General features: G+C 38.6%; 2 long non-coding RNA genes and 1 pseudogene across 2 annotated transcripts, besides 1 other annotated feature; 2 read left to right on the plus strand and 1 right to left on the minus strand.

Annotated features, from left to right (window-relative positions):
• Positions 9,702 to 9,751: a silencer, noted in NCBI's record as "silent region_2381". NCBI's record gives its function as "represses an Ori minimal core promoter by ATAC-STARR-seq in GM12878 lymphoblastoid cells {active_cell/tissue: GM12878}" and the evidence as "EXISTENCE:reporter gene assay evidence [ECO:0000049][PMID:35858748]".
• LINC00844 (long intergenic non-protein coding RNA 844) lies at positions 15,546 to 17,645 on the plus strand. Its single transcript, NR_108046.1, has 2 exons — positions 15,546 to 15,815; positions 17,257 to 17,645. It is a non-coding gene; the product is annotated as a long intergenic non-protein coding RNA 844 (long non-coding RNA).
• Positions 17,646 to 29,709: 12,064 nt separating this feature from the next.
• On the plus strand, positions 29,710 to 82,145 carry LOC102724768 (uncharacterized). The gene is made up of 3 exons (XR_428752.5): positions 29,710 to 29,799; positions 38,597 to 38,670; positions 81,305 to 82,145. It is a non-coding gene; the product is annotated as an uncharacterized LOC102724768 (long non-coding RNA).
• Positions 104,689 to 105,051, minus strand: RPLP1P10 (ribosomal protein lateral stalk subunit P1 pseudogene 10; annotated as a pseudogene).

The following is a 144,179-nucleotide window of genomic DNA, read 5'->3' on the forward strand; positions in this document are numbered from 1 at the left end:
GAGAAAGAAAAGGAAAGAAATCAGAGAAGTGCTAGAAGAAAACGTGTGTGTGTGTGTGTGTGGTGTGGTGTGTGTGTGTGTGTGTGTGTGTTTATGGAGAGAGAGAGAGAGAGAGAGTTTTCCTGTAACGCCCAGGCTGGTCTCAAACACTTGGGCTCAAGCCATCCTCCCGCCTCAGCCTCCTGAGTATCTGGAACTGCAGGCACCATACCACCATGTCTGGCTAATTTTTTTTTTTTTTTTTACAGATGGGATTTTGCTATGTTTCCCGGGCTGGTCTTGAACTGCTGGCTTCAAGCAGTCCTCCCATGTAGCTGGGACTATAGGCACAAGCCACTGTGCCCAGCTTATATACACTGTAGAGAGTGGAAAGCCTTGCTAACTATGACATAAAATCCAGTGATTATAAAAGCTATCAATACATTTATTTAAATAATGTTTTAATCTTCAGGAAAAAAATAACAAATAATGTTAAAATGGGCATCTAAGGAAAAGTATTCACATTATATATAAAAGAGAACAGACTCATTTTCCTAATTTATTAGATATAAGAAAATATAAGAAAAACTAAAAGTTCAGTAGAAAAATTGGAAAATAATGAAGAAATAATTCATAGGAAGATACAGAATTTTTAAACATATGAAAAAGTCCAGTCTCATTACAATAGAAATGGAAATTAAAACTCTAGTGATAGTTCATATCCACATATCAGAATGACAAGATAAAATAGTTTCATATTGCATTGCATTAGTGAGGATATGAGGAGTAGTCCATTTTAGACATCAGGGATGAGATAGTGAACAATAAAATTCTTTGGAAGATAATTTGCAATATTTTTCAAAATTATAAATGCATATTCCCTTTATCTCAAAGATTCTACTTCTAAGAGTTTGTCCTACACATATACTAGTGCATATGGATACAAAATATGTAGAAACATTCATTTCATGATTGTTTATAGTAGTAAAATATTTAAGCAACCTAAATGTTCATCAGTATAGTACTGGTTAATTAAACTTGGTATGTGCATATAATAAAATACTGTGTAGCTATTAAAATTTAAATGTAATGAGTTTTAAACATTAGCTTTGTTTTGAAAGCAAGGTCTCCTTTCTTCTAGGCAAAATCTCAAAAAGTTGTCAGGAGGATGGAAGGGACTATGAGTGGTGACTTCTCTCTCCAGTTAAATTCATTATAATAAAGAATAATTCAATAGAAGGATAATTCACTAAATTTTAGACAGGCAGAGTGAATAGATTGTGGCTGCCCTTTAATGTACATCACTGAAAGTGAAAAAGGGAGGACATAAAAGATAGTTTTTCAGAAAAGTATGTTACGGATAGGCATGTTTCTGGAAAATCTCTAAGGGGACACAAATGGAAAGTCCCTAGATTCAATTTGTGCAAGATGCTACGTGACTGTGACCCAGATGTAGAATGAGAGGGACTGCCTTGGTATGCTGTAGCAAAACATCAGATCCAGGACCCCAGGAAGTAGGTCTAGGGGCCATGGCTTACTGAGTAACACTTGCCTCACCTGCTGGCCTAAGATACTTCTGGGTGCTGATAAGAGTGGGAGGAGGGGCAGAAGTAAAAGTCTGGGAGCTCTTTTCAGGAGCTTCTTAGCTTTGGCCGATTCCTCACCCCTCACTACTGTCACCACCCTGGAAGCATCCCTGTGAGGAACAGAGAGGGGACACTGTGGATCCATATTTGTGCAGCTATATCTGTTGACTACACTAAGGATTCTCAACCCTGTCTGCCCATGGGGAATCACTTGGGTTAGTGATAAGATTTGCCAGTGTTTAGCCTCCTCCACCAAGTGGTTCTAATCTAAATGGTCGAGGGTGGGACCAGGCATCGATGTTTGTTAAATGTTTCCCCAAGTGATTCTACTGTGCAGCCAGGTCTGAGAAGCATGGGACTGTGCTCTTCTGATATCTTTTTATTTACTTGTTTTTAATACTCAATAATGTTTGTGAGTAGAAATGTTTGGTGTTTGTGAGTTTTAGTTCTGCTATTCCTCAAGCTCATTTCGGTCTCTCACAAGGCTTAAGATGGAGAAAGAGGCAAAGAGAGGGAGAGAGAATCATTGGAGGAAAAGTCTGAAACAGAATGAAAAATAAATGGGGAGATAAATTGAAAGGGAAATGCTGAATTCTTCACTTCAAACTCACTCCAGAATCTTTGAGCATAGGATCTAAAAGTTTGCAGTTTACACACTTCTCAGCTGAGTTTTATGCACACTTGAAGTTGGAAAGTTCTGATCTATTGGGAGATACATTAACAATACAATTAATGACAGAAAAAAAGGGATTGGTGCCAACTGGTGAAGGGTGATGGGACAGAGGGATCATTGTCAAGGAGATTCAGACTATGCAGAAGAATAGGCTGCTTGGATTTTGCACAAACAACCTATGAAATTGGGGGCTTTATGTGAAAATCAAAACCTAACTGCATCCACTTTTCAATGGCAAATGTACCTGAGTTGGGCATTTAGAATGAAATTTATCAGTGACACCAATCATTGGATTTAGAGTCCACCATAATCTGGTATGATTTCATCCTAATTTCATGAAATTTTCAAAGATCCTATTTCCAAAGGTTGAATTCACAGGTACCAAACTTAAGATTTTGTAGGGGCAGGAAAATGTGATAACTTTCCTCACCCATTATAAGGGTCATAGCTGACATTCCTTTAACAAAAGGCAGATTAACAACAAAAAAAATGCATAACAAATTCATTTAATCAAAGTTTTACACAACAAAAGAGACTTCTGAAATTATGACCAAAAGACCCAGGGAAAACTGTTTTTATGCTTAGTTTTGATGAAGAATGGACAGCCATGTAGAAATGTGATTGGGCAAAAGGGTATGATCTAATGGTAATAAACTGAGGTGGAGAACCTAGCAAGGCCCGTCCAGATTCTTCTCAGCCTCTCTGAATAGCATTCTCTTTCTACCCAGGTATGGGGCAGAACCCCTCTAGAATGAAAGTCTTCAAGGAAGAAAGGAGAAGAGAGAGACCTTTTTAGGTTTTATGGCTTGCTTTAGGAGAAAAGGGTTCCAGTTTTTATGACCCACCTTGGAGAAGAGAAATTCTAGTTTCTATGACTTGCTTCAGAGGTGAAAGAGAGGCTGTAAACAGGAGGGCAGGAGAAGGTCAGAGAGACCTTGCTTCTGAGGCCCTTCCAGTGTCCTAAAGTTTGAAGTACTCAGCATGCTGAAGTGCTATACTTCGGGTCTTCTTGTTCTGAGCTCCAACAACTTCAACATATCTGTGTGGGGGACACAATTCAACCTTTACTGACACTTTGTTCAAAGCTACCTTCGTTTTGCTTAAAGCTGTTTTTGCCCAGAAGACCAGCAGCAGCCACACCATCAAGACCCATTTTTTCCTACTTCTTCATTTACAGACCTATAAATGATTCTAGAGCTGTACTTCCACTTTGGCAAAAGTATAGCTAAGACAGAAGGGATGGTGACACAGCATCGCTTTCTCTATCACTAGACTGATATGCATTAAATTACACTGACAAGACAGATGCCCTGGGAGCAAAGGACCAGTGTGTAGAGAGAGAGAAAAACAAAAGTAGCAATCAAAGTACAGGTGAAGACAGTTCCTCATTTTAGAGCTTTTTCCTGCCCATATATTGGAATACTTATTTGACCATAAGAAGTTATTTGTCTTCACATCAGTTTGTTTTGTCCAAAGTACCTGAACATCAATGTAAGAAAGCACAGAATTCCAGAGAGACAGACAAAGTGGCCTCTTATGAACACTTTGATCTGTTTTTTTTTTTTCCTGTTAAATTGTTGTAAGAGAACTCCCCAAATCAAGTTTCAAGCTAATTGCTTTTAAGTCCTTGTAAATGCTCAAAACAAAGAAACATCTTTGCCGTTTGGTCAGTGACGAGGAATAGACTGAGTTCTTACTCGATGAGTTTTTATTTCCATTGGAAATTGCAGGCATAATGCATTTTAAGTAGACAGCTCTAATTCCTGGTTGTTAATGAAGACAATCTTTAGAATCAGGTTGGCAGAGTCCAGGATCAGGATCACAGGGATAAGGACATAGAGAGGAAAGAAGAAGTAGAGATAATAAGCAGGTAATAAGGAGGAATGATGTCAGGAGCAACAGATATCAAAATCAGAAGGGTTGGGGATGCTGAAGGCTCTAAATTGGATCAAGGCAGATAATCGTCACTGAGAATTCCTAGCATCTCCCAGACCTGCTTGGTCCTGGCAATATCTGCTCGAAGGTGGTTCCCGCAGCGTCAAAGTTTTACTGAAGCAGTTCATTGAAGGGAACTCTCACATGCACACTGTGGATTTTGTTTCCATATTTAAGGGAAGGGGCAAGGAGAGGGGAAAAAAGGCTTCAGGACTTTAGTTCCTTTGCTTTTTGCAGTCTAAGCACATTAGCTCCATACAAAGTGTAAAATTCTTCTGTTTCAGAATGAATGGATGCTATTTTATCACCTTCCAGCTCCATCCCACAGGTGTGAGTCCAGAGTTATTTTGTTTTCTCATTGATAAATGTTGTAAAGGAGGTTCCCTAGAGATGGGAGAAAATGAAAAGCATTTCACTGACTTGCTGAAGAGTGAAGGAAATCCAAACAGATTCTGATTCTGGCTATGGAGCCAATGTTATAAATGAAAGGAGCCATTTTACAAGGCAGCTTTTTCCCTCCCAGTGACAGGGCATATCAACCGCTAAGAAGTCTTCAGGGCCATTGCCTGGATCAGGGCCTCTGTGCTGATGGTGGTAGTGGGGCCCTCTGATATTGGCTTGGGAGCTATAGCAGCTGCCTGAGAAGAAGCTGCAACTTGGAATAGACTTGGAAGCCCCCAACACACTTGCTTCTGCAATTTATCCTGAGCCTATGTCAGGTGATTTCGCAGTCCTCAATTATAGCTTTGAGAGGCTACAGGGTAGGTTGTGCAGTGGATATACAGGGATGTGTGTGTGTGTGTGTGTGTATGTGTAAGCTGGTTTCTGAGGCCGACCCATGCTACTAGACAGAATTGCTTGACCCATATTCATCTATGATGTGGTTTGGATTTGTGTCCTGTGTACCTGCCCAAATCTCATGTCAAATTGGAGGAGGTGCCCAGTGGGAGGTGATTGAATCGTGAGGGTGGATTTCCCCCTTGCTGTTCTTGTGACAGTGAATGAGTTTTCATGAGATCTGATGGTTTAAAAGTGTGACACTTCTCCCTTTGCTGTCTCTCTCTCCTGCTACTATGTGAGGAAGGTCCTTGCTTCTCCTTCACCTTCCACCATGATTGTAAGTTTCCTGAGGCCTCCCAGTCATGCTTCTTGTTAAGCCTATGGAACTGTGAGTCAATTAAACCTATTTTCTTCATAAATTACCTAGTCTCAGGTAGTTCTTTATGGCAGGATAAAAGCAGACTAGAACCAGAAGAGAAAGCAGAAAACGTACCAGAAGAGTGAGGCACTGCTATAAAAATACCTAAAATTGTGGAATCGACTTTGCAACTGGGTAAGAAGCAGAGTTTGGAACAGTTTGGAGGGCTCAGAAGAAGACAGGATGATGTGGGAAAGTCTGGAACTTCCTAGAGACTTGTTGAATGGTTTTGATCAAAATGCTGGTAGTGATATAGACAATGAAATCTAGGCTGAGGTGGTCTCAGATGGAGATGAGGAACTTATTGGGAACTGGAGCAAAGGTCACGCTTGCTGTGCTTTAGCAAACAGACTGGCAGCATTGTGCTCCTGCTCCTGAGATCTGTGGAACATGGAACTTGAGAGAGATGATTTATGGCATCTGATAGAAGAAATTTCTAATGCATTGAAGTGTTCAAGATATGACCTGACTGCTCCTAACAGCATACAGTCATATGCATCCACAAAGAGATGATCTGAAATTGAAACTTATATTTAAAAGGGAAGCAGAGTGTAAAAGCTTGGAAAATGTGCAGCTCAACCATGTGGAAGAAAAGAAATTCAAGTCTGCTGCAGAAATTTGCATAAGTAACGAGGACCTGAATGTGAATAGCCAAGGCAATGGGGAAAATGTCCCCAGGGCATTTCAGAGACCTTTGCAGCAGCCCCTCCCATCACAGGCCTAGAGGCCCAGCAGGGAAAAATGGTTTAGTGGGTGAGACCCAGGGCCCAGCTGCTCTGTGCAGCCTTGGGACATTGTGCCCTGTTTCCCACCTACTCCAGCTCTGGCCATGGCTAAAATGGGCCAAGGTACAGCTTGGCCATGGCTTCAGAGGATGCAAGCCCCAGGCCTTGAGAGTTTACACGTGGTGTTGGGCCTGCAAATATTCAGAATGCAAGAAATGAGGTTTGGGAACCTCCACCTACATTTCAGAGGATGTATGCTAATATCTGGATATTCAGGCAGAAGTCTACAGCAGGGGCAGAGCCCTCATGGAGAACCTCTACTAGGGCAGCATGGACGGGCAATGTAGGGTTGGAGCCCCCACTGAGGCACTGTCTAGTGGAGCTGTGAGTAGAGGGCCACCATCCTCCAGATCCCAGAATGGTAGATCCACCAACAACTTGCACTATACACCTGGAAAAGCCACAGGCACTCAACTCTAGCCCGTGAAAGCAGCTGCAGGGGTCGTACCCTGCAGAGCCACAGGGGCAAAGCTGCCCAAGGCCTTGGGAGCCCACCTCTTGGATCAGCATGCCCTAAATTTAAGACATGGAATCAAAGAAGATTATTTTGGAGCTTTAAAATTTGATGACTGCCCTCTTGGGGTTTGGACCTGCATGGGGCCTGTCGCCCCTTTGTTTTAGCCAATTTCTCCTATTTGGAATGAAAGCATTTACCCAATGCCTGTACCCCCATTGTGTTTTGGAAGTAACTAATTTGTTTTTGATTTTACAGGCTCATAGGCCAAAGGAACTTACTTATCTCAGATGATACTTTGGACTGTGGACTTTTCAGTTAACGCTGAAATGAATTAAGACTGGGGGATTGTTGAGAAGGGTTAATTGTATTTTGCAATGTGAGAATGACATGAGATTTGGGAGAAGCTGGGGTGGAATGATATGGTTTGGATTTGTGCTCCTGCCCAAATCTCAAATTGGAGGAGTGGCCTGGTGGGAGGTGATTGGATTATAGGGGAGGATTTCCCCTTGCTGTTTTCATGATAGTAAGTAAGTTCTCATGATATCTGATGGTTTGAAAGTGTGTGACAGTTCCCCCTTTACTCTCTTTCTCCTGCTACCCTGTGAAGGAGCTCCTTGCTTCCCTTTCACCTTCTCCCATGATTGTAAGTTTACCGAGGCCTCCCTGTCATGCTTCCTGTTAAGCCTGCAGAACTTTGAGTCAATTAAACCTCTTTTCTTCATAGATTACTCAGTCTCACGTAGTGCTTTTTTTTTTTTTTTTGAGGCAGAGTCTCGCTCTGTAGCCCAGGCTGGAGTGCAGTGGCACGATCTCCGCTCACTGCAAGCTCCGCCTCCTGGGTTCATGCCATTCTCCTGCCTCAGCTTCTGGAGTAGCTGGGACTACAGGTGCCCGCCACCACACAGGCTAATTTTTTGCATTTTTAGTAGAGATGGGGTTCACCGTGTTAGCCAGGATGGTCTCGATCTCCTGACCTCATGATCCGCCTGCCTCGGCCTCCCAAAGTGCTGGGATTACAGGCGTGAGCCACTGCGCCCGGCCAGTCTCAGGTAGTTCTCTATGGCAATGTGAGAACAAACTAATACATTCTATGGCCTTAGGGTTGTGCATATAACTCTAGAATGTCATTATCTGCTCAAAATAAGAAGGAGAGTTGTTAAGCTATGCGGGAACAGGGGAAAATATAAAACTAAGTATACTTTACTTAAGTATACCTATATAGCTTATGGGATGAGTATACTCAAAAGTTTTAAGTTGCAACCATGTTGGCATTACTGGGCATTTTGTATATCTTGAGATTTAAGGGGTCCCAAGAAAAGCTCCTTCCCCAAACTTCTCCACCAGGGCTCCATAAAATTCTTACATCCTGCACTTCCTTGCAGAAGGGCAGAGATCCTTGATTAAGAGATGCAAGTTTACCAGTGTGTACTTTGTAGCTTACATGGCAGCTCTCCAAGCTGATTACCAGCAATATCTTCATTGCTGCACCATATCTCCTGGTTGAAAATGACAGGGGCAGGTCATGCAGGAACAGCATTGCCCTCTCTTTCACTTATATTGACCAGCTCCCTGTGAGCACCATTCCTTCAGGTTTCAATGAAATGAAAAGAAGCTTCTCCCACACTAGAAGGTTAGGGTACCCTGAGTTCAAGTATGTAGGTCACCTGCTAACTTGGAGTTTGGTACAAGACAGCTAAATCTTAGCATTCTTTCACATATTAGTGTAAATTTAGAAGGGACTTGACATAGGAGCAAGTAGACCTAGATTTGGACTGAAAAGGCCTGAATTTGAATCTCAGCTTTTCGTGTCATAGCTGTATGATGTGTGGCAAGTTACATAGCTTGTTTGAGGCTCATTTTCTTCATCTGTAAAAGTAGAGTCATAATATTTATCTTGCAGCATTGCTCTAAGGATGGAATGACATCTGCAGTTATGCTTGGTACTTAGTAGGGAGTTAATCTATGTTTATCTACTAAATAGATCATTACTTTATACTTTTCAAAATGCTTTTATATATATTATCCATTTGTTCTTCTAATACCCCAGTAAGGTAGACAAGGGTAATTAGGGCAGAACCAGGAGTAGAACCAAGAATTTCTGACTCCCAGTAGTAGCTCTGGTGCTTCCCAATAGTGTAAATTTAAAGGGAACAATGGAATAGCACATTCATCTACTTCGTTTGGACTTCAATGAGTTAGATTGAAACTGTCAGAGGGTGGTGAATGGACTTGTCATTTGAATAAAACACTCAGCTGTCTCTCCCTGTTTGGGAAATCAGTTTATTTGCTCCCAGGTATTGTGCTGTGTCTTATTGCAATTCAAAAAGTTTATTTCGGAACCTTAACACAGAAAGTTTTCCCCTTACAAGTCCCTAGAGGCCATCTGAAGAACCTAAGCAGTATGATTTGAAGTTCATGCTGTCCCTCTGAAGCAGCTGACACAGTAAGTGACTTACACATTGCCAGGTCATCTGGATTAGTTCACAGGTTTTCTTCAATCCCAAGATGGATGCATTTTTTTGTAGTTGATGTGCATTTGGAACAGTTCCTTTGAAAGGATGCTGGTCCTCTTCCTCAGTCCAGGAGGTTCAGAGATATACAGTTGCCTGGCTCCAATATGAATGGTTGTCCTTGCTAAAAATGGTTGTTCTCTTCCAATGCCAGAAGAGGTAGCCGGGAATAATGCTACTCTGTTTGTGATGTCTTATATGGGAGAAGCATACTCGTCCCAGGGAAAGTGCTCTTCTATTTTTGGATTCTAAGAATTTACGTTGAGTTCATGTGAGCACATGTGCATAAATTAATATGCCTTTGAATCCAGCTTTTGGGATATTTAGTTAATTGGAAATGAGGATTTCTCAGATAATGGCATAATGGCATCTCAAAAAAAGTTTAGTTTTGGTTTCTAAAGAGATTTTTATTTTAAAGACCACCTAGTAAAAGATCTCAACGTAAAATTTTGTTGTTCTCTTTAAATGGCTCTAAATAGTGCTGGAAGTGTTTAACTTGTTTCAAAGATTCTAATTTGAGCCTCAGACAGCTGCAGTGGTTATTAATATGAGCACAATGGTTGACATTTTGACAACAGCCCCTAGTTTTCGTTTACGCTTTCATACTAAATGTCCCTTTTGTGCACAGGGCGTAAAAACCATGGTCAGATGACTGACTTGGGAGACACGCCTGCACACTGATCAGCATCTGAGAGCCTTTTTTTTTTTCTTTTAAGAGAGTGATACTCTTTTAATAGAAAAATTGGTAGATTGCTTATTAGATTATAAATATTTAACACGCTATTAGTCTTTCTCCAGTGTAGTGAAAATTTAAGGAGAAGAAACTTATTAATAAAATTAGTGAGGAGTGGTGTGTTCTTAATGCATATTTACACTAAGTAAATTGGCATCTAAAAGTGTCATGGGAGATTGGCCTACAATTAGAACAAATAAGCAGTTCTTTGTCATTCAACTGAAACATTATTTAGAGGTGAACATTTTCAGTCAAAGTTATTTTTGCCTGCTTATTCTTTGTAATTTTCCAGAAACTAATGTTCTCTAAATGAAAAACAACAGAAAAAAAAATCCGATGGCATATTCTTTTCTTAGCTGTTTTTTTGAGTCTGTGCTGGATTCATGTGTATTTATATTTGGTCTGTGCATTTTTCTTGCAGAGCACCATTTTGCTTGGTTGAACTTTGTTTTATAAGTGTACAAAGGCTTAAATCATCCTGTGGGCATCTCTGCATGTGTCACATTCACCAGGCAACTTGTCTAACTCTGTGAATATGTTTCTTTTGAAGGACTTGGCTGATTCATTGTTTGAAGAAAAGCAAATAAACAACTTAAATACTGAAAAATGTATGAGTTAATATCTCTGACCTGGGCTGAGCCAAAGGCAGAATTATAAAGTATAAGCATTTCCCTATAGAGTGTGCTTTCACAATTCAAACTGACCATTTTACAAATTAATGATAATGAGATTGATGAATTAGGAAACACACCTTGCATCAACCAGCCTATCTTCCCTCCCAGAAGATAAGCTCCTGACGGTCACAGACTATCTCTGATTTTTTTTCATTTTGAATTTTCTGTGTCTGGTCCAGTGTCTGTCACATGAATGAATGAATGAATTCTTATAGGACTTAAATACTTATATACAGCTTAAATATGAGTTGTTTAATTTAATCCTCACTACTAATATGTAATGTGGATATTCTTATTATCGTCATTTTACAAATAAAGAAATTTAAGTTCAGGTTGCAATGATTACGCAATGTTATCCAGCTAGGGAAGAGCAAAGGAGAATCATTAACCTTTATCTTTTCACTCCAAAGTCCAGACTTCTAAATCTGATTTCTGTCACACAGCTCCTGGATTCTGCCATTGTAGCTTGAAAATAGCCACAGAGTGCATATAAACAAATGGGCACGTATGTATTCCAGTGAAACTTGATTTATACCACAGGTGGGCCTGATTTGGCACACTGGCTGTAGTTTTCAGTCCTTAATATAAGTTCTAGTCCAGGCTATATTATTAAAAATGGCAATAATAAGATAATAAAAATACCAATAGCTAACACTTATTAAGCGATTCAGGAAATATATTTGCTTCCTCCAACTTATCTCATTTAATAAACCGAATCACAGAATAGTTATGTCACTCAAGGTCATTGAGCTATTGCTTGTAAAGTTAGATTTAAGCCCAGGTCTGCTGACTTAGGCATTCCCTCGAGGCCTTAGAATTATGACAGGAAACTCCTGCTGTCACCAAAATCGGACAACAGAGCTGCAGGATCTAAAATAAGTGACTTTGGGTGGGTGGACCCTTGTTATAGTTAGTCATTCCGTCATCTTTGATGACATGAAATCCAGAAAAATGGGGAAACATGACCCTTGTGTTCCCACAGGTTGGAGCGTGGGGATGTTAGCTGCCTAGTACAAGCCCATCACTGCATGATGTACCCTCAATGACACAGGACTCTGGAGACAGGAGGCTCTGGGGGGAAGTCTGTTGCCCCTCTTGGCATTTATACCTGCTCTCTCTAGGCCATTATTGCTTTCTAATATGCAATGTAAATATTTTCCTGCTTTTGAATCTCTAATAAAGAATGTATTTAAATAGAATTATGCAAAAATCACACAAGCCAGAGTTACAAACATTATATCAGACAGAATAAGATACCATTTCCATCTCATTCTGCCTCACCTTCAGGGAGTGTATGTTTGGTGCCAGCAACAATCCCATTCAGCAGGCAAGGCAAGCAGGCAGAGTTTTTCTGGACTGGTCATGTGTATTACCCTCATGGTGCTTCAGAAGGATGCTGTCACTGAGGCTACAGTACTAGAATCCTGGCCTCAGGAATGTGGCTTGGTGGCAAAGTGATCATTTTAGACAGGCATGACTGATTTTTTCAATGAAATAATGGTCTGTATTCAAAGCTTCCCTTAACATAGAGAAAGTATACAGATTAATTTCCAACATTACAAGAATCAAATCAGCTTCCTCTGATTTTCTTCCATTGGCAAACCTTGTTGCTTGCTCCACAGACTCCATAGGGAAGACAACATCCTGAGACCTTAGGATCTTCAGGTTGCCTTCATTGCTGTTGGGATAAGCCATAGCTGTGTAAAATATGGTACTATGAGAAGGGGGAGAAAGTGAAAGAAAGATAAGGAAGGATGAGCAAAATAACACCTTTGACTAGTTTATAAAAAGAAGTGGTGGGGAGAGGGGAAAATTGGAGCTGGTATTCAATGGTATAGAGTTTCAGTTTTGCAAGATGAAACGTTCTAGAGATCTGTTGCACGACAATGCTAATATATTGCTATTTAACAATACTGAACTGTACACTTAAAAATGGTTAAGATGGTAAATTTTATGTTGTGTGTTCTTTACCACAATTTCAAAAAAGAAGACTAAGAAGTGTTCAAATGCCAGTTTCATGACTATCTGTGTGAGACTGAGGATACTTAGGAGCCTAGTTTTCCTCACTGGTAAAATCGGGGTTATGATTCCTAACTCATTACATAAGGTTAAATGAGATGTAGTACATACAGTGTCAACAGTACTTCCTACTAGTAGAATCTCAATAAAAGCTAGTGCTCTTTTCCCTATCACTCTTCCCCAACACTTTGCCCATTGCTTAGGTAGCAGATTTTATCTTCTTATGGGATATTTTTCCAGGAAGATTAAAAATACTCTGGGTAGTACCTAGTTCTGGGTGCTGAGAGGAGTAGTGACGGAATGTCAAGAGTGCCCCCATGTAGGCTTCTGGGTGAGGAGACAAGAAAGGAAGTGTGTGAGCATACAGTAACATACACACACAATCACACACTCACACAAATCAATTAAGCAGAGTGCAAGACAGGTACATTAACAATTACTAAACCCAGAACCTTAGACAATCAGTACTCCAGATGTTTACAGAAGTGAGAGAGCAGAGTAAGCTGGATCAGTGCTTTTCAAACTTGAAAGTGCAATCAAATTCCCTGGGGAGCTTGTTAGAATGCAGATTCTGATTTCGTAGATCTGGGGGTGGGGCCCGAGATTCTGTATTTCTAATAGGTTTCTGGTCTACTTTGTTTATTCATGCATTTATGAATTCACTATTGACTCTGTCATGTGCCATGTATTTTACTATAAAGGAGGAATAAAACAATGATGAAAATATAGCCTTTCTTTCAAAAAAGATAACAGACAGGTAAAGTAAAGATTAAAATACAGAATGGTAAGTGGTAGAAATATTCCCAGGGTTCTATCGGAGCCCAGAGGCATGAGATACAGATTGAATGCTTCATGACGACTGGATAGGAGTTTAAGGGCAGTTCAATAGCATGCCCTTCAATAGGATGGGAGTGTTCAATAGCATTTTTAAGATTGTCGTGATAGGACCAAAGCAAAGGGTCTGGGAAGAAGAGTGGAGAGAGAGAAAGAGCTGGACAGTGGTCAGCGGCCAAGTTGTAAAGATTCTTGTGTGCCAAGCCAAGGTGTTGACACAACATTCTGAAAGCTAAAGTGACCTGTGCAAGGAAATCCAGAGGGAGCTCAGAGGGTCCCATCTCAAGATGGTGTGTTCTCAGCCTTGATCTTTCTATAAGTGACTATACCAGCTCCTGTCTAGGACCTAAGCTCTTGACAATGTTTTACCTGATTGAGTGTCCACCTCTTTCTTCTACCCCAAACATGTGAGCCACATTTCTTCTACTCTATGGTTTTCTTTAGAAGAGGTTAGTAATGCACAATGAAACAAAACTAATTTGTCCAAAGCAGAGCCCTTCAGAAGTTAAGAGAAGTTCCAGCAACCTTGAGTATTCGAGTCTCCTGGTTTATTTAAAAAATAAAACAGGCCAGAATAAAGTGATGACATTTACAGAATATTTTAAATATTTTCATTAAATAAATGAAAACTTTTGTCACAGTAAGTATGTTGCAAGAGAGTGTTATTTTAAAGATAATTATCATTTTATAAACATTAAAGTACATTAGAACCAGAATGGGGCATAAGATTAATGCCTGCTTTTAATTCTGTATCTTCGTGGTTTTATATATATAACCTAATTTGAAAGCAAGAAAAGTGAAAAGGTGAAGACTTTTGTAAATGTGAGGCTGGCTGTAACCGTCTCTGCCCCTTTTCTCCCTCCCTACCTACCTAACAGTCCCTGATCTAGGAATTTTGGAGATTCTGTTTTTCTTTTCTAATTATTGGAGAAAGCACTACAATGCACAGAGCACTAGATTTCATAGAGAAAAGCAATTGAAGGGTAGGCAAGGTGACCAAGTACCAAATATCAGTGACTTTTAAAGACCACCTTGAGAGCCAAAGAACCCGCTGTGTTGCTCCAACCTGATGCCAACATGGACACATGCAGCAGAATGACAAAAACCACCGCAGAGGAAACAGGCATGTCAGCAAGTAAGAGACAGACTGGCGAGTCCTCTATTATCACCCCTCTTTTTTTTGTTGGCTTAGTGGAAGATTTCCTGATTTGAAAAGACAAGTTTATTTTTGAGACAATGAAACACAAATGAATGTGCAAAGAAAAGGCATATCTGGCTAGGCACGGTGGCTCACGCCTATAATTCCAGCACTTTGGGAGGCTGAGGTGGGCGGATTATGAGCTCAAGAGATCAAGACCATCCTGGCCAACATGGTGAAACCCCATCTTTACTAAAAATACAAAAATTAGCTGGGCGTGGTGGCGCATGCCTGTAGTCCCAGCTACTCATGAGGCTGAGGCAGGAGAATCACTTGAACCCGGGAGGCGGAGGTTGCATGCAATGAGCCGAGATTGCACCACTGTACTCCAGCCTGGCGACAGAACGAGACTCCGTCTCAAAAAAAAAAAAAAAAAAAAAAAAAAAAAAAAAAAAAGAAAAGAAAAAAGCATATCTGCCAGCCAAGAATCAGTTTTCAGCTTAAAACACAATAATACAGACCAAATTTAGCTCCTGTTCCCTGAACCAGTGGCAAAAGCAGCTAGTGCACGTGCCCAGGAAGCCACATGCAGCATGTTTATCCCACTATCCAGCTCTGTGGTGCTTTACTGGTTCTACACGTTAGGATTACAGATCCTTGTAGGAATAGCTTCTGCGCTTTAATGATTTCTTAAGAAAAAATAAAACAAGATCTAGATCATAGACTCCCATCAGAGAGCTTACTGGGAGAAAGAGCTGTATCGTGAATTATGAAGATTAAAGGGGCATCCAACAAGGGGAAAAATTAAACTATTATCTCGTTACTTTGGTAAATTAAAATTGCCAGGCCTAGGCAAAGATCTGACTGGCCAGAGTGAATTTTGGAGTGAAATTTTATGGTTATGTCTTTTAAAAGCCATGTAAATCAGCAAGCGTAAAGCTGACAGGACCTTGCAGGCTTCAGCAAGAACACACTGTCCCTCTCATTTATTTAAAAGAATGCTGCCCCTGCTCAAAGGCCTGCAGTGAGCCATGCCAATGTGGTTTGGCTGGACTGTGAGTGCTTGATGCAGTCTGATAGGAGGATGGGGGTGGCGCAGAGAACATTGAAATCAGAAAGGATTCTGCTCTGTAGAGACAAAGGAAACACAGAGACATAGACATGGATCTGGGAAATACACCTTTTGCTACTCGTTCAGTTTTAGCAAGGAGGTTTCTTGCATGGCTAAGCAAAACTTAAACTTCCTCTGAGAATTACAGGAATTACAGGACCTGACAAAGCTATGAAGATTAAAGTAAGTTAAATTGACTACTTTGACCAGTCTATGATTAAATGCCCTATATAGGATGTAGAGACAGGTGTCTGGTTCAGAAGAGGAAGGGAAGATTGGAAACTGGTTGGAGTAAGAACTGAGCCTGTGGACTATGAGAATGTCAGAGCAGAAAGGGCTTTAGAGTGAATCTGGATACCCTCATTTATATAGATGTGGCAATGGAAGGAGACCCCAGGTGATTTTCTTAGGGTCACACGGTGATACCTTGTTGTGATGAATATATACAGCTAGTAGAACTTTTGATTAATGTGAGTGCGGCAGATTTATTGCAACAGGGGCTCCAATTCTTTTCTTCTCTCTATCCAAGCACCATGGGATGTAACTTTGTAGCTCCTCCCATCAAGAAGTCTACTCAAGAGGTCTCATTGAGGTCTACTTCCTGTACCTCCAAACCTGGGTTGGCTTTGAGACTTGCTTTGGTTAGTAGAATGCAGCAGATGTGATGCTATGCAGTCCCAGGCCTACGCCTCAAAAGCTGTGCTTGCTTCTGCTCCTTCTCTTGACCTTTGCCTCTATTAGCCCTGACTAGCCTGCTGAAGGGACAGAGACCACAGGCACAGAGCTGAGGTGTGCCAGCTGAGGCCATCTGAAACATGGGAGAGAGAGATGGCTATGGTCAAAGAAATGCTCAGCCAGGCCTGACCAAGATCAACAGAACCCACCAGCTAACTGTGAATGTGAGAACAGTAAGAATGGCTGCTGTTTTAAGCCTCTTAAGTTTTGGAGGTGGTTGTTTGCAACATTCTTGTGGCAACACTTGGCTAGTCAGTGGTGCTATAATGAGAGGTTGGTCACTGAGAGGAGAAAGAGGGAGCAGGATAATCCCTGGCATGGTAGGTCTTGCAGTTTCCATCATGGAGTATGGTGGCCAATTTAAGAAAGAAACTGTCCTGGAAACAGATCCCAGAAAAATCTCCTCACTGTGATTGTGGCATTGTGCTGTCTAAATGCCAGACAATCCTGAAGGGTTTGTATCATCACTTCCTAAATTAGAAATGATCCTAGGGCTCTTCCAATTCTGATTTTATAGAAAAGGAAGCAGAGGCTGCGCAGTGTTAAGGCAAGACTAGCTGCTTAAGTTAATGGGCCCAACACAAAACAAAACTGTGGAGTCCCTTGTTAAAAAATTACTAAGATGGTGACAGCAGGGCCTTAAACTAAGCACAAAGCCCTTTTAAGTATGGGACTCTGTGAGACCGCACAGATCTTATGCCCATGAAGCTGACCCAGATTTAGGCAATTTGTCCAAGGACATCACTTCGGAAGATTCATCCATCAGGCTATTCTTTACCCAAAAATGTAACTTGGTATATTTGTTAACTGCTAGTTCAAGAAGCAGGGCAGGAACCTAAGGCCTCTAGTTCCCACTCCAGTGATTCTTCTTTTTTTTTGTTTTTGACAGACCTATAGGAAGAAAATCTGAACCAGAAACAGTATGGCAGAATTGGGATCTGACTCACAGAGGGAAGAACTTATAATTCTTCACAGGTCACATAGAAGCATGAGAATTTGGGTTCAAGCAAGTAAATTCTAAATCAGAATCCATACATAAAGTGTTTGCAATGTCCAGTTATATCTCCATGATATTTTCTTTGTGGAAGTTGATTGTTCTTCCTTACAATAAATTGCTTGAATTGTCTGTCTATTCATTTAGCTATTTCTTTTCTTGTCTTTGCGATATTTTTTTTTGTAAGTAAAAAATTTTCAGACTAAATAACAGGGTGTAATTTTTTGCTTTGTTTCTCCTAAGTTTTGTCTTGTTTATGACATTAATAATTTTCTAAAATCTCTGATTTCTTTTCTGTAGAATGCTTGAAAAATGACAGCTCAATATGCACATTACCCCATCCCTAACCACCTTCGTCACTACTTTGAATACTCTTCTCTCACCCGACACTGCAGTTAAATATGATTGGAATCCTTGTTTCTATAGTAAACCAGTCTACTTTATTTTATGGATGATTAATTTAAAAAATTAAACTCTGGGCTTCCTTCAGGTTTTCTAAGGTTTTTCCCACTGGCTTATAATGGAAAATTCAAAAAGGGCCTCTCAGGTAACAGAGACAAGTTTGTAGATTTAAAAAAAAATTCCTTTAGAAAAGACAAGGTTTCTGTGACCTCCTTTTTGTGAGACAATGAAAGTGACAAGACAAGATCTTAAATAATAAAGTTAAAGCCATCAGTAAAGGCAAAAGTCAAAGATGTGAAACATCTGTGAGAACACACGTAAAAGCTAGTGGGGATATCTCGAGGAACAGAGCTCAGTTTTGCATCAAAGTTCAGGCCAACTGAACACCAAGGCTTGATGGCAGCCAGAGTCTTGCTGTGTAGAGTCTGGTTGCTTTCTGAATGGACACGGATTCTTGCTTTGAAGATTACTTGTTAACTCACCAAACACACCCAGCCCAGCTACCTGCATCATTCCTTTGTCAAGGTTCCCACCTACCTGGCCCAGCTGCAGGTGAAGGCCAGATTCTCAGGGTATTTTACCCATCCCCACTTCTTCTCTTTTAAAAATCACTATTCTGAATTTACAGTTGGCCAATGACCTCTAACTGGATTAATAAAATGTCTAATTTAGTTTGGAACATTGAGCTTCTGTTTCACTTTGGCTTGTTCAGGTTTTTATTAAATCAGAATAAATTTTCATAGTCCCCATGGAAATGCCAGCCTTCTCCATTAAGTTGGCAAAACATTTCCATTTCCAAAGAAGTATTAAAACCTGTTTCCGGCCAGGCATGGTGGCTCACGCCTGTAATCCCAGCACTTTGGAAGGCCAAGGCGGGCAGATCACAAGGTCAGGATATCAAGACCATCCTGGCCAACACGGTGAAACCCCATCTCTACTAAAAATACAAAAAATTAGCTAGGCATGGTGGCACGTGCCTGTAATCCCAGCTACTAGGGAGGCCGAGGCAGGAGAATCGCTTGAACCAGGGAGGCAGAGGTTGCAGTTAGCCAAGATTACAGCACTGCACTCCAGCCTGGCGACAGAACGAGACTCTGTCTCAAACCACCACCCCACCCCACCCCCCCAAAAAAAACCCCTGTTTCCAGAGAAGGTCCTGTATTGGTCAGGACTGGTCAAATAAACATGGGTCATAATAATCATGACGTCCTGTCCTGGTTTTTATCTTTTGGGTATGGTTTGTCTTTTGCTACTTGGTGTTTCTACCCAATCTATTTCATATCTGTTTCCCGCGTTTCTCTTGTATATTTCAGCCCAAACACCAAAGCTGTGATCCATTTTTAGTTTCCAAGGTCACATTGGCACAGAAATCTTTCTGCAGGCATCCCTTGAGGAAAACACCAAACTACAACTTTCTGCCCTTAAGCTAAAGGCTGTATAAGCCTCTAGCTTCTTGCCTTCTGTTCAGCTGGGGATTTTTCTCTTCCTTTTTTATTCACTCTTTTTCCATTTCCTTCTCTTGGCACCAGGTACCCCAGATTCCTTTCTCTTGCTCTCTCCTGCTTTCTTTCATTTGACCCTGAAAGCCAAAATGCTGATAAGCTCCCTTCCTTTGCCTCATTAAAAAATTGCCATAAAATTTATAGCTGACTTAGGCCAACCATCGCTGATCTTCTTGATTTAGTTACTGCCAAGAAGTGTTTTATGATCATCCACTGACTTATTTACAACAAACCCAATGAAGTCCTTGGTATTAGGAGCCTGTATAGATATTACTTGTTTGGAAAATAGGGTGGGTACTTAGGTACTTGAATTTCTCTGTGTAGGCTGGGGTGGTTTGGGTTGTTTTGCTTATGCATTTCATATGGAAAGGCATAATCCCAAGCCTTCATATGTAATAACATGGACTCATTGTGCTGCTGTGTGGCAAATGTATACAGCCCTGAGACAGCACAGGAAATTTTCCAATACTTCTCTAAGCATTAGTTTCAGGAGGCCATTTGTGAGGCTGGTAAGAGAAAACAAATTGTGTTGGTCATAATAAAATTGTCCGTTGGTGGAAACTGTTTGAATACCTCAACGTAATGAGGTTAATTGATTATACAAAAGTGATTTAGAGGCTGATGTAATAACCACCTGTTTTGAGTCTGCTATTTGAAAGACGGGTCAGGGCAGGAATAAATTAAATGTTTGCAACATTTGAATTGTGTTGATTGTTCAGTTGTGTATTTAGAATATGTGAAAGGGATCTGTTCCCCCTGTAATCCCTGATGCTGTTGTTGGTCACAACATAAATTTAAGGTGTTCAATAGTACCAAAGCTCTTTAACGGGTGAGGCTTTGTCCTGAGTAAAACAGTGTAATTACCTGGAACAGATCCATAAAGAAGAGTTGTAATGCATGTTTCCAAAGAGAAATCCTGACTGTATTTTTTGGAAAGTGAACCCTAAAACAATGGTGCCAGGAATTACTCGAACACTTCATTGTCATAGAAGAAATCTGATGTCTGAGGAACAGTTGTAATAATCTGCCTTCTCTGTTTGCTTCCCCCAACCTGGCTAAGGATTGACTTAGGGTCTGGGGTGGTGGCAATAAAGATTAAGTGTCTGCAACTGCACTACTGATTACTATATGTTCCTTTGCTGAGGCCACTGCTATTTTCTAAAGAGTTGCTAGTGGAGAAGAGCCTGGTGATGAAGGTAGAAAAATAAAGACTCACTTCTTTAAGTTTAAAGTGTACTTCACCCAATAAATACAGAAGCCAGAAAAAGGAGTGATCATAGCAGGCAAATCTGACACAGCACTGTTAGAGAAGTGCCACTTGGTAAGTCAGGAACTGTGGTTGCATAAACTATGTATAAACCGAGGCCCCACATGACCTAGCCTCTACATAATGCTCCATGAAAAAGCACAGTCAAGAAACCAGTCATTACAACTGAAACCTGCTCTTTACTTTGATCTCTTAAAGATTGTGATAGTAGATCCATTTATAATCCATGGTAAAACACCTTTCAAAACTTTTTTTTTTTTTTTTTTAGAGACAGGGTCTCACTCTGTTGCCCAGGCTGGAGTGCAGTGGCATGATCATAGCTCACTGCAACTGCAAACTCTTGGCTTCAAGCAATCCTCCCACCTCAGCCTCTGAAAGTGCTGAGATTACAGGCATGTGCCACCATGCCCTGGCTCCCAAACTGCCTTTGCTTCCTTTCTTGTTTCTCAGACTCCAAAGCTGCTCCAGAGACTCTCACATGCCAAATCCTAAAACACTTTCTCACAGAACATGTGGCCCATGTGGGCTTTTGTTCTTCACCCAACTTCTTCAGTTTGCAGGTCTACTCTACCTGGCTGTTTTTGTTTGGTTTTGCTTTGTTTTTTCTGTCCTTTTGTTTGTTTTCTTTAACGTGGTCTGCCTATTCTTACAAAAAGCTTAGGAATTAGTTTGGCAAAATTCTCTTAGAGGGCAAGGCAGGGACAAATGAAGAATCTGAGTAGATAAAGACAAAGTCCTCTTATTAGGGGGAGTTGGGTCAGGAGTCTCAAATTACTGCCATGTTAAGATGTTTTGTCCCTTAATACTGTCACAATTAATAGTAAAAGTCAACATTTATTAGTAGTTAATATGTTGCATTCATTTTTCTAAGTGTTTTTACATAAATTATGTCATAACTAATTTTATCTCGCAAATTTGTAATATCACCATATGAATAAGGAAAGTGTAGTTTACAGAAGTTGAGTGATTTGCCCAAGGTTACAGGGCTGGATAATGGCAGAAGTAGGACTTCCCAGCCTCAGTCTCCTTCCAAAGCCCACTTTTATTTTATTTTATTTTATTTTTTTTGAGACAGTCTTCCTCTGTCACCCAGGCTGGAGTGCAATGGCACGATCTTGGCTTACTGCAACCTCTGCCCCCCTGGTTTAAGAAATTCTCCTGCCTCAGCCACCTGAGTAGCTGGGATTACAGGTTTGCACCACCACACCTGGTTAATTTTTGTATTTTTAGTAGAGACGGGGCTTCAGCATGTTGGCCAGGCTGGTCTCAAACTCCTGGCCTCAAGCAATCCTCCCGCCCCCACCTCCCGAAGTGCTGGGATTACAGGTGTGAGCCACTGTGCCCGACCTCAAAGACCACATTCTTAATCATCATAACTTTTAGGTATCAGCATTCTCCAGTGGCTGAGGTTACACTGAGAATAAAGTGATCATTGAAACACACTAATACTGTTCAGATATAAGAAATATAATTGTCTCTATCCTTTCATAATACTTTCTTTTTACATAATTTTTCAGCTAAATGTACCATTTTTGACCCATATCTGTAATGACATACGGATTACCAAATGTTAGACACTTGTCTACAAATTAGTACTGAAATTTTCCAACTATAAATGCTTGTGATTTGGAGGGGAAATTCAATTTTTAAATTTCTCTCTCTTTTTTTTTTATTATTTACTGTTTTGCACACAAAAGATCAGAGGAAATTCTATGGTTCACAGTTATAATTTTGAGACTGTTTCTTCATCTCCACTCTGTCTCATCTGTGAAGCTGGAGGGAGGAAGGATTTAGGAGAGAGATTAGGAGCTCGTCAGAGCATGACAGTCATGAGTGGTACCCAGAGTGTGGGAATGACCTCTAAACACAGTTGCCAGCTCTACTGTCAAAAATATCACCTCAAAAAATTATCTTTGCATAAATTTCTACTTTTTGAACAAATTTCCCTTTTGGTATAAATGTTTCCTGCTATCTTTGTATCCTGATTGAAAGTGAAATGCTATGCCTCTGAGGAGATTCATCATTACCCTTTGGAAGATAGGCCCTAAATCACACTTCCCACTTTTCTCTTTTTGGCATATGCCTTCAACCTGGAGTGTATGTCTTGAGTCACTTTCGTTTTCAGCATCTGGAAGCTGTGTTAAGTCACCATCTTCAAGTCTCCTGACTCATAAATCACGTGTCAACTCCCTTGGCTGCTGGTCAGTTCAATTTCTGTTAAAATTTGAGCTTGAGTTAGTTATTTGAAGGACATGGAAACAGAGCAAAAAAAAGAGGCAGAATGCAGGGCTGTGACCTAACATCTGGAGACCTTGGCCTTCTGGGTTAAAACAAACACTGGAGCTACAAAAGAATCATTCTGTCACCTGACCCCAATTCCTTGACCTTGTTACAGAAAAGGTTTATGTAATTATTGCAAGACATCTACATATCCCTACATAGATGGAAAACAATAATACATCTTATACATACATATACTATTCATTTTTCACATGTAAGTAGGTGTTGTAATCAATATGACACAAATGGTTTTAATAACATTAAATTTATTTGACAGTATGTATTTTCTTATTCAATATGTAAATATAGGCAAGAGATTTTACTACTATCATGAGACATTTATGAATTCTTAGAAAGGAATTCTCACTTTTTAAAAACAATTGGGAATTGCTAATGTAAATAATGATGGTTCCTTGTGGTCAGCAAAATGGAAAGAAACATGGAAGGGGTCGGAAATATGAAGGCACTTACACACACACACACACACGCACACAAAAGCTATCAATTTCTGTCAGAAAATTGGCTGACGCATCCTTGCTTTACCTTGGAGCTATGGGAGGTAGCTCTTGATTTAGCTGCTTAATTTAGCATGGGTGTTAAAGAACCCTGTGTCAGCAAACTCACAGGAAGAACTTGTCATTTCTATTGGTATTCTGTCTAAGCTTCAAAATGGCATGACACTCAGGTGCCCTAGTGTATCATAGTCTTTGATATTTTCCTGAGGAGAAATCATAGATGATTATGAGTCAATGTGTAAAGAGATAAATAAAGGGCTATCTTCAATTGTGCAACTTCTGCTTCTAGTTAATAATTAAAATGGAGTATCCAAAAAGCCCAGTGGGTAAGTTGTTTAGTTGGTTTTCAACAGTCCCAAGTCCATCTCTCCTTCTTCTGGTAACAGGACCTCAATTTTCCTTTAGAGAATTGTCCATACCCATACTAGGCACATGGCCCAGAGCTAGTCCCCAAATTGCTGCTTGAATTATTGGGAAGGAAGTGAACTCCTCCAGATGAGGTTTTGAAACTGGTTAAAAGTAAGTTTGGCTTGTGATCACTTTCGCCATCACTGGGGAGAGCCTGCCTAAGAATAAGTCAGCACAGGGGACAGCTGCCCAGCAAATAGAGAGAGTCCAAAGAAACCATTGAACATCTGATCTAAATATTCCTGAGTCTAACTTTTGAGTTATGTGAGTCAATCAAATTTCGTTTGTTGCTTACAGGTTTGAGTTGGGGTGTTGTTACTGGCACCATTAAAAAAGCCTAACTGGCCATGCGCGGTGGCTCACACTTTTAATCCCAGCACTTTGGGAGGCGGAGGCAGGTGGATCCTGTGGTCAGGAGTTCGAGACCAGCCTAGGCAACATGGCGAAACCCGTCTCTACTAAAAATACAAAAATTAGCCAGGTGTGGTGGCATGTGCCTATGGTCTCAGTTACTTGGGAGGCCGAGGCAGGAGAATTGCTTGAGCCTGAGAGGCAGAGGTTGCAGTGAGCTGAGATTGCGCCACTGCACTCCAGCCTGGGTGACAGAGTGAGACCGTGTCTCAAAAAACAAAAACAAACAAAAACCTAATTAATACAAAGTTGTTCTTTTGTCCCTCAGCCTTCAGTGGAATTTACCAACATCTTTGCATTGTTTCTTTCCACATTCCGCCCTCTCACAGCAGAACTGCCCCAGCCTTACTTTCTTATGGACCCTCCCAGTGTGTAGCAGGACATTTTCTGGACATTTTCTCTTGCAAACCAGCTGACTTTTAGGCACAAGGCAGTCTCAGCTGCCGAGCATGTCCAAGAAAAGGTGGGGATCAGAAGAGACCCTGTGATTCTCCTGGGGAACTTGGCTCCCAGGCAGCACTGAAAAGTCATCTCAGACCAGAGTGTTCTAAAATGCAAACAAGCTTTCTTTTCAACTGGCAATAAACAGTGCTTGATGCACTGCAGTATACAGGGGTTGCCAATTTTTTGATAGAGCAGCCCAGTAGCCCAGCTGAGGATTCTGAGAAGAGGGAGGATTGTAATAGTGTTGTTTTGTGGAGATGGGGTCTTTTGATGATGACCCTGTGATTTCGCTTCAATTCCCTTTTTTCTGTGCTTTTTGTCATTCTTGTTTTCCCGGCTGTGTTCCTTTCCATTATCACTCTTTTCTTTGTCTGAAATTGGACCCATAGAAATTAGCCTGTAATCAGGGGACATGAGAATCCCTAAATTGCTCTCATTTTGATTTTCTACTTTGTTAATATTTCAGTATATGAAACACCAATGAGACATTTGAGATCACTGGCCCTTCAACTTAGTCATGCTACTATCTAACCTGCTGCATGGAAAATTTGAGTATGCATCATAGCATCTAAAATCGACATTTCTAAATCTGTTTGTGGTACATTATGTAGAAAATTACTTCAGTCTCACTAGTACTTGAGAAACCTTCATCGTACATCATTCCAACATCCCAGAAAAAGAAGCACGTGGGAAGATTTGTATATAAGGGAAATAGGGGAACAGCAATACAGTATTGCAACCCATTGATAAAGATGAAACTGACTTCCTTAGCTTAATTGGACTTGACTCATCCTTGATTTTTGTGTTTCTTTGTGCTGCTTAATATATAACCAAATATATATAACTGAATGAGGTAGCTGTTCCTCAGTGAACTTTGCATAAGAGTTAAAAAAAAAGCCTGAAATTAAAGTCTTTATAACAAAATGAAATCCCCCCCGAAGTATAGGCAGAAACTTTCAGTAAGTTTTTTAAAATAACACTTCAAGTATATTGAGCACATCCTATGTGCCAAGCATTTTATTATACATGTGTTACCTCATTTGGTCTCAGTACCTGAGACAGGAACAATGAGTCCCCTCAGTTTTCCTTTTTTTTTTTTCCTTTCTTTCTTCTTCTTCTTTTTCGTTTTATTTTATTTATTTTTAGTGATGGAAGCTTGCTTTGTTGCCCAGGCTGGAGTGCAGTGGCTATTCACAGGCATGATCATAGCATACTGCAGCCTCGAACTTCTGGCTTCAAGCTCCTCCCACTTCAGCCTCCTGAATAGTTGGGACGATAGTCACATGCCGTCTCACCCAGCTTTACTCATTTTATAAGTGAAAAAACTGAGGGCCACAGAGACCAAACAACCTATTCAGAGCCAAGAGCAAGGTCTGTCTCAATCCAGAGACCAAGCTTCTAAAAGTTACAGAGATATGGGGAAGAGGGAAGGAAAAAATTCCACATTCTCTTATTATTTTATGGATTTTTAAAGAACCCCTAAAGTGAAGAGTTGGTGAGAGAGAGAACAAGGCAAGGCCACTTCCTATTTGCTGGTTTCAGGCCATTCAGGGGCAATGGGCCAGGAGAAAATAAATAAACAAAGACTGGGTCTTGGGGCTTGGATGCCCTAAGGTGAGCACCTTTGCAGCAATTTGTGGTTAGCAGTGGCATCCTTACTGATGGCTTGACAATACCTGGAGCCAAAGACATCCTGGACTCTCTCCAGCTCCCTCATACCCTATACTCCAACCATGATGGATTTTCAGTACCTGGGGCTTAGTCTTCTTTCTTTCACTTATAGGCCTTTAGACATTCTTTCCTTCTACTCAGCATATTTACTCATCTCCTTTTCCCCTTCCCCAGGATAAATCTTGCTCAGCCTTCAAATCCAAGTTTAAAAGATTTTTTTCTCCTTGAAGCTCTTATGCTACCCTTGAACTAATTCGACTTTTTTTTTGGTACATTCATCTATGGTATTGTTTTGCTTTTACCCTATGTACTAAGTTCTAAGATCCTACAGAACCCATTGCATACTCTGGTGGAGAACTTACAGCATTATTTATATTGCATGTTTAATGTCTGGTTTCCTCCCTGGGTTGGAAGTTCTTTGAGGCAAGAACTGTGTTTTTTGTTTGCCATTTAATTTCCTGTGCCTAATTTAATATCTGGGACATAGTATGCACTTAATAATTATTAAATAAGCCAATAAATAAATGAATGAAATAGCTCAAATTAAAGTCACTGTCGCTGAATATTAGAATGGAATAATAACCAGTTATCAAAGTAAATGTGACCTGGTGAAACTAAAAATGACAACAGTGACATTATGCTTGGCTTTAAGGATAAAACTGTGACATACTGCTTGGAAAAGGAAGATAACTATTTTGGATAACCTATAATTTAGAGAGAGTATAATGTAGCGTATATGAATTTTCATAAGTTAAAATAAGAAATACACTATATCATGACCCAGTACACACATATACACATACCTAAAACATGTTTTTATATTATATAAAGTAAATTTTCATATTTATCTTTACTGTATGAAGCCTACTGATAATTTCTTTTCTAATCTATTTTATACTTTTTCTTCTATTTCATTAAATAATTCTGATAATGAACAACTAATTTGATCTTATGACTTTCTAATGGGCCTAAAGATCGCCCTATCATGAAGAGGAGAATGGGTTTTGGAGTCAGAGGGCTGGCTCTGACACTTGCTGGTGGTTGCATCTAACATTGTGAAGCTGCATTGTCCCATCTACAAAACGGAAATGTGTTGGTAACTACATCATAGAGTTGTTGTGAGGATTAAATGAGATAAGGAGTGGGAAGCACTTAGCACAATGCCTGGTACAAAGTCCTCAACAAAAACTAGCTACTAGCAATTGCCAAACTCTATATGAATGCTTCTTTGGCATCTCCCTGTATCCTCTGAAAAGTTCCATGACGTAGTATTATTATTCTCATTTTATGGTGAGGAAAGTGAGGTTCAGAGAGATTAAAATGAATCATCCAAGGTCAAATGGTAAATAAATAGTAGAGCTGGGGTCCTCAAATCAGGCCTGATTGACTCTGAAACCTATGGTTTTTTGTTTTTGTTTTTGTTTTTTTGAGACAGAGTCTTGCTCTATTACCCAGGCTGGAGTGCAGTGGCACGATCTCTGCTCACTGCAACCTCCACCTCCCGGGTTCAAGTGATTCTCCTGCCTCAGCCTTGCCAGTAGCTGGGACTACAGGCACACACCACCACACATGGCTAATTTTGTAATTTTAGTAGAGACGGGGTTTCACCATATTGGTCAGGCTGGTCTCAAACTTCTGACCTCAGGTGATCCACCCGCCTTGGCCTCCCAAAGTGCTAGGATTACAAGCATGAGCCAACTTGGCCAGCCCAAAACCTATGATTTTTATAGGAAATAGGGGGGGATATTCAAAGAAACTTTCATGGAAATGGCTGGACTAGAGGTAGCCTTTGAAAGATAAGTGACTGGTATAGACCCATATAGCCAAATACTATTATAGGTGGTTGAAAGAAGGCCGGGTTTAGGATCAGCTACACCTGGGTTCTATCCTTGGCTCCACCGCTTACCAGCTTAGAAATTGTGTGCAATTTTATTTAGCCTTCTTGAGGCTCAGTTTGCTCAGCTGTATGCTGTTGATAATACCAACACTACAGAGTTCCGTGAAGAATAATAAGCTATACAGAATACATTTTTTCATTTTTTTGTTGTCTGACAAACGAGTGCTCAAAAAATAGAAGCTATTTTTATTAGATAGAATTTACTTATAAGAATGTGAGTCAGAACTTAATCTCTTAAACAGGGCTTAATTAAATTTGTAATTTGTAGGTTTTAATAGATGCAATTTGCAGTCATATTGAGAGCATGGGTAGAAATATACTGTACAAATGGATCTGGTAAGTTTTATTATTAATCGTCTTGAGCAGCTCCAAATAGAATGATCATGAGTGGCACTGAGCTTGCAGCTACTGATTGCATTTCTAGTAGTCGAGTTTGTCCAACATAATCTCTTCCAAGTTACTAGAAAATTGTTTGGCTTTCCTGCGTTAATGAAAAGTACATTTGCCTCACCTAGGAGCCATCAGAACTGTCCGTCTGCCCTTTACAGATATAATAGAATATCAAACGACACTGGGGCCAGCTTGGCAGCATTGTTCATTTCTATCTCAGCTTAATTACTAACCCTGCTGCCTTCACATCAAGCCTTGGGGCTAGAAATGAATTGAATACTGGAAATATAAAATTGGCTCCTGTTTATACTCCCTCTCATTTCTACCACTGTGGATTTGAAGACAGAGAAAGCCAAATTTCTTGTTCCTTATGGTACCACTGAAGGTGTGTTTGATGACTTAACTAGGCATGTTGCTTCAACCGCAGTTCAGCTCTAGTTACTCTGAAATCATTCAGTTTAATATTTCCCCTGGGAACTCCATGGTATGTTAGGTGGTTACTAAAACCCTGGACTTCAGAGGTGAAGCACAGCTGTGATTTTAACGGGTTCACTCACAGGTGGGGAGTGGCAATGGCAGAGCTTGTGAAGTTGAGATGCCCTTTTAAGGTCGTTAGCTGCTCAACTAACCTTGGGCAGACTCTGTCTCTCAAATGAATTACAGAGATGCAGAGAAAATAAATGTTTTAGTCTCTTGGGAAATTAAAATATTCCTCAGACAGAAATACCAGAAGAATGGAAACTGTCAGAAAGGCAATTTTACACAGATATATTTCCTTAAGTAGGGATATGCTTCCACATATCAAGGAAAGATTTGAGAAGTTTTAGTTTTTGTTGTGTTCAGTTATCCAGTGAAAAATGTTTTAGTAAAACGTATCCTTTCAAATCATTTATTCACTAATCAGTAGCAGCAAAAAAGCACTAAGTAAGAGTCAGGAGAACTGAATTTGGGTCCTCACTCTATTGCAATGGTTTTCATTTACCTGTTTTGGTCTTTTCCCCTCACTGGAAAAATTCAGACATATCTCCATAGAATATATAGTCCAGTGCTAAGAATATACTCCAGTTCTAAGATTATCTAATTGAGATTCTGAAAGTTTAATGCGATTAAGTTGAGACTTTTTGACTGGAATTAAATTCCATTAACATTTCTTTCTAACAGGAGAAACATTTTGCACTGTGCTGGGGGATTCTACCCACATAAGTCAGCATGTTACTTGCTAGATAAAAGAGCAATGAATGGAGTACTTCAGTAAGTATCTCTTCAAATATTATATTTATTAATGAGTAGCAATAATAATGAAAGCTAGAGTTTTCAAGGTTCTCCCACTTTATCTCACTTTATCCTTACAAAAACCCTAAAAGGTAGTCATCATTCTAATGTAATAGAAGGAAAAAACTAAGCGTTAAAAAGAATTAGCCTTTTCCCCATGTTTACCTAATTCATAAATGGCAGAGATGGATCATGCTTTTTTTGAAAGAAAAATATAAGTAGAGAATTAATTTGGGCCAAGATTGAGGACTGCAGCCTGGGAGACATAGATTCAGGTTGCCCTGAATACATACGCCCTATGCTTTTTACTTTTACCCATCTGTGAACTGTTTATGTCAACAGTCATGATGATATTAGAAAGTGTTTTGTACTTTGCTACATACCCAAATGCTCATGGCCATATACGTTTTGGATTAGCTAAAGCAGACCCTATTAATCTGTGAGACACAGACCCCTACGGAAGTGGTTGAAAGCTTATTTCTAAAGGCATTTGAATCCTTATGGACACTAAGCATTATCTGTTCACAAAATAAGTAACATCTCAAACATTCTATTCTAAACAGTTCTATTTTTCAAATATTTCAATACAATTGTGGCTATTAAAACAAATAATTATATAACAACATTACTGAATTAGTATTATCTTTCTGTCAGTACTGTATGTATTTTCTCAATAGACTAATATTGCTTGGTGTCTGTGAAACATTGAGTATCAAATAAGCTCATTCCTATAATCCCAGCACTTTGGGAGGTTGAGGTGGGTGGATCACCCGAGGTCAGGAGTTCGAGACCAGCCTGGCCAACATGGTGAAACCCCGTCTCTACTAAAAATACAAAAACTAGCCAGGTGTGGTGGCATGCGCCTATAGTCCCAGCTGCTTGGGAGGCTGCAGCAGGAGAATCGCTTGAACCCCGGAGGCAGAGGTTGCAGTGAGCCAAGATCGCGCCACTGCACTCCAGCCTGGGTGACAGAGTGAGACTCCATCTCAAAATAAATAAATAAACAAATAAATAAATAAATAAATAAAAGCTCCTGTGAACTTCCTGCAGTTATGAATATCTTCATTTGAGTATTGGCTGCATGGCTATATACTTGTTAAAATGTATTGAATTATGCACCTAAGACCTGATATGTTACTATGCTGCTAGAAATTTTACCTCAATTAAAAAAAAAAGGCCTTAGGTACTTGGAATGTTGACAGCCCAAATATACAGCAACTTCTCCAGTCCTAGTTAGACTTTCCCTTCTAGACAGTATTTGGGACAATAGTGAGGTGCTCTTCTCCCATTGCCCTCTGTGAGCTAAACTACTGAAAATTACCAGTGGGTAAAATTGGCTACCTGTTAGTGCAAACTAAGAAATTTCCTATGCATGTGTCTGGAAAGCATTAAAACAGCTATACTGTCACCAAAGGTGGTCAGGACATAGATCATGAAAGCAGAAAGAGAATGTGATTGCAACTTGGGAAATGGAATTTAATTGAATATTTGGAGAAAAAAGAGAGTCAATACAATTGATTAAGTTCTGTGAGCAGAAGAGGGATAGTCAATCTGAAGCATAAAAAGGCAGTCTGAGAATTATGTAATAGTGTCCAGAGAAAGAATGTGCCAAATCTAGTAGATTCTAATAAAGGTGTTCTTGTAGGCAGCATTGTGGATCATAAGTCTTCATCTTGGTCCAGATAAAATAGGTCCAATTTAGCCAACCTTCTTTCATTCTGAATCGTGAGGCTATCTTTTGTTTGCCGATTTGGCTTCTCAAGCCAAATGGTTTTGGAAAGTAGATGTCCTAGGGAGAAGATGTTAATGCTGTAGATACCTGCAAATATCTATTAAAGTAGTTATTCTGTATTACACATCAGTCTCTTTTAAATCCGGTTACTGTAAGTCATTTCCTCTGGGTCTGATCATTTCTAAACACCTCAATTTTAAGTTTATGGGTCTGCAAGACTGTGACGACTCCTTGTATTAGCCAAAAAAAATCGGTTTTCACACGACAGAAATACAACTTAAACTTGCTTAAGCAGAAGCAGAAACTTATTAGCTCACTTAACTTAAAAGTTCAAGGTGGTATTATCTTTAGGCAAGCAGGATCCAGGAGTTTGAATAATTCCATTGCAGATGCTGTGTTCTCTATTGCTAGTCTCTGCTTTATCCTCCATTAGCCCCGTTTTTTTCAGGTTTTCCTTTGTCATGACAAAATGTTTGTCAATAGATCTAAATTAGTCTTAGACATTCCAATGAGAAAAGAGAAAAATCTCTATTTTCAACAGTTTCATCAAAATCCTGGACCAATATCTAATTGCCTTGACTTGGGTCAAGTGGCTAAGCCCGAACTAATCACCGGGATCAGGGAAATAGAATGTGATGATTGGGCAGAGACTTGGATCCTAGGACTACACTGCAGCTGGAGAGTGGGATGGCCCCTCCTAGCCCATAAGGATGAAGAATGGGGGTGGGGTAGTTCCCGACTAGATAGCAGCAGTACTGATATCAGATCAAGGAAGAATGGAGACTAGGCAGAAAGCTGAAACAAAAAGCTATCGCTGACACCACCCAAAGTCACAGTGGTCCCTGAGGCTTCCCTGGGCTGTCAGCCAATGACCTCTGACTTATTTTTACCTTTTCCCTTTATTCTTTCCTTTTCTGCCAGCCAACACAGTGGACTAAGCAAGTATCAGTGATCAGGGTTTGTAAATATCTTTATAAAAACCAACTTATTCTAAATTTAATTTAGAGAAGTAAATCAGATATATAATGTAAAGCTTGTACCATAAGGGAAGAACCCCAATAGTCATTTTAAAATAATTGTGCATCTGCTGACAACAGAAAGATATTCTGAAACTAAAATAATACTTTTGGAGACATAGTCTTCTATTTTGGATTTTCTAGCTACCTCCTCTAATTCACTGGAAGTAACCGTAGTTGGGTGTTTGGGTTTTTTTTTCTTTTTTCTTTTTTTTGGTCACAATAAACAAACAAGGAAGCAAACAAATAAATAAAGACTGCTTTGTGACAGTGAATCATTCATCCCATTCTTCCCTTCTGCAACTATATACCAAGCAGCCACTGTGTTCCCAGAAGTGGTCCTAAAAAAGATGGTATTAAAATTCTATGTGACTGTGAGCCAGAGATAACTAGAGATGGAACTGATTTTGGAGATCATTTTATCAATGTCCAACATGATATATTCATGGTTAGATAGAAATGGAGCAAGCTGGAATAACTCAACCCATATTTATTAAGCACCTGCTATATAAGCTATTAAGTAAGGGCGCAGAAATATGCTATGATTATGGAAATACAAGTTGTTTGACACATAATGTGGGCACCTGTATTGATTTCCTATTGCTGTTGTAACAAATTACCACAGACATAGTGGCTTAAAATGCCACGAATTAATTTTCTTACAGTTCTGGAAGTCAGAAGACTAAAATGAGTCTCACTGGGTTAAAATCAAGGTGTCAGCAGGGATGGATTCCCTTCTGGAGCCTCTGAGGAATAATCCATTTTCTTGCCTTTTCCAGCTTCTAGAGGCTACCCACATTCCTTGACTTTATTTTTTAAATTGTTTTTAAATTATTTTTGTGGGTACCTAGCAGGTATATATACTTATGGGTTATGTGAGTTGTTTTGATACAGGCACATAATGTGAAATAAGCACATCATGGAGAATGGGGTATCCATTCCCTCAAGCATTTATCCTTTCAATTACAAACAATCCAATATACTCTTTAAGTTATGTTATTTTAAAATATACAATTAAGTTATTATTGAATATAATCACTTTATTATGCTACCAAATAGTAGGTCTTATTCATTCCTTCTATTTTTTTTTTGTACCCATTAAGCATCCCCAACTCCTCCACAATCCCCACTACCCTTCCCAGCCTCTGGTAACCATCCTTCTATTCTCTATGTCCATGACTTCAATTGATTTGATTTTTAGGTCCCACAAATAAGTGAGAACATGTAATGTTTGTCTTTCTGTGCCTGGCTTATTTCACTTAACATAATAATCTTCTGTTCCATCCATGTTGTTGCAAGTGACAGAATCTTATTCTTTTTTATGGCTGAATGGTACTCCATTGTGTATATGTGCCACATTTTCTGTATCCATTCATCTGTTGATGGACGCTTAGCTTGCTTCCAAATCTTAGCAATTGTAAACACTGTTGTAACAAACATAGGAGTGTAGATATCTCTTCCATATACTGATTCTTTTGGGTATATACCCGGCAGTGGGATTGCTGGATCATATGGTAGCTTAATTTTTAGTTTTTTGATGAACCTCCAAACTGTTCTCCATAGTGGATGTACTAATTTACGTTCCTACCAACAGTGTACAGGGTTCCCTTTTCTCCACATCCTCACCAACATTTGTTATTGCCTGTCTTTTGGATAAAAGCCATTTTAACTGGGATGAGATAATATCTCACTGTAGCTTTAATTTGCATTTCTCTGATGATCAATGATTCCTTGGCTTATTAGAGGCCATCTTTTGTCAAAGCCAGCAAAGAATAGTCAACAAACATTTGCTGAATGAATGAATTCGGAGTCAGACAGACCTGGTTTCAAATCCTAGCTCTATTACTTGGCCTTGAGCAAGTTACTTAGCTCTAAGTAAAATTATACATGAAATGGGTAAAAAATGTCTATGGAATAAAGTTCTGAAATTTCTAACATTCACTGAGTGCTAAGCATGCTGACTTGATTTGTATTTATTACTTCACTTGATTCTCACCAAAACCCTAAATGGTGGGTGATGTTTTTATGCTGTTTATAGGTAAGGGACTGGGGCATAGAAACATTAAGCATCTTGTTCTAAATCATAGTAAACGGTGGAGCTAAAATTTACCTGGCATTCAGAGTCAGTATTCTTAACCACAATACTGCACACTACCCATAGTAAGGTAAATTCCAATTATGATATCTGGTACATAATTGATGCTCAGTACATTGCAGGGCAAGATTAACAGCAATAAGCCTAGTAGCAAGTAATGTGTAGTGATCCAGGCCAACAGGCTAGGAGTTATTACTGGGAAGGTTTGAAACAAAATCCCAGATGTGGGGTAATAGTCTAGTTCTTAGGTGAGTTTGACAGGAATAAAAATGAGCCTCTATCCTGGTAAACCTGCTGTGCAGTATAGATTATAAGCAAAGACTGTGGCACAGGGGACCAAAATAGGGCCCAGGTCCTGGACCTATGTCCGGAGTTAGAAATGAACTCAGCAACTAAATTGGTGGCTCATGGTTAGAAACACACTAGCAGGATACATGCTGTGATTCTGTGTCACCTGGAGAGCTCTGGCAGCATGGAGTCAGCCTGGGAGATAACTGGGCTGCAGAAGGGTATCAGGAGCCCAGAGAAGAGGAGTGACAAAAGGAGGGTGAGGCCAGGCATTAGGCAAGTGGTCCTAGCCATGTTTATTGACAACAGTAACTTGCTGTCTTAGTAATCGTGTGTGTGCGTGTGTGCATACATGTCCGTGGTGTCAGTCTTCTAGAGTATATGGAACTGTTTTTAGAAAGCGTTCTTCATAGGGCTCCTGTAGATCCCTAAAACATTTCTACAGCTACATTATCAAGATGATTCTATGGAAAAATAAGCTTGTTTCTTGCAAGCAAGCAAACAACCAACAACAATAAAACAATACTAAAAAAATAAATTTTTAAAAACTCTCTCTCAAGTCCATCATCACAATAAAAGTAAGCGCTTTTAAAAACAGAAACTAGGTTTTTAACCAAGTAGTTACTGAGACATTATCTGTAAAATATAAATGATCTTCCTAAAAATATAAAGATCTTTAAAATGTAAAAGATCTTCCTAACCTTTTGGCATATGAGAAAATCAGTACAGCACCATATATAGTGACTAACCACGGGATATTCTTAGAAAAATACTGTGAGGAAATCAGAAAACAAAAAGGAGATTTTTCCCTTCGTTTTCCTTTTTTTCTTTCTGTTTTAAAACCCACAATTCGAAAAGAAAAACCTGGCCTGGAGTTTGGAAAGCAGTACTGGATTCTTGTTCAGGCTATTTCTTCTTTTGTTGTCCTTCAAAGGAGAATGTGGGACTGGGCTGATACAGCCAAAGTGAAGAACAGTTTCATTTCTTTTCAAGTTGTATCTGCTTCAAATTCACAGCACAATTAAATGTGCTTCTTGTGTATCTCACTAAAATTGAGGCTCTATGGGTCTTATGTTAGTTTCCCATGAACTAGTTGTTAAGAAATGAGAAAATCCAAATTCTGTTCTGTGATCCTTTTTGGCAAGTATGTTAAAATTTGTAGGCCTGTTATTTCCTCTACAAACCAGACAGTTTGACTATATTCAAATTTTCAAAAACCCTGGCATTTCGGCAAGATGGTAAAGTTTTTATATTCAAGTCTAAATATAGAGAACATGTCCACATATGGCAAATTATAATGAAGGAAGAATTATGCCAGCTTGAAACCTATGATCCATGAATTAAAAAATTTCTGCAGAAATGGTTGGGAGACTCCAAAAATAATAATAACAATGTTAATGAAGTACTAAAAATAAGATTATGGGTGGATATTTATAGTATCTTTCTCATTCCTTTTCATGTTACTCCTTTTTTGAGGCCTGTCAAATTAATTATTAATTTTCTACCTCCTGGTGGCAATGTAAAACAATCTTACTCAGACACTTGGGTCAATAGTAACAGAAATAATAATAATAGCAGTAGTAGCAGACATTTCCTACCATATGGCAGGCACTGTCCAATCTCGCTTAATCCTTACCGTACATCCCCCCACCTTCCACCAAAACATACTTTTTTATGGATGAGGAAAGTGATGCCCAGAGCTACCAGCAACAGGTTAATGAGTGGCAGTCCTGAGAATGGAGCTTAGCTTGTTTAGTTTCAAAGCCCATGCTCCTGCCATTATGCCATACGGCTCCAGCACCGGAAATGTGTCCTTAACCAGAGGGAAGGCAAGAGCATACATAATCTGGGAATTGTAAAGGAGCATGAGGCTGCACATAGAACTAAAGCCCTTTAGTATGTGAAAGATCTCTAATTGCACAAAAGCACTGAGAGCCCAAGACTTTTCACAAAACAACTCACAAATCTGTAGCAAGTCCAAGGAGGCATGGAGCACCACAAAGCAGTTTTGAAATTCCTGTCTAGAGGATCTTTAATTAAGGACCATTCCAGTGTTAAACTTGCATCTGTCCTTTGCTGATCTTTAATTATTAATACAGGATAGTCACTATTTTTAGAAGGGAAGATCTGTTACTCCTGTTAGTTTGGCTTCTAGGGGCCTACCCTTCTCTTGGAGGTGTGTCCAGTGATGATCACCTTATAATCTAAGGTGAAATTTTGGGGTGGTGAAGCAAAATAGGAGAAATGAGCACTGGATTTAGCTATTGGCCCAGGAGTGAAAGAGGGTTAGACTAAGAAATTGACCTTCCCCAACCCATTCAGTCACCCCTTGGACTGAATGGAAGGAACTAGCTTGTCATGTAAGGAACTAGCTTGTCATGTAAGGAACTAGCTTGGTCTACTCATAGAATGGGGCTAGATCCATGGCTATAAATGAGAGAGAATGCCTGCCTGAGACTACACTAGGAACTGTGCCTGATGGACTAACCAAACCAAGCAGAGACTTGATGCTAGAAGTCCTTTAGAGGAAATTTGCTCTTTCTGGGCCTGGGCCCTGAGGGTTTCACATGATGATTAAGCCCTTTATTTGAAACATTAAGTCCTAAGAATTGCTTCTTGAGCATACCTTCCTGGTTGGCTTCCCAAGTCACAGTTCCCTCACGCCATAACCCTGACAGAGGTCCAGATGTTTTGAGATATTTCTGGCATTAAAGTACAATTAATTTACACTTTAATGTAAAGTGTAAATTAAGACTATTGCACCCTCAAGAAAAAAAATACACACAAACATAGAAATGTATATAATATATAGATACATGTATGTATCTATGCATATATATGTAATTTCTCTCGCTCTCTTATCTTTCTCTTTCTCTCCACACATACACACACATACAATCACATGCACATTAACACACATTGTTTTTTCTTAATGCTCATGCATATAAAAGCAATGAAGAAAGAGAGGCGTAGAGGTAACATGGAGTCAAGGCTTCCAAGGTTGTTTTCTCACTAATTATGTGTGGCCTTTGGTAAGTCTCTCTGAAAAGTGATGTCTTAGTGTAGTACATTGTTATATGATTTAAAAGATTGGATGTTGAAAAGTTAACTCAAAATTTGATAACGCTATTCTTCTATTGAAGATCCACTATGAGCACCAAAGATCTGGGAAGTGGAGAGAATAAAACCCTAATCCAGGACAGCTTTAGTTTTTCTTGGGGCTCATGATCAGTTTACTATTTCAGCTTGTCAAATAAAGCCCAAGAGGCATTTTTAAGCTTGGAAAATGCAATTCAATAGGGAATATCATTACACAAAGTTGATAACTTTTTTTGTCTTTTCCTTCTCTTTTTTCAATGCATGTGTACGCGCATGCGTGAGTGTGTGATTATAATCCTCTCGATTTAGTCAGGGCCCATCAGCAGCCTGTGGCTTTCCCCTCACTCATCTTGTATCATTTCGTACCCGATGAGCAATCCCTACTTTACCGATAATTTCAAGCAGATGAGAGAAAAGGGTAGAAACAGCCTCAGAGAACACACAGCATTTTGCTTTAAAAATTCCTGCTCTGTATTTAGCTTTTAGCTAAATCCTCTCTCCCTCTGAATATTTCCCACATGTAGGCAATTTTGCTTTTCTTTTCAGTTTTAAATGCCGCAACTCAGCAAGAAAAAAAAAGTGTCTGGTATCTTCCTGAACAACTACCTGGTATTATACAGGTGAGATAAATTGTGATGCCACCAAATGTCCTATATATAAACGTATGGACATATATTCTTTTCTGAAAACTGTATTTATACTGCATAATTTCTATCTTATATTTTCATGAATGGTGCCTGTTCATTTCCTTATATCATTAAATACACTTCAAGAAAACGTCATTTCCAGTGGACTCCCAACAAGAGCATAAACTTTTGATGTCAGAAAAACAGCGCAGACATGATCTGGACTCTGGGATATGTAAGATGACCCTCGTCTTAGGAGGCCACATGGACTGTATCACGTACACAGTATATGAGGAAGCTGAGCTTTCCCTAGGGAAACAAGAAAAAGAGTGGAAACTTAACATTGTCCTATTTTTGTGCTTTACATTTATTATCCTACTTAGTGCTTCCCCAAAACTTAGAAACTGTTATTATCTCATTTTACATAGGAGGAAACTGTGACTTAGAGAGATGAAGATACCTTATATATAGATCTTGGATTTGGGACCAGAACTGCCCTAGTCTAGACCTTAGTTCTTTCTATTTCACCATTCTGCTTCTCTGAGAGGTAAACGACATCTTAAAATCAAGTCAGATAAAATGCTTTATACAACTACATGAAGAAAAAATTTAAATTTTATGAGTGGAATAGGACATTTGGTTACTCGGAATCAGGGAGATAATGCAATGTTCTTATGCTTCATGTTTAATTCCCTGAAGCTTAAAAGGGGAATCTTGAGGACAAGTAGGGCAGTCTCTCTTTCCTTAGGTCGGGAATCAGGGAGAAATGAAAAAGGATAGAGTGGGTGTGGAGATAATGGTAGCTCAGTCTAGGAGAAATGGAGCCCGCTCATCTCTACATGAACTAAATACTGGCAGAGATTGAGAATTTTTGTATATCCTGCATCACTTTTAAAAAGTAGATCACTTCTAACAATATAGGATTGAAGACAATAAGAGAGGCCTAGGGGTCTTTTAATCTATATTAGCTAAATGTCTTTGATAACATTTAATAAACTTGGCAATGAAGTTCTGGGTGCTGTTAATATTAAATCATGATTTCTTAAAACATTTTTAAACATTTTATTTGCTTGGTTTGTATTTTTCCCTTTTGTATCTTGACCAACTCTTTCTAGCTGGGCTTGACTTTCTGCCACCACCAAAGAGCAGGGCAAGTACTCAAGTAAGTAAGCTACTAAGAAGGCCAGTGACCCAAGCCACCAGGAGAATCAGCTACCCATCTCCACTCCAGGGTTTCTGCCATTCAGTGACCGTGTCAGGTAGGACAGGCAATTACAGACATCACTATACTCATGCCTCTCCTTAAGCTAATGGAAAACAGGCAAGGATGATGCCCAAGAAGGTCTCAAATGTGTTACTCAGGCATCATCTTTTATTCATAGTGCAAACGTTTTTGGTAACAGGGACCAACTCCCCTGAAACCTACTACAGCCCTTCAAGACTTCTGTATAATTCTTTCTCCTTTATCAAGCCTGTGTACCCAGTATAGGGTAGTGGAGGCATGCTGTTCTTACTCACTAGCTCATTTTTGCCTAATTCTACCATCTTAATATATTTAATCCTTCCAAAAAAGTCATAAAGTATTCTAAGCATAGATAACCACATGAATTATGCCTTTTACGTGTAGAACCTAATAGAAGATACATTTCTCATTCATATTGCCTACAATAACACTCTTTCTCTACAAGGATACAATCAATAACACCATTACCCTCTCCATTCACTGATCCCAAACTAAGGGGAAAGGTCACTATGAGCCAGGGAAATCAGAGAAACACCAGGGGGCACAGTGCAAGGCCTGGGATAAAACTAGGAGCATTGGGACAATTCCTGAGGTGGGCTTTCTGTAATGAGAAGAGACAACTGTGACAGGGACTTCCTTTCTATTTGGGAATGTCCTTAGCAACCTATAGCTGCCTTGCCCCACCGACCCCATCCCACCTACTCCTGTTCTTTTCCCTAAATGGCTCCTGCTGGCTGTAATGGTAGCCTTGGCAGATGACAGGGTCAAGAGATGTGCACAATTATACAGTCCTTCTTCACCCCTGTCTGAGTTCTTACATAACCTCCTAGTCTCTCGGGATGAGCAGAACATCCTGTCAAAAGCAAGAGGTATCAGAGAAGGAGGCAAAGAAGGGTTACAGGTCAGACTCTCTGGTTACCTTGAGCCTTGCCACTAATTTCCATCATCTGGGATTTTTCTTAACTTTCTTCCTACCTAGACTGCCCTGGCTCCAGAGGCATTCATATCTCTATGCCTCAGACAGCAATTATAATGAGCTGCAGGCATGCAGGTCAAGGAAGAATTGACAAGAGTAGCCTCATATAAGGACAAGCTATGAGAGAGATAACAAAGGGTTTTCTTTACTCCAAAGCACCATTTTATTTCTAGTAAAAGTTCAGTTACTCAAATTCAGCACCTAGATATATACCCCAAAGTAATGAAAACAGAGGCTCACACAAATATTGGTATATTAATGTTCACTGCAGCTTTATTCACAATAGTTAAAAAATAGAAACAACCCAAGCGTCCATCAACAAATTCATGTATTAAAAATGTGGTATATGTGTATAATGAATATTATTCAACAATAAAAAAGAATGAAATTTTATATATGCTACAATATGGAGGAGCTTTAAAAACATTACGCTAAGTGAAATATTCCAGACACAAAAAGGCAAATATTGCATGGTTTCACTTATATGAAATATTGAGAATAGGCATATTCATATAGCCAGAAAGTGGATTAGAGGTTGCCAAGGCCTGGTAGGAGAGAAAAACGGCAAGTTATTATGTAATTGTTAAAGTCTCCATTTGGGATGATCAAAATTTTTGGAAATAGATACAGGTGATAGTTGCAGGACATTATGAGTGTACTTAATGCCACTGAATTATTCAAAATGGTTAAAATGGCGATTTTATGCTATATCTATTTTACCACAATTTAAGAAAAGATCAGTTACTCATCAGGGCATGTGTTTTTTTCCTTGTTATTCAAAACTTTTTTTTTCTAGATTTTGCAAAGTCACTGAAAAATTATTTCGTATCATTAGATTGGCACATACTTTTTTCTCCCTTTCTGCATTTCCCCATTGTCTGCTCCTATGACCAACTGTTAGGAAGTCCAATTACTTAACATTTACTGAGTTCCAGGCACTCTTCTGTCCTACATGAATCGATTAATTTAGTTCTCATAACCTCTATGTGAAAAGTATTACTGTTATTGCTATGGAAGGAGGGCAGGGGATTGCTGGGAAGAGGAGGGCGTGGTCCCTGGGGAGGGCTCCACCCCCAGACCTGTGCCCACGTACCTAGGTGAGGACAGGCACTCCTGCCTTCCCGCCCAAAAGTTGCATTTCCTAAGACTGTCCTGGCCCGCCACGCCTCCATCCTGTGCCTATAAAAACCCCAACACCCTGGCAGGCAGAGACACAAGCAGCTGGATGTCAAAAGGAATACACAAGCGGCTGGACGTTGAGGGGACGTCAAGGGGAGCATGCCAGTGGAAGGACACAGGACAGACGCCGGCAGGCCATCGACCAGTGGCCAGCAGAAGGAGGCGAGTTTGGCCGGAGAGATTGGAGGAGAGCCTGGGCCGCTGAGCGGCCAGACTCCACAGGAAAACCATCTACCTTCTGGCTCCCCCATCTGCTGAGAGCTACTTCAACTCAATAAAATCTTGCTCTCATTCCCCAAGCCCACATGTGATCCAATTCTTCCGGTACATCAAGGCAAGAAATCCCAGGATACAAAAAGCCCTCTGTCCTTGAGATAAGGAAGGGGGTCTAATTGAGTTGACTGACACAAGCCGAGCTAACTAACACAAGCCGCCTACAGACGGCTAAACTAAAAGAGCACCCTGTAACACACGCCCATTGAGGCGTCAGCTTTAAACTTTCACCCCTAGACAGTGTTGTGGGGCCGGAGTCCCACAGCCTGCCCAGCTGTATGCTCCCTTAGAGGTTTGAGCAGCAGAGCACGGAAGAAGCGAGCCACACCCCCATCACATGCCCTGTGAGGGGGACAAGGGAACATTTCCTGTTTCATCATTATTCTTATTTTACAGAAGAAGCAGTAAATGTCATTCCCACGTCATCCTGTAAGTAAGGTCAGATTCCGTCTTGGTAAGTCTGGTAAGTCAGGCTCCAATATTTACTTTTTTTTTTTTTTTTTTTTTTTTTTTTAATGGGGTCTAGCTGTGTCACACAGGCTTGAGTGCAGTGGAGTTATCTTGGCTTTCTGCAACTTCCACCTCCCAGGCTCAAGCAGTCCTCCTACCTCAGTCTCCTGAATGCTGGGACTACAAGTGTGCACCATCAACCCTGCTTTTGTTGTTGTTGTTGTTGTTGTTGTTGTTGTTGTTGTTGTTTGTAGAGACAGGGTTTCATCATGTTGCCCTGGCTGGGCTTGAACTTCTGGCCTTAAGCAATCCACCCAGTTCGACCTCCCAAAGTGTTGGGATTACAGGCATGAGCCACCATGCCTGGCCAAAACTTGCATTCTTGACCATTACTCTATGGCATTCTTTAAATCCTGCAATACATGCTCCCACAGTCTGCCCCAGACTGATTAAATCAGAATTTCTAGAGAAGGGGTCTGGGAATCTACATCTTAAAGGAAGTCCCCACAAATTCCAACCAATTTCAAAACTTACTACAAAGCTATAGCAATCAAGATAGTATGGTGCTATTGTAAGAACAAACATATAGATTAATGAAATGGAAGTTTAAGTATAGAAACAAACTCTCACATTTAAGATCAATTGATTTTTGGCAAGGATACCAAGATAACTCAATGGGGAAAGAATAATCTTCTCAACAAGTGGTGCTAGGACAACTGGATATCCACATGCAAAAGAGTGAAGTTGAACCTATATCACATACTCTGCACAAAAGTAACTGAAAAATTGATCAAAGCCTTAATCTAAGAACTAAAACTACAAAATTCCTAAAAGAAAACATAGATGTAAATCTTCATGACCTTGAATTAGGCAATAGTTCCTTAGATATCATGCCAAAAGCACAAGCAACAAAACAAAACGTAGATAAATTGGACCTCAACAAAAGTAAAAATGTGTTTTTTCTAATGATACCATCAAGAAAGTAAAAAGACAACCCATAGAAGAGGAGAAAAAATTTGCATATTATATATCTGACAAGGGACTTATATGTAGAATATATAAAGAACTGCTATACCTTAATAATGAAGAAGACAAATAATCCAATTTAAAAATGAGCAAATAATCTGAAAATAAATTTCTCCGAAGAAGATATACAAATGGCCATAAGCACAGAAATAAGTGTTGATCAATATCATCAGCCATCAGGGTAATGCAAATCAAAACCATAATGAAACATGACTTCACACACACTAGGATGGCTATACTAAAAAAGATAACGAAAAGTGTTGATGAGAATGTGGAAATGTTGGAACCCTTTTATACTGCTACTGAGAATATAAAATGGTGCAGGCACTTTGGAAAACAACCGACTGGTTCCTTAAAAGCTTGCATATAGAATTCTATGACTCAGCAATTACACTTCTAGGTATATACCCAAGAATGAAGAAAACAGATGTCCACACACAGATGTTTGTGTCATTATTTTTATAATAGCCAAAACGTGATAACAATTCAAATGTCTATCAACAGATGAATAAAATGTCTTATGTCCATACAATGGAATGTGATTAGGCAATAAGAAGAAATAGTTACATAGTACAACATGATGAACCTCAAAAACATTATATAAAGTGAAGGAAGCCAGACACAAAGGACGACACATTGTATGATTCCGTTTATATGAAATGTCCAGAATAGGTAAGTCCATAGCAACAGGAAGTTGGGTGGTTGCTTAGGGCTGGAAGAGTTGAGGGAAATAGAGACTGACTTCAAATGCACACAGAATTCCATTTTGTGGTGATGAAAATATTCTAAAATTGATTGTGGTTATGGTTGCACAATTCTGTGAATATATTAAAAACATTGAATTGTATACTTTAAATGAGTAAATTGTGTGGTACGTGGCTTATATCTCTATAAGGCTGTTATTTAAAAGAAGATTCTCACATGATTTTCTATATTTTTCATGTTTCAAAACATAGGAATGTGAAATTAGCAATTCCCTAGTTATATTGACCACTGAAATAACAATAATGATAGCTAATTATGTTATGTATCTGCTATGTTTTCTAACAGCTTTATATTTGTTAACTCATTTGATCCTCACAGGAAACTATGACACAGGTCCTGCTCTTATGATTCCCAGTTTGACTATAGGTAAAGTGCAAATTATTGGCTCCAAAATGAAATTTTCAGCAAACATGATACATCCAAAGAGGAATTTTTGTCATAAGTTAGTCCTAAACTTAACAAAAATTAATTCAACAAACGTTTCTTCAACAAACTGTCCTCAATGAACTCACAAGACAGAAATAGACATAACACTAACCTAATTTTACTTTATTTATTTATTTTTTTTATTATACTTTAAGTTCTAAGGTGCATGTGCACAAAGTGCGGGTTTGTTACATATGTATACATGCGCCATGTTGGTGTGTTGCACCCAGTAACTAGTCATTTACATTAGGTATATCTCCTAATGCTATTCCTCCCCCCTCCCCCCACCCCATGATAGGCCCCAGTGTGTGATGTTCCCCTTGCTGTGTCCAAATGTTCTCATTGTTCAATTCCTACCTATGAGTGAGAACATGCAGTGTTTGGTTTTTTGTCCTTGTGATAGTTTGCTGAGAATGATGGTTTCCAGCTTCATCCATGTCCCTGCAAAGGACATGAACTCATCCTTTTTTATGGCTGCATAGTATTCCATGGTGTATATGTGCAACATTTTCTTAATCCAGTCTATCATTGATGGACATTTGGGTTGGTTACAGGTCTTTGTTACTGTGAATAGTGCTGCAATAAACATTGTGTCCATGTGTCTTTATAGCAGTATGATTTATAATCCTTTGGGTATATACCCAGTAATGGGATGGCTGGGTCAAATGTTATTTCTAGCTCTAGATCCTTGAGGAATCGCCACGCTGTCTTCCACAATGGTTGAACTAGTTTACAGTCCCACCAACAGTGTAAAAGTGTTCCTATTTCTCCACATCCTCTCCAGCACCTGTTGTTTCCTGACTTTTTAATGATCGCCATTGTAACTGGTGTGAGATGGTATCTCGCTGTGGTTTTGATTTGCAGTTCTCTGATGGCCAGCACTAAACTAATTTTAATGCAGACCACACTACAACAAAGTGCCGTTGAGAAGAGGTGCTGAGGACATAGTGAATGAGTAATTCAGGCTCGAGGAGATTGAGAAGGTATTTGAGTTAGGGTTTTGAAGGATGAGTAGACTTTTCTTGGGTTTAGGAGTTAAGGAAGTATCTCTAGACAAAGAGTACAATAGGATAATAGTATGGAGGCTCACTAAATTGAAATGACCTGTCTCTTCCTAGGCTGGCAGCTCCTTCAGAGCATATACTAGGCCTAAGTCATGCCTATAATCCTAGTGCCTTGCAAAGTATTTATGGTGTACTCAGTAAATTCTTACTGAATTAATGAACAGATGGATGGATTGATGAATGACGGAAAAGTTAATGAATGTCATAAAGTGTTTGAGAAATAGCAGTTAGAATAGTGTGATTGTTGCACAAAGTCAAGTAGGCAATGCAGTTAAAAAGACAGTTTGAAGCCAAGCTCTGAAAGGACCTATGTATCATAAAAAGTATCCTGGCCTTTATTTTATTAAAAATATAGATCTATTGACTCTTTTTGAGCATATGAATGGCATTGGCTGGTTTGTGTTTTAGAATAATAATTCTGACAGTATAGAGGATGGATTGGCAATGGTTGGAGGTAGTTATGTATCAGGAGGAAAATTCTTAGGAAACTACAGGAAATTGTCCAATTGAGAGATGATGAAGACAGAACTATGAAAAGGAATATAAGAGAGACACTTGAAAACATCTCTGTGGCATCTAGCTTGAGTGACTGGTAAGAGTGCAGTGCCATATTCTAATATAAATCATGAGAGAAGGAGATTTTTTTGAGGGAAAATGATTGAGTAATTTCACATTTTTTTTTTAGTTTGGGGAGCCCATAAGTCTATCCAGAGTGGTTTGGCAATATTAGTCAAGAGGCATGGGCTCAAGATATAGATTTGGGATTTAGGTGCTTATAGGTATTAACTGAAACCATGGAGGAGATGAGATTCTCTGGGAAGGCAATGAAGAAATAGATTGAGCACAGAGCATTAGAGAATACCTATATTTAATGGGCAAGCAAAAACAAAAGGCACAATGAATGGAAATTGATAGAGAGGAAGGAGACTAACTGAAAGAGATTGCAAGGCAGATATTTAGAGGCAAAGGTGAACCTGACAGACCCAGCAATGAAATACTTACGATGATACTTCTAGTTGCAAGTAGCAGAAACTCACTTGAACTAACTTAGGTAGATGAGAAGAAACTAATAATAGTGTTCAAGAGTGTTTTACCCAACCTAAAGTCAGACCAAGTGACTGGGCCTCACAGGGGGCTGGGACCAGAAACTGGACAGCTATCAGGAACCAACGGAGACACCTGCTCAGTTCTCTAAACTGCTTCGTTCTTCTCTCTGAAGACTGCCTCTGCTCTTGCCCAACTCACAGTGGCTGACTTCCATATTAAATGGTTCTCTGAATCCCAATTCCAGTTATTGTAGAAAGAATATGATTGGCCCTAGTTGGGTTAGGTGTCCACCCTTGATCCAATCCACTATGGCCAGGGTAGGGATAGGGAAGGACTCAGAACAAATATGGCAGCTAGGATTTTCTTCTATGAGTGAAGGGAATAGTCTCAGAGAATGACCACTCTGAATTGGGCAGATGCCCCCAAAGATATCTACTACAAGATTAATCAAAATGACTGCATAAAGGCCTGGTTGATCTTTCATGGAGACATCAATTACAAGGAAAGTTGTTAGTACAGTGATTCCTTTTCTATTCTCTCTGTTCCTGTTTCCTCTGTCAGCCCAGAGGAAAACTTGTGTGAATGTTAGTGTTTATTTCTCCACATAACAGAAACTAGAATAAAATAAATTGCTCGTGAAATGCCTTGACATCCTCAGGTCAAAGGATCTAAACAAATACAAAGCATTTTTTCCCCCTAGGGAAAACTAGAGCTTTCCAGTTGTTTTTGCTTTCACCTGGGTCTCATTGATTTCCCAAATTGTACTAGTTGCTTTCTGGCTTTCATTAATCAAACTGCCACTTGGGATAGACTGCTCGTCCTTCATCTTATTTTGATCAATTTCATTCTCACATTCATCTCTCTGGCAATTTGCAGTGGAAGATTTGTTAGGGGCAGAGCAGGATGCGGGATGACTAGGGATTTGGGGGAGTAGAGTCAGTTCCTGAATCTGATTGAGTCTGTCTGTTAACAGAAATATTTTCCCCCTCATTCCTTCTAGCTCTAAGAATAGCAGTACCAGCTGTACTTGCCTGAGCCATATCTAAATTAATAAAATAAAGTGGGATTATTGACATTTTCTTGCTTCAACTACCAAATGTGCATCTTTGAATTTTTATCAACTGAGATGCTCTTATAATGGAACATTCGCAGAAATGGGCTTGACCTAAAAATGATAATGTACACTTTATTCATGCTAATTATGCATTTGTATTCCTCTTACTTATGTTGTCCTTTTATCTATTTTGCATTTCAGCAGTTAGTATTAAACAGAAGCAGTTTAAGGAGGCAAAGTAGCTTAGTTGTCAGGAAAGTGTCTTTGTGGTCAGACTTTCATCATGCTCCCAGCTCTCTTACCTAAGACCTAGGTGACCTCAGGGAAACTATTTAACCTTTTGAAGCCTCCATTTTCATACCTAAGCAATTATGCTCCTTTGAGGTTTAAATGATATATATACAGCAAGTCTTCAAATAACATTGTTTTAATCAATTCCTGCTGGGACCACCGTCAGTGTGGAGTTCACAGGATCTCCCCATGTCTGCCTGGGTTTTCTACAGGTACTCCGGTTTCCTCCCACATCCCAATGATGTGACCCCTGATATCATTGGCATGTCTAAATGGTCCCAATCTGAGTGTGTGTGTGTGTGTGTGGGGGGGGGGGTGTTGTGTGTGGGTGTGGGTGTGAGAGCACACGTGCATGCACACCCTGCAATGGGACAATGTGCTGGCAAGAGCTGGTTTCTGCCTTGAAGCCTGAGCTGCAAGGATAGGGTCTGGCCACCAGTGACCTTGAACTAGAAAAAGCAGAATAGAAAATGAATGAATGAATAAATAAATAAATAACAATTATTATCAAGTAAAAATTTGTAGATTCAATGATAATCATACAAGTGCATGACAATAAACGATGTGACGCAAAAGTGCTCAGCAAGTCCTCTAGATTTGTCATTGTTTTTGAACTTCATGATGGAAGGAACTGCTTCTTACGGTTTTTACTTTGCAAACATTTATGCTTTGATTTAACCCACCACCGCGATGACCGCACCATCACTCACTGACTCACCAAAAATTGGGTAATTATCTTATTTGTTTTTATTAATCTTTTAAGAATGTATATATAGCTCACATTTATTTCAATGTTAGACTAGAAGTGTTTTGGTTTTTATTTAGAAGTTTGCTGATGTTTTTGTGACCAGAAATATGCTGTATGAATTTAACTCTTGTTTATTTCAATTAGCCTGTGGTAAAATTGGTTTCATTATATGTTGTTTTGCTTTAAGTTGCAGTTCATCATAGGCTAATTAATGTTATTTCAAATGAAGGTTGTTTTGATAGAGAGAGGGTGATTCCTCAGCCATACCATAGGCAGAATCACTGTTTCAGATGTGGAGATAGAGGAAGAGTTTAATGTGTGGATAAACCCAAGGGAGGTCTGGGAGCCTCAGTTAGCAGGTGAAAATAGTGAAAGACTTGCTGGAGGGAATGGGGGTCCCACTCTTTTTGGCATATACAGGACTTCCACATCCCATAGGAGAGTGCAACAGGATTAATCTCTGAGAACCTAAACATTCTTCACTCTCAGGATTGGACACACCCAGAGGTCTCTGTAGCTGGGCCACCCCTAACTTATTAGAAGGCCTGAGGAGGCTCCTAGGCAAGAACTCGTCCAGGTTCAAGCAACTACTGGCCACGGGCCAAGCTCAGGAAGGAGCTTGAATACCACACTTTATCTGCTACTCAACTTTCCCACGGTCTAGACTATAGGACTCATGCCTCAGGCTTAGGGGAAGGCCGGAAATGAGATTAAAAGAAGGAGAAATGCCCTTCACTCACACTTTGGTTGGGCATTCAGAGCACACGTCCACATGGCTTTCTAAACGGCTTAAATTTTGGGTGAACTAAACATTCCCCCTTGAGGTAACTTCTAGAGCCTAAAAAGGTCAAGGGCACAGTGGCCTGAGCAGCAAGCTTGATAACCCAGAAGATGAAACAGCAAAAGAAGCAACATCTCTGAGCCCTTGGCAGCTGGAAGGACTAGCTCACAAACACAGCAAGACCCAGGCGTGAGGGTTCCTGTGGCAAGGGTATGGGCAAAGTGCAAAAAGCACCATTTGTAGCTGTCTGCTGTGACACTGATTTTACCCTCTTGTGATGTAGTCTGGCAAATAATTGGCACCTAACAAATATTTGTGGAATAAATGTCTACTAATTAAGCGATTTATATGCATCCCACTTGGGTATTGCCCTTTTTTATTTATTTTGCTTCAAAGGATTAATATTGAAGTTAAAAAGTTCAAAGGAGTCTGTTTGGCAGGAACAGGGGCTTTGTTTGGCATCTGAGAGAGACTTGGGCAAGTAACTTCACGTCCCCATTCTTTTTTCATTTCATCTATAAAATAGGATTGTTGGGAAATTTAACTGGACAATGTATGTAAAGTAAATGAATGCATGCCTGACCCTAACCATGGAAATTCCACATAGCAATAATCAGCCATAAACTGCTTAGCTTAGAATTCATGTATACAGTTGCATTCTCTTATTCTCATAGTTGAAGGTAGGAGCATTAAAAGGAGCATTCAAAATTAATATAAAATTAATGAGGAAAGAAGTCTGCAAGGAGAGGAGCAAGAATGTGTCTCATAATTCTTTTATATTGTCCAAAGTTTTCAGTACAGCTCTATGTCTTTCAGGTAGTTGCTCAATAAGTGTATATTAATGTATTGATTTGAGGTGCCCCTTGTAACTTGGATAATAGTAATGCAGCTGAAAAGCCACCAGACTAAGAAACAGAAGACTTAGGTCAAGACATAGTTACGCCACGAATTAGCTGGGAGACCTTGAATAAGTCTTTGGCCTTGGTATACTACTTCTTAAATCAGGAGTTTCCCCAAAATTCTTTCCAGCACTAATATTCTACATTTTTACAAAAGATCTGAGGATGTAGAATAATGTTCTTCATGAGGGAAAAGAGTTGCATAGAAATAGCATATGGTAACACCCCAATGGGAAAATGTAAAGTTATGGGCATTAACTCCATATGATAAACAGAGAAATAGCAGCAAGAACAGCAGTTTGGATGTCTACCAAGTTTCAAGCACTGTGCTAATTGCTTTTCACACATTATTTTATTTAATCCTTACAATAACCCTGTGAAATAAGTATTTATGTCCCCAACTATAGCTAAGGAAACCACGGTTTAGAGAAAGTTTTCCATCATTCAGTAAGCTAGCATTTCATTGACCACTGGCCTTGTATACTCACCTGGGAATCTGGTTTGCCTTTCTTATTATCAAAGAAAACTGGAATTCAATATTGGAATTATGCCCATAGAGTTGGTTTGTCTATTGTGCTTCTTAATCTTTACTGAATTATAAGTTTCTTAAGGAATTTGATAAATATTGTGTGGATGGCAGCAGAAGTTACTGACCCTTTAAAGTATATTTTTGGTTTAGAACATCTCTCCTGTAAAGGATCAAAATCTCTCCACAGTCTTCAATTGCAGCCTAGGAAGACCTAGGAACATCTCAAATAACTATCCAGAGAGTGCTTCAAAGGTCTAGAAACATGATAAAAATCCTTGCCACAACGATCTTTTTAGGATATCATGTTTTCTCCTTTCTTAAGTCTGCACCTATCCACATATCTATTGGACTGAGGCTAGAGTGCTTGCCTTGGAGCAATAAAAGATAAATCATTTGGTCTCAATTTCTGCCCGTGATCTATTTATTCACGGGCTTCAATTCTGGATCTTCACTACATTCTGGCCAGATTTGGGGATTGTGTGGGTAGAGATGATGACTGAATACTCACAGGGTATTTGTGCTAAGCTTGGTGATAATACTTCAGCCTGCTTATTACATCAGCTGCAATCTGTCTAGACTACGCTGCATTAGATTATGAGGGGTTGCCATCCTGCCATTTAGAGACCATTCATATTTGAATTATATAGCAAGAGAAGCCAATGGAGTGTGTTAAGCAGGGGAAGGATAAGGGGGGTGTACGGTGGGGGTGTTTGTGACCTGATCAGATTTGATTTTTCAGAATGGCACTGTGGCTACAGGAGGAATAGACTTGGAGAAGACTAAGAACTGGCATAATAAAACTAAATAGACGGCATAGGTCACCCCCCAGTTTCCTTTTGAGCTCTTTGAAGGCAGACACCTTGTTAATATTGGTCATTGATCTCCATGACACCTAGCATAGGGTATAGAGCTTAGTGAGGACTGCGGAATCAATTAGTGAATGAACAAAGAACTAAAAGCTCCTTGAAAGCAGGAAGTCTTCTTCATTTTTCACTGATTAATTTGTAAATTGCTGCTGTTTACTATGACTAGTCTTAGTCAGAAAGCACAAAGTGGCCCAGCATTATTTTCAGTAAATTATTAGCTACTTAAAGGCAGCACCTGTCATTATTTCTTTGTGTCTTTGCCCACCTTCCTCCTAGTACAGTTATTTGTGCATAACAAGTCACTAGTAAATGTTTAATGAATGAAAAATTCAGCTCGTAGACTAATGAAGTTTCTTTTCTTTTTAAAAGGAAACTGTTGAAACATCATTTTCAACAGTCTTTTTACACTTACCAGTGTTTGTTAGTGGGACTGATCCTGACAGTTATAAGCATGAACAACTAAAAGAAGTAGAATCAAAGAATGCCTGAACTGGAGGAGGTTTTAGAGGTCATTCGGTCCAGCTGCCTACCTGATGTGTGTAGCAGTACAACTGCTGTGGGGATTGCTTTCTATTTTGGTTTCATGTTTGACCTTTGCCTGACTTCTCTGAGCTCTGTCCTCATTTCTTCCAGCCCTGGGTAGTACACATTTGCATGATTGTGCTAAATCCATTTCAAAATGCAAAATAGGACACCTCTGTGGTATGATCCAGTGAGTGTCATTCTTCCTGGCTCAGATCAATTTCTTTATCATTCCTTAAAGGAGGTAAAGGAGGGCCTTCTGGGCCAGTATATGCTATAAGTTCTACATGTAAGAATTAAAAAAACTAGCATGTTTGGGGCATTTTAGTGGGATTTTGTAGAGTGTGCTGCTTTCCTGTCTCAAAGATTTAATAAGCAAAGCAAAGGTAGCTAGGGTGGACGTTAGGATTGTGTAGAGTCACTGTTGAATCATTTTATCACTAATGTCACATTCCTGGGCCTCTACACTAGAATTTTTTATACCTGTTATGTATTTACAAAATGCTTTCATAGTTGGTCTTTATTTTTGTCAGCATTCAATTTTCCATTAAATTCTTCAAAATATCACTCATGAACACCTACTTTGTGCGAAGTACTGTGCTTTGTGTGGTGGGCCATACAAAGAAGTAGAGGATTTGCCCCTTTAACAGTTAGCATGCTTAGGTTGCCAGCAGCAGAAAGTCGGGCTAACTGATTGCAAGGCTTTCAGGTAGTTCAAAGAAAGGCTGGAATAGCAGTCTTGGGCCAGGGAAGCATCTAGTAGATCTAGAACCCAAGGTAAAGGAAGATAGGCAGCTTCCTTAGGTCACTACCACTGAAATCAGTCAACTGTTTTCCCTATGTTTATGATACTTTGTTGAAGTTTCAAAGTCCTGGAGAGAAACTCCTACTGGCCTAATTTAGTTATTTATTTAACCTTAGGAAAAGAAGGGCAGAGAGGCTTGACTGATTGTCCAGTCAAGACTTTACACAATAGAAGAGAGAATACTTTTCTTTGTTTTTTTTTTAGTGTTTCATTTCTTGTATTTGTTTACTGACTTTTTTGATTTTGTTGATGTTTTTCTTTTTTTATTATACTTCAAGTTCTAGGGTACATGTGCACAACGTGCAGGTTTGTTACATAGGTATACATGTACCATGTTGGTGTGCTGCACCCATTAACTCATCATTTACATTAGGTATTTCTCCTAATGCTATCCCTCCCCCTGTCTCCCACCCCACAACAGGCACCGGGGTGTGATGTTTCCTGCCTTATGTCCAAATGTTCTCATTGTTCAGTTCCGAACTATGAGTGAGAACATGTGGTGTTTGGTTTTCGGTCCTTGTGATGGTTTGCTCAGAATGATGGTTTCCAGCTGCATCCATGTCCCTGCAAAGGAAATGAACTCATCCTTTTTTATAGCTGCATAGTATTCCATGGTGTATATGTGCCACATTTTCTTAATCCAGTCTATCATTGATGGACATTTGGGTTGGTTCCAAGTCTTTGCTATTGTGAATAGTACCACAATAAACATACGTGTGCATGTGTCTTTATAGTAGCACGATTTATAATCCTGTGGGTATATACCCAGTAATGGGAACGCTGGGTCAAATGGTATTTCTAGCTCTAGATCCTTGAGGAATCGCCACACTATCTTCCACAATGGTTGAACTAGTTTACAGTCCCACCAACAGTGTAAAAGTGTTCCTATTTCTCCACATCCTCTCCAGCACCTATTGTTTCCTGCCTTTTTAATGATTGCCATTCTAACTGGTGTGAGGTGTTATCTCATTGTGGTTTTGATTTGCATTTCTCTGATGACCAGTGATGATGAGCATTTTTCCATGGCTCTGTTGGCTGCATAAATGTCTTCTTTTGAGAAGTGTCTGTTCATATCCTTTGCCCACTTTTTGATGGGGTTGTTTGATTTTTTCTTGTAAATTTGTTTAAGTTCTTTGTAGATTCTGGTAATTAGCCCTTTGTCAGATGGGTAGATTGCAAAAATTTTCTCCCATTCTGTAGGTGGCCTGTTCACTCTGATGGTAGTTTCTTTGGCTGTGCAGAAGCTCTTTAGTTTAATTAGATCCCATTTTTCTATTTTGGCTTCTGTTGCCATTGCTTTTGGTGGTTTAGTCATGAAGTCCTTGCCCATGCCTATGTCCTGAATGGTATTGCTTAGGTTTTCTTCTAGGGTTTTTATGGTTTTAGGTCTAACATTTAAGTCTTTAATCCATCTTGAATTAATTTTTGTTTAAGGTGTAAGGAAGGGATCCAGTTTCAGCTTCCTACATATGGCTAGCCAGTTTTCCCAGCACTATTTATTAAATAGGGAATCCTTTCCCCATTGCTTGTTTTTGTCAGGTTTGTCAAAGATTAGATGGTTGTAGATGTGTGGTGCTATTTCTGACGACTCTCTTCTGTTCCATTGGTCTATATCTTTGTTTTGGTACCAGTACCATGCTCTTTTGGTTACTGTAGCCTTGTAGTATAGTTTGAAGTCAGGTAGCATGATGCCTCCAACTCTGTTCTTTTTGCTTAGAATTGTCTTGGCAATGTGGGCTCTTTTTTGGTTCCATATGAACTTTAAAGTAGTTTTTTCCAATTCTGTGAAGAAAGTCATTGGTAGCTTGATGGGGATGGCATTGAATCTATAAATTACCTTGGGCAGTATGGCCATTTTCATGGTATTGATTCTTCCTATCCATGAGCATGGAATGTTCTTCCATTTGTTTCTATCCTCTTTTATTTCATTGAGCAGTGGTTTGTAGTTCTCCTTGAAGAGATCCTTCATATTCCTTGTAAGGTGGATTCCTAGGTATTTTATTCTCTTTGTAGCTATTGTGAATGGGAGTTCACTCATGATTTGGCTCTGTTTGTCTGTTATTGGTGTATAGGAATGCTTGTGATTTTTGCACATTGATTTTGTATCTTGAAACTTTGCTGAAGTTGCTTTTCAGCTTAAGGAGATTTGGGGCTGAGATGATGGGGTTTTCTAAATATACAATCATGTCATCTGCAAACAGGGACACTTTTTGGCTTCCTCTTTTCCTAATTGAATACCCTTTATTTCTTTCTCTTTTCTGATTACCCTGGCCAGAATTTCCCACACTATGTTGAATAGGAGTGGTGAGAGAGGGCATCCCTGTCTTGTGCCAGTTTTCAAAGGGAATGCTTCCAGTTTTTGCCCATTCAGTATGATATTGGCTGTGGGTTTGCCATAAATAGCTCTTATTATTTTGAGATACATTCCATCAATACCTAGTTTATTGAGAGTTTTTAGCTTGAAGTCCTGTTGAATTTTGTTGAAGGCCTTTTCTGCATCTATTGAGATAATCATGGGGTTTTTGTCATTGGTTCTATTTATATGATGGATTATGTTTATTGATTCGTGTATGTTGAACCAGCCTTGCATCCCAGGGATGAAGCCAACTTGATCGTGGTGGATAAGCTTTTTGATATGCTGCTGGATTTGGTTTGCCAGTATTTTATTGAAGATTTTCACGTCGATGTTCATTAGGGATATTGGTCTTAAATTCTCTTTTTTTTGTTGTGTCTCTGCTAGGCGTTGGTATCAGGATGATGCTGGCCTCATAAAATGAGTTAGGGAGGATTCCCTTTTTTTCTATTGATTGGAATAGTTTCAGGAGGAATGGTACCAGCTCCTTTTTGTACCTCTGGTAGAATTTGGCTGTGAATCCGTCTGGTCTTGGAATTTTTTTGTTCGTAGGCTATTAATTATTGCATCAATTTAAGAGCCTGTTATTTGTGTATTCAGAGATTCAATCTCTTCCTGGTTTAGTCTTGGGAGGGTGTATATGTCCAGGAATTTATCCATTTCTTCTAGATTTTCTAGTTTGTTTGCGTAGAGGTGTTTATAGTACTCTCTGATGGTTGTTTGTATTTCTGTGGGATTGGTGGTGATATCCCCTTTATCATTTTTTATTGCATCTATTTGAGTCTTCTCTCTTTTCTTCTTTATTGGTCTTGCTAGTGGTCTATCAATTTTGTTGATCTTTTAAAAAAAACCAGCTCCTGGATTCATTGATTTTTTTGAAGGGTTTTTTCTGTCTCTATCTCCTTCAGTTCTGCTGTGATCTTAGTTATTTCTTGCCTTCTGCTAGCCTTTGAGTTTGTTTGCTCTTGCTTCTCTAGTTTTTTTACTTGTGATGTTAGGGTGTTGATTTTAGATCTTTCCTGCTTTCTCTTGTGGGCATTTAGTGCTATAAATTTCCCTCTACACACTGCTTTAAATGTGTCCCAGAGTCTCTGGTACATTGTGTCTTTGTTCTCACTGGTTTCAAAGAACATCTTTATTTCTGCCTTTATTTTGTTATTTACTCAGAAATCATTCAGGAGCAGGTTGTTCAGTTTTCATGCAGTTGTGCTGTTTTGAGTGAGTTTCTTAATCCTGAGTTCTAATTTGATTGCACTGTGATCTGAGAGTCAGTTTATTGTGATTTCTGTACTTTTACATTTGCTGAGGAGTGCTTTACTTCCAACTATGTAGTCAATTTTGGAATAAGTGTGATGTGGTGCTGAGAAGAATATATATTCTGTTGGTTTGGGGTGGAGAATTCTGTAGATGTCTATTAGGTCTGCTTGGTGCAGAGCTGAATTCAAATCCTGGCTATCCTTGTTAACCTTCTGTCTCGTTGATCTGTCTTTTATTGACAGTGGGGTGTTAAAGTCTCCCATTATTACTGTGTGGGAGTATAAGTCTCTTTGTAAGTCTCCAAGGACTTGCTTTATGAGTCTGGGTGCTCCTGTATTGGGTGTATATATATTTAGGATAGTTAGCTCTTCTTGTTGAATTGATCCCTTTACCATTATATAATGGCCTTCTTTGTCTCTTTTGATCTTTGCTGGTTTAAAGTCTGTTTTATCATAGACTAAGATTGCAACGTCTGCTTTTTTTGATTTCCATTTGCTTTGTAGATCTCATCCCTTTACTTTGAGCCTATGTGTTTCTCTGCACGTGAGATGGGTCTCCTGAATACAGCACACTGATGGGTCTTGACTCTTGATCCAATTTGCCAGTCTGTGTCTTTTAATTGGAGCATTTAGCCCATTTACATTTAAGGTTAATATTGTTATGTGTGAATTTGATCCTGTCTTTGTGATGTTAGCTGGTTATTTTGCCTGTTAGTTGATGCGGTTTCTTCGTAGCATCGATGGTCTTTACAATTTGGCATGTTTTTGCAGTGGCTGGTACCGGTTGTTCCCTTCCATGTTTAGTGCTTCCTTCAGAAGCTCTTGTAAGGCAGGCCTAGTGGTGACAAAATCTCTCAGCATTTGCTTCTCTGTAAAGAATTTTATTTCTCCTTCACTTATGAAGCTTAATTTGGCTGGATATGAAATTCTGGATTGAAAATTCTTTTCTTTAAGAATGTTGAATATTGGCCTCCACTCTCTTCTGGTTTGTAGAGTTTCTGCCGAGAGATCAGCTGTTAGTCTGATGGGCTCCCCTTTGTGGGTAACCCAACCTTTCTCTCTGGCTGCCCTTAACATTTTTTCCTTCATTTCAACTTTGGTGAATCTGACAATTATGTGTCTTGGAGTTGCTCTTCTCGAGGAGTATCTCTGTGGCGTTCTCTGTATTTCCTGAATTTGAATATTGGCCTGCCTTGCTAGATTGGGGAAGTTCTCCATGGATAATATCCTGAAGAGTGTTTTCCAACTTGGTTCCATTCTCCCCGTCACTTTCAGGTGCACCAATCAGACGTAGATTTGGTCTTTTCACATAGTCCCATATTTCTTGAAGGCTTTGTTTGTTTCTTTTTATTCTTTTTTCTCTAAACTTCTCTTCTCGCTTCATTTCATTCATTTGGTCTTCAATCACTGACACGCTTTCTTCCACTTGATCAAATCAGCTATTGAAGCTTGTGCATGTGTCACATAGTTCTCATGCCATGGATTTCAGCTCCATCAGGTCATTTAAGGTCTTCTCTACATGGTTTATTCTAGTTAGCCATTCATCTAATCTTTTTTTTTTCAAGGTTTTTAGCTTCGTTGTGATGGGTTTGAACATCCTCCTTTAGCTTGGAGAGGTTTGTTATTACCGACCTTCTGAAACCTACTTCTGTCAGCTCATCAAAGTTATTCTCCATCCAGCTTTGTTCTGTTGCTGGTGAGGAGCTGCAATCTTTTGGAGGAGAGGAGGCACTCTGGTTTTTTAGAATTTTCAGCTTTTCTGCCCTGGTTTCTCCCCATCTTTGTGATTTTATCTACCTTTGGTCTTTGTTGGGGTTTTGGTGTGGATGTCCTTTTTGTTGATGTTGATGCTATTCCTTTCTGTTTGTTAGTTTTCCTTCCAACAGTCAGGTCTCTCAGCTGTGGGTCTGTTGGAGTTTGCTGGAGGTCCACTCCAGAACTTGTTTTTCTGGGTATCACCAGTGGAGGATGCAGAACAGCAAATATTGCAGAACAGCAAATATTGCTGCCTGCTCCTTCTTCTGGAAGCTTGGTCCCAGAGGGGCACCCACCTGTATGAGGTGTCTGTCGGCCCCTACTGGGAGGTGTCTCCCAGTTAGGCTACATGATGGTCATGGACCCACTTGAGGAGGCATTCTGTCTGTTCTCCGAGCTCAAACACCGTGCTGGGAGAACCACTGCTCTCTTCAGAGCTGTCAGACAGGGACATTTAAGTCTGCAGAAGGTTCTGCTGCCTTTTGTTCAGCTATGCTCTGCCCCCAGAGGTGGAGTCTACAGAGGCAGCCAGCCTTGCTGAGCTGCAGTGTGCTCTGCCCAGTTCCAGCTTCCCGGGGTGCTTCTTTTACCTACTCAAGCCTCAGCAATGGCGAACGCCCCTCCCCCTGCCAGGCTGCTGCCTCACAGGTCGATCTCAGACTGCTGCGCTAGCAGTGAGCAAGGCTCTGTGGGTGTGGGTACCACATCCACAGTATAATCTCCTGGTGTGAATTTGCTAAGACCGTTGGAAAAGCACAGTATTTGGGCAGGAGTGTCCCGTTTTTCCAGTTACTCTCTGTCGCGGCTTCCCTTGGCTAGGAAAGGGAAATCCCCTGACCCCTTGCACTTCCCGGGTGAGGCGACACCCCACTCTGCTTCGGCATGCCCTCCATGGGCTGCACCCACTGTCAAACCAGTCCCAATGAGATGAACCAGTTACCTCAGTTGGAAGTGCAGAAATCACCCACCTTCTGCATCGATCACGCTAGGAGCTGTACACTGGAGCTGTTCCTATTCAGCCATCTTGGAACAGAGAGAATATTTTTCTAAAGAAAAAAATGTTGCTGTTACCAAAGTAGGAAAATGAATACTGTACAGCCAAAGAAACCAACATATATCATTACTACAGTTAGTTCTCCTGGAGAGTTCATAATAAGATTTGGAAGATGTGACATGCTTCCATGAAGAGTTAACCTAAGGGATAAGAGTTGAATAGCCAAGCAAAACAACAGCACAAATACCTCAAAGTAATGATGTGATTAAGTCACTCTGAATGGTACTGAGGATAAGTGTTGTGAGTTCAGAGAAAAATAAAATGACTAGAGAAAGTCAGACTGCTCTCACAGAGAAGGAATAATTTAAGCCTGGCAAAGAAGGATGGGTAGAATTTGGTTAGATGGGGTGTCCTTCATCATGTATTCACCTCTGGGTAGATTTAAACTAAAAGGTCCAAGGCACACCTGGGTTGGAAGAGTTCATGTAATTAAGTGAAAATGCTAATTATTGAAACAGCAAGAGATAAGATATATAACATATTTAGAATAGAATCTTTCATGTAATTAAGTATTTAGAAAATGTTAGCATTGTTATTAACATTACCATCATTATTGTTTTAAAATTAAGACTATTCATCTGATTATATATCACATTAATTTTTATAAATGTCTCTCAAAAAGACTGGATATATCACTCTGCCCTATGTTACAGAGTCTGATATGAACATCTACCAAAAACTGTGTCCCTGAGCTGCTTGAAAACTTATCTCTGAGACTCATATTCAAAAGGTCAGTCAGGGCAGCCACAACCAGATCTTCACCTAAATTAGCCAGGATATTTTTAGATGGAACCAAGGTTGACATGTCCATATCCTCTCTAGGATGCTGTGTTAGTATTGTCACTCTCCCTGAAAAGACGTTCTTAGTTGTGTCAAATCAAGTTATTTTGCTGTAATATTTATGTGTGCTAACCCCTGTTGAAATGGAAAACAACCTGTCAGTCTCATCCTCTTAATGATTCTTACACTTGAATGCTATTGTCGCTTTTTGGCTTCCTCTTCTCTGAGCTAAAAACACTCCAGCTCCTTTCATCTTTATTTACAGCTTCCCCTATGCTTTTTTATGTTTTTTAAAATGCCTTCGTTGTTGCTTTTTTTCCTCAGGATCACTTGCAGCTTTTCTATGTCTCTTTTTACACTTTCTGGAACAAAATTGTACAGAGTAGGTGATCACAGAGGTCCAATGAATAGGTCCAGGAGACCTCTGAAGAAGCAATAATCATGAACAATTATGGAGTGCTTACTATGTGCTAGATATTGTGCTGAGCAACTTACATACATTCTTTAATAGTTAAAATACTATGGCAATCATTACCCCTATTTCACATTCATGATAGGTTTTAGAGATAGTACATGGCACAGCCTGGACAAAACTCAAGTCTGCTCAATATCAGAGCCTGTGGTCTTAACCCCCAGGCTATATTATAGCCCATTAAGCTTGGGACCATGGTAACAAACAGATGATTGGATGATCAAGGCCCCAATGTGCTTTATCTTAGAGCAGCACTTTTCTAATTTTTCCACCTGGTATTCAGAATACATGGGGAGAATCACAACATGGTCCACCAGAAATGGGAGAGATTATTTAGGAGCTCATCTTTTTAATCTTAAAAATCCATGTATGTTTTGCATTCCATTTAACAATATATTCAAGTTTATTCAAGTACTAAAAAGTTGAAATTATAAACACCAAGTGAAATTGAATCTCCTAAAAAGATACATCATGTTTATTGTTACCTGGAGTTCTCCAGGGCTATGGAAAGCTCAGATTGAGAATCAGAGCCATAGCAATGACTATGATACCTTTAGCATGCAAGATATTTCAGAGGAGTTTCCACCACTTGCCTCCTCCTTCACAGAATCCTCCCCCAAATAAGAGACAAAGCATCACTCAGAATTACATCCCAGTGTGCCCTGTAATATACACCATTTGTGAAATGTCTGTTGCTATAACTCAATGCCATATGGTATAGAGTTATTTAGATCCAGGTAAAATTTGGGGGAAATCCAACTAAAATGATGATTTTTTCATTTTAATATCATTGATCTGTTGTTTTTCGTTCTGGTAATGATTAAATATAATACAGGATACTTATTTGCTATGTCCATTTTGGGTTTGTAACAATGTAACTTATCTCCTGCATTTAAGAGAAGGTTACCCTTCTATTCTCTTATGGGAGTGGAGCATAGGGGAAGGAGTGACAGTGCATCGATCTCATCCCAAACTGTAATCAAATAGCCATCTTATAAAGTTGACAGGGAGGGAAAATGCTTTCTGCTTCATCAACCAAACTTTCGTGGTAGTATTTGTGATACTGGTAGCCTTACATGACCATCAGCAGTTGGGAGTGGAGAGCAAAGTTTGTACTGAGCTCCCACAGTTTGCCACCAAACAAGGGAATCATATAATTTTTGTATAATTTATCATTCAAACTGGGGCACTCTGGAGAAAGAAAGGGGGCACAGTAGTCACAAACTTGGACTAACCTGGGCAAAGTGGGACACATGGTCACACTGCCCATCACCAATTCCTCACACGGAGTCACAGGCAAAGGAAGGGTCAATTATACTAAAAACCTAATGCTATCCAATCTAATTTCACATTGCTTTTTTGGTGACACCTATGTCTGATTTTAGCTGTGGATAATAGGTTCTCATATTTTAAAAGGACCCCTCTACCCCAAATTCCTGTATTAATGTGACTCTTCTTCACATATCTTGGGTATATGTTTATGCGTGTCTATTTACCAATAATTGCATCTAAACTAGCAACATTGTTGCTTATTTATGTCCAATTTGTGTTATATTTTGACCATGAGATTTTTTTTTTGCGGGAAGAACCGTGGTTAGTCAATTTTTCTCATCATATATTTGAGTATGTTCATGCTTGCTCCTAATTGTATTCTTTATAATTATTGAATTTCTATTTCAGTTTTGAAGGACTTTCACACAAACAATTTACAAAATTTGATTCCTGTCTTGAGGAAGGCATTGGCAGCCCTCACCAACTTGATTCAGCTGCCACCTTAATTAATAGCTGTTGATATCAATCACAGGACCACTTAGTGTGAAACCAAGGAAAAGGCCTCCAAGATTATTCTGATTGCCATAACAGATAAATACCCTAATCTCAGTAGTTTGAAAAAATGGAAGTTATTTTTTTTTCATGCAAGTCAAAACTAAATGGGTATTCGTAACACCAGTATGTCTCTCCTCTGAGAAGTGATTGAGAGATCTAATTTTCTTCTATCCTGTTGCTCTTGGGCTAGGCTTGGAGGTAGAACACGTCACATCCACTGATCTTCTATTGCCCAGAAAATCATAGGACCACAACTCGCTGCAAAGAGCTTGGTAAATACAATCTGGCTGCCTTCCCAGGAGTAAGAGGAAATAGATTAGGTGAACACCTGGTCAGTCTATGCCACAGAAGTGATTCTTCCATACCATTTGTTTGGCACATTAAGCAAGGATAGTACCTGGTATAAGAAAGTCAGAACCTAGTCTATACCATATTCCCTTAGTGTGAGAATTGCGTAGACCCCAAAGCTTTATCAAAGCTTTTGCAGAGGCAATAGATCAAATAGACTCAGGTATGACTGTGAGTAACTCACTTAAACTCTATGAGCTTCAATTTCCTCATCTTTAAAATTTAGGCAGAAGCACCGAGTACCATTTCCGCTGCATAGAAAGTAATTATTTCTTATGGTTTCATAATGGAATGTGTTATGAACCAGTATTGGATTCATTATAGTTTTTTGTTTGTTTTTATAGTAACTTTCCTATATGGGAGCTGAATTAACTGATCTTTTCTTTTTTCCTCTTTTATTTTAGATTCAGTGGGTACATGTGCAAGTTTGTTACATGGGTATATTGCATGATGCTGAAGTTTGAGGTACAATTAATATCATCCAGATAGTAAGCATAGTGCCTAATGGGTAATTTTTCAGCCCTCCCCTCCTGACCCCCCACCTAGTAGTCCCCAGTGTCTATTGTTTCTGTTTTTATCTCCATGTGAACCCAATGTTTAGCTCCCACTTATAAATGAGAACATGCAATATTTGGTTTTCGGTTCCTGTTTTAGAATAATGACCTCCAGTTGCACCCATATTGCTACAAAGGACATACTTTCATTCTGTTTCATGGCTGAATAGCACTCCATAGTGTATTTGTACCACATTTTCTTAATCCAGCCAGCTGTTGATGGGCACCTACGTTGATTCCATGTCTTTGCTGCTGTGAATAGTACTGCAATGAATATACGAGTGCATGTGTCTTTTGGGTAGAATGATTTATTTTTCTTTGGATATATACCCACTAATGGGATTGCTTAGTCAAATGATAGTTTTGTTTTTAGTTCTTTGAGAAATCTGCGAACTGCTTTCCATCATCTCTGAACTAATTTACATTCCCACCAACAGTGTATAAGCATCCCCTTTTCTTCATAGCCCCATCAACAAATTACTTTTTGACTCCTTAATAACAGACATTCTGACTGGTGTGAGATGGTATGTCGGTGTGGTTTTGATTTGCAATTCTCAGATGATTAGTGATGTTGAGCTCTTTTCAAATGTTTCTTGGCCACTTGTCTGTCTTATTTTGAGATGTGTCATTCGTATCCTTTGCCCACATTTTTTTTTTTTTTTTCTGAGATGGAGTCTCACTCTGTTGCCAGGCTGGAGTGCGGTGGCATGATCTCGATTCACTGCAGCCTCTGCCTCCTGGATTGAAGTGATTCTTCTGCCTCAGCCTCCTGAGTAGCTGGAACTACAGGCACGTGCCACCATGCCTAGCTGATTTTTGTATTTTTAGTAGAGACGGGGTTTCACCATGTTGGCCAGGACGGTCTCGACCTCTTGACCTCATGATCCACCTGCCTTGGCCTCCCAGAGTGCTGGGATTACAGATATAAGCCACTGTGCCCAGCCCTCTTTGCCCACTTTTTAATGGGGTTATTTGTCTTTTGCTTATAGAATTGTTTTAAGTTCCCTATAGATTCTGGATAGTAGACCTTTGTCAGATGCATAGTTTGTGGATATTTTCTCCCATTCTGTATGTTGTCTGTTTACTTTGTTGATAGTTTATTTTGCTGTGCAGAATCTCTTTAGTTTAATTAGGTCCTTCTTGTCCATTTTTGGTTTTTTTTGCATTACTTTTGGAGACTTAGTAATAAATTCTACTCCAAGGCCTCTGTCCAGAATGATATTTCCTAGGTTTACTTCTAGGATTTTTATAGTTTGATGTCATACATTTAAGTCTTTAATCCATCTCGAGTTAATTTTTGTATATGGTGAAAGGTAAGTGTTCAATTTCATTCTTCTGCCTATGGATAGCCAGTTATCCTAGCACCATTTGTTGAATAGAATGTCCATTTCCCACTGTTTATTTTTGTCAACTTTGTCAAAGATCAGATGGCTAAAGGTGCACAGCTTTATTTCTGGGTTCTCTATTCTTTTCCATTGGTCTATGTGTCTATTTTTGTACCAGTACCAAATTGTTTTTGGCTGCTGTAGCCTTATAGTGTAGTTTCAAATCAGGTAATGGGATATCTCTGGCTTTATTCATTTTGCTTAGGATTGCTTTGGCTATGCTGGTTCTTTTTCGGTTCCATATGAATTTTAGAATAGTTTTTTCTTGTTCTGTGAAAATGACTTTGGTAGTTTGATAGGAATAGCATTGAATCAGTAGATTGCTTTGGGCAATATGGCCATTTTAATGATATTGATTCTTCCAATCCATGAACATGGATTGTTTTTCCATTTCTTTTTGCCATTGTGATTTCTTTCACCAGTGTTTTGTAGTTTTCCTTGTAGAAATCTTTCACCTCTTTGGTTAGATGTATTCCTAGGAATTTATTTATTTATTTAGTGGCTACTGTAAATTGGCTTGCATTCTTGATTTGGCTCTCAGCTTGAGTTATTGGTGTATAGAAATGCAACTCATTTTCTACATTGAATTTTGTATCCTGAAACTTTACTGAAGTCATTTATCACCTCTAGGAGCCTTTTGGTGGAGTCTTCAGAGTTTTCTAGATCTAGAATCATATTGTCAGTGAAGAGAGATAGTTTGAGGTCTTCTTTTTCTATTTGGATGCCTTTTATTTTTTTCCTGCCCAATTGCTCTGGCTAGGACTTCTAGTACTAGAATAGAAGTGGTGAGAGTGGGCATTCTTATCTTGTTCCTACTCTTAAGGAGAATGTTTTAATCTTTTGCCTGGTCATTATGATTTTGGCAATGGGTTTGTCATAGATAGCTCTTACTATTTTGAGGTATGGTTCAATGATGGCTAGTTTTTTAAGGGTTTTTATTATGAAAGGATGTTGGATTTTATCAAAAGCTTTTTCTGTGTCTATTTTGATGATGTTATGGTTTTTGTTTTTGATTCTTTGGTGAATCATATTTATTGATCTGTGTATGTTAAAATAACTTTGTATTTCAGGAATAAAGCCTATTTGATTGTGGTAAATTAACTTTTTGATGTGCTGCTAGATTTGGTTTGCAAGTATTTTGTTGAGGATTTTTGGGTCTATATTCATCCAGAATATCAGCTTGTAGTTTTCTTTTTTCATTGTATCTTTGTCATATTGGTATCAGGATGATACCAGCTCTTCTTTGTATGCCTGGTAGAATTTGGCCGTCAGTTCATCTGGTCCAGGGACTTTTTTGTTCGGTGGGTTTTTTATTACTGATTCAATATTGGAACTTGATATTGGTCCGTTCAGGGTTTCAGTTTCTTCCTGATTCAATCTTGGGAGGTTGTATGTTTCCAGGACTTTATCTATTTCCTCTAGACTTTCTAGTTTGTGTGCATAGAGGTGTTCATAATTATCTTTGAGGATCTTTTGTATTTCTGTGGGATCAGTTATAATGTCACCTTTGTTGTTTCTGATTGTGCTTATTTGAATCTTCTCTCTTTTTCTTTATTAATCTAGCTATTGATTAATCAACTTTGTTTATCTTTTCTTTTTTTCAAATTTAATGAATTTTTTTATGATACTTTAAGTTCTAGGGTACATGTGCACAACGTGCAGGTTTGTTACATATGTATACATGTGACATGTTGGTGTGCTGCACCCATTAACTCATCATTTACATTAGGTATATCTCCTAATGCTATCCCTCCCACCTCCCCCTACTCCATGACAGGCCCTGGTGTGTGATGTTCCCCTTCCTGTGTCCAAGTGTTCTCATTGTTCAATTCCCACCTATGAGTGAGAACATGTGGTGTTTGGTTTTCTGTCCTTGCGATAGTTTGCTGAGAATGATGGTTTCCAGCTTCATTCATGTCCCTACAAAGGACATGAACTCATCCTTTTCTGTGGCTGCATAGTATTCCGTGGTGTATATGTGCAACATTTTCTTAATCCAGTCTATCATTGATGGACATTTGGGTTGGTTCCAAGTCTTTGCTATTGTGAATATTGCCTCAATAAGCATACTTATGCATGTGTCTTTATAGCAGCATGATTTATAATCCTTTGGGTATATACCCAGTAATGGGATGGCTGGGTCAAATGGTATTTCTAGTTCTAGATCCTTGAGGAATCACCACACTGTCTTCTACAATGGTTGAAGTAGTTTACAGTCCCACCAACAGTGTAAAATTGTTCCTATGTCTCCACATCCTCTCCAGCACCTGTTGTTTCCTGACTTTTTAATGATCGCCATTCTAATTGGTGTGAGATGGTATCTCATTGTGGTTTATCTTTTTAAAGAACAAATTTTTTGTTTTGTTGCTGCTTTGTGTAGATTTTTGGGTCTCAATTTCATTTAGTTCTCTAATTTTAGTTATTTCTTTTCTGCTAGCTTTGAGGTTAGTTTGTTATTGTTTTTCTAGTTCCTCTGGGGTGATATTAGATTGTTAATTTGAGATCTTTTTAACTTCTTAATGTGAGTGTTTAGCACTTTCCCCTTGACACTGGTTTTGCTGCATCCTAGAGATTTTGATATGTTGTGTCTGTGTTTTAATTTATCTCAAAGAATTTTTTGATTTCTGCCTTAATTTCATTGTATTTGCAAAAGTCATTCAGAAGCAAGTTGTTTAATTTCTATGTAATTTTTGTGATTTTAGGAGATTCTCTTGGTGTTGATTTCCATTTTTCTTTTACTGTGGTCTGAGAGTATGGTTGGTATAATTTCAATGTTTTTGAACGTATGGAGACTTGCTTTACAGCCAAGCATGTCATCAACCTCAGAGTATGTTCTATGTGCAGTTGGTAAGACTATATCTTCTTTGGTTGTTGAGTGGAATGTTCTATAGATGTCTGTTAGGTCCAACTGGTCAAATCTTGAATTTAAGTCCAGAATTTGTTAGTTTTCTGCTTGGATAATCTGTCTAGTAAAGTGTTGAATTCCCCTACTACTATTGTGTGGACATCTGTGTCTTTTTTGTGGGTCTAGTACTTGTTTTATGAATCTGGGTGTTCCAATGTTCGGTGCATGCATATTTAGGATAATTAAATATTTTTGCTGAATTTAACCCTTTATCATTATGTAGTGTTCTTCTTTGTCATTTTTTTTTTTTTACTGTTTTTGGTTTAAAGTCTATTTTAACTAATCAGTGGATAAGCTTAAATTTTCTAGCATGCACTAGCAAATACCTTTTGTAATTTCTTCCCTCCCATCCCCCTCAACTCAATGAAGTACAGACAGTATACTGTTCAGAGAGATGGTTTAACAATTCCACTTCCAAACACAGAATTTCCCACCTAAGTGGTCCTTAATAGATGAATCTATCCCAAGGCATAATATCACCTTTTGTAGTGCCCAGGAATTCATTCAGTCTTCCAAGGCCTGTTAAGCAGTAGTGTGACCCTAGTGCCACCTTGATGCCTGGAAGATCCTACTGATAATCCATCTAGTTTCTCAATGCGTAGTTCAATTCTTTCTTTCTTTATTCTAATCAGGCTTTCCATTTTCTCTCATGAAGAGTGTTTGATTCTGGGTTATCTGTGAGTCCATTTATTGGATACTTTTGCATAATATAGTAAATATGAGTTCAAGAATTACTGACATTAACAATTGTAAATTGTTCAAAATCAAGAACCATCTTCAGTCCAGATTCCCATTAGATATCATTTTCTTGCTTTGTATACACTGTCATTTTTATTTTTGCATCTGCCTTCAGGAAAGAGAGTGTCATGAGCTTATATGCATATAGAAGGAGAGTAAGGGAAAAACACACAGTAACAGGCAGACACATTCACTTGTTTTATTTTCGCACATTTAATTCTATTAAACAGGTATTGATGGCTTTATTTCAATAAAATGAGTAAACGGAAATTCAGAATTCTTCTTCTGCCCATACTTTAAGTGCTGATATTCTCCAGAGTTATATCCAAGGCCCTCTGCTTTCATTCACAATCTCCTCCCACAGGGTGACTAAGATTCCTTATCTGCTGCCTTTTACTCCTGCCCTGAGAATCAGACACGTGCACCCAGTGATCTATTTGTCTGATGGTTCACCTCAATGTCCAACATATCCCAAACTGAACTAATCATTCATACACTGTATTTCATAAGGAATTGTATTAGTCTGTTCTCATGCTGCTAATAAAGACATACCCGAAATTGGGTAGTTTATAAAGAAGAAGAGGTTTAATGGATTCACAGCTCCATGTGGCTGGAAAGGCCTTACAATCATGGTGGAAGGCAAAGGAGGAGCAAAGTTATGTCTTACATGGTGGCAGGCAAGAGAGAGCATGTGCAGGGAAACTCCCCATTATGAAACCATCAGATCTCATGAGACTTATTCACTATCACGAGAACAGCATGGGAAAGACCCACTCCCATGATTCAATTACCTCCCACCAGGTCCCTCATATGACATGTGGGAATTATGGGAGCTACAATTCAAGATTTAAGTGGGGATACAGCAAAACCATATCAGAATTGATTACATTTTTTATTCAAATATAACATACATGCTAGAGACAGCACAAATCTTAAGGGCATGACTTGATGAATCTCCAGAAAGTGCACACACTTGTATAAGCAGACCCCACATCAAGCTAAGACATAACCAGTAGCTAGTAGCACCCCCATGCCCCTTTTAGTTTTTATCTTCCCCATTCTAAAAGTGACACTATCTTGATTTCTAATAACATAGATTAGTTTTGCTTGATTTTGAATGTTCTGTAAATGGAATCATATAGTATGTTCCCTCTGTGTCTGGCTTCGTTAGCACAATATTATGAGATTCATCCATGTTGTTGTATATAGCTGTAGCATGTTCATCTCATAAATATATGATATTCTACTGTATTAACAAACCACAATTTATTTATTTTTAGTCAACTACTGATAGGCTTTTTGGTTAAGTATAGGGCTATTAAGCATAATGAAGCTATACATTTATTGTACATGTTTTTTAGCAAAGATATGTACAGATTTCTGTGAGCTATATGGCCAAAATGGAATTGCTGGTTCAAGGTTACACATAAGTTGACCTTAGTAGATATTCCCAAATGCTTTTCTAAAGTGTATGCCAACTTACACGCTATCAACACTATCAACAGCATATATGAGTTCCCATTTCTCCATCCTTACTAACACTTGGTATTGCTAAAGGAAGTCTTTTTGCATTTTAGCCATTCAGGTGTGTGTGCAAATTTAATTTGCGTTTGCTTGGGAACCACTCATTAATCATTTTTTCATGCTCTGTTTCATTAAGTTGGTGCCACTGTCCACCTGGTCACAAGCTAGAAATCTGGGCATCATCCTTGTCCCTCCCCTTTCTTTACACTCACACACTAATTTTTCCACATAAATATTTCTCAAATCTCTTGGCTCACTGCCATCTATTATTGCCAAAACCTTTATTCAGTGCCTCATTGTTATTTCTTAATTTGTCAACTTCCACACCCTCCTAAGTGGTTTCGTCTTTTTTGCTTCCAAATAGATGATCTACAAAGCCATCAGAATGATCTACCCTTAACCTAAATCTGCCATGTTTTTGTCATGTTTAAGCATTTCCATGGCTCCTTACCCCCACCCAGATTACAGAAAGTCTAGGCCTCTTAAAATAGATATAAGATCTACCAAGAGTCTGGCTTTTGCCTTCTCATTTGGCCCCATCGCCCATCATTTTCTGCCACTGCTCCCATATTCTATCTATGCCAAATTCTCTTTTTAGTGTTCTTTTTTCCCCTCCGGAAATACTGTATCTTCCATGTCCTCACTCCAAAACCATTCCATATGTCCTGCACTTCTCTTGAAAAGTCTCAGTTTACACTGAGTCAAAGGAATGACTGCCAAACCTTGAGGTATTTCCTCTCCATAGGATGTTTATATTTCAATGGAGGATGAAAAACCAGTCTCTAGCAGTGGAATTTCTAGCATCAGTGTGCATGTGGAAGAAATACAAAATTACACCATGAAGCATGCAGCCTACACATAAAAACAGTCCTTTGAAATAATAATTTTGAGTATATTTAGAAAAGAATAAATCTGTATCCTTATGTAAATCCATACACTAAATTAAATTCCAGATGGATCAAAGGTTTGAATATACATATAAATAACTTAAGAGTGTTAGAAGAAAGTATCATTTAAAATAATTTTATGACAGGAAAAGCCTTTCCAAATATCATAAAAAAGAAACTATGAAAGAAAAGATGGATACATTTGATTCCATAAGAAAACACACATAACATGAATGTGAAACAAAATAAGTGTAAATTTGGTTGAAAGACAATAGTAAACTCGATGTGGTATACAAGATTTTCTATATGCCATTATTGCTTGCTTGAAGTGGCATGGCCTTTTTGGACAAAAGTGTAGTGCTTGTGCCAAATGAATTAATAAAATGTTCATTCAATGAATGATCTCATTTTGGAGCCATTAACATGGTGATATATATTTTCAAAATGGTCATTATCTATTCTTGAAAGGAGAAATAAATAGGCTACATGCTGATTTTAAAGCAATTCTGTGTAAAATTATATGTTGATCCAACACATTTTAAAAAATTATATGCATATATATATGCATATAATGCATGTGAGTGTTTATGCACAGAGAGGTGGAGGACACAGGCTTTAAGGTATGAGGATAGACACTTTTCTCTCTTGCATACACATTTGAATTTGCAGTGCCTGTCAACTAGTACAGGAGTCCCCAACTCCAGGGCAATGGACCAGTACTGGTGCATGGCCCATTAGGAACCAGACCCCACAGGAGGAGGAGAGTGGCAGGCGAGTGAGCAAAGCTTCATCCATATTTACAGCTATTCCCCATTGCTCACATTACCTCCTGAGCTCCACTTCCTGTCAGATCAGCCGTGACATTAGATCATCGTAGGAATCTATTGTGAACCACACATGCAAGGGATCTAGGTTGTGCACTCCTTATGAGAATCTAATGCCTGATGACCTGTCACTGTTTCCCATCACTCCCAGATGGGACCATCTAGTTGCAGGAAAACCAGCTCAGGGGTCCCACTGATTCTACATTATGGTGAGTTGTATTATTATGTCATCATATATTACAATGTAATAATAATAGAAATAAAGTGCCCAATAAATGTAATGTGCTTGAATCATCCTGATAACCATCCCCCAACTCCCGCCCCCACCCCCCGTCCATGGAAAATTTGTCTTCCATGAAACCAGTCCCTGGTGCAAAAAGGTTGGGGAACACTGACCAAGTAAATGTTCAATAAATGTTTGGGAGCAGGAAGGATTCAGCAAAGGAAAGGAAGGGGAATGGAAAGATGATTTGCAAAAATGTTTATAGCAGTTGATGAACTTTTGGATTGTTTTCACTTTTAATATTGTGCTTTTCTATGTTTCTTTGATTTTTTTTCTCTCCAAGGAGCATATATAGTTAGAAAATAGTAACAATGTCATTTTTAACAAATAAAAGCTTCGTAGCTGGTATATATTGGCCAGGTTTGGGGATATGTGAGAGATCCAAGAGTAGTCTGAGACTGAGGAGAAAGAGCTTTCATATGGCCAACCAGCAAGAATGGGTTTTTGTTGCTATTGTAGTTTTAGTGTTCTCTTGCCATCTAAATGGTAACCATTTCATCCTTAGGTAAAAACAGAAGATTTTCACCCCAAATATGGCAGATGACGCCAACAATTCCAAAACCAGAAACTTTCCTCTGCTAATGGAAGTCCCTTGAGCAAGCTGGCCCCATCTCAGCCTCCCACTAGAGGCTCTTTGTCAGTATTAGCCAGACCCATGGGATTTGCATTGGTACCTAAATTTGAGTTTTCTCTGCTCTCCCTCCTCTCTTCCTGGCCCCCTCATAACCTTTGCAGTTTTTCCCTCAGTCACTGATTTCCATCTTTTAGATGTCCTAGGCACACAATCCAGTTCTAGTTTCTGCAACAGACAAATAGAAAAATGTCTGTCTGCCAGGAGAGGAAATAGGATGCTGAAGTGGTGCCTCCTTTGCCCCACATAAAGTGCTTCTGTCTGGATCTTCTCCCAGAATCCTTGGGAGAAGAGGCTGCTGCCAATGGGGTATGCTTTTTCAGATGGAGATTGGCAAGTCAGAGATAGTCTCATTTCCCTCTGTGCTGTGAGAACACTCAGGCCAGATTACAGGAATGCAGCCTCTTTGGGGTTTGCCCTGGAAATGCCTCTAGAACCTGAAGCCAGTGTTATCTGCCCAGGGCTGGAGACAGCCAGGCTCCAGTCAGCTCAGTCCAGCAACTCAGCACTTGGCTTGCAAAAGGCTTTCCAATCTGGCCCCTCATGTTGACAGAGACCACCTATTTCTTTCTAAGTGAATAGAAACTGAATTCTTTTCTGGGGCACTTTTTTAAGCAGTCGGTCTTGGCCCTAGATAACTGATGCACTTGCCCTTAATCTGATGTTTTTATATATATTCGTGTGTGTGTGTGTTTTAGGAAATCAGCATGGTTTCTAATTCTTCTAACCACACACTGGATAAACTCACTTTACACCCACTTTGAAGAATTATAGCGCAGGGATTTCCCAAGCGGCAAACCAGAAAAATCTGATTTAAATGCACATTTGATCATGCTACTAGTGTGGTGGAAATAAAGACCACAAATTTAACCTTCTAAGTTGAGTCTCTCCCATCCTCAAACACGTAGACGAAATGAAAAAGACTCACAAATAGCAGTGACTCTATATCCTGTCTGCTTGATGTTTGGAGTTCCATTTGTAGTTCCATTTGCTCTATTGTGCAACTGGCATAGTAGTTTAAGCAAATAATCAGGGTTATCCATGCCACAGCTGTTACTTTTTGTTGTTAGTGGTCTACTTCTAAGAACAGCCGCTGCTTTTTCTTAAGTAAAAGGTGTTTGCTTTGCGTGTGTGTGTGTATGTGTTTTTTTTTTATGTTTGTTTGGGCATGGAATTTTTGGACAGGGGTTTACTATGACATATGGGAACTTCGGGAAGAGCCTCTCTTTCCATCCAGGGTAGGGGACTGTGGGCATTTCTGGAAGAAGAGGGGTCAATGGGGACCTCATCATTAGTCAGTGCACCAGAGTGTCAGTGCCAAAAACCTGATTCAAAGTAGCTCAAGCCATTAGAAGGCTAATGGAGAGGAGGGGACACACGATAAAAGAAATCACTGAAGAATCAGTTTTAGGACGGGGAAAGCAGAGCAGCCTTGGAGACCTGGTCTAGAAGGAAGGCGTTGAAAGCTGTCACAATTCTGTCTCTCTCTCTCTCTCTCTCTCTCTCTCTCTCTCTCTCTCTCTCTCTTTCTCTCATAGTCTACCCAGGGCCGACTCCAAAAGTCCTTTGCATCTCTCCTTCAGGAGACTGCTTTGTGGGATGTTCCTTACAAGCACGTTTATGATCTGGATCTATCTTTATAATTTCACACCTCACTCTGCAGTTCTGAATGCATTTCAGTTCCTCAGTTAAGCCGTTTGTTTCCTTCTGCACTCCCCTGTCTCATGAACTTAGCAAACTACTTAATTTTCAAGATTCCATTCCAATGGTAACTCCTTGGAGAGACGTTCTCGCAACACCATCCTTCTCCAGGCAATTTCTCCTTCCTGTGCCTCGCCATAACTTCTTGTTCAGTTATTACTATTACCAATAGTAATTAGTATTTAGTTATTACTAAACTATTACTGTACTTCTTATCACTGAGTTATAATTAACATGGCCATAATCATTTGTTTAATGTGTTTTACTGTCTCTGCTCCTCCAGACTGGTGGGTATATTGGGCTCTCTTCATCTTTGTACTCAGAGCCCATCATAGCCCCTGGCACCCCATAGATGTTTGTAGAGTGAAGTGAATAAATTAATGGGAGAGAAAGGAAAACCATTTAAATCTGATTAGGTTTACATGCACTTTAGAAGAGTTTACAGAGCATTCTATAATTCCAAAGCCTACATCTTCAAAACAGTTTGTATTGGAACCATGTTTGTGAATCAGAGAGTAGTTCTTGCACAGCAAGCCTCAACATGGTATTTAAATTAGTTAAGATACACCTAGCAGCTGATATGCTGTGGGAGGGTAGGAGGAGGTGCTTAGAACAGCTAAGAGATCTATGTGAGGATAAGAAAATCTCAGCATTTCAAAAAGAGGAAAAGGTGTGTTTTGCATCTTCCAGGGAAGTTCTGATTTTAAACATTTGGTCTCATTGTCTTCTTAAGCATACTTAAGCTTCTGTTAGATTGTTGTTGTGATACCTGGGCAAGAGAAATACGGTATCATTAGGTAAAATTAATCTGTTGATTTGCTAATTGAAAAGAGAGTCAGGAAAAGGAAGGTACAAAGAGACTGAATAGAATGATAAGAATTTATCCTAATTGGAACTTTCAACCTAGTAGAATAGTCTGACAGTACAAGTCAGAGAGAAGCCAATATATGAAAAATTTAAATGAAACATACAATGTTATCACTTAAGGATAAAATGTTAAAATATCACATTGTATTTGGGTACCTGATATCTTTTAAAAATGTTCATTTACACGAGGAAAAGCCTACAGTTTTCCTTTCAGTCTTTTTGTCAGACTTAAGAGAAACATGGTTCTGAAATCAAATAATTCTCATGTGTTGATAATGATTTTTAATTTTAGGGAAAAATAAAACTTAAGACAGTGGTTCCCAATTCTAGATGATCTTCTGAATCTACTGCAGAGATACTCTACTGTCCTCCTACCTCCTATTCTCTTGCTAGATTCTAGTTCTAAATAGCTCTGAGGTAGAACCTATGTGAAAGGTTTTTAAGACGAAAAAAAGTTAACATTTAGAAGACTGAGCTTGTAAACTAGTGTTTCTCAGGATATGGACTTGTTCTAACCCAATCAAAGTCACCTGGGTGCTTAAGAAAAAGCTAATTCTCAGGCTGTGGTGAGGGCCTATTGAATTAGAGCCTCTAGATGGAAAAGTCAAGAATCTGTACTTTACATATGTTCCCCAGATGATTCTCATGCACATCAGTATTTGAGATCCGCAAGTAATTGGTTTCTAATTTAAAATAAATAAATATTGATGACTATAAGCATCTACCTTATAATATACATAATAATATCTTGATTAAGTAGGATGCTCAGAAAATTGGGAATTCTAGTTAGTTTAATTTTGTGTCAAATTAATTCTGAACTGAACTAGGAGAGCTGTCATCTTTTGGAAACTAATCATAAATTCTGACATTTCTAGGAAGCTGATGTTATAAACTCACCATGGTTCCATTTGTGCACAGGACCCATGAGCCTCTAGGGAAGTACTACCCTCAGAGAAGAGAATATGAAGAGTCCCCATTTGGCCCAAAGGTAATGGGCTGATGCCAGAAGGGAGGCCAGCCAAGGAGAGGGAGGTAGTAAAAATAAGAAGTTTATCCACCAGAAATGAAATTAGTAACATTTTCAGAATACCCAGGCTCCTGCTTTATATCACAGACCAAGCATGAAGGGGGTGATGGGTAATTTCCAATGTTGAAGTGGCTGGTGAAGTGCACACTATAACACAAAGAGAATGGTGGCTTCTACCCACAGACTTCACTGAGATGAAGTGGGAGGGGAACCACATATATGCACAGGAAGAAGGCCAGAAGAAAGTCCACTGTGGCTAGAGCATGAGGGGAAGAACATAGTGAGCTATGTGTGACACTGAAAAGATACTTTTTTCCTAGTACATGAGATGCAAATGCTGTGGACTTCCTGAAATCACTTGATTTTTGGAGTGGGTGGTTTTCTTGTAAATTACAGATGTGCATGCAACTGAAGAAATACTTCTTTCCTACTGCTTTCATGGTATTCATAATGCTTACGGAAACAGGGATTGTATATGTTTCCCTTATTAGAAATTGTTCTAAAATGCCATGTTCCTATCATAATAACTGGAGTAGAGAAAGTTAACATGCAGTGATAAGAATGAGCACAAGACTGTATGTCAGAAGCCCAGTATTCTAATACTGGGGCTCATTTCCTGCTGTTTGACTTTGAGTAAGTGTTAGTTCTTTTTGCCATCTACCTCCTAGGGTTCTGCAATGCTTAAGTTAAATAATAAATGGGAGAGTACTATACAAATGTAAGTTGGGATGATTGTAATTGAATTTACTCTTGATGGAGGAGTCTTGGTGATTCCCTAGAGCAGTTGTTCTAGGGGTTGTACCTAAAAGCCTGTGTAACTTTAAAAAACATAATGTATATCTGGGCCCTGACCCTGGATATTCTGATATGGGGAGGGAAGGCACCTACAACTGTATTTAAAATTCTTCTGATAATTCTTAGATAACACTAGAGATTGAGGGTTTTAGTGTAGAGATTGGTGGTGAGTGCACAGACCCCTGGCAACCCGAGTCTTGGCTCTGTTCTCAGCAAATATTTTTTAGCTGTGGGAGGAAGCTCAGCAGGATCTCGAAAATGTCGCTAAATTCTTCATTCTTCATTTTCTCCACTTGTCAAAGGCAGAGATGGGCTAACCAGTGAACATCTACCTTTTTAAATCCATGGACTTTACCCAATGTGAATTTTACTTAGAAGCTTTAACATGTAAAGCAGAAAAAAGCAGCGCTGTTTTAATTACTGCTCAGCAGTTCTCCTATGGGACTTCAAAAACCATAGGCCTGGATGGTTGATAACATCCCTTCTGGCACTAGCATCTTATTCGAGGCACAGAAAACTTACACGAATTTGTATTGGCCCTATTTGGGAGGACAGAAGGCCCATGGTGTACACACACACACACACACACACACACACACACACACACACACACTGACGACTGTGAATTAGGTGAGTAAGCAGGCACAGCTGGCCCTTTACCTGTTTGCTCTATTATCTTTCTCTCTGCCCTTCTTCTGCCCTGCTCTCTTTTCCAGATGCCTTTGCCAACTGGCTTCTAGCCATATTTGGCCAAAAGCATACAGTGGCAGGAGATTGAAGGATAGGAGAAAATGTAAACTAGAGTATTTCAACTTCTCTTTCTCTGCATTGGTTGATGTCATGTGCTTTTACCCATTTCCTGCTACGGGTTTTCTCAGGGAAAATTGTTTTCTACCAACTTGGGAGATTTCAGCCTCCAAATATCCCTTGACTGCCTGATTTATCGTCCCTTTTCACTTTGACTTTCCAATGGAAGAGTCAGATGATACATAGATTGACTTGCGTCATCATTTTAAAGAAATTCCATGGTAAGGGAAGTGAGAGTAACCCAAGAAAAAAAAATCCACTCCTAGTATATACCCAAGAGGAATGGAAGCATATCCATGGAGACTTGCACACCACTGTTTTTAGCAGCATTATTCATAACAGTCAAAACTTGGAAACAACCTAAAGAACCACCAGCTGGTAAATGGATGGACAAAATGTGTATATCCATACAGTGGAATGATATTTAACAACAAAAAGGAACAAACTACTGACACATCCTACAGCATTGGTAAAATTCAAAAACACGCTAGGCAAAAGATGCTAGACACAAGAAACCTCTTGTTGTTTGATTCAATTATATAAAATGTCCAAAAAAGGCAAATCTATAGAGAGAGAAAGTAGATTAGTTGTTGCCTGGTGTGGAGTAGGGGTGGGAATTAACCCATAAAATGGACATGAGGCGTCCTATTGGGGTGATGGAAATGTTCTAAAACTAAGTTGTGGTGATGGTTGCCCCCACTTCAAAAATGTACTAAGAAATCATTGAATTGTACACTTGATGTGAGTGAATTATATGGTAAGTAAAATATACCTCAATGAAGTCATCTTTTAAAAGGAGAAAGATAATAGGCAATAGCACTGTTATTAATCTAGGCCTTTTTAGATGCCAATTAGTTATTATGTCACTTTCAGCTACATTATTCACATATCTATGTCATTTTCATGGACTTTTGTCATAAAATAATGTTGAAGAGTGTCTCAGAAGTCTAAAGAGAATATCATCACTCTGGTACTCCTATGTCCCTGTCGGGACTCAGAAAACAATACCAAAAAAAAAAAAAAGGCCTCAGAAGCAGTCTAAATTTCTCTCTGACCTTCTCCTGTCCTCCAGCCTCTCATTCTCATTCTTCCATGAGGCTAGATATAGAAACTAGAATCCCTGTTCCCCAAGGTATGTTATGGAAATTGCAACCCCTTTTCCCCAAAGCCAACCATAAAACCTAAACATATCACTCTAACTTTTCCTCCACCTTTCTGTATGAAAACTGGCCATAAACAAATTATCTGATCTACCTTCTTTGACTGTAGGTCATATGACCCCTATTCCAGATGAGGATTTGCCACACACCCAGAAGGAAGGAATGCTGCTCAGAGAGAACGAGAAGAATCTAGACAGACAGGCCTTGCTGTGTCTCCCCACTCAGTCTATTAGCATTAGATCATACCCTTTTTGTTCCACCATATTTCTACATGGCTGTACTTACTTTGGTGAACCTTAAGCATAAAAATGGACAATTTCCCTTGTATATTTGGGTGTTTATTCTGAAGTCTACCATGTACACATTAGAAAAAGTTGTATGCCTTTTCTCCAATTAATCTACCTTTCATGAGTTGATTTTTCAGTGAACCTTCAGAAGGGGAAGAAAAACTTGCCCATTAGCCCCAACACACCCATTTAGTTCCATCAAAAGAGATAATATGATCTAATGTAGTTCAGGCTCTCAGACATATGTACTGATTAAAAATAGAAAATGATCAATGTGTTTGGAGGTTAGGACTTTAAATCCTCCAACCCCTAAATCATCCAGAAACTGGTGGTCTAATAGTGATTCTCATCAGAGGTTTGAAGAAATAATAACTGGTACTGGATAGCCTGCACTCAGAGGCTTGAAGAAATAATAACTGGTACTGGATAGCCTGCACTCAGAGGCTTGGAAGAGAATGCTTGCCTTTGTTTTCAGCACTCAGTAGCTGGGAGATAGGTGATAAACAAATGCTTTTAAAAGTAATTTCTGCCCAAATTGTAATAGCTTTAATTCCCATGATCTGAAGAAAAAGAAGCCCTCTTTATCTTGCCGTATTATGGCAATAAGGTGCTTTCTGTGAAAGGCTGCTGCTCATAACAACGCTCAGTGACTCACATAATAATTGATTCTTCCCACACTGAGTTTGTCATTACCTCCAGATTAAAGTCCCCTTTTCTGATTTTAGTGTTCACACATCTGCCATCAACAGTCCATTGAGTATTGGACTCTGCTCTTAGAAATGACTGAGCTGGATATTTTGTTTCTTAGTTTTATTATTCTTTCATGCTTTCTGTCTGGGAGGGAAAAAATAGTCCTTCACCTCCCTACACCCCAACCTGTACCTCAGCATGGCTGGAAAATGAGCGATTACTCCTCACTCAGCCATAGCTCTGTCATTAATTGAAGTACCTAAGGAAATTACTGGACTGTAGGTTTTTCATCTCCAAAACTGAGACTTCTTATTGTGCCTGTCTCCTTCACAGCATGGTCGTGAAGAGGAAATGTAATAGATACAAACATCTTTTTAAAATATTTCCTGGAGGAGAGATTCTGGGACATTTTGATTCTGGGCTGAAATCAAGCTGAGTTTCAGACACTTTGGGAGATACTGGAGGAAAGCAGACTAGACTTAACTGAAATTTTTCAAAGCTGCATTACTTTCAGGCTCTTGAAGCTCTCTGCTTGGTGCTCCTCCCTCTGGATTCTTTGCAGCTGATTGGAGTACAGGAAGGACAGCTGTAGGTCCTTTGGTAATTGAATCTTAAGGGGATTGACAATAGATGCCACTACATCCCCCTCCAGCCACACATTACTCCCACTAGCAAGATACCCATCCACAGTCCAAATCCTGTCCTCTGCACTCTTCTCCACTGCCTCTCCTCTTCCCTGCCACATCTAATATTCTTTTCATCTTTCCTTAATAGACGCCTAAATACCTGACGTGTGACAGCAAATGCCTGTTCCCATGGAGCTGCTGCTTCTGAGAAAGCTTGAAACAGACAAAGAATAAGGTAGAAATGACCTCCTCACTAGAGATGAAAAGAAGCTGTCCTGGTGAGGAAATTGGATCCCAGCTTTTGCCGCTAAGATTCTTCTCTTCTGCCTCTGGTTTTCTTTATTGTTCACCCCCAGAAGCAATCGCTCTCTCACAAGGCAACACACGCAATAGAGTGAACAGTGATTCTACAGTCTGATTCTGGAAAAGGCGACCACAGTGGAAAGAGTGATCCACACAAGTATAGGGCCTCCTGATTAAAACACTAAGATTTCATCTCACGCTGTGCCTTTATACTGTTGAGATACTAAAGAGGACACTAAAGATCAAAGTGCTACTTTACAACATTTTGAAGAAAACAACTGCTACCTGTGTATTAGTTTGTGCAGATGTGTTACACAGCTTAGCTGTGTCTGTACCAGTTTATTAGAATCAAAGTATTTTTAAAGTACCTAAGGCCAGGCACAGTGGCTCACACCTGTAATCCCAGCACTTTGGGAGGCTGAGGCAAGTGGATCACTTGAGATCAGGAATTCAAGACCAGCCTGGCCAACATGGTGAAACCCCATCTCTACTAAAAATACAAAAATTAGCCAGGCATGGTGTCACATGCCTGTAATCCCAGTGACTCAAGAGGCTGAGGTATGAGAATCAATCGTTTGAACTCAGAAGGAGAGGTTGCAGTGAGTGGAGATAGCAACACTGTACTCCAGCCTGGGTGACAGAGTGAGATCCAGTCTCAAAAAAAAAAAAAAAAAAAAAAAAAGTACCTAAAACTTGTGATATGGTTTGGCCTTGTCCCCACCCAAATCTCATATTGAATTGAATTATGGGGAGAGGTCTTTCCTGCGCTGTTCTTATGATAGTGAATGAGTTTCATGAGATCTGATGGTTTTAAAAATGGGAGTTTCCCTGCACAAGCTCTCTTTTGTTGCCTGCTGCCATCCACGTAAGATGTGACTTGCTCCTCTTTACCTTCCACCATGATTTTGAGGCCTCCCCAGTCCTGTGGAACTGTAAGTTCAATAAACCTCTTTCTTTTGTAAATTGTCCAGTCTCGGGTATGTCTTTATCAGCAGCATGAAAACAGAGTAATACAGCATGTGAGATACAATGCTGAGCACTGAAGAAACAAGGATGGCACAGCCCCTGACTTCCAGAAGCTCACACTTTAGAAAAGCAAGTGTATTAATAACTACTTATGTATAACATTTGTGTTATTTAGAAAATGCAATAAGGGCACAGATGAAGAGCAAAGTACAGTGGTAAAGAAGAGAGAGTTTGTGAGAAAGGTACAGGAGAAAAGACATTTATGCTGGGCTTCAAAGGATGAGCTGACATTTCAATTCCCATCCTTAGACAAAGCTAGGAAAGGCATTTCAGCAGAAGCAAACTGAATAAAGCCCTCGAGACCTGGAAGTGCATGTCATGCCCAAGAACCATGTAAACCTGAAAGCTTTGAGAGCTAGATAATATTTCACCAACTGTGGTCATCAGAATCACCAATATTTGGGGTGTTTGTTTAATTTTTTAGCTTCCTAAACCCTAGCACAAGCCCAATGAAGGTGGGAAGAGGAATCTGTATTTTAGAAGCAACCCTTTCCCCTCCAAATTCTTCATAGAGTGATTGTGATGAATAAAGGTTGAGGACCATCTGGTTTAGGCTGTTCTAGGCAGGGTGGAGATGTAGGGAAGGACACACAATAACCCTGTTACTCGGTTGTGCTGTGGTTATGTGCCTATACACTATCAGACAGACTGGTCAATTTTGTTCCAAATATGTTCAGTGTTAAACAGAACCCAGTATTGTAAACTGTAATTACAAATTATAAAACTTCTGTAAACAGAAGCCTACTTCTCATACACTGAAAGAACCAAAAGGCAAGATGCAACTGAGACCGTTTAAAAATGGTGAAATGTTTTCCAGACTCCAGCTACAAGGAGAATCCTCTTTGTAATGCTGAGTATCATGATTAAAATCTCCCACTGCTCAGCAGCACAAAACTGTCTCAAGGAGTCTCCAAAGAGAGTCATCTCAGAGTATCTCACAGCAGTCCTTCCATCCTCAAGCTTGGTTGTATCTCTACACAGGCCTACATGAAAGCAGAGACACTGCAAACAAGACAGGGCAGAGAGCAAGCCGGGAAGTTGGTGAACTTGGAATTTGATGAGCTCCTTGTCTGAAACATGAAGCTCAGACCAGAAGAACTGGATGCTCTAGAGAGAGATGGACCTCTCCTCAATGGGAATATCAACATCAGTACAAATTGATGATTCCAGTTAAGAAACAGACAACAGTAGTCAGAGCAGCACATAAAGCCAGAAGGAGGCAAAATATTGGTAGCCACTCAGAGCTATGCGCTTTCCCAACCTGTCCTCAGAGTGAACTGTTGCTAATTTCAGAGCCAAGTAGTAGTCCTACTACCAACCATCCCAATAATTTCACATACCAACATCCACAATTAAGTTACTGGTTTATAAACCATAAACCACAATTTATCTAGGGTGTTGACTTAATGTTTTTCAGCAAAGTTTTTTCCCTATCTAAGGTAACATTTCTCATATAATGGTCAAGGGACCCCTACCTTGAGATTGTTAAAATGAAGAGACTTGGGTACCTTTCACAACTCTCTGAGGTTAGGGCCCAGGAATCTGCATTTTCACACACTCCCTCAGAGCATTCTCTCTCACAAGGACTTTCCCTTCAGGGAACTCCTGTTACACTCAGTACTGAATAGTGTAAGAGTATTTTTGTTTTCCATTAGAATTTTGCTAGTGGAACTTTGATTGGCAATAGGAAGTGGCTGGAATAACATAGGGATTTTGGTCTGCATTGCTATCTAACTGCCTGGGTTCCCTGTGACATGTCTCTCAGGTGTCAGGTATCTCTAGCTCTCAGGTATCTCTAGCTCAGCAACTTTCCCACCCTCATCAACCTTCCCATCCTCAATCCACCCAACCCCACTCTCCCACATTAAAATCAAAGAACTTCTACTGTAAAGTCCCTGGTTAAACAATCATCTTCAGGTACTGTCAAAGTAAGATAACTAAACCAGGCTCCCTCGTTGGTACCAATCAGATTGGGTAGGAACTGGTATGGACATCAAACAGAATTGGCACATAACCAGGTACAGTTGCATGCAGGCCAGCATGAAAGTATCAGAATATTTGGTTAATTGAATTAAAAGAACCATTGAGTTATTCTGACATTGTGAAAACATAGTCAAAATTCAGCTCTTTACAATGCTTTTGCATCATTGGAGTTGAGTGCATCAGGGAGACTGATAAATCATACATGGCTCATAAAGACTAAGAGCAAATCATAAAATAATAGAGCTGGAAGGGAACTGAAAGATGACCCGGTCTGGGTTTTATTTTGCAAATGAAACAACCAGAGCCTGCAGAGGCCTAGTGACCAAGGTCATACAGCTCGTTAGTGGCTGAGAATCACAATGTCCTAACTTCTGGCTGAGGGTTTTTTTCTATGATGCCTCCCCTGAGACTAAAATAAATCCCCATTACTAAAAAAGCAAAATCATCTTGTTCTTTTCTTTTCTCTTAAAAAAATGTCCTCATCTTCTCGTTGAAGGACAAGAAAAAGTCACTAAAATAAAGTGTGTAAACAAAGATGCTGACTCATGGATCGAAAAGAAACCTTAATAATTTGGTGATCCCAGTAAATGTTCATGCATGCGTTCATTCATTCTGAAAGCACTGTGGAATGAGCTTTCTCCTCATATCCAGAGAGAGCATGAGATGCTCTTGGGAGATAGGCAGTGCCATTTTAGTGAGATGACACTGAAAAGAGCTTGCTGTTTGGCTGCCATGACCTCCCTCACTTGTCTTCACTTGCCCCATCTAATCTCTTTCATTTTCTCAAATTGAACTGTTCACCCCAGGAGGCCAGGCTCAGTCTCCCTTTTCACCATTCCTCCTGCCGTGCTCTTACCTGGTATGCCTTCCTACTTCTCTTTGGCTCTCCAAATTCTATCATTCAAAGACGTAGCTCAAGAGTCTTTGCCTTGTTCTTCAAGACTTATCTCTCTTCTTGGGTCACAAGGACTTTCCTTTTGATGAATTCCAGTTATACTCGGTACTGAATAGTGTAAGCATATTTTTGTTTTCCATTAGAATTTTGCTAGTGCAGGTTTGGTGGACAATAGGATGTGTCCACCTATTGGCTGAAAGAGCATAGGGATTTTAGCCTGCATGGCTATAAAACTGCCTGGGTTCCCCATGACATGTCTTACAGGTATTTCTAGCTCAGCAACTTTCTCACCATCAGCAACTTTCCCATCCTCAATCCACCCAACCCCAACTCCCCACCCCCTGTCAAAGCTATTCCTCTTCCATTGTTCCTTATCTCACTAAATTATGTGCCACCATCTAGCCAGAAACTGGTGGTCATCTTTTACCATTATTTCTCCCTTACATCTTAATAACCATAAAGTATAATTTTCCTTTCTAAATATCCCCAGCATCTTCCCAGTTCTGTTTACCACTACTCTTACTACCATTCTCAGGGCTGTCACTCCTTCTTCCCTAGATTATTATAATAATTTCCAAACTCCAACCTTGCCCTCTTCAATCTTTGCCCCATTCTGCAATCAGAATAATGTTTTGAAAATTCTCATACTGTCAAAAAGTATACTTCCCTTGATACTCTTACTTTCCTGCTTAAACCTTTTGGCTCTCAGGATAAAGTTTCAGCTCATTCAAATCCCTTTCACAATCAAGACTTTCTCCAGCCCTTTAGTCCCATCTCTTCCTACTTTCCCGCTATACTAGTCAGGGTTTTCCAGAGAAGCAGAACCAATAGGATATACGTAGAGAGAGAGAGATTTAAGTAGACATTATGGAAATTAGCTCATGCAATTATGAAGTCCAAGAAGTTCCACAATCTACCCTTTGCAAACTGGAGAGCCAGGAAAACCAGTGATGGCTTTCAGTCCAAGTTCCAACACCTGAGCACCAGAGGAACTGATGGTCTAACTCCTAGTTTGAGGTTGAAGACTTGAGAACTGGGGCAAAGTTCCTGAGAACTGGTTGGGGGAATGTTGATGCTGTTGCAAGACCCAGAGTCTGAAGGCTCAAGAACCAGGGGCTCTGATGTCTGAGAATGGGAGCAGATGGATGTCTTAGATCAAGAAAAGAGAGAGAGAATTCATGCTTCCTCCAACTTTTTTGTTGTATTTGAAACTTCAATGGATTGAATGATGCTCACTGGCATTGATGAGGGTAGATCTTCTTTACTCAGATTCAAATGCCAATCTTTTCTAAAAATAGCCTCACAGACACACCCAGAAGTAAAGTGTGTGTGTGTGTGTGTGTGTGTGTGTGTGTGTGTGTGTGTGTGTGTGTGTTTTGTTTTTACCCAGCTATCTGGGCATCCCTTAGCCCAGTCAAGATGACACATAAAATTCCCCATTACCCCTAACTTGAACTTCATCTCCAGCCAGATTGAACTGCTTGCACAGTGCACCAGACTTTCTATTGCTGTTAGAGCTTTGCACATGCTGGTTCCTCTGCCTGAAGTGCCTTTCTTCCAATGACTGTTCACTTTTAGTTTTTGAGGACTTAGCTTAGACATTATCTTCTTTAGGAAATTTCTTTGACTCAAGTGTTACTCCTGTGTGTTTTCATAGTATCCTGAGCTTATCTCTTTTTATGCATTAAATTGTGTCCCCCTAAATGATATGTTGAAGTTCTAACCCCTAATACTTATGAATATGACCTTATTTGGAAACAGGTATTTGCAGATATAGTAAGTTAAGATGCAGTCATTAGGGTGGGCCCTAATCCAATAAGACTGGTGTCCTTATAAGAGAAAGATGCCATGTGAAGGTTAAGACACACAGGGTGAATTCTATGTGATGACAGAGGTAGATATTGGAGTGATGTAGCTCAAGACCAGGAATCTCAAGGATTGACAGACACCACTAGAAGCTAGGAAGAGGCACAGAAAGATTCCACCCAGAGTCTCAGAGGGAAACATGGCCCTGCCGACACCTTGATTTCTGACTGCTAACTTTCAAAACTGTGAGATAATAAATATCTCTGTTGTTTTAAATCACCTCATTTGTGATACTTTTTTAGAGCAGCTCTAGGAAACCCATATATTCCTACTGTGGTACTTATCACACTATATTGTATTGGCTTGACAGTTTTGCTTATCTTCTTTTTTTCTCTTGAAAGGTTGTATTGAGTCTTAGACAACTTTGAAATCTAGTGCACTTCTCAGTCCCTAGGAAATAGTAGTTGTTCAATAACTAGTGGATGAATGATAAACACAGTGTTATAAAATGAACTAAAATATTATAATATCTCTAGTAAGGTACCTGACAAAGAGAAGTACTTGGCGAATGTCAGTTGCTTTCCCTTCTGCACCCTAATAGGTTAAAATCTTCTCAGGGGCAAGGACTCAGCCTTCTTCTCCCTCGTGTCCATTCTCAGTGCCTGGCACAATGTAATAGAAACCATAGGGGTTCCCCAACCATGCATATGCTCCTTCACATTCTTCAGCTTTCCTGGCACTTAGGGTTAGGGTCATGTATTGGAATCTGCTCAATATGCTATGTATAAAAGTGATATTAGCCAAATCCATCCTGTTAACACTCTGGGTTTTTTTTCCCCATGCCATGGTAACCTTGGGGTCCCCATATCCCAGACTGAATAGCACAAGATGAGGGACAGTGTCCTGACCTGCATAGGACTCACATGACTGAAAAGTAAACCTTTACTGTCTTAGCAACTATGCTTTAGGGGGTTACTTATGACCATGGCAGAGCCTAACCTATCTTGACTAATATACAAAACAATGTGAACACATGGGAGGTGCGGAGAAGTGCTTGTTGGTTGACTAATTAAATCATCATAACAAATAGGATATCAGAGAGTCCTGACTGAATAAAGACTATTTGAGAAATACAGGCCTCACTATGTTTCCTCTTGGCATGCTTGGCTAGTTTTCAAAAAGTGTCTGGGGCTTGAATGTTTTGATTGAGAAGAAGTTGCCCAGCCAAGACAGCTGCCTTGGTGAGGATGTCTCACCAAGACACTGAGGACTTGTCCATGTGCCTGGGCTTTAAAGGAAATTTGTTCAGTGGGACCACGCCTAAATGAATGCCACCAGCTTTGCCTTCCTCGTCTCTCTGCAGGTGAAAGGGCTATACTATTTATATTACATTTTTGTACAAATTGATTGTTATGCTGCAGCTCTTGTCATAAAGTTAATCAGGATAGTTAATTAGGACATTAAAATCTAAGCTAGAGTAATTAGCTGGAAATAAAGTAAATGTCTAGTAAGCTAGAAAACAGAGCATCACCAATAAAAGACACAAATTGAACAGCCATTCTCTAATAATGCAATTAAAATTTCATAATGCAAACAGAATAGCCACTTGTTACAAAAATGTGAATCTAAAGCTTTATTTGCACAGAGACATAAGCCCCCAGAACATCTGGGCAAAAGTGCTGGTGTGTAATTGGTGAATTGGATCCACATGACTTGACTGTGCATCCCATGTACCTGTGATAATACAGACTTGTTGACCACAGCGGTTTATTAATGCCAAGAAGGAAAAAGTCACCATCATTTGTTTATAATGATTGTCATAATGGGCAAGTGTGAGTACATACTGCTAAGAGTTCTCACTCTTAGTGAGAATTAGGACAGTAATAATGTTCATCAGTCCAGCTGCTTCTGTCTAGTTCATTCTCTCCACATGCATAGATGACAATTCTGTACCTTTTCCTCTCTTTCTAACCTCCAGCACTTCCTTCCCAACCTCTTGCTCAGCTAATGACAATGCTTCTTATTTCACTGAAGAAACAAAGGCAATGGCAGGAGAATGTTCCCACGCTCCCAATACCATACTTATCCACCTGTCAGCATCTGTTCCCATTTACTCTACCTTCTTTTCTATTACTATTGAAGAAATGTCTGAGATCCTATACCTGAGCAATAGATTCCAGCCCCTCTTACCACTCAAGGCATTGTCCCAGGAATCCTTCCCCCTGTCTCCTACATCAATAGTTTGTTTCTTCTCTGCTGGATTGTTCTTACTAATGTACAAGTGTCAAGAACTGCGAAGGGTCTGAGGTTTCACCCTACTTGCAGGCCACAAGTTAGCCTGCCACAGTTTCATGGTTGCTGGGAAAAGCCATAAGCCTCTTGGGTCATTGACAAAGGACTTAATTGCTGACAGCAACAAGAGTAGCCAGAGGATCAGCATTTTATTGTGCTGGTTACCTGAGCCCCAATTCCCACAGGGTGATGCAAAAAGGGCCAGGTGGTACTTACACACATAGTGAGCTGCATTGTGAGAGAGGAACCCTGAACTTGGGGAACCTGAATTATTTATTAACCTGGTCAGTAAACATGACGGCCTTTTGATCTGGAGAGAGAGGCCCTCTCTGTCTTCAAAGTTGTTCACTGTACAAATATCCTTGAAAAGGAATTCTAGGACCAAAGCAAAATCAATGTCTTTTATCATAAGACATGCAGAAATGCAAGAGACTCATGGAAAATTGCCTTGTGACAACAAGTATGCTGTAATTTTTCCCAGCATTAATGAAAACCTCTTTCCTGACCCTCAAATTTATCTCCTCTTGTTCTCTCTTGAATACACTACAATTAAGTTTTCATCCTTAGGCTGCTTTGTCAAGATCACCACTAATCTTTGTGTTGCTAAATCCAAAGCTCAGTTCTCTTTTCATATTTCTTGACTCCACTGCAGAATTTGATACAGTTGATCACTTCCTCCTCCTTGAAACACTTTCTTCCCTGAGCTTCTAGGGCAATCTTACTTTCCTGTTTTTGTCTTCTACTTCATCTACTGCTCCTTCTCAGTTTTCTTAGCTGTTTTTTCTTCATCTTCCATCATGTTGTAGCACTTCCAAGGTCAGAACTAGAGCCTCTTCTTTCTTCTGGCTGCCATATCAATATATGGATATCTGTCTCCAGGATATATACTTAGGATTATATCCTGAATATATTATATCCTTGGATATCCAGGATTATGGCTATAAAGCCATCAATGGAACGATGATGCTTCAGTCCAGACCTGTCCTCTGAAATTTGAACTACTACTGAATTTGTCTAGTCTGTGTCTCTTCTTGAGCATCTCTTGGATATCTCAAATGTGCAACACAGAACTCCTGATTATACCACCCATAAACCTGTACTTTTCCAAGCTTGCCTGACTTATCAAATAACAATTCCATTTTTTCAGTTGCATAGGCCAAAATCCTTGGCATCATTTTTGCTTCTTCTGTATCTTTTATATTTCACATTTCCTCAGCAGCAAATCCTGTTGGCTCTACCTTCAAATTATATCCTGAATTTAATCATTCCTCACCACCTCCGCTGCTATCGAAGTGACCACCCAGGACTAAGCCACCATCATCTCTCCCCTGGATTATTGTTAAGCCTCCTAAATGGGTTACCTTCTACTACTCTGGTTCCGTTTTAGTCTATGCTCAACACAGAAAATACTGTTAAAACGTTAAGTTAGTTTATGTCACTTTCCCTACTTGAAACTCTTCAGTAGCTTTCCACTACATTCAAAGAAAAGTCACAGTCTTTACAGAATCTTTTGCTCCTTGTTCAGGCTTTGATATCAGCTTTTACTACTTTCCCCTTTGCTTGCCCCATGCCAACTCCTCTAATCTCCTTCCGTTCTCATCCCCAAACATGTTCCTGCCTTACGGCCTTGTACTTGCTCTTTTCTCTGTTTACTATACTTTCCCCCCAAGAGAGACTCATGGATTCTTCCCTCACCTTTTTTACATCTTTGCTCAAATGTCACTTGAACATCAAATTGTAAAGTGGAGGTTCACCCCCACCCTGGACATTCCCTGTATACCTTGGAACCTATTTTTTCATCCATAACATTAACTAAAATCCAATCTAATATTAATATATACAGTCAATTCTCACTATTCACTGTGGTTATGTCACTGCAAACAATGAATCAGTGAATACTGAACCATCACGCTTTATACAGGTCTCTGGTCACAATGTTTTTGTCAACCAAACAATACATAACCTTGTTTTATGTATGTTTCTATTTAAAGGAACCTTACTTAATATATATTGTTGATTCATTAATATTGAACTCATGGCCAATAGCACTACCACTCATGCCTGAAGGAAGCTTATCTAACACATGTATTTTCTCCGTAAGTGACGTTACTGCCTTCCTGTACTAAGGAACACTAAACAGTACTTTAGCATGATGCTTGGGTGGGAACATTTTCCACAGAAAAATCATTAACACAAAAATGAAAGAAATGTGGGACTAAATGGACCAAGAAAATGATACTTACAGTATGAGGATAGAAACAGGAAGGCGGAACTTTGCCTTGTTTGACACCAGCTAGAGACATGTGTGTAAGGTAACTCAAGTTTTTCACTGCTCTGGCATGTTTTAAAATGACCACATGACCACAAAAATGCTGTATTTTAATCTGGGGTTACAAATAAATTTTAACACTTAGATGAATTCACAAATATGGAGTCCATGAGTAATAAAAATTGACTGTGTTTATTACATATATTATTTATGTGCCTATATATGAAACTATTTTGCATTTATTGTGAATTTCTTCCTGCTAAAATGTAAACTTTATGAGCCTGGGGATTTTTGTCTCTTTATCTCACTGATGTGCTCCCAGTGCCTAGAATAGTATCTGGCACATTCAATGTTGTCGAATAAATGAATGAAAGTTTCTTTCTCTCCAGGTTGGGAACTGCAGTGCTAATGAGGATTTTGAGGGCCAGGGATGTTGATGTTGGAGGCCAGAGCTCCAGGGGCACCAAAGCCATTAGAGTATGTAGAGCCAAATGTCCAGGAAATATGAGGTTCATATGCCAGAGAAGGAAGTCCAAATGGGTCACCAAACCCAAAGGAGGAGAAGCAAATCTGGAGGGCTAGGGATGGAGGCCAGGAGCAGAGCCCACAGAGGAATGCACTGAGCAGTGGGCTGAAAGACCAAATAGGAAAGCAGTCAGGCAAATCTCTGCAACTGCGGTTAATGTCTTTGGCTGGATATTTCATGATCATGATAGTGAGGTTTGTGAGAGAGCCAGCAATATGGAATATACCACTAGCTGTGAGCCGTTTGAAACCAGCACATGTGTCTGATCCATCTCTGTACCTCCAGCTTGTGGCAATGGCTGCCATATAGTAGGTATTAAAAAATGTTTATTTCATTGAGAAACAGCTATTACCTATCACAGTGTTCTTGGGTCAGAGGGAAAAAGAGAGTGTTTGCGCACATCCTTGGTCTCGGGGGTCTTATAAAAGAAGGCCTCCATTCAGCTTGGACTTCATGTTGACCAGGGCCTTAACTGGGTGTCCTCTTCCCTGTTCTCACTTCCACTCTACCTCTCTGAGCCAGACATCTCCTCTATTTCTGTAGACCTGCTGTGTTCTGCAGTGGACTCATCAAGACAAAATGTTTACTGAAGTCAATCAACTCAGTTCTCCAGGACACCAGTTCTTAATCTGGAATATATAAATTGGTCTCAAGTCTGTGAACCTTCTGAAATGAAAAGTGTGAAATATGTGTATGTGCCTGTGTGAAATTTTCTAGGGAGAAGATTCATAGATTTCACTAAGGGGCACTAATTCTTTAAAAAAATTTTGAGAACAATTCCTTAGAATGATTCTGATTGTGCCCACAAATAAGAAGTAAAATAAAATAACAGCACAGAACTCAATACAGTATTCCTAGGTGGTTGATTGCTCACTCATATAAAAAGGAATTCTAAAACTTCAGTGTGCGTGGAAATCCCTTGGGGACCCTGACAGAAGCAGAGATTTCTGAGACCCTGAAATTATGATTCAGAGTCCAGGTTAGGGTCCTGGAACTGGCCTTTTAAGTAGGCTTCACAGGAGATTCTGATGTATTCCCCAGAGCACACTTCTGATTGTCTAAGCTGTTGGCCAAGTAGAGACATGGCCGTCTTCCATTTTTGATCAGACCCTTTCAGGGCAGTGGGTCTGAACCTGGCTGGGCACAAGAATCATGCAGTGAGCTGGTGGTCAGTGGTGCTGATGGTAGTGGTTTTAAAATACAGATGTTCCGGCTGGGTGCAGTGGCTCATGCCTGTAATCCCAGAACTTTGGGAGGCCGAAGTGGGCGGATCATGAAGCTGGGAGTTCAAGACCAGCCTGGCCAATATGGCGAAACCCCGTCTCTACTAAAAGTACAAAAATTAGCCGGGTGGGGTGGCATGCATCTGTAACCCCAGCTACTCAGGAGGCTTAGGCATAAGGATCACTTGAACCTGGGAGGCAAAGGTTGCAATGAGCCGAGATCGCGCCACTGCACTCCAGCCTGGGTGACAGAGCGAGACTCTGTCTCTAAAATAAAATAAAATAAAATAAAATAAAATAAAATAAAATAAAATAAATAAAATACAGATGTTCCAGGCCATACTTGAGAGACTGTTATTCACTAGAGCTGTGATGGGGATCTAAAGATCTATACTTTCAAACATCTCCCAAGGTTATTCTACACACAGCCATGATCAGAACCACTGCAGCAGAGACCAGGACCAAAAGCATCTGTGTTTAAACAGTTCCACATAGTAGAGAATGCTTTCCTGTGGATCTGGTTCCAGAAACAAACTGGAAGTTTAATATTACAACCGAGCTTTGCTGAGAAAATATTTCTATTTTGTTAACCTTTGGACTTCTCTTTAAAAAGCAAGTAAGCAGGTAACAATTTAACACATAAATGTTTTACTTTCACAGAAGTCAGTGAAGGGAGACATAACCCATGAACTGAATTTCAAAATGGAATATTAACCAAGTAAAGGCCAAAGTGAGATTCATACGAGAACTTCCTATGGTATTATCCTAGCTCCAAGCAACAGTTTGATTAATGAAAATGGCTCAGTTAAGGAGCTGAGCAAACTCCCAGAAGGAACAATGGTGCCAAGAACTCAAACTTTTTAGAACACTATGTTTTTCAAACACCAAATGAGAACACTTCAAATGCATTATTAATGCTCAAAATCACCTCCAGTTATAGATAATGAATTTTCAGTAATTACCGTTGAGTCTAATAATCTCAAAATTAGGAAGAGAAGCCAAATACTCAGTATCCAATCACAAAAACACAAACCACTATGTACCAATCATATAAAGGACCAACTTAAACCAAACCCCAAAAAAGGTTTTAGAAGTATTTTATGAGACATTCAATTCCATTGAACTGACAGTCATTCAGAGCTGATGTATTATGATTCAAGTGAAATAATGTATATAGAGCCCTTATAATGCTACCCATTGCATAGTAAGTGTTTAGTAAGTTATCATCCTAACACCTTAAAAATCTGGAATTTTGTGGCAAGTCTGATGTGCATGAAACCGTCCATGTGATTTTGGAATGGGTTTTGTGACTGATGGTCTGGCCCCTACATATCATGATTAAAGTTCTCAGACCAAAGAGAAGTGAAGGCTGCCCTAGTCTACCCTAAAAAGATGGATATTTTCTAAAGTATGGAAGAGTCAAGGAACATATTCTCCAACTTAGAACACAGCTCTAGTATAGTATAGATTAAAAAAAAAATCAAGTGGTTTTACATTATTACTTCCAAGCCTCTTGGAAACTTGGTATGAAGTACCTGGATAGAGAAAAATATAAACCCTAGAAAGAAAGGCAAATGCCTGAGCACCCTGCATTTGTCTCAAAGAGTGTAGCATTTGGAGGAAAATCCTCTTGGGAATTTTTCCAGGCTTCTTCATCTCTTACTCCTATTTTCCATTGAAGCCCTTCACTGTCTTGTTTCCTGCCATGGCTGGGATTTAGTGCTTAAGGTTCTTTCTTGCTTCCTTAATCCCTCATCAGCTAAGATCTTGCTATAGCCTTCCTCTGAGCTACACCACACTAGGCCTACTGAATCAGAATCACATTTTATGAAGATTTCCAAGCCATCTGTATGTATAATAAAGTTAGAGAAGCATGGCCTAAGACGTATAATTTAGTTCCCTTTTGCTTCATGATTTCTGTGGAGAACCTTAAATTGCATATCAAGCAGTTTGTGGTTAATTCAGTAAACAATAGGGAGCCATGGAAAATTTTGAGCAGAAAAATGAAAAAACACATGCCTAAAATTTGTTAATCTTGATGACTAATGACAATCTTATTGCAGTAATGTTTCTAAATTACTTTGGCTTGTGACAGAAGTTGAGTAGAAGCTGATATCAGATATTGATATTAGAGCAAATGTGATGCACCATTTTAAAAAAATTCACTGGCTTAGAATGTTATAATTGAGAACGGAATACCTCGTTTTCTGTTCCAGTTAAGCCAACATTTACCCTCCAGCCAGAGGAAGTATCCTTGCGATAATATTTAATCATTTTCAACCACAACCTGAAGAGGTCATAATAGTTATTTTTTCTGATATGCTTGTGATTTAGCCTTATGAGTCATCCTTCTTAGCAAAACAGAAATTGGATCTGGAGCCATGGAATTGTACAGAAATAGCTCATGTTCCAGCTTCCCAGATTTCTCACTCTGCTTTTGCCTTTTTTTTTTTTTTTTTTGAAAAGCACTCTCCTAACTCTATGATTTCTGACCCTAGAATCATCAAGTGTAGTTCCACACCACAGACACGTTGACCTTCTTCCAATGAACTGATTACCCAGTTCAGAAAACAAAAGCCAAATCATGCAAGAACACACACCAGTAGAAGGTTACAGGCAGCAATAGCACTTGAGAACAATACAAAACAAAAGGTAAAGATATAAAGCACTGGGAGACACAGGAGGATAAGGACATTCTGAATGCAGTCAAAAGCTGGAACAGGAGAAGTGGTAATAACATAATTTTAGCAGAGCTAAAATTCTAAGCCTATCCAACGTAAAATTAGCAGCTATAATTTGTTGCTTACGTACCAGACACTTTATATACATATTTCCTAATTCCCCAACAACTCTGCAAGGTAGGCATCCTTATTTGCTCTTTGCAGACAAGTATACTGAGATCCAGAGTTTACCTAACTCGCCCCAAATCACAGACTTATTAAGGGTAGAATCTGGGTATTGTCCCAGGTTTGACTGCCTCTGAAGTCAGTACCTGTCCACTCCACCACAAGGCCTCCTTGGAGGGATCTCCTTCCATTTTGCTCTCTGTTAGGAGTTACCCCACTGTCAAAGAGATGAACTCCTGGGCCTCCTAAGACAGCATTTTCCAAAATGTGCTCAATGGAACACAGGTCCTAAGAGGTCTTCTGTAATAAAAGGAATTTTAAGAACTGGGTAAATTAGGGAATAGGGAATACTCAGAGGATCTCAATGCACATTTAAGACAGCCTTGAGAATTTACTTGACCTTGACACATTTGTTTTACCTATATTTAGTATTTTTGAAAACAATATGGGAAGCTTTAGTCTCTTTTTATACCTATGCCTACGTGCTTAATAGCAAGACAAACCAAACAAAAACCCTTAAGCATTATGGGAAAACCCACTGAGCCAGATAAAGAGCTCACATATTTGTGAAGAACTAACTCCAAGCTGATAACTAACTCCTGAAATTCCTTATGCCGCCTTCTCTCCCATATCCTGCATCCATTTAGATTCTTGATTCTGAGCTTTCTTTATCTTTCAAACCTGCCCGCTTCAGCAGAGATAGAATATCCCTGCTGCCAGTGCCTGTTTTCAGAATCTTCATTTCCACATTTAATCTTCCACACCTCATTTCTCCAATCAATTTCATCTTCCACACTTCATCGAGAAATCTTTCTAAAAAATTGAATGTTAAAGAATACATCTGCTTGTGCCAAATTTTGTTTTAACACCTCTGCTATCTCTCTGCTGCTTATTAGAAGAAGTTCAAGCCTTTAGCTGGCACATGAAAACTTCACAGTCTTGTTCCAGTATATACCTTGATACTCTAATCAAGCTGATCACAACATCGTTTTCAACACATTTCGGGCCTTTCATGATGCCTTGTGTGGTGTTCCCTCTGCCCAGAATGGTCTTTCCTTCCTTCTTTGCATAGCAAGCCCTATTCCTCCTTTACACCCAGTTAATTATCACCTCCTTATTAAAATCTTTTTAAGTTTTGTGAGACAAAATTTTGCTACTTTATGTTCTCACAGAGTTCTGTTTCTTTCTCCAAAAGTTTACCCAATATCTTTTTATTTTAATTGCTTTCTTATTTTTCATCTTTACTCAACTGTAAACTTTTAAAAATAGAAACTATGTCTTATTTATTTTTTCAGTTTTGTGTGTAATAGCTATTCATGATATGTAGCAAAAATTGAAAGCCCATTACAGAGCACCCCAGATATAAATATTTAGTTAAGACGGCTGCTCCATTTTCACTTTCACACTCTCATTTTGAAGTTCAGCTTCATCATACTCCAAGCCTCTTGGATTTTCACGACTTTCTAAGTTTCACAATTATTTCTTTAGGATTCCTGCCTGAAGTGTGGCAGTTGATCACAATACCATTTCTTTGATTGTCTAGTGCCTCATGAGCCAAGCTTATCATTTCTGACACAAATATTTGTGATCTAGACCATGTATTTCCTGTGGAGGAGAACATTTTCCTTTTGAGAGGCATCTAAGCAGTTTCTTAAAAATTTGAAAGTCAGTGAATTGGGCACAACTTTCCCCCATAGCGATGAATGTTTCCTTTGCTATTCTCAGTGACCCTTAGCAAGATAGCAGTGTTTATGTGTGATGCAGCAGTTCTCAAAATGTGGTTCCTTGACCAGCATCAGCAGCACCACTTGGGAAATGAGAAAAGTACAAATTATCTGCCCCCTACCTCTGACACACGGAATCAAAAACTTTAGAAGTGGAGCTCTGTAAGCTATGTTTCCACAAGCCCTCCAGCTGAGTGTGAAGCACACTAAAGTTTAAGAACCACTGCTGTAAGAGCTTGGGCTTCCAAAACAGACTACTTGGATTCAAATGCTAGTTCTACTTCTACACCTTGTGTGTTTCCTGACACCTCTGGTGCTCCATCTCACATCCTCTTGGTCTGCATTTTTCTCCTGCCATTGCTGGGATACTTATCCCAGTCATACTTTGCCTCAGCCGCACTCGTCTCTTGCTTTGTGCTTTGTCATCACCACGTGGGACACCTGTAGAAACCTGTTCAACACTCTGATGCATGCACAAGCCTGAAAATGCAGGGAAATTAACTACTTGTGGGACAAACCTTTAACCAATGGAGATGGGAGTCATTAATTAGTCTCTTCTGTTTCTTAAGGACAATTTTGTGGCTTGTTGTCTTCAGCTCCTCAGAACATCTCAGGAGTATTGAGACTCTTTGCCCACTCAGTGACCATGTCAGTTACACACATTGGACTGGCTTTCCCTGCTTCCCTCTTTCACTCTTCTCAGTCCCCCATTACTAGTCATTAGGGCCACCTCCCAAAATAAACTACTAATTGGCAGGCAAGTCCATGCGTCTGGCCTTTTGGGGAATTCCAGGTTAGACATCTTATGAACACACAATTTAAAAATATATAATATTACATGGTAGTTCAATAGAGGCATTTCTACAGAGAGATACCTAATACAGATGCGTTTTGGCGGTATGTTCAAAGTTGTTAACATATGGAAAATCAGGATTGTAACCCTTGAAACAGTTTGTGAGGAAGCGGTAGGTTGTTGGGTGCAGAATGCATCAAATTTACAGTCTGGTGATTTACATCAAATTTATAGTCAGTGATTGAGGAAGGCATCTGAGAGCGGCAAGGAATTTGTCTCTGTGGCCTAGCAAAACTTGTAAACAATCAAGCCCCAAAACCACCTAGAATCAACATCAAGGCAAATCCATTCTCCAACATGATTTTTTCTCCTGAAATCTGTAGGGTGCTCCTCTGGGACCATTTTCTCTGTGCTCTTTGTGTTAATTTGGTATTTAATTTTATCTATAGAAGAATCATGGTGGGGGTTGGAGGGCAGTTTGCAGTAAAATCTACTTGTGGAGAATTCTACAGTGCTTAAAAGCTGAAACCACTGGATTCCCAAGAACCCACTGTAATATACTGTGTGAAGTTTGAGTCTGGTTTTTAGAGACAATTCAACAGTATCAGAATTTTTTACAGATACCCACATACTTTCAAGGGTAAAGAGTTTGGTTGGGAAACTAAGTTTTCCAGTTTGACCAACAGCAGGGTATTAATAATGGAAAGGGTGGTAAGGAGAGCAGTGTGGTGTGATGGGAAAAAGCAAGGTATTTGCATTCAAAAGATATGCAGTAATTACTTCTGCTATCCTGCTTATGTCCTATTACTCCCTTTAGACTCAGTTCTCTGAATATTAAATATAAAAAGCATGAATTATCTCTTCTACAAAGCCTAGCTGTAATATGACATGACGATTTGAAAATTATGGCTATAAGTGTGGTGTGAGTGTGTAAGTCTGTGTGTGGGATATGTTTGTGTGTGATCATATTACTGCATGTAATATCCTTTTGTGGCTTTTGAGGTAGAATCTCAGCTCTTTAGACTTGTCTTATAAAATTCTTCATGATTACAATCTGGTCTATGTCTCCAGCCAGTCTCTTGTTTTATACTCTATACATACTAAATGTCCAGTCACCCCAGACTATTATGTCTCTTGCCTGTAGCCCCTCAAACATGTTGTTACTCTGTCTGTCAGGGTCTCTATCCTTCCCCTGGCTTTTATCTACCAGCCCTTCAAGTCCCAAATAATTATAAAAGCAATAATAATACTAGTTATAGTATACTAGTAATGATAGTTTGAGTAACACTGAGACAAGAATAATAGTATTGACTATATCTTTGCAGAGCTTACTGTGTCCAGCGACTATGCTAATAACTTTTCATACATCATCTCATTTAATTTTTATCCCAGACTTATGAGGTTGTTTTATTGTTTTCATTTTAAACATTAAGGAACAAAGGCCTGAAAAAGTGCCTGCTCAAAGTCTTTTCCTCCTGAAAGACCTTCCTGATCTCTGAAATCTCCAGTGGCTTCCCATGCTATGGGCTCCTCTAGCACCAATAATAGCAACTAACACTACATGATGATATCCACGATGCTCCAAAAGGAAGTCTTGCTTACTATTACATTATTTATTACTGGCACAGTATTTAGTACATAGTACACACTAAATAAATAATGACTGAATGAATGAACTAATAGACTCAGAGCTCTCCTTTCACAAGATTGTGATTTAGTATACTAAACATCAGTGTATCCCATTCCTCAATTTTGTCCATCCTCCCTTTGCTCTATAATTTCTAGTTACTGAATGCATACTCATACTCAGTTACTATATCTGTAACTATATATATATATATGTAAATATATAATTATATATATACTGAGTATGCACTCAGTAACTAGATGCTCAGTATCTGAACCCTTGCCAAGCTTCAGTAGCAGGTAGGACCCTATCTCTCATTAAGAAAGCCAAAAGGCTTGCAAGGATATTCCTTCAGCCATGACTGTCTTCTGATTGCCATTGCAGTTACAACACATGGAGCTGCTCCTGGCTCTGCTGCTTTGTGAATTACTAGAATTTATGTAGTATTATTTCCTGAGCTGTGTATGGAAGTCAGAAAAGGCTCACAAATAGGAGGAACCTCCCACAAATTCCAGACTGTCTCTCTCCGTGTCCCCCATAAACAGGATAATATGAGAGCTTCAAGATTCAACTTGCTTGCCTCTGGAGTGGTCCTTAGGTAGTTGGGCACCCATCCTACTTGGCAGAAATTCCATATAGATTAATGTGAGTTGTGAGTGGGGTACAATGAATTTCTCAGTAAAGGAATAAAATAACATGCCAAGGTTTGTCCCTCATTTGAGATACTCTTTCTGGCTAATTTTATCTTTCTTGCAATTGGATTACAGCCAGATCCACTTTCACTTTTCAAAACCCAGAGACACCACAAGTTAATAGGATAGTCTTCCCTGTTAGTCATCAGAGACCTCAATTAACTGTAGATTCTGCCACAATCAAAAGGAAAGTTGGCAATCTTAGTTAAAGCCAAAACTTCACTTAAACATTTTCTCTTGCAGAGATACAGGTGTGACAAGGGTATTCCAGTTATAGTTTCAGAATCCACTGCTTATAAAGTATCATTTCCTTGTGTATACAGACTCATGCACTTAGGGTTCTACCACAGCAGCTGCTTCACATTTTGAAATTGAAGCAAAAGGAATTTCAAAAACAAGCAGATGTGGTGTGATAGGATTACCGGGTGGGGTCTGGGGTCCTAAATGTTGTTCTTGACTATATTGTGGATCTGACGGTTTTGTAGGAATATCCTGGCTCCCACCTTTAGCATCTGTTTCCAGATTAAATTGGGTTAGAGTAAGTGTCTAGGGCAGTCCCTGTAAGGCAAAATATTTTTTAAAAAATTTTAAATGTAGTTTGAGAAGTGTAGAAGGAGGAAGGACAGTCCCATACCATGTTTTGGTGGTGATGGGCAGGGTCTTCTCAGCAGCTTCTGAAGTTCTGGGTGGCCTGAGTCTGTGGTCTGTGGGAATGGACCTAATTTTCCAACCCCTGGGGTGGCTCTGAGTCAACCTAATCATGAGAATACTTTGGTAAACTATGTAAACGGAGAAAAACGCAGCTTCTCTGACCCTAAACTTTCCAACTCAGACAGGGGAATGAGGAGCCTTGAATCCAGATGTGTTGTCCACAGTGTTAGACAGCCAGATGTTGAGAACCAGCTGTCTCATAGACTCATTTGTCTTCTTTAATTTTTGTCCAAATGTGTGCCAACAGCAGGATCCAGCGGAAAGTTTTATTGCAATCTCCCTTCTTCTCATAACTTCTCTGTGAATGCTGGCACCACTAAAAAGGTGATAGGAATGGGTGTAGGAGTGGCAAACCATAGCACTAAGATACTTTTAAAAACTGAGACGGAAGGATGCTGATCACCTCTGATCTACCACATGACACCTTACAGGAGAGAAGAAAACGGGGAAGTCTGACTCCACTGAGCTTTACCACAGTCAGTAGCTGTTTGGGACACGTAATCTCAATCTCAAGCTTTCTGAAACAGAATCATCTAGAAGTGCTTGCTAAAAATACATATTCTAGATTCCTGCCCTTCATATATGGAATTTGGGGCCAGGAAACATGAATTTTTAAAAGTTCCTGGTATGATTCTTAAGTACTCCAAAGTTTGAGGACTTTTGCATATTTGACAGTACAGGCACTGTGCTCCAGCTACTGTGAAGATCCACTGAACTGCTTAACCATAATAAAGTTATATTTATTTAAGTCATAAAATACCCCCCAAGTTACTATCCCAGTGGGGTCTCTATTCTACCACATTTTACCCCTAAATTCCAGTTGCTAACTCTCATTCACGTTATTCCTGATGCCTGCCTAGCCTTCTTACCTCGTTTCCTGGCTCTTGCTAGTTTCAGGAACACAAAAATCTTAAAATGCCAGAGCTCGAAGGGACCAATGCTCCCAACAAATAGATACTGAGAATCTAGCATTGTTTTAAGGAGCTCCAATCTGAGGAGCCAGAGCCATATCAGTCCAGAGGCAACACCATCTAAAGCAAGCAACAGATACATTGCCCTTTTGTTGCCGTTTTTCTGTTTGTGACTAGTTCTCTATAAGAATAGGTTCTGTGTATTATCATCATTATAATCCCATGCATTTAGCACATGTCTGCATATTACAAGCTTATGACAAAAATCTGTTTAATATAGGAAAGAAGGAAGGAAATAATTTTCTTAAACAAAATTCATGTGGACCTGAGCTACCACTAATAGCCTTTATGCAGCCGAGACTGTTGGTGTTCATCAGTAACTGGTGCCATCAATAAACTGCATTAATTTTCTTGTGGGCACAAAACCACACTTTCCAGTCTCCTTTGTGGTAGGTGTGGTTGGTCACGCAACTGAGTTCAAACCAAAGAAAAGTGAGTAGAATTGAAAGGTACCACTTCATGTCTTGGACCATGAAGACCTCCTAAACTGGATTCTTGTTCTATTTCCCCATCCACCAATTAAATGGAGTTGACTAAGGCCCTAGAGGAAAGTGGATCGACAAGACTATAGAGCCTTCAGTCTCTGACTATGTGGAACTAAAGCCCCCTGGCCTTCACTGGATTATATGTGGGCAAGAAAGAAGCTTCTATGTTCTGCGTCCATGAAAATTTTGCATTGTTTATTACATCATGTAGCCCATTCAACTAGTTATGCTTGGAAACAGTCATGTTCTCACAGTTTTTGCCATTTGCCATGATGTTGCATTAGCCAGATGTCATTGAAATCATATTTCTCTCAGTCTTAAGTTTCCTGGTTCCAGAGAGTCTGCACTTACCAGATCTATGGTCACTAGCCAAAGAGTCAAGATCTCTGTTTCTTCAAAGTGGTGAATAATACAAGAAAGAATCTACACTGAAGAGAAGAAGGTAATATGTTAGGCCAATTTTCATCATTACCAAAGTGACCCAGTCATGAGGGCCAACTTCACAGGCTGTATGCTTAGTTTATGGTTCTGCTGTTGCCATCTTCAAATACTTAATACTTTCTTACCATTTCATTTTGCACTGGGCTCCACAAACAATGCAGCCAGTCCTGCCCACCATAATTAAAGGAAACAAACAGTTGCCCATTGGCCTGTCTTTGACTTCTACCCCCTGGGCAACTGGCTGCAAGACTTTTTGAACTATGGGAGTATGAGCTCAAAGACTACACATGATCAGTAGTTGCCCATGCCACAACTTCATCTCACATCTGCCCTGAACTATGGATGTTTCTCTAAACTCTGACCTTCCTTACTCTTTGGAAGATACCTTGAGGTGAGGGTAGCAACGTATTCCAGTGTAATTCCCCAGCAAGGAAACGGAAGCTTTCTTTTATAAAAACTAGCAAGAAGCCATGCCACCATTTTGAGAGTTTTCTGGCTCTGGCTCTGGCTTTGCTTTGATACAACATCCCCCACCCTCATCTTAATGTTTGAATAATCTTCTGTTGTTGTGAAGCTCCTGGTTTCTGATTCCTGATCTAGAGATTACCCTGATTTTTCATTACTGATTTGCAACCTCAATTACCTGAGACTTCAGATGTTTTAGATTCTCCTCTCAGTGCCAATGTCCTTGTCCATCTTCACATGGCTCCTCATGGACATCCCACTGATCCTTCTAACTTTCTTTCCATTCAGGTCCTGGAATGTGCCCTGCAGTTCTAGTTTGCCTGTTAGTTCTTGGCTAGGTTTTTCTTGTTGTTGTTGTTGTTGTTTACACAAGTCAGACTTCAAATTTTGCTATCATTATCAGAGGTATTCTTCTCTTTTTATGTATTTATCTATTTTTGTTTATTTATTAAGGGTTCAGCTATTTATTGAACATGTTATAAAACAAGTTTAGTCAAAAAGACCAAAGCCCATGTCCTAGTCAGGCTCCTCAGATTCTTCTTTTTTTGCTTCCACTTCCCTCTCCTCAGCTGAGGCAGCAGTGGTGGAAGTGGCAGGACCTCCTGCTTGTGCGGTGCAGGCTGCTGGAGCCATCTACCAACCCCTGCATTGCAAAGGAGGCTGCCGATATTGACACTGGCCAGGGCTTTTGCAAAGAAGCTAGGCCAAAAGGGCTCGACAGTTACAGCAGCTGCTTTAATGAGGTTATTGAATTTATCCTCCGTGATGGTCACCTCATTGCTTTGCAGAATGAGGGCCCAGTAGATGCAGACAATCTTGGGTGAAAGTGGGACCGGAGCTGCCGGCCCACAGTACTACTTGTGAGAAGTAGCACCATACCCGGCAGCTCGAGACTCACATTCACCACATTGTGGGTGGGGGGCCTCACTGCAATGTGGCCTTAGCTTTTTCAGAAGGACCGAGCACCTTGGCAGCAGCTGAGGGAAGGGACTCTTCCCGTTTTAATGTGGTCTTAACCAATGTTTAACAACTAGTTGTTTAGGGGAAAGGGGAAGAAAAGCCCCCATTTGGCTACCTTATTTTTTCACCAAAATTGCTTATTGATATTTCTATCTCCAGTCTTTCCCCTTTCTAACCTTGTCTCTGTATCACTTTCTAAAATGCGATGTCAGCATGTTATAACCTAGGTTAAAATCCTTTAGTAATATCTCACTGCCTGGAGGAAAAAGTCACGCATGGTCTTTCGTGACCTTGGTTCAATTTACTTCTTCAGCTTCATCTGTCAGCCTTCCATCTCTTATTCTATGCTGTAGCTAAACTTGAAATTCCCCCACAATGTAGTAGGGTTTTTTTTTTTACCTCTGAACATTTGCATATGGTATTCCTCTGCCCAGAATGTTCTTTTCCTGCTTTTTTTCACGTTGCTTATTCCTGTTCATCGTCAGGAGGTTGTTAGATTCTACGTCCTCCTAGAACTGTTCCTGATATCCTCCAGGATGGTTTTATTTGTTTATCCTCTATTCTCATAGTACATTGTTATCTATACTAATAATGACACTTGTATGTATCAGGGTCTCAGCAGGAAACAGACAACATACTCCAACTGGACAATTTGAGAAGAGTTTAATAAAGCAAAGGAATAGTCGGGATTTAGGGGAACCAATAATAGATAGTTCAGTACCACCTGGTACTAGTAGCATCAGAAAGTATTTCCACCCTAAGCTTGATGAAGAAAAGAGAAGTAGTTAATACAAGCCAAAGAGAATGCCTGAGCCTTATAAAGGCTGTGGCCCTTTGTAGAAAGATCCACAGCAACTCCGCAATGAGGGATCCTGGGAAATACATACTCAGCCTCACATTCCTCATGTCCTCCAGTCTACTGCCAATGACTTCAATGAACTGAATCCAACCAGAAGCCAAAGGGTAAATGGAGACTGATATAATTCATAATATATCTGATCTATAAAGTTCAGCCTCCTAGTTCCTAGGTCATAGAATAGGACTGAGAAAAGTAGAGTGTGAATCTAGAAGGACAAACACAAGGTATCCAGCACAAACTGATGCCCATTTATTGAATACCTATTTTATTTGACAAATGGTATTCCTGGTTCATAAAAGTGCCCTACATTATATATAAAGTTATGTCCATTTTACAAGTGAGAAAACTGAGGTTTGGCTAGCAAGGCTAGCTAACAGGTGGCATAGTACAGATTCAAATCCATTTATATCTGGGTCTGAAGGCTGAGCTCTTGCCACTTTCCCATACTGCCATTACTGGTGTGGTGTTTTTTCTCATCCACTAGACTATAGTCTACTTGAGTACAAGGTTAACATTTCATTTATCTTTATATCACTCGTGCCTTGTGCAGTGGCTAACCCATAGTAGATAGAGTAGATGATAGATATTTGTGGAATTGATTAACAAAAATAACTGAATGATTCAGAATTTTAATTTATATAAGTGGGGATTGGATAATTGGAGTCTGCCAGGGGATGTTAATGGATCATATCTGGCACTAAGACACCTCTTTGTGACTGTCCTTTATAAATAATTGCCCTCCTCTTCATATTAAAGAGAGAATAAAAGTTTATCTGGTCTCTTAGCCATAATGGAGTGTAACAAAAGCTGACAATAAGTGGGTTTTCTGTATGCTGATCATTTTCCATCTTCCCCCTGACTTGGCTAAGAGCTGAGGGTAACGAACAATGGAGCTTGCTTTCCCCAGTTCTTCCTCTATGACTTTTTTTTCGAGTTGCTATGTCCCTTTCTAATGGTTCATTTCTCTTTCCCTTTCACTTAACTTGGCTTTTATATGTCTGTCCATCACTGGCTCTCTAACTATCAGCTAGGCTAGCCTGACTCTTTTATAACTTTCAAAGGAAGCTGCCTGCTCTGAATGTATGATGCTAGAGAATGGGTCTTGGTAAGTCCTTAAGAACAGTTGTTTATGTTATTTCAAAGGTTGCCAAGTAATAAATAGTTGTTTGAAAGTGAAGGGTAAATTGGTATTTCACCACCCTGTTCTCTGCTGTTCTTGTGATGGCTCAAATCATAAAACATCATGTTTTGACGTTCATAGGAAGATTTCACCAACTGGGGGTTACTGAGTGGGCAGAGACATTCACTTTCCTACTCAGTGCCCTGGACACTACTCAATCCTAGCCCAGTTGGAACTACACTGTTTGAACCTTTGAAACTCTGAAACTGATTGAAGCTTCTGAGCCAACAAAAGAGGCAAAGGGCCTTTGTGCTTCAGCAAGGAAATGTTCCAGTTCTTTTGCACTTTCCTAATGAAGGCTGGCCCAGGAGCCCTGGTGTCCCTGGAACACAGAGGGAGTTGTAGGGAATAAAGGCAACTTGACTCTTTGGGGTCATTCCTCTCTTCCCAGGGACTTTTATGGATAATCTTCCAGCCATTGAGAGGTTTGGTACTCATTCAGATCTCATAGCTTTGTATTTGGATGAGAATTTTTTTAAAAAAGAACTATCTAGTGTATTGCTGAATTGCATCAGATATTCCAGTGTATAAACTCTGATGCATACCTTGTCTCATTTTTCACATCCTCACCCAGCTTCACCCATTTAGGTCACCTGACTAGCCTTGTAGTGATTTCAGTTTGCTATCCCAAATTTAGTTTGTAATTTATAGTACTATGAAGATGTAAATTATTTACCAGTGCTGTTATTGTTGGAGCAAGGTATTAATTCTAATGCCATGTAATGCCTTTAGTAAGCTGAGTGATGAGACAAGAATCTTCTCTCCTGACACAATTTTAGAAAATGTGGTATTTTTAAAAGCTAAGAACCCAAATTCAAAATTTGATTGTAATACATTGTGTTATATATCTGCATATGGAAACTGAGGTAAATAAACAGCAGGCCTGAAAGAAGTTTGAGAATTTCATCCCCCAATCCTCAATTTTATAAATTAGCTATTTGGTATGCAGAGCAATTATTGGACATAAATTCGTATGTAAGGTGATAACTATGTCCTACTGGTCATCCACCATAAATCTTCAAATTTGCAGAACGAATGAGGTTAATTATGGCGTAGCATCTGAGTCTACAATGAAAGAATACAATGTGAAAGATGGTTCTGATACCGCTTAGAAGCATCTGGCCCTAATCAGACTCCAATTTTAGACCCAATCCTACCTAAAGTTTTCTATAATTTATTACATCAGAAGATTCAAAGAGTTATTTTTATACAGAGAAAATTGGACTCAAGTAAAAGTTATTTTCATCACTCCATCTAATTACAAAGCTGAGCACAGAACTATGACTATTCAAACATGTTGCAGATATAATAAAGAGAGTGAATAGCAACGAAAGCTGGTCTTGAATAGCTGCCAGGATAAGCAAAGATGGGGGAAATGACTCTCATGATTGGAGGGGAAATTAAGGAAACAGTAATTTCTTTTCAAAATGTTCACATACCATTTATTAGGTATTTTAAGAGTTTGGGGGTAGCTATGAGTTTTAGTATTCCTTAGTTGCATGTAGCTTATTCCAGCAATGAACTGTGATTTTATTATAACTGACTTCAAGGGATATGGTCTACCACTGAGAAAAAGGGAAGAGAAGACTTATGGCTGGGCCAGGGAATGTGAATTCAGTCAAACATACATACGGTCTAAATTTAAGCTACAGTTCATATCTCTTTGGGTAATTCTTTCCTTCCTTTAGGTTAGCACAAAACTACATCAGCACTGAGGAGGAAATCATTAGCTTTGAGGAGAGAAAATTTAGGCAAAAACAACACCCTGAAAATTTAGCATGACTTGGGAGAGCTCATGAGTCAGCCAACTATTTTGAGTTCTTAAAAAAAGAAAAGAACTTTCTTTGGTCCAGACGAAAACTTTAACTTCTTCTCAACCTTTAATTACTCCTGAGCAGACTAAACAAATTTTAGCTTATCTAGTTTCCTCCTAATACATTTCTGCTGAGAGGCAGTCTGCATACAAGTCAGAGAAACCTGAAATTAAATCTAAACCATGTAGCTTATAGCCATGTGACACTGAGTAAATCACAATCTGTCTAGAATCTAACTTTCTCATCTGTAAAATAGGGTAAATAATGGCAATTTTTAGCGTTGGTGTGAGGGGTAAGTGAAAAGAGATAAACTTCAACAAATAGTAGTTCTTAATTTCTGATGAACACATTATTGCATAAGACTCAATACTGTTAGTATATTTCCATTTTCTCTGGAAGTAAATGAAAGGAAGCTATTTTCTGATTCATTTAGTTATTTTACTGCACAGAAACCAAACAACTTATAAAAAAGGTATCTCTACCTAAGATGGTAGTTTACACTAGTCCAAGGTATATTACTTCTCAGAAAATAGAACAGGTAGGAAAGAGGTTGTAGCAAATAATTTTCATGCTCCCATGAGCTGGAGCCTTATTGTGCTTGCAGTCTGGCAAATTCCCAGGATTTCAGACACAGGCTTATATAAATATAGCATTATGAAAACATAAATGTCTGAGTGGGGGGTGAAATGCATTACTCCATCAGCATGGGCATTTTTATTTTGTTTTAAATTCTCATTATTGAGCACCTACTATGTGCTTATCACTACTTTAGGTGCTTTATACGTGCCATTTTATTTAACCCTCGGCATTATTCCATGAAGTAGGTATTATCCTCATTGTGCATTTGAGGAAACTAACACTCAGAGATATTTACTTGGATTTATGAGCAATGTCTGCATTATAAACTAGAGGTGGGAAGACTAGTTAGGATGCTTTGCAGTAATCCACTTGAGAGACATTGTCAGTCTGTGAGAACAGAAAGTGAATCTCTTGGAAAGATTCTACAATGTTATTGTTTTTGCCCAAAATGGCACATTACAGAAATCAATTAATTAAGTTAAAAAGCAACTATATGTACAAACATGTTTCTATGACTCTTCTATATCATACAATTTCTCTTTGATAAATGTGATTTATAAATAAATTAAGTGCACTTGGGTTCAGAGATGATGCCCAAATTCTCATCTAGTCTCTATTTTTAAAGACATTTACAAAGAGAGATTGAGAAACTTTCCTTGTGAAATGTTCAGCAATCCTGGCTGCCAGAGCCTCCTTTGGATAACTGACAATAAAACGAAGTTGTTTCTTAGTGAACATTAAGTTGGCCTTGAATGGTTCACTATTATATCAATAATTTACTCTTATTAAGAAGCTACCAAATGAAAATAGCCAATATCATTTTGCTTTATCTATTAATAGCTGTTTCATAATACCTTTCCTTTCTCAATGAATTATACCTACATATAGCTGTAATATAAAGGAATATCTTTAAAATATATTTTTATGAACTCCTTTTTGAATAAATGCAAGACTAATCTTTAGCCAGAGTGAGCAGTTACATGTTTGGTGACTAAAAACATTTCTTCCACTAAAGAAGCTGAAGGTGAAGACCTGAATTATATTATCTGAAACTCCTTCAGCATAAAAATACTAATTATATTAGCACAGGGTTTCTCAACCTCAACACTATTTGGACCAGATAATTCTTTGTTGTGGGAGGCTGTCCTGTGCAAAGTAGATGTCAAGCATCATCTTTGGCCTTTACCCACTATACTTTTAAATTGACAACTGTCGCATCCCAAATTATGACAATCAAAATGATCTCCAGACATTGCCAAATGCCTGCTGAGGAGGCAAAATTGTCTCCAACTGAGAACTATAGTCCCAGAGGTAAATATTAGTTACTCCACTTTCGGTCATAGATAAAATGATTTTGATTTTCCATGTAGGCAATAAGAATAAGTCTCAATAGAGTGGTTTATCATTTTATTATTAGAAATAAATTTATCCTTGTTTAAAATAGCAATATATATCCATTGCGCAGAAAAATATAAAATACAGATAAAACTATCAGAAAGGAATATTTAATCACCCCATTGCCATGTTCCACAGATAATCAGCATGATTATTTATGTATTTTTTATCATACTCTTAAAAATGAGATTATATTGTATGTACTAATCAGGAACCTGGTTATTTACAAATTAATACTATATGACTAGTAATTATCCACTTATAGCATGATTTTAAATATAAAGACATTCCATTCTATGGCTTTACCATTGGTAAGTCACCCATTCATTTAATATAGTTAAACTCAATGTGTTAAGCCCTGTGCTAGGTGCTATGGATAAAACGGTAAAGAAGACAGAGGGGCAAGAAACTATCCTCATGAAGGTGCAGAGACTAACAAAGCACATAAACAAGGTAAGAGAGAGAGAGGAAATAGCCTGACACCCTCTAGTAAGACAGGTCTTCATGACCAGGAGAGGTGGATCAAGACAGATGAGAGCACAAAAGTCTTCATTTTAGTGAAGTAACTGGTGCTGAAGACAAGCTATTGTCCTATGGATCCGTGTTTCCCTCTATGCACTTATCAATGTGCTGCTTAATAAGTGATAGAATAATTAAAATTTTTATATGAACTTGAATATCCCAGTCATTCTTACCCTGTGATATAGTTTGGCTCTGTGTCCCCACCCAATTCTCACCTTGAATTGTAATCTCTATAATCCCCACATGTCAAGGGCAGGACCAGGTAGAGGTAATTGAATCCTGGGGGCAGTTTCCTCCATGCTGTTCTCATGATAATGAATGAATCTGATGGTTTTATAAGTGTCTGGCTTTTTCCCTGCTTGCACTCATTCTCTCTCCTGCCATCCTCTGAAGAGGTGCCTTCCGCCATGATCGTTAAGTTTCCTGAGGCCTCTCCAGCCATATGGAACTTGAGTCAATTTAAAGCTCTTTCCTTTATAAATTACCCAGTCTTTATAGCAGCTTGAGAATGGATGAATACACCCTGCTTTGGTAACCTTTCTGCTGCTCTTCCTCTCTCCTCCATTCCCTTAAATGTGCAGACAAATGTTTGATGTATTATAGCTGTGTTCTCTCAATAGGTCTGGATATATACAGAGTGAGCCTCTGCCCCTGTTGAAAACGATGATTTTTTTTAAAAAAAAAGCAATTGAACTCACATTGAGAGCTTGTACTCTAGACTACCAGTCTTTTTGTTTTATTCATAGTGTTTCCTCCAAGTGTAACAACAACCCTATCACCTAATAATTAGGGTTAATTAACTTCTTTTCTTGCCAGCTGGTCCCTTACTAGAAGGAGCCTTGGAAGAAGGAGGTCAATGGGACGCTTGCCTGTCCCTCTTGCCTATTTGTCTGCAGTACTCAGAGTTGTGGGAACGGTAAGCAAAATTCCCCTGAGTAGATCACTAGCAGTGATGGGAAGCAGGGCTATTCCTTTCTCATTCCTTGGTTCCTTGGCCCATGGATTTTACCAGTTGTGGACACAGCACTGTATAATTGTCTTTGATTTAGAGTGTATACTGTATTCTCAGGGACAGCATCTCATCTTCATTGGGTACCATTTATAAGCTGGCATTTTAACAAACAGTTCCACCACTCTTTCAGTCCTGCAGCTCCTGCATGTTATAGTATGAGACACAACCAGTAGATCTCATCGTCATATGCCCACTGCTGTACCTCCTTTGCTTTAAAATGGGTCCTTTGGTCTGTGCAGTGTTATGTGATCAGTGGATCAAACATTCTGTAAGCCCGCAGAGAGTGATGCTGGATGAGGGCCTATAGGCAAAGAAAGACAGACTTGTACCAAGAATAAAAGTTGATTGTCATCAATATGAAGTCATCACTTGCATTCAACATTGTACTAGCCAATCCAATATGTCAAAAAAAGAAAGAAAGAAGAAGGCCATTTGGATTGGAATGGAAGAAATAAACTATTTGCAGATGAAATGCTTATGCAGAAGGTTCAAAAGAATCTACAAAAACCAATAAGTCAGAACCAATAAGTGACTTTAGAAAGGCCATAGAATGTGTAATATAAACTCTTACCTTATGTCATTTATATAACAATGGGAACAAGATACATTTACAAATTAAATACAAAAAATAATAAAATTGACAAATAAACAGCATCATTTTGGTGCATTTCTTTTTCCTTTGCTTTAGTATGAATATGAGACCCCCATAACATCCTACATTGTTTGAGATAAGCATGCCTATTATTACCTTGTTCCATGTGATAATTCAAATTCTTCTTCCACTGCTTTTTATTTCAACTATTCATACAGCCTTCTGACGTCAATTTGCATTTAGTTGGCTTCAATGCTTCACTTATTTGTTAATCTTAATTAGTAAGCACAAATAAAAGTGACATAACTTGGACTTCACACAATCATAATCGCAAGTACAAATATGTAAACTTTGGCACTGAAATCTTGTGGTGGTACTCAGATGTACGTTACCACCAAAATAATCAATAATATGTTTATATTAATTAATTTTTAAAGGTTTTCAGAAAAATGTAAAAAATTCACAAAGAGACCCTGTGTAAAAATATATCTGTGGACAGGGGTACATAGATTCCAGTTTTGAGAAACACTAGTAAATCCTGCTAATTTGAAAATAAACCTATATGATCTGATAATAAGTCTTGTTTTGTGTTCTATTCATTAGATTTAGAAACTCTTTTATGGTTAGTGAGGGTTTGTTTCTTATTTCCTGACGGATAGTAGGCACTTATCCAATACTTAGTGATATGGCCTTGGCTCTGTATCCCCACCCAAATCTCATCTTGTAGCTCCCATAATTCCCACGTGTTGTGGGGGGGACCTAGTTTGAGATGACTGAATCATGGAAGCAGGTCTTTCCTGTGCTGTTCTCATGATAGTGAATTGGTCTCACAAGATCTGATGGTTTAAAAACAAGAGTTTCTCTGCACAAGCTCTGTTTTTGCCTGCTGTCATCCACGTAAGATGTGCCTTGCTCCTCCTTGCCTTCCGCCATGATTGTGAGGCCTCCCCAGCCATGTGGAACTGTAAGTCCAGATGGCTGGACTTCTTTTGTAAATTGCCCAGTCTCAGGTATGGTCTTTATCAGCAGCGTGAAAATGGACTAATACACTTACAGATCAAACGATGCCCGAATTCCTCTTCAGTCGATAGAATGTCTTTGACCTACATAAAATGTTAAGCTTCAAGATTTGTCTTTTGATTGTAAAAATGGGGACATTTTATATATGCCATATAATCAAAAATAGATGTTCAAATTATTACCTGAATGCTAAGCATTAAATGGTTTTATATACAGCATGAGAATATGAGTTTTATCTCATTTGGTCCTACCACAGCTCCATGCAGAAGGTTATGTTGTTAACCTCACTTCTAGTGCTTAGAAAAGTATGAAAGCACTGAGGTTTGGAGAGGGTAAGCAACTTGTCTAACATCACCCAGCTACTAAGCAGCAGAGTTGAGGTTTGAACTCAGCCAGATTGGCTCTGAGCCAGAACACTACACTCCCATGTCTAAACTCAGAGAATCCTGGAAGCATCTTGGATATATTTGCCTTCTAAGTTCTGCAATTTGCCCTCCAGCTGATTAAGTTTCTTGGAATGCCTATTACATAAACATAAGTGAGGAAACCTCATTTTTGGTCATGAAGGTCCATAAGGAAATTAGCTCTCAATGGTTGTTTAATAGGTTTATTTGTACTCTGGAGTTTTGTGCTTCCATTTTTTTAATAATTTGATTTGGGCAGCTGTGGTGTGCTATTAATGTGTTAGGACCACTAATGTACTTATGTGAAGATACTGACATTTTATGATAAAGAAAGAGATGATTCTGATTCCCTTTGATAATCAAAACTTACCACTTCTCTTTAAAATACACAAGCAGAGGAACTGCTTCTCCTTCATTTTCTACATTAACCCAGATGGAGCCAGAAGAGATTCACGAGCCATCTGGATTTAATTAGGCAGTGTACTATGTGAATATGCTGGTAGCAGTGTTGCTCTGGGGAATTAGCTTTAATGGAGAGAACCTTAGATTTGGAATCAGTAATTCTGGTTTCTCACTGGCCTCTGCCACTAACTAACCTCTCACTTAATGTTTTTATTTTATCAAAAGAATGTCTTCTCTGCTCCCTCACTGGGTTTTACTTTGGAGATCAAATAATAAATCATTTGGAAATGATTCAAAAAGCACACACCACTGCAGAATGCAAAAGATTCGTTTACTATTACCACAGTACTGCAGAATTTAAGCCGTGCTTTGTTTGTTTTTAACAACTTCTACAATTATATGATAATTAACCCTCTTTCTCATTTGTGACAACTTGATCGAACCAAAGATGAGGAGTATGGCATTTTGGAGCTCTAATTTTGAGGTCCAGTCTCTGTATCTCTTTGCTCAGCCATGAGCTCCCTATCATAAAATTAAGGTTTGCTTTTATTTTCAAACCTCCTCTCCTCTTATTTCCCTCAGGTTTCAAAAGTTGAAATATTTAGGCATGATTCTTCAGGCTTTGCAGGAAGTTAAAGAAGTATTATTGATTCCACATTGGGCTATGGATTCCAAAACCATTCAAATGAGAGAAAAATAATTTATAGAGCTTGTAATTAGCCAGCTGTGGCTGAGGGGAACCAGATTCTATTACGGGAAACATCAGCTGGATTAAACAATAGCTGTGTGCAATTCCCATTCTGGCCCCAGCTTGTAAGTGGAGTGACTCCGCACAGAGTTTACTCATTGAAAGATATTTGTGGCCATCCTCATTTTATGGCCAAAGATTTGGAAATTTGGGACATGAAGCATGTTCCTGAGAAAAATATCAACTGTTTATTAGGCAGCTTATAGTCAGAAGAGCAAAAATATGCTATATATTCACTTATATCAGACTCTCAGAACCAGTTTTGCTCCTTTGGAAAGTCAGAAAGATAGACAAAAAACAAAAATAAAAAAACGAAAGACAACAATAGAAAAACCCAGCACATGAGCACTGAAAACCTAGAACCATCAAGAATTTTATTTTATTTTATTTTATTTTTAGGTTTCTTTTTAGTCATTTTGCCAAACTCACGGCTCCAGGAGTCTTAGTCTGATTGAGGATCTGGAAAACAGATTTTCGTTCGTTTTCTTTCCTAGCATCAAACTTCGTTTTTGTACTTTTTAAATTTCTTTTCAAGATATTTTAAAATGTCATTATACAGATAACGTGATCTCTGTAGAAAAATTTTATACCTATTAACAAACAAAAATGAAATAAAATGAAAAGTATTAATTAACATGAACAACATCTGAGGTTAATCATCATCTTTGTTGAACTTACTTCATTAGCTCAATGAAGAAGTAATCAGGCCGGGCGTGGTGCCTCACGCCTGTAATCTCAGCATTTTGGGAGGCTTAGGTGGGTGGATCACCTGAGGTCAGGAGTTTGAGACCAGCCTGGCCAACATGGCAAACTCCTTCTCTAGTAAAAATATAAAAATTCGCCAGGTGCAGTGGCACGAACCTGTAATCCCAGCTACTTGGGAGGCTGAGGCAGGAGAATAGCTTGAACCCAGGAAGCAGAGGTTGCAGTGAGCCAAGATTGTACCACTGCACTCTAGCCTGAGTGACAGAGCGAGACTCTGTCTTAAAAAAAAAAAAAAAAAAAGCAATCAGATAAATGATGTGACAATCCTTCAAAAGGTGCTTGTTGAAAACTGACTAGTAAAAGCTAATCCCAAGTAAGATCTTACTGTATGCCAAACAATGTTCCGATCACTGTATAAGTTTATTCCCAACAATCCCTAGTAGGTTCTCTCATCCCTATTACAGAGGTAACAAATGTAAGGCACAGAGATGTTTAGTAACTCACCTAGGGTCTCACAGTAAGGGGTAGAGCCTGGATTCAAACCCAGTAGTCCAACTCCAGAACCTATATTCTAAACCAGTAGTCAGCAAATTATAGCTTATATGCCAAATCAGGTCTTACCATTGATTTTTGCAAATAAAATTTTATTGAGAAACACACACATCAATTACAAACTTAAAACTCAGGGACAAACCTTGGTGATTATACATAGGTATATCCATGGTCTTCTAATTCTTTCTGATTTTTTTTAAGAAAGAAAAGAGAAGATAATATCTAAGAATAAAGCATTTGTTAAACTTCCTTAATATTCCAGACAACTACCACTCAAAGAATTTGTAAGAAAAATGTGTTGTATGTTACCTCAAGGAGAACAGAACGTGAGTTCATTAAACATTTTCCATCAACTAGGAAGGACTTAACCCTCAGACAGATTTTTATAACTCTGTCTTCGATTAGCACAGCTAGCTGTTGCAAAGGAGAAAAAGTAATATATTTTCCTCACCCATCACAAGGTTCATTGCTGACACCCTTATAACAAAAGGCAGATTAGTAAGAGAAAAGCATAACAAACTTATTTTTAAAAAGTTTTTTGTGGAGCTTGCAGTGAGCCGAGATGGTGCCACTGCACTCCAGCCTGGGCAACACTGCAAGACTCTGTCTCAAAAAAAAAAAAAAGTTTTTTGTGACACAGAAGCCTTTGGAAATAAGATCCCAAAATTGAGGGAAAATTGTATTTTTATAATTAGGTTTGATGAAGAATGAACAGTCATAAAGTACAATTGGACAAAAAGGGGGTGCGACCTATTGATAACCAACTGGGAATATGTATCAAGGCCTGCTTATTCAGATTCTTCTTGGCCTCTCTATGAAGTATTCCTTCTTTCTGGGCATAGGACACCTGCCACATGAGGGTCTTCAAAAAAGAGGAAGTAGGAGAAGGTCAGAGACTTTCTACAGTTTTCTCACTTTCCTTTAGCTTAAACTACTCAGTACACCAAGTACCATATTTTGGGGAAGCATTTCCTGCATCCCATTACTGCATTATTGATGTAGCTCAAGACTTAATTAAAACACTGACTTATGCCTTAATGCTAAGTGGAACTCTAGAAATGCTACTACTAAGTTTGAGATCCTGGTTTGGAAGTTAAAAACTGTGTGATGTAAACAAATTTTTGAAATCTTGGTACCAGTTATCCTTGAAAAACAAAAGCAAAACCCTAAAGGCCAGCAATTGATGAAGACAACATCAACAGGTATACATTAAGGCCTTCTTTGAGTGCGACAAAACAGATGTTAGAAAGATAAAGTCTCTATTTTTGAAGAGTATAGAACATTTCCATAATAAAGTTCATTTATTTTCTTCATGCACAGGGTTACTGGCCAGGATATATGCATTGTTTAAAGCACCCCCTTCCAAGTTACCCCATTCTCTGGTGGCTCTGAGTCTATTTTACAACTATGTTAATTATACATAACTGATAGCATAAGAACTGATAACAAAAGATATCTTGTCTATAGATATGTAAGTATTCTGTCCAGTAGAAGTGCAAAGATGCCCTTTCATTCTTCATCAAACCTAAACATAAGCAGCCACTTTTGTGTCAATTTGAAAATTCAATTTCTAATTTAGACCATGTCTTTTCTTTAGATTCTCTTTTGAACTGGTTGTAACATCTTACTGGTTCCCTCATTTATTTAAGGAGTTAAATCAGAACTCTGACGTGTTTATTTTATATTTATGTGTGAGCCATTATTTTACATTTTCAAAAAAATGATCCTTTAACGTGAGCTTAGACTCTATAGTCAACCAGGCGTGGATCTCAGTCCTAATTTGGCTATGTACCAGCTGTGTGACATTAAGCAAAATACTTAAATTCTCTATTAATAATACTCGCATCATTGGATTGCTGTGGGAATTATGTCACACTTTACTTTTATCCTGAAATACAGAAACACTCAATAAATATTAGGGTGGTATTCTTTGTTTCTTTTTTTTTTTTAAGAAACATCAGAGTTGCCGGGTGCGGTGGTTCACGCCTGTAATCCCAGCACTTTGGAAGGCCGAGGCGGGAGGATCACGAGGTCAGGAGACCCAGACCATTCTGGCTAACACGGTGAAACCCCGTCTATACTAAAAATACAAAAAATTAGCCGGGCGTGGTCGCAGGCGCCTGTAGTCCCAGCTACTCGGGAGGCTGAGGCAGGAGAATGGCGTGAACCCAGGAGGCGGAGCTTGCAGTGAGCCGAGATGGCGCCACTGCACTCCAGCCTGGGTGACAGAGCGAGACTCCGTACCAAAATAAATAAATAAATAATAAATAATCATCAGAGTTAATGTATGGAGCAGTTAATGTGTCACAGCAATAAAGTGAACCCATTCAATCAACATCTCACAAATGAAATGTGACTTCTTTTTTTTAATACCTCTAAAGTTGTTGCCTTAAGACTTTAACTCAACTACCTAAATAGGTCAAAATGTTTCCCAAAGCCATATAAACGAAATAGGCTTATGACTTTCAAATTCTAGTTAGGCATATTTAATATGCAAAAGTTAATCAATGAGTAATCTTTGCAATCATATGTATACAGGAAGACACCCATAATAGTCAATTTTATGCATTTCCTCTCGAATTAAGTTTTTGTGAAGTTCTTCCTCTAAAATGTGATTCTCATCTAGTGCATATTAACTATGTTTTTTTCTAGCAGATTAAGAACCCAGGCTGTCCCTCAAAGATTAGTAATTCTTAGCTTTAATTCCAGCTCGAATCATTAATATAATTAATTCCTCCTGCATTTATATTTTTCCTTTTATATTTAGAAATATTGAAATAAGCCCCCTTTTATGGAAACTGGAATAAATCATTAAATACTTTTTTTAAGTGAAGAATAATCAGCTGACAAAACTGACCATATTTCTGTGTAGTATTACATGTTATTTATGTAAACAGCCACTCATTCCAATTTGAAGTCCCTTTCAAAATCCTTCAAAGATTAGGAAGCTCTGAATTTTAGGAGCTTTAATACTAATCTTCTTAACTTCTAGAACAAAATTATTACACTGGCCCCACTTCAAACATCCCACTCATCTAGTGCAATCTACATTTACATACAGGCAAGTAATATTTCTTAAAAGGGAAACTTGAGAGTCTCTATATGCCCTGTGTAAAAATAACTTCAGGATATGTATATAATATCCTTCTTGAGAATTAACAACATATTCTATTACTGATGATTCTGAGAAGACTTATAATTTTTTTTTAAAAGCCTGTTTAACTTTATTTAATCCAGTGTATACCAAATCCCAGGCCTCATTTCACACGGTGCTCCTCTTTGCCATCTTTATCCAGCCACGTTTGCCTTCTTTTTCATTCCCTTGTATGTGCTACCACAGGGCTCACATAAATGCTGTTTTCCCACTTAGATTCAAAGCGGATCTTAGCTATGCCGCACAATAGAATCCCATTCTATTGTGAATGGGATTCTGTTAAAGTGCCCCAGGTGACTCATGCTCAGCCATTGTTAAGAACATTGTCCTGGGCTCTAAGCTTGGTGAAGGCAGGGCTTGGTTTTGCTCACCACTACTATTCATATAGTAAGTACTCAATAAAAAACATTTGTCAAATAAAAGGAAGAGTGAATAAATAAATATCAAACAGTATTCCTTGGGAAACACTGCTTTAGGGAAACATTTGCCAAGCAACCATATGGCTTGAGAGATATAGATAGATAGATAGATAATAGATAGATGATAGATAGATAGATAGATGATAGATAGATGATAGATGATAGATAGATAGATAGATAGATAGATTAGATAGATAGTAGGTGAAGACAGATGGTCCAAATTTAGCTTTTCATGAAGAGCTTAACCTTTTTTGGACTTCTTCCTGCTGCATTAGTTTTAGACTAAACTAATTAGATGTTAGCTCAGAGTCTGGGACAAAGGATGATCCTGGTGGTACTCTGGGGCCAAGGGCTCTTATCACAGCTGACCTTGAGTATTTTCTGGAGCCACAGTTGATCTAGTTGTTTCTTAAGGGCTTCTGAAGAACTGAGATACACGTGATGAACTCCCCAAGTTTGTCTTCTGTCTATATTCAAACTTCTTTTCAGGGCCAGCTGAAATCATACCACCACTGTAAATGCTTTTCTTTGTTCATCACATCTCACAATACAGTACTCTGTAGCTCCTCTGAACAACCACTGCTCTTACATGCTCCTCAAAACAAAGCAGTGGTTCTGAACACCCATGGTATAGACTCTACAGTGAGACTGTCTGGTTTTAAATCCTCCCTGTACCATTTCTAGCTGTCTAACCCTATGCAAGTAACTCAACATTTTCACACTTTGGTTCCTTCATCTGCAAAATTAGGATAATATAAAATATTTCTTCCTTTTAGAATTGCAAGGCTTAAATAGAATAATGTATGTAAAGCATTTGGCACCATGTGTGGTACACAGTAAACATCTAATTATTAGTAGCCATTATTATTTTTCTCTTTTGATACTTGTGATTTTTTATCCTGTTCGCTAGTTTTCATAGGTTCATATCTTAGTGTTTCTTCATGGATTATAAGCTAATTGAAAGCATAATCTTAATATTATATGTTGGCATAATTAGTTTTTGAAACATAACTTGGCTATTAAAGATGACTCTTTGGCAGGGAACGTATTTGGATTGGACTTCTCTTCTAACTCTCACACCCCTAAATTGGTAGAACTTCTAGTATGTGAAAAAGAGTTATTTTAGCTTTATAACTGTCATGAACTCAGGACAGAGGCTCATGCTGACCTCTAAATCCCTATACCAAGAGGACTATTGGCCCACTAAAGAATATTTCTAACTAAGACTTCTGTTTCAGGTATACAAAATAGGTATCACCAAAGGTCTGCATTACCTGAGACATCCCAGTGCCGGGATGGGGTGTTAGGGAACTTTTAAGATTTCCAAATAATTAGCACCTAAGAGAAGCCTATTCAACTTTCCCACCATGTTTATTTCTCTGCCCAGCTTTACAGAAGAACTTGTCTTAAAAGAGGGCATGGGGCAGTGGTCTATTAGAATCACCCAAGGAACATTTTGGGCATACAAATAAATGCCCAGGTTTTATTCATGTTCCACTTAATTAGAATCTTGAGAGATGAGGTTGGACATCAGTATCTTACAAAATAACCTCAGGTGAATGTAATGTGCAGTGAGGTTTGACAAACACCAACATAGAAGGAGATGTTCCACTGAACAAGAATCAACAGGCGGTGAACAAATACTCTGAGCATGACATTTAGCTAAGTACCATAGAGGATACAAAAACAACCACAACTTGTCTTTGTTCTTAAGGAATTTTCAACTTCGTATTGGAGAGACTTCCACCCAGAAAAATATAAATAGCCGAAAGTCTGTAAGGTGTGGGTACCTGAGTGAGTAAAACTAAAAGCTGCAGAAATTTAAAGGGGGAGAAGTCAATGAAGGCTGGAATGCCCAAGGGTTCCATGGCAGAAGAGGGAGGTAACTGAAGATTTAGAAGGATCAGAAGTCAATAAAGGCTGCTTTTACTTTTTCACATCAACTTGGGGACATGTTTTCAGGAGTATAGAGGGCTGCTTTCAGGAGTATAGGAGACACTCATATGCTTGTGGCCTGAATTTTCAAGACTCTACAAAAGCTTTCTGAATGCAATTTGTTGTTTACGTAAAGTTTCAATTCTCAGAACAGCTCTTACAGGTACTGCTATTATTTTCCATTTAAGAAACTGACACTTAGAAAGTTAAGTGATACCTTTAAACATGCTATGTCTGCAAGTGCACACTGGACTTGAGAAAACAAGCAGGCAACCTCTGAGGAACAGACATTCAGGCCAGTTGTCAACATTTCTCAGAAAAGTCAGTGCTCCCTTTTGCCATTTTTTGTCTCTTCCTAGGTCAGTGAGAAAGGATGAACTTCTCCATAAGTATCTGGACAAAGTTCTAATAGCCTAATCCCCAGTCCAGCAGCCTACAACCTCCTTTGCACAAAACATTGAAATCAATTCTTGAATATTTATGTGTTCCTCTTGGTGAGATCCTGGAATCTCATTTCTGCCCATTTTGACACAGTTTCTTCCCTATTGGCCCTAAGAGATTTACACAAAAAAACAAAAAGGCATTTGAATTAATGTGCATTTTGTCTCCTTTCAAGAGTATAATTTTTTTTTTTTTACCCAAGGAGTTTTAGGTATTTAGACTTTCACTTCTGAAAATCACATCTTTGCTACACTTGTCAAAAAAAACTCATTAACTTTCCCCAGTGGAAAAGTTAGAGGCATCACATGTTTATTTGAAGTCAAAGTTTTATTCTAACAGAGGACACTGCATACCATATGCTGGTTGGCTTGAGATCCTTTTTTGAGGGATCTGACTGAACATTGACCCCAATTACTTGCATTTTTGTGCTTCAGTGCTGCTGTTTCAGAACAAAAAGCAATAACTAAACCCTACAGAGAAGGCTTTATAAACTTTCCCAGTGAGTCTACAACTCATTTCTCTTTTTCTCATGGTCACCGAATTGATTTTTCCTTGTTGCTTGTACATGTTGTTCAATTATAGTGAATTGACAAAATCAGATGACAATCAACTGTCAGATAACTCAATGGAACTTGAGGGGAAAACACAAATTTTTAAGCCTTCTCCATTTTCACATCTCGGCCTTTGGCTTTCTTATTAGGAGAGCTCATCACCATTTTTAGGTTGTTCTATTAGGTTGTTTTGATTTTGCCATTTGTGAGAACATATCAGTTGCCACCATTAAGAGTAATATGTAAATTGGTTCAATATTCTATTTTAGGCTACCTCTAAACCATAAATGGAATAATTGTTTTTTTCAGGGATCCTTTGGAATTGATCTTGAAATCAGGCCATTAAAAAAAGAAAAAACCATGGGTCCTAGATAGTGGATCAATGTGACTTTTAGGAATCCATTTAAAATTTAAAATAGGAGGCCTAAATTGACTCTAGGAGGAAAGTCTCAAGAAAAAAGAATGGAAATGAGAAATTATCTGACAGGTTATATTTGTGGACAATTCTATTGAAATGCTGGCAGCTATAGAATGTAGAAAGACGTAGGTGTAAATACAGAGAAAACCAGTTCTTTAAAAAGACGTAATAACTTTAGGAAAAACAAAAAAAAAAATACACATTCAAGAAAGAAAGTAAAATTATAGACCATGACTTAGCCCAGCGGTGAATCATATTGACATAGTTAAATAACATTAAATATAAAGTTATATAGAAACATGGAGATAGATACTAGAAGAAACAGATATTTGAAAGTAGTTGCTTGAAAGAGTAGATTTAATGTTGCTGGGGATATGGGGGCAACTGTTCTTTTTTAGTGTAAGCTACTTAGTACTTTTCAAATACCATACCTGTATGGTTTTGATAAAAATAAAAATTAGTCATTTAAAAATGTTTACATTTTTAGCCTTTTTAGTGTAAGTAAAAGCTTGGCATGCTTTCCCCAGTGTTTTGTGGAGCAGTGCTGAATGGGGGGATGGCTTTTTAGGCATATATGAATTAGAAAGGCTTTGATGTGTTTGGCAGGATGAAGGAAGAGCCTTTGGACAGGGTTCTGTCTGGACAGGCCCTGGTCAAATTTTGTTTACAACCCCTTTTAGCTTTCATCCCTTTCATCCTGCCCTGATAAATAAGGAAAGAGACTTTCATAAAACTCAGAGAGTTGAGTTCTGTGTGCTCATTTGGGATGCTGAGCTTCTCCTTACCATTGTTGGCTATTGGCCCAAACATATTTCTCATTTTGAAAAATGTTCCTCTGGGCTGCCGGGGTGTGCATTGGGCTTGTGTTTAAATCCTACATGTGTCAGAGCATCTCACTGGATCTAAAACCTTTGGATGAATAGTAAAACAAGAGGCTGAGAAATCAGAACATATATCCAAAAAATGAACTAGTATTTACCCTGAACCCTTGTCTATGAGCAGAAATGCTCTGTGCTTTTTAATTTATTCTTATGGCAATTTTTCTCTCAGTTTGCACAACAGAACCCAAAGCAGCATGGTAAGTATGGGTTAGGAATTTCATGTGTGTGTGTGTGTGTGTGTGTGTATATGTGTGTGTGTTGCCTAAATATTCATTTGCTAGCTCTTACATCATGGCTAATTATATCAGGCATCCATGTTCTGGTCATGCCTCAGTCATTCAAAAAGCAAAAATATTTCTGGGACTGGCAACTAACACAATTGGTCATTTGAGTTGAAGTATGTAACTTTTTACAATATTAAAGATGTGGAATTGTTTATACTCAGGTTAATAATTAAGGGAGAAACACATTCCAGCTCAGGGTCAGATTAAGAAGGAACATGATATACGTTTGGGAAAAGAAACTAACATTACTTAAGTGCCTATTCTGTACCAGGCACTTTACATACATTATTCTATTAATTCCCACAAAACCTTACATTATCTTTCTTATTTTAAAGATGAGATATAGAGAAGTCATTTGACTTTTCTAAGGACTCTTAGCTAGTAAGTAGTGAAATTTAAATTTTAGTGTTTTGCTGCGACAAAATTGGAGAGAATTTCAGCAATTTTTATTAACAAAAACCCACCTACAGCAAAATCATTTGTGAAACCCGTTAAAAAGTGGAAATTGTGGGGCTCCACCCAGATATACTAAATCAGAATTTCTGGAAGAAGTGCCAGGGAATATCCTGTGTATCTTATGTACCCCAAAATTTGAGAGCCATGACCACAGTATAATTGCAAATTATGCTCTAATTATTTTGCAGAATGCATTACATTATCCTGTGATTAAACCTTCTTGAAGCTCAGCCTTATTTTATAACCTATTACTTCTCAATCCCTAGGGATTTGGTCACAGTTTCTGAAAACTCTGTATAAAAGTTTCTGAAAAGTTTCGGTTTCTGAAAACTCTGTATAAAAAATATATCAGATGATTAAATTTTATATTTAAGTTGGGCCACAAAAAAACTAGCATTTTTTCTTTAGACTAAGTTTATGGGGTCATGATACAAAACAGTGGCAGAGTAGGAAAAACAAGAGCTAAGAAATGTTCTATGTGTGTGCATTTATGGCAAAACCACAACTGTTCTGCATCTGTTTACTGTGGTTTCTTAATGGTTGATACTAGTTTAACTGAAACATGTAGATTTTTCCTCGCACTCATTCTGAGGGATTGATAGTTGTGTTCTAATCCTCCCAAAGCCTGCACCTTTCTTGGCAGCCCTTAGGCATAGTTTATCCCTTGAACGGCTTTGAGAAAACTGAATTAATGTTCCCAGAATCCTGGGAAGGTTATTGCCAGAGATTTAATTAAAGATAAATAGAGATAAACGAAAATCAAGTACAAAACTACATTAAGAAAACATGAGAAAGGGGAAGATATGAATGGAGAATTTGTAATGGCTCATTTTTTCCATAAACCCAAATAAATGGGTCATGCCGTAATACAACAGAGCAGAAATGACAGGATAAAAGAGATGAGGTCAGTTTATGCTCTTCCTACAGTGTCCCTTACCAACAACAGAAACATGTTTATGTGGAGAGGTATGAGGTATGGATTTTTGCATCAGAGTTTGCTTTTTCTTTGATAATAACTCAGTGCATCCTAAAATAAGAGAGTCCACGGTTAGGAGTTCAATCTAGGATATTTATTCTGAGTTTAACAAATATTTATTGAATGGCCTCTATATTGAAGCCTTTTAATTTTGAAATACTGAACTCTCAGAGAAGTGAGAAGGCATGAGTTCTTGCTCCGTTTAGTTGTGTTACTTTAAGCTGGTCACTTATTTTTTCTGATGTTCAATCTCTTTGTGAAAGGAAGCATCAAGCCCGATATTTTTTTAAGTCCTTCCTTTCAAGCCCAGTGAGTCTGTGTCTGCATTTACAATCATGCCACAAGGAAGGTGAAATTTTTCATTGGTGGCTTAGGAGATTTTGAGGGAGGTTGTCATAAGTTTGTCTAAATTACTGAAGGATCACAATTGCACAGATTCTTAAAGCCAACATTATAGTCATTATTTTTGGATAATATTTTCAGTTAATATGAGTCCAATCAAGGTCCCTACTTGGCATCTGCCTATTTCTGAGACCAATTATTAAAGTTTGTTGTTTGGCTGATTAAAAAAAAAAATGCTAATGCTGAAGGTGCAAAGTGGAGAGGAGAAAATGGTAAAATATTTGCATCCTGATCACGCTGAGGTGATATCTTCTATGCATACTATTGTATTCCACTTAGTTTTTAAGCTTCATTGAGTTTTAATTGACATACAATAAACTATACATATTTAAAGTACACAACTTTATAAGCCTCGACATATGACGTATGTTCACACATCCAATACGATCTATGAGTCCATCGCCACAATAAAGATATTAAACATATGCAGCACTCTAAAAAAATCTTTATGCCTTGTCCTTCCTTTTTGCTTCTCCTGCCCACAATACCCTTCTCACCTGCCCATCTGGCTGCTTCCAGGCAACCATTGATCTGCTTTCTGTCACTATACATTAGTTTGCATTTCTTAGAATTTTATGTAAATAAAATTACACAGTATGTACTCTTGATTTTCTTCTTGGTTGTTTCAAACCACACAATTACTTTGAGACTGTCTATATTGTTTCATGCATTAAGAGTTAATTCCTTTCACTGCTAAATAATATTTCATTCCGTGAATGTAACATACTTTGTTTATTCATTTACCCATTGATGGACATTGGGGTTGATTTCATTTTGGGGCTACTACAAATACAGCTGTTATGAACCTTGGTACATAAGTCTTTGTATGGACATATGCTTGCATTTCTCTGGGATAGATAACAGGGAGTGGAATGGTTTGTTCATATGACAGATATATGTTTAATTTTATTAAGAACTTCCAAACTGTCTCCCAAAGAGGTTGTTCCATTTTATATTTTCACCAAAAATGTGTGGCCCTTTCATCATTATACAAAAAATTCTTTGTTGCTGATAATATCCTTTGCTCTGAAATCTACTTAGTCTGATATTAACATAGCTATTGCAGCTTTCTTTTGTTAGTGTTATCATGGAATATCTTTTTCCATACTATTAACTAATTTTTGTCTTTATATTTGAAGTGCGTCTTTCATAGGTGTCCAATACTTGGGTCTTAATTTTTCATTCAAAATCTTTGGCTTTTAATTGGGGGTATTTAGACCATTTACACATTATGTGATTATTAATATGGCAAGCTGTAAATCAGCCTTCTGTTTTCTCATTGTTCTGTATGTTCTTTGTTCCCCCTTTCCTCTTTGTCTGCCTTCTTTTTGGATAAGCTGAGTATTTTTTATGATTCCATTTTATCTGATTTGTTAAGCTCATTATCTGAAACTCTGTTTTGTTTCCGTAGACAATACCTAAGGGTTTATAGTACATACCTTTAACTTATTACAATCTGCCTTCAAGTGCTATTATACATTTCACATGTAGTATAAGGACCTTATGATAGTTTATTTCTATTTCTCCCCTCTTGGGCTTTGGGTTATTACTATCATACATTTACTTCCACATATCTCATAAACCTTACACTTTTATTATGTTTGTTTATGCAGCGAATTCTCTTTTAAAAATATTTGAATAATAACAATCTAATCATTTTAACTTTGTGTAGATCCAATTTTCAGATGGTATCATTTTCCTTTTGTGGGAAGGACTGCTGCAACATCTCTTGTAGTACAGAACTACTGGTGATAAATTCCTTCCATCTTTTTATGTTGGAAAAAGCTTTTATGTCACACTTTTTTGTAAGGTATTTTCACTGGGTATAAAATTCTAGAGTTTTTTCTTTCTTCTTCTTTCAGTACTTTAAAAATGTTGCTTTGCATTGTGTTTGACAAAAAAAGTCTGCTCTCATTTATCTTTGTTCCTCTGTATATTTTGCAATATTTTTCCCTGGTTGCTTATAAAATTTTCTCATTATAATTGGTTTGTGGCAATTTGATCATGATGTGCCTTGGTGTAGTATCCTTCACATTTCTCGTTCTTGGGGGGTTTTGAACTTCCTAAAGATTTATAATTTTCCTAAATTTGAAATTTTTTGACCATCATTTCTTTAATTACCTTTTTTGAATTCCCACCTTCCCTTGGGAACATCAATTACACATACATAAAGCCATTTGAAGTTGCCCCCTCAGTTTACTGATTCTCTGTTCTTTTTTGTTTTTGACTCATTTTCTCTTTGTGTTTCATTTTGGATAGTACCTATTACTATGCCTTCAAGTTCACTAAACTTCTGCAATGTTTAATCTGCCATTAATCCCATCAATTTTTTTAATCTAGGTTTTATCTCCAGGATTTATTTTCTGTTTTTTTTTGCCTCTACAAGTTGATAATGAGTCTTTTAAAAAATATATTTTTAATCTTTCTATTTAGCATGCTCAATATTTCCTCTAGCTTTTTGAACACATGAACTAAACTTTTAACAATTTTCTAATGCCCTTGTCAGATAATTCTAACATCTCTTTCAGTTCAAGGTTAGTTTTGTTTGATTGACTTTTCTCTCCATTGTAGGTAGTATTTTTCTGCTTCTTTGCATGCCTGGTAATTTTTGATCGAGTACAAGATATTGTGTGTTTTACCTTTTGGGGTTTGGTATATTTTTGTATTCTAATAATTATTCTTGAGTTTTGTTTTCAGATACAGTTAAATAATTTGAAAATAGTTTGATCCTTTCTGCCATAAGGTTTTTTAGGCAAGACCTGAGAGGTGTTTTTTCTAACTCTAATTATTCCCCACTACTAAGGCAAGCCTCTTCTGAGTGCTCTATCCAATGGCTCATGAATTATGAAGTTTTCCTCTCTGGTAAAGGATTGGGCACTATTCCTGACCCTGAGTTGGATCTGATTACTGTTGTGTCAAAGTCAAAATAAAAACTTAGAGACAAATCTCTAAATTTAATGTTTTATTTCTGAAGAAAGAATTGCAATTCAGAGCATACATGCAGACCGAGTGGTCTTCAATAGTCTGAAAAACAGGGAAGGTTGGGAGTTTTATAAACAAGAGGGATGTTACCTGTGGTCTTGAGAGAAAGTTCACTTATAGGAGTAAAAGCCTGGGAAGCTGGCAAGCTCCGATTGGTGGCCAATGGCTGTAGGCAAAATTAGTCCTAGAGTTGCAGCAAATTATCTCAGCATTAATAGGTAAAACTAGTTTCAGGTTACAGCAAGCAGTTTTAGTAGCCAGTCTCAGCAGATAATTTCATTCTTCGAGCTATGTTATGTTCCCTAAGTGCTCCTCCCCCTTGGCTTCTTGACTCTGTTTAGTTTGGTTTAACAAAAATGACCCAATTCCTGTCATCAGCTTTCACAGTTGCTTCTATACTTCTGAGGATTTCTTTCCCCAGCCTCAGATAGTTTCTGCACATGATTGTCCTGATCATTATTCAGCTTAATACTCAAGAAAGATCCTCTGCTGATGTCCAGGATTTTGTTTCTTTGCAGCTCTCTCTTCTTCAGTACTCTGCTGTAAAATTTAAGTCTCTTGGTGGTCTCTCCATACTCTCAGTTTCATCTCATCAGCTCAAGGGTTTCTCTGGTTCTACCTGTGTTTCCCCTTACTGCACCATGGCCTGGAAACTTGAGGCAATGAGTTTTGGCAATCACAGGGCTCCCCTCATTTGTTTGCCATCTCTTAGTGATCACTGTTATTCATTACCTGATATGCAATATCTTGAAAATTATTTCTTCATTTACTTGTTCAATTTTTTAGTTGTTACAGGTAAGAGGATAAACTCAATTCCTGTTACTACTTCTTAGAACCAGAAGTCTTTTCTACTTTTTTTTTTTTAAATAACAACACTAAGTAAAAGAGAGGGTGAGAGAATAGAAATCATCAGAAAAGAAAAACAACAAGGAAAACTTCTACAGCATTTTTGGAAAAGGAGTAACCGTAATGAGTCTGAATGAACAAATTTTTGAATGTATAAATGAAATAAGTTATTATAGGCTTTTAAAATCATTCTCACAGAAAGACTCAAGAGTAGCTTCAAGAAATGTATCACTTACAAGCATGCTTTGTAACTTTCTTCCCAGTATCATTACTTTTATATATTCTCAATGCAAAATATAAGAGTGAAAATATCCTTCTGGGCATAAAACTCTGTGTAGTTTTAGAACATGTAACTATTTCCTCTGCCCCAATTTGGCTGAGCTAATCCACTTACTATGCATTGGATTACTTGCATCAGGTTGCTTGCATCGAAGGGGACTGTTGATGGCAATGAGACTGAATGCCTTTCCGTAAGACCCAAGTCACATCTTTTGTGGATGATGCAAATGATCATTACTGTTGATGAATTTTAAATAGAACAATCATTTTGATTACTCTGCTGAGGTCTGACTCAGTAAGACAGCAAAAGCATTTTTCCCATCATGCAGAATTTTGAACAAATCTCAGGATTCTACCAGATATTTTCATGAAAAATTTGAAAAATGTCCAATGTTTCACATAGTGTTACGAGGTCAATATGACCCCTCTTTTGTTTACCATGGTCTATGTGCATTAAATGGAAATGGAATATTGAATAATAGAGAATATTAGAAAGATTAAAATAAAACTTTGAATTTCATAGTTGGTTTTTTTATTTTCTCTCTCCTAAATTTCAATATCTTTTAAAAATTATTTATAGTGCCTCAAATTCTTTTGCAAAAGAAGGAGCAATAATACATCCACTAAATGTAAATAACAATCCAGTCAGTTATAGCAGGTGGCTGACCTGCTTGGAGGGCAGACACTTCACATCTTCAACAAGCAGAGAAGCAATTATAGCCTGATATAATGCTACAGCTAGAAAGACCTTAGAAATTGCCTAGGTCAGGCATGGCACACATCTGGCATGTGGGTCCTCATTCCTCTGTCCTGTGCTTATGGCGAATTTATCAGAAAACACTTTCCTATTGCATTGAGATTCATCTCAGCTGTCTCCAGTCAGTACCCTAGGCAACCACTACTAATCACTAAAAGTAGGACTGCAAAATAAATCCTATTAGCCATTGAGAATCTAGTCTATTCTCTTAATTTCATAAATATGAGAACTGAGGCTTTCAATCAGCTGCAGCACTGAAATTGGTACTAGGTTCCTAACTCTGATCACAGTAATTTCAGAATGTCGCCATAATCCTAGAGGGGCAAACCACTTTTGTGTGACACAGGATGACAGAACTGGCATGGAAAGAAGATTAAGGGTCATTCATCCTGTTCTGCTTATTTCCAGACTGAGCCCAAGTATGAAATGGAAAATTTTACCAAAAAAAGAAAAAAGATTTTTAACTGATTTAGAAAACAAATCCTGTTGTTAAAGGATACTATGAAGATTTTTTTTTCATCATTTTTTGTTTGTTGGTTTTTTGCCATCCAACTTTACACAGAACCAGAGAGGAAAAGTATCCATAAAAAAGTATTACATTGAAAGTCTCTGATACTTCAAAACTCCCTTGTTCCAGTTCTTGATACCTGTAGTTTCTTTAGTAGATATACAGCTTATTAGTACGTACTGAATGGTAATTCTGAAAATTAAATTCCAGTGGAGAGAAGGAACCCATTGAGTACAATGTCACAAGTCTCAAAAGATTATTTTCTAGGGCAGTTTTTGATAAATGGAACAAAAGAGAAGTACATAGCAAGGGAGTGCAAATGAAGGTTGGGGCACCACAGGGTACTTTTTTTAAAAAGGAATATTGAAGATAAGTGAGGATTAAGTAAGTTGCCCAAGGTTTTTCAAGTGAAATTGAGTTTTGAACCCCAAATCCCTTGACCTGGTTCATGTTACATTCTACCACTTTACACCCAGCCCTGGCCACTCCTCAGAGATCCTCTCCATTACCAAAAATTACTGACTGAAGTTCAAAATAACAATCACTATTAAGTGAACGCTTTTACTGAGTGCTAGGATATATATGCTTACTGCTTTTCACATGCACTACCTCACTTAGTATGCATAGAAAACTTATAAACTTCATTCTTTTATTATAGCCACTTTATAGATAATAAAATGAATCTTAGAGAAGTAATTTGCCTAAGGACTCCTTGCTAGAAAGTGACAGAGCAGATTTGAATAATAATTCATCTAATTCCAAGACAAACTTTCAATCACTATAACAATGTTTTCAGAATCAAGTAAAAGAAACTTAGTCTTGTTTTGTATGTCCCTAAGTATTAATAATACAATTATGAAATAATGTAAGAATTATAAACAATTCATATTCTTTCTCTACTTTTGCTAAAAATCAATAAAAAAGTGAAAGGATATGTAAATGTAAGATTATGAGGAACAAGTAACTAAAAACCACCAAACCAAAGCCCAAATCATGACCTATGCTTAAAAAAAAACTCTGCTCAATGATATAGTTGGATATAAATTTTTTAAATTTTTTATGTTAAATATTATAATTTGTCACAAACCTCATTCTCATATTTACACACAAGGACAATTCCAAAAATATATAATGATCACAGCCCAAATGGATCCCCACAGAATTGAATGTGAGCCTCTTTTTGGCTAGTTGAAGAGGCATAGTTAAGTCTGGGAACTTTTTAAAGGCTGAGGACAAAATGCATCTAAACATTTGTTTCATTGAAGGCTAAAGTCTATGGAGTAATGGTGGCAGTTTTTTCTGAAAGGAAGCTCTGAATAGATCAGTTGTTAGAAATCAGAGGAAGTGGGAGAAGTGAAGATGCAAAGAAGATCAGGGTGTGGAAAGAAAGAGCTTGAACCTAGGGAGCTACTGTTAGTAAAATTAGTATTTTTTAAATATGTGGCCTAACTGATGTTTTAAATAAATAAATATTTTAAATAAATAAATAAAAATTTTTTAAATTTTCAGATAAAAATTTATGTATTTATTATATACAATATGTTGTTTTGACATATTTATACATTGTGGAATGGCTAAATTGAGCTAATTACCTTTTTTTTTTTTTTGAGACAGAGTCTCTCACTCTGTTGTCCAGGCTGGAGTGCAGTGGCATGATCTCAGCTCTCTGCAACCTCTGCCTTCCAGGTTCAAGTGATTCTCCTGCCTCAGTGTCCCAAGTAGCTGGGATTACAGACACCTGCCACCATGCCCAGCTAATTTTTGTATTTTTAGTAGAGACGGGGTTTCACCATGTTGGCCAGGCTGGTCTTGAACTCATGACCTCAATGATCCACCTGCCTCAGCTTCCCAAAGTGCTGGGTTTACAAGTGTGAGCCACTGTGTCCAGCCTGAGCTAATTAATATTTGCATTATCTTACATACTTTTTTGTGTGTGTGATGAGAACACTTAATATCTCTCTTAGCAATTTTCAAGAATGCATTGTTATTAAATATAGACATCATGTTGTACAATAGATCTCTTGAACTTATTCCTCCTTACAGAGGAATAAGTTCCACCCCATCCAGCCACTGGTAGCAACCATTCTACTCTGCTTCCATGAGTTCAACTTTGTTAGATTCTACATGTAAGTGAAATCATGAAGAACTTGTTTTTCTGTACCTGGCTTATTTCACTTAACATAGTATCCACCATTTTCATCCATGTTGTCAGAAAGGACAGAATTTCCTTCATTTTTAAGGCTGAATTGTATTCTATTGTGTATATACCATGTTTTTAAATCAATTCATTTGTGGATGGACATTTAGGTTGATTCCAAATCTTGGCTATTGTGAATAATGCTGCAACAAACATAGGAGTGCAGATATCTCTTCAACATATCAATTTCATTTCTTTTGGCTATATACCCCGTAGTGGGATTGCTGGATCATATGGGAGTTCTATTTTTAATTTTTGAGGAAGCTTCATACTGTATTACATAATGACGGTGCTAATTTACATTCCCACCAGTAGTGCACAAGGTTCCCTTTTCTCCACATCCTCTCCAACACCCCTTATCTTTGTCTAATTGATAGCAGCCATTTTAATTGATGCTTGCTAGCTGTGCATACAACAGATCAGATTTTTGACAAAAGTGCCAAGAACACAATGGGGGAAATGATAGTCTCTTGAGTAGATGGTGTGTGGGCAATTAGATATCCACATGCAGAAAAATGAAATTACACCTGTAATTGGAATAACATTCCAAAACATATATGCCATACTGTTTTGATTACATATCTGTAAAAAATCAACCTTGACTGTAAATTTCTGGGCTCTCTATTCTGTTCTAAAGAACTCTTCTAAAGTTGTTATGATTCTTTTTTGTAGTACATTTTGAAAGGCTGAATACAATTCAGCCTTAAAAATGAAGGAAATTCTGTCCTTTCTGATAACATGGATGAAAATGGAGGGCATTATGTTAAGTGAAATAAGCCAGGCACAGAAAAACAATGAGTGATATCTCATTGTGGTTTTCGTTTAGATTTCACTGATGATTAGTGATTTTGATGATTTTTTGACCTACCTGTTAATCGTTTGTATATCTTTTAAAAAATATCTGTTCAAATTCTTTGTCCATTTATTAATTAGGTTATTTGTTTTCTTACTATTGTTTGTGTTCCTTATATATTTTGAATTTTAACCCCTTGTCAGCTGTATGGTTTACAAACATTTTCTCCCATTTCATAGATAATCTCTTTACTCTGTTGGTTGTTTTCTTGGCTGTGCAGAAGCTTTTTAATTTGATGTAATCCCATTTGCCTATTTTTGCTTTTGTTGCCTATGCTTTTGGGTTCATATTCAAAGAATCATTGTCTAGACCAATGTCATGAAATGTTTCTCCTATGTTTTATTCTAGTAGTTTTACAGTTTCAGATTTTACATAAGTCTTTAATCCATTTTGAGTTAATTTTTTACATGGTGTAAGATACAGGTGTAATTTCATTTTTCTGCATGTGGATATCTAATTGCCCACACACCATCTACTCCAGAGACTATCCTTTCCCCCATCGTGTTCTTGGGACCTTTGTCGAAAATCAATTGACTGTAAATTTCTGGGCTCTCTATTCTGTTCCATTGATCTACTTGTCTGTTTATATGCCATACTGTTTTGGTTACATATCTGTATAGTATATTTTGAAGTCAGGTAGTGTGATCCTTCCAGTTTTATTCTTTTTGCTCAAGAAGTATTATTTTCGTTTGTCTGAAGCAATGGCCAATTACTTACAAACTGAGAAAATATCGCTAAAGGATAGCTTTTAATAAACGTGTGCAGGCCTCACCCAGAACATTCTGTTTTGGGAAAAAATTAAAAAACTGCTAAGATTAAAATTATCCTTAGTAAATTCACACTAGAGGATTCATTTATCTTAGAGAACATGAGACCCAATGACATCCCTGCATATTATTGTAAAGTTTTAGCTACTTGTTTTAATTTCTTGCCAAAAGTCTAAATAAAAGCCAAAAAAAAAAAAAAAAAAGCTTTTGCTTGCTAGGTATGCATACAACAGATCAGACACTTGCCCTTAAAAGATGTAACATAGGCCGGGCGATGTGGCCCATGCCTGTAATCCCAGCACTTTGGGAGGCTGAGGTGGGTGGAGCACAAAGTTAGGAGTTCAAGACCAGCCTGGCCAACATGGTGCAATCCCGTCTTTACTAAAAATAGAAAAATTAGCTGGGCATGGTAGCAGGCACCTGTAATCCCAGCTACTCAGGAGGCTGAGGCAGGAGAATCGCTTGAACCCATCACTTTTTAATTTGAAAATCTATATAATAAAATGTTTCAAACATGCAGAAAAGTTCACAGACTATCCACCATTAAAAATTATACCTACCACCTGGAATCAACTAATATTAACATTTTGCCATATTTAGATTATTTTCACTTCAGGTGATTATCATAGGAAAAAAAATGGAACATATAGTTGAAGGCTTTTCCCATTTCATTTCTCCTCTCTCCTCAAAGACACAACTCTTCTAAGGTTGTTATGCTTCCTTTTTGTAGTACATTTTAAAATAATTATCACTCATATATTTTTCATCAATTGTGTACATTATTTTATGAGTTTAACTTTTAAAAAGGTATCTTACTGTGTACAAATTTTTATTTCACATTATGTTTCAGATTTTTGTTGAAATATGTAAATGTGTTTAATTCACTTTGACTGCTGTATACTAGTCCATCATACATACATACATGTTTTTCCATCCCCCTGTTGATGGGCATGTAGGTTGTTTCCAAATATTTGCTATTACAAAGTGGCACTGATTATCCTTATGTATGTTACCATGTATACATTTTTATGTTTCTCAAGGGTACCTGTAAGGAATTAAATTTATAAGGCATTGCCAAATTCTTCTCCAAAGAGGTTGCTGTTTTGTCACATTTCCCCTACATGTGTTATACTCATACTTTTTAATTTTTGCTTTCCTCATGGATGAGAAATATTATCTTTTAAATGTTTCGTTGGTAATTAATAGGTCTGACTGCTTTTTCTTAAGATTTTTGGCCAGCTTCCTCTGCAAATTTTCACTTCATGTCTTTTTCCAGCTTTCTATCTGTTGTTAGTTTTTCTCTTACTAATTGGTGGAAGTTCTTTATATATCCTGAATACTATTCCTCTCTTGGTTATATATCTCCAAGTTTGAGCCTTGTATGTTAACATACCCAAAAAATGTAATCAGATCTATCAATCTCTTCTCTATGGTTTCAACCTTTGCATTTTGTTTAAGAAAATTTTTCCTGCCTTATCACAAAAACTATTCTATATTTTATTAGTAATTTTACCTTTTTGTTTTTTTACATTTAGGTATTTGTTCCTCATGGAAATTTTTTGGCAATAGACCTAACTCTTTTGCCATATGAATAGAAATTTGTTCCAGTAACTGTTAACTAAAGAGTCCATTATTTTCCAACTTAATATTTTGTCACCTCTCACATACCACGTTTTGTTTCTGCACTCTATTTTCTGTTTCATGTATCTATTCATTTATCCTGATATCAATATCACACTATTTTAAGTACTATAGCTGTGTAATAAGTCTTCAATCACAGGTTGGGTTCCAGGGGGAGGAAAATCCTGAGATAGAACTTAGCATGAAGGAGGTTTATTAGGGATTCTCCTTTGAATCAAAACCTGTGGGAGGGAAAGAAAACAAGATGAACTGGGAAGACAGAGAAGTTGAGGTGTGATGCATTCCCAGCGAAGGCCTCAGCCAACCTCACAGGAAGCTCTGGAGCTGGGACAGCTTTTCAGGGTTGTCCCAAGCATGGATCAGGAAACTGCCCTGGACAGCCAGCATGACCTTGAACTAGATGGCTCTTTTAAACTTAAGATATTTCATATATCTTAAGTTGAATTGCATTTAATATATTAAATATCTGAAGTTGAAAAGAGCCATCTAGCTCAAGGTCATGCCCACTGTTGAAGGCAATATCTTTTTTTTTTTTTTTTTTTTTTTTTTTTTTTTTGAGACGGAGTCTCGCTCTGTCGCCCAGGCTGGAGTGCAGTGGCGGGATCTCGGCTCACTGCAAGCTCCGCCTCCCGGGTTCACGCCATTCTCCTGCCTCAGCCTCCCAAGTAGCTGGGACTACAGGCGCCCGCCACTACGCCCGGCTAATTTTTTGTATTTTTAGTAGAGACGGGGTTTCACCGTTTTAGCCGGGATTGAAGGCAATATCTTAAGGCAGCTGACAACTAAGGAGTGTCTCTTGGCAGCACTATCAATATTTGGGGCAATAAGTTCAATATTGGGGGCAATATTTGGGGCAATAACGTAAAAAGAGAACTGCATGACACATCACATCCACTTTTGTTTTTCTTATTTAAAATTACCTCAACGATTCTTGGCACTTTATTGTCCATATGAATTTTGTAATTATCTTATAAAATTCTACAAAACAAAACACCTGTTGGGATTATGATTGGAATTTACTCAAATGCATAAATTACTTGCAGAAAAATGACATGTAAGATAATGAGTTACTTATTTGCTGACCATGGTCTTTCTATTTATTTAATTCTTTTTTTATGGCCTGCAATAATATTTTATATTTTCCATAATGTTCTAGCACATCATTTGTTAGATTTATTCCTGGGTGTATGACAGTTTATCTCATTGTTTCAATTGTGAAAGTTTTTACTATTATTAAATTTTCAAAATTGTTTCAAATTGTATATAGGAATTCACTGATTCTTCTCTCTTCATCTCATACATGGCAACTTTGATGAACTCTTATTATTTCAGTTTGTCTGTAAATCCACTTGGAATTTTCATGTAGAGAAAAATATAGCCCATGCTATTTATTTCTTTTTCTTAGTGAGATAGGACACTAAAGTGCAACGTTGAATAGAAGCAGTAATAGTTGGTATTCTTATTCCGTTCCTGACTTTAAAGAGAATTCTAAATAACCTTAATCAGGTTAAGAAAGTTCCCTTCAAATTCTATTTTTTTCTAAAAGGATATTTTAAATCAATGTTCTAAACATTTTAGAGATACAATATTAATGAGTTATTATTGATGAAGTCAACACTTGTTGAGTGTAAGCACTATTATTATCTACATTTTACAGATAAGAAAATTAAGGGAAGTAACTTATCTAAGAACACACAGCTAGTAAATTGTAGTTAGGATTTGGACATAGGTAGTGTCTTCAGAGCACATATCAACTGAGATACTTTCTCTCAAGCTCTCCAGCAAGCGCATCCAACTTCCTCAACATTATTTACTAGTACTAGTACTTAATTTTTAACTTAGTTTAACTTTGTCCCCAAATTTCCTTTTTTACCCAGAGTCCCAGACTAATGATACCTTGCCAATTCCAGACCCAACTTTACAGAAGAGGCAATCGTTTTATCATCCCAGCTTTGAGATCTGTGCAAAAATCTCAGTTCTATCTTTCAGCTTTTGGCAAAGGCCAAGCTATATTTCAGCCCCTTGCATGGGCACTAAAACCCAGCTTCCTGGACATTAGAGTTATGTTTGGAAAAAATACCTCCACTAGGCAGTCATTAGGACAATAGCTCACATGCTTACTATCCTGTTTTCATGTTTCTTCTTTGCTGTTTTATCATCTAACGTTTCTCTTCATTGCATTTCATCATAATTTTTTGCTATATTATTATTCAACATTTCTATGTGTTTGGAGCCATGGAGGTGGGAGGCAAGGGAGGGTTCCTCAGTGTCATTTCCATTCCAATATTGCTGGAACTTCTACCTCTAAGCTCTTCTTAGCATTTCCCTGGCTTCTGCCTCTAGTCATTCTGTTAAACTGGCTCAAACACTTCAAATTTTCTTAATAATGCACAGATTTGCAGCCATCTGTAATGCAGAAGAACAAGGTTCCCTCTGTGTGACACTTAGGTACCAAAGGAAGGAAAAAGCCATGTTACCTGTGCCTAAAGATGGCATTTTCCATTGGAATAGATTTTCAGGCATTGCTCTGTACTCCAACCCACTGCCTCCCTCCTACTCTCAGGCCCTGTTGCTGAATCTACCCCTCATGGAACCAGATTTTATGTGTCTAATAACTCACTGGATATCAGTAGCCCTGCAATCTCTTTCCATTATCCGGCCTCTGCTGCCACCCATCCTTCCCTCTAGTGAGCCTCCCCACCTCCGCCACCCCCAGAAGACTCTGTAGATGCAAATTGATACTTGTTCAGGGATGGGGTGAGTGGAGAGGAATGTCACCTCCCTGTGCATTACAGACTTACCCAGTTTCAGCTCTGGCCCATCGAGACCCTTTTCTGTATACTGAAAGCAAAGCAAGTAAAATCTGTGAAGTGAACTTTTAAAAAATAAGAATAAATTAACACTTTTGTTTCAAATGGAGCTGTTTTCTCTGCAGTAAAGAGATTTCCCATCAGTTCTCTGTTCATAAAAGATAAGTAAAATGACTACGTAAGACCTGAATCTGGGTCCTACCTTTCCAAGGCATTAAATCAGAATTTCAAGACAGAAAGTTAAAGTCTAGATATAGTGTGACTATCCACAATTAAAAAGCTAATCTGAGTGAAGGCCACTTCTATTCACTTGGCAAAGACAAACTCCTTCAACAAATATATATATACACACACACATATATTTATATATATATAGTATATATAATGTATATATGTATATATAATCTATATATATCATATAGAAATATATATTTATTATTTTCATCCATTAAAATTCACCTATTTTTGAGGAATATACAGCTCTATGAGTTTTAACACATGCATAGATTCATGTAACTAATATCACAGTCAGGAAAAAGACAGTTCCATAATGCCCAAAATTCCTTTGTGCTGCTTCTGGGAGTCATACCCTTCCCTCATCTGTAACTCACTACCCCCATCCACACAGCCACTGATCTGTTTTCTGTCACTATAGTTTTTGCCTTTTCCAGAATGACATGTAAATCAATGATTTAGTATGTAATTTTTTAAAGACTGGCTTATTTCATTTACTAGACTGTATTTGGAATTAATCCATATTTTTACATGGATCAATAGTTTGTTTCTGTTTAATGCTGAATAATATTCTATTATTTGAGTTTGCTGTAATTTGTTTAGCCATTCACCTGTTGAAGAAACTTTCAGTTGTTTTCAGTTTGGGGCACTTGTGAATAAATGCTGCTTAAATGTTTTTGTACGGATCTTTATGTTAATGTAAGTGTTCATTTTTCTGGGTAAATAATTAGGAGTGGGATTTCTGGGTCATATAGTAAGTGTAGGTTTAATGTCATAAAAAACTGACAAACTATTTTCCAGAGTTTTGCCATTATACCTCCCCACAGCAATCTTTGAAAGCCCTCAGGGTTCCCCATCTTTGCCAGAACTTGGTAGTGCCAGTTTTGGATTCTTTGATTTTTTTTTTAACTTAGCATTCTGTAATGACTGTGTAGTGGTATGGCTGGCAAGTAAGCACACAAAAAGATGCTGAACATCATTAATCACTTGGAAAATGCAAATCAACCACTTAAAACTCTTAGAAAAAGGGTATTAGGTTTTATACTAAGGACATAAGAAATATTTTCTTCTGGGAGTGCAGTAATGTTGGAAGACTCTCAACTAGATATTGCCTATGGATAGGAAAAAGCAGCTCCAACAAAGATTTTGGAAGAATGCCTGGTCTAAAAATAAGAAAACATACTCCACAGTGTTCTGAAAGTCACTTGCTGAGTATCTCTAATCTGTTGTTGGAAATCAGGTCTAGAATTGATTTTCTAATAATGGATTTTTGACAGCTGTTTAAAAAGTATTATTTTTGTAGTGAAAAGTGTTATTTTTCTGTGCTGTCTGAAAATTCAACAGTCCCTTCACTAAAGAAACATGTGTTACATACAGATAAATTAGGGGAAACTGAGTTATGGGGCATCAGTCCCACCAAATGTTTCTATAAAGCTGAGACACTTCAGTGGTTTATGCAAGTGCCAGAAACTTGAGGTGAAATTATAGCCATAGACTTAAGACCCTACTGAAAGAAATTGTCCCCTACAAGTTATCCTCCCCCACGAGTTCCAAAAGCCTCTGTTCCTTTGGCCTTCTCTAGTTTCTCCTCAGCTCTTTGCAACTGTGAACCTTTCCCTCCCACTTACTTCTTAGTGAGCCTTGAAAGACTCCCAAGCACAGGCCTCCCAGTCCCTGGTCTCTCTTTGTGTCTCTTCCTCCCTCTGACTCTCCCCTAATCTCAACCTCAGGCTTCTAGCCAGGAGCACTTCCCCTTCGTTCAGCTAGACAGGCTTCTCAGGATTGAAGGGGCCATTTTTCTCTCTGTGGCCTCTGAAGGCTCCCAAAGAGGTTCTCTAATTATCCCTTCCTACTCTGAGAATTCTTTTCTCCATTTGTCAGCCTTGACAGCACGTTTCTTTACTTTGAGCTTTGGCAGCACTGTTAACTGAACTCCCCAGTTCACACTGACGTCTCGCTTGAGTTACCTTTCTTTTCCCCCAGATACCAGTGAGTTTTCAATTTGTCTTGTTCTAACTAATTTCATACCATCTGTTTTCTTTGACCACCTCTGTCCCAATACGCACTGTAAATTATTTATTTAAAGCCATTTAAGTCCAACTCTAAATTGATGGCCCCATTGATCAATGAATAATCACCACAATAAGAATACATTTTCCATTTGCTTCATTATAGGTCTGTTTCTGGGGATGTAGTATCAGAACAGCACTTTGGAATCAATTATTTTTATCTATTCTTTCTGGACATAAGAGATAATATTCTTCAAGAGGAAGGATGGCCTGAGAGAAGTTAAGATAAAAGCGTGGCACTTTGGTCACACACAGATTCTAGTCTTTATGCTGTTGTTGACTCATGATAGGACGTCAGAAAAGCCATTTAGAAGTGTGCTTGTCTGTCAGGTGAGGACAAACTGCCTCTCAGGTTTCAGATGTGGAAGAAGTTGCTAAATCAGTTACCTAACACATTGTGCTTTGTAGCTCATCCATTGTCAGGTACCTGAGCCAAGAAGTAGGAAAACAGCTCTCTGGATATTGTCACACATCCTTCGTAGGTGAGTCAATTCTTCTGTCCAAAAGAACTCATGCATGGAACTTAGATAAATATCTTTAACTAACTCACAGATGAGTCTATTAGGGCAATGAACTTACACATGAAAACTTAAGGGAAAAAAGCTTTACCCCAGTTTAGTATTATTTTTGAATAATTCTAGCCTTGAACCCACAGGGTCAAAAGAACTTATGGATATTTCTCATTTTACCACTAAGAGACACTGTAATTAATGAACCAATATTTTAATACCCATCAGTTGTTTATAGATTATAAGCTCCATCAGAGCAGAGATGGTACCCTGTGTTTAATATATACTTGTTTAATGAATAAATAAGCAAATAGATGACTTTTTGGTTAAACAGCCAAAATATAATTTAAATATGAAACCAATGTCAGGACTTTGTTGTGCCAGGTATTTTGAGATACTTAGGAATCAAACAATCAATTCCACTTGTCATGTGTTGCTGGCACAGCTGAAAACTACCATTTGGTGTGTGCAGGCAGATAGAGATCTTTCAAGGGGTTCTTATTTTTAATAAATGGAAAGATCATTTTTTTGGTTTTTTGCTTTGTTGTTTGAGTCTTCTAAGTAGAATTTATTTACTGGCCTACAAATGTTGGGCCTGAGGTATAAAAATGTAAAAGACTCTATCTACATAGGCAAATTAAATTAGAAGTCTGAATTATGATAGGTCCACAGAATTTATTAATCAACAAAATAGACTCATTTCTACCAACTTAACCTCTATTAAATATTGGTCCTATAATCAGTCCTGTATATGGAAGTATCTATTTTTTCTAGAGTATGAAATAACAGTAGTCTCTGTCTACCTTCATAATTCTAATGTTTTGTGCCACTG

The sequence above is a fragment of the Homo sapiens genome, chromosome 10 (assembly GCF_000001405.40).
Source record: "Homo sapiens chromosome 10, GRCh38.p14 Primary Assembly".
Lineage (NCBI taxonomy): Eukaryota > Metazoa > Chordata > Mammalia > Primates > Hominidae > Homo > Homo sapiens.